Raw genomic sequence first — 130,131 nt, forward strand, 5'->3', positions numbered from 1 at the left:
CCCACAGGAAGCCTGCTTCTCCCTCTGCCTGTGTGTCTTCCTCTGTCTGTGTCTCTCATGAATAAATAAATAAATTCTTTAATAAAAATGTAAAATGTGTCCTGTCATCTCATCTGTCTGTGTTAGCTGTTTGGTGTGTATTTTTAGAACTTCCTTCCCTACAGCACACCTTTAAAAAAAAAATACATATAACACACCTGGGCACACACACACATATGAATGCACACTTTTTTCTTCCCCCAAATGGGGCTTCTGTCCCAGAAAGAGTAAAAATGGTAAGATTTCTGTTCAGTCCACAGTGGAGGGGGAGAGGACAAAATATATAAAACAAAGGTTTTAAGACACTGGACATCAGCCAGTAAAGGGCAACATTACCTGAGAGGTGGGATCACAGAGGCAGGTCTTATGACCACCCAGTTTACTACTCATGGGAAAGGCTACAGGCTGTGGCATGGTGGGGGGCAGGGCAGGGAAACTGAGGCATAGTCTAGCAGACTCCCCTGAGCATAGAGAGTGCTCTGGAGATCTGCGATGTCCTAGCACTGGATCCCTGATCAGAGTGTGTGTACTATGAAACTACCCAAACTTGGGAAAAATCACCCAAGAGGATTTGAGAATGTACTCAGAGCCAATCAAGGCTGGGAACAGTGCCCTGTCACAGCAGCCAGCCACATAACTCATACCATTTAATTCACTGGCACCAGGTGGGCCACTCAGATGGTCATGGGGAAAGCAAGTTGTCTAGACTGAGCATAGGTCATAGAGCCAGAAACTGAGAGCAGACCAATGACAGTGTTGGCATCACAACAGACCCATATGGAGGAGACAGAAGAGCCCAGAACTAGACCCCCATACACATACACGGACAGCTGATTTTTGACAAATGTGCAAAGGCAATTCAGCAGAGGAAATTCAGTGGAAATGCTCAGCCTTTTCAACAAACAGTGCTGGAACATCTAGAGAGTCACTCGATGAAAAAAAAGAGCTTCAGTTAACACTTTTGCATCATTACAAAAATTAACTCTAAAGAGATTGCAGAACAAAACACAAAACCCAAAACTATCCAACTTAGAGAAGAACACCTTTGTGGCCTTGAGAGAGCAAAGATTTCCCTGATATGGTATCAAAAGCATGATCCCTAAGGAAAATGGCTCATAACTCGGACAACAAATTAAAACCATCTGCTCTTCAGCAATTAGTGCTGGGGTACTTGGATACCCACACTCGAGAGTGACATTAGACCCCTTCTCTACATAATTCACAAAAATTAACTCAAAATGGACCAAAGACCTAAATGAAGAACCCAAACTACAGAAGTCTTAGAAGAAAACAGAGGAGTGGATCTGCATGACCTTGGGCTGGGCACTGGTCTGTCGGACAGGTTAGCTAAAGCATGCATAACACGCACCTCCAAGAATAGCTAATGTGACTACAATCGCACGCACCAAGTCTGGACAAGCACACGGAGCAACTGGGACTCCCAAGCACTGATGGCAGAGATGTAAAACCATCCCACCACCCTGGAAAAATGTCTGGCAGTCTCCTGAAAGGTTAACATACACATACCATGTGATTCAACCATTCAACATCCTGGGGTTTGCTCAAGAGGAAGGAAAGCAAAGGTCCATAGTGGACATTGCACACACGGCTTCATAGCAGCTTTATTTGCGGCAGCTCAGAACTGCAGACGGCCCAAATGTGCATCAAGGGAACAGATAGGGGACATGTGGATGGCTCAGCAGTTGAACATCTATCTGCCTTTGGCTCAGGTCATGATCCCGGGATCGAGTCCCACATTGGGCTCCCTACAGGGAGCCTACTTCTCCCTCTGCCTATATCTCTGCCTCTCTCTCTCTGTGTCTCTCATGAATAAATAAAATCTTTATTTTTTAAAAAGATCTTATTTATTCATAACAGAGAGAGAGAGAGAGAGAGAGAGAGAGAGAGGCAGACACACAGGCAGAGAGAGAAGCAGGATCCATGCAGGGAACCCGACGTGGGACTCGATCCCGGGTCTCCAGAATCACACCCCGGGCCGAAGGTGGCGCTAAACCGCTGAGCCACTGGGGCTGCCCAATAAAATATTTAAAAAAAAAAAACAAAAACCCAAGTGAATGGATAAATAAATCATGGTCTACCCATAAAGTAGGATATTACTCAGCAATAAAGAGGAGTGAACTAATGATACTATCATACAACATGGGTAAAACTCAAAATAATTATGCCGAGTCAAAGAAATCAGACACACACAAAAAAAAGCACACACGCTGTATGAGTGTATATATGTAAAATTCCAAAATATGCAAATTAAACCACAGCGCTGCTGCAGTAAAGCATTTGCACATAACGTGGTTGCCTGGGGAATGGAGGGTGGGTGCAGGAAGCACGGGGAGATGTTACAGAGAGGAATCAGATATGTGCATTATCTGGATCATGGTGATGGTTTCCTGCTGGGTGTACACAGATGTCAAAATCCATCAGACTATTTTCTTTAAATATGCAGTTAATTGTAGGTCATTTACACTCCCATGAAAGCTCTTAAGAAAAATGGGAACATATTCTTGTTCTGGAAGTTAGTGATTTTGACCTAACACTGAATCAAGGGACATCTTTCCATGTCAGCATCTACAAAGAATGCTCCTCTTTGAAGAGCCACATGGTCTCCATCATACTGATACGATTTGATGTGTTTACTCACTCTTGAATAGATAGACATTTTGGTCACTTCTCCTTTTCTTCCAATGTAAAAGTCTGCACACTTATGGAAGATATCTAAAGGACAGATCTCTAAAAATGGAACAGTTCAAAATGTACTTGATAATGCCAAACTGTCCTCCAAAATTGCTGTCCCAAATTTATATTCCTAAAACAGGAAAGTTCTTTTCCTTACACTGTCATATATATGCCATTATCGTTCCTCACTGGCAAAAACTATATTTCTTTGACTTGATTTGTTTTTCTTTGACTCTGGTAAGGTTTATAAATCTTTTATAAAGTGTAATTTTGTGTATCTCTACATTTATGAACTGCCAGCTCATGTTTGGTCTTTCTATCATCCTGTTTCTTGTTTCATTCTTGTTTATTCCTAGGAGCTCTTTATATAATTATAATCCTTTGACTGTTATATATGTGGTAAATATTACTCCCCCATTTCATTACCTATCAATTTTATTTTTATCTTTTAACTTTCTATATAGTCAAATATGTCCATCCTTTTCCTTACTTCTTTGTAGTCCTCAAGTGACAGGCCGATGGTAATTCAGCGAAGCTGCCCCCTTACCCAGAGACACCAGGTTCCTGTAGTTCTCCAGCATCACATCTCTGTACAGGTCCTTCTGGGCAGGCTCCAGCTGCTGCCACTCCTCCTGGGTGAAGTCCACTGTCACATCCCTGAACGTCACTGATTCCTGTAAGAGGAAACCCACAACCACTCACCACAGGGCCCTGCTCACACAGATCTGGAGAAATAGCCAGAAAAGCCAAGGAGATTTAGGGGAGGCAGACAGGATGTATCTGAATTTATTTCAATAAGGTGTGGAGTTCTGAAGGGACTAACCACTCAGTGTTCTTCGTGTCTGCTTATACTGGGATGGTCCCCTGACAGAAGTAAAACAAACGTAAGACTGTTTATAACAGAAAGTCACACACTTTAGAAACAGAGAAGGAATCAAAGGTACAAAACAAAAACAAAAACAAAAACAAAAAACCACAAAGGTACAGTGACTGTAACCCCATGATTGGACAGGTGTGTTAGCTGCCCAGTAAAGGCAGACTTCTAGATGGGATCCAATAGTTCAGCACGCTGTCCAGAGACCATACAGGGCTGTAAGCACTGAGCCAGGTGCTTACATAGAAGTTCAAGAACAAGCACCTCATGGACGAGGCATATGAACATGTACACAAATCTGGTCAATATGCTGTGAAGGTATGAATGAAATCCTCTAGGTGCCTGAACAATGGCAGCTTTAGGAGGTGTCCAGGAAGACTTCAGAATGAATATGGTCTGAGGGTGGTCAGAGCAGTTGGGGCTGTGGGGGAGGTTGGATCAAGACCCAAGGCATAAGAGGCAGATGAGGCCATGGGGAATGGTGGGCACTTCCCGCAGTGGAGGCCTCTGTGCCTTCCCAGCTGATGCTGTAAACCCAGTGCATAAAGTGAATACCCTGTAGCATGGTAGGGAATGATAGTAGTGATGATGTCAACCACACAGTGACAAGACCTGTCACTATGCAGTTGCTGGGGCCCGGGTCCTGTCCAAAGTGCTTGTTATACATTGAATCATGCCCACCCGCAAGTCCCATGTGCAAGTCCGAACCCCCAGCACCTCAGAATGGGATGTTATTTGGAAACAGGGACACTGCAAATCTCATTAGCCAAGATGAAATCATACTGGAGCAAGGTAGGTCCTTAATCCTACATGACTGGCATCCTCATAAAAGAGACATTTAGACACAGACATTCACATGGAGAGAACACTGTGTGCAGACTGGCGCTATGCTGCCACAAGCCAAGAACTCCCAGAAGCTTGAAGGGAGGCCTGGAACAGCTCCTCCTCCAGGGCCCTCAGAGGAAGCAGGGCCCCACCAACACCCTAACCTTAGGGACTTCGTCCTCCAGAACTGGGAGAAGACAGATTTACACTGGGGTCCCCCAGTCCATGGTGCTTTAGCAAACCAGTATACCCGTCCTGCTCACTATCCTATCCCCAGTGCTTCACAAAATGCCTGGCATCTAGTAGATACTCAATAAATAGTTCCTGAGTGAATAAATGGATCAATGAGGAAGGATGGCGTGAGAATTAAGTTAATCCATGTTTGCTGCTCAGAAAAGTACATCCATACAATAGGTGCTCAATAACCGTCAGCTACTGTTACTGCCACCCACAGGTCCTTGACTCCCTCCTGGGCACTGAACACTCCTCTCCCCAACCCCAAACCATGGCTCATCATCCCTGGGAGGAGGCCTCATCTGTTGGCCAGTTCTTTCATTGTCCCAGAGCCTGCCCAGTATCCTGGCCTCACACTAGCCTCCCTGTCTCAGGGGCCACCACCACTCAACGCAGAAGCAGCATGTGGTAGTGGTTAAGGCTTTGGACTTGGAAGCTTGGCAGCCTGCAGTAAAATCCTGGTTCTGTCCCTCCTGGGCTGTGTTTCCTTGGGCAACTGTCTCAACCCTTCTGGGCCTCATTTGGTCAATGGGCTTCATAACAACAATGTCCTCCCTCCGTGTTTGTCATGGGCCTTAAGTGAGGTAATGCATATATGCCTTCTAGCATAGTGTCTGGTACAGCGGACGTAAGCTCTTAATGAATGCCAACTTTTGCTATTGTCATTTGATTAATTTGACATTTCATATATATATTATATATACATTTTATTAATAATAATAATCATATGATATTATTTGATTCTTTGACCTAATACATCCTTTGGCCAGTCCTGCTAATAATTTCTTATTTTTTAAAAAACATTTTATTTACTTATTCATGAGAGACACAGAGAGAGAGGAAGAGACATAGGCAGAGGGAGAAGCAGACTCCCTGTGGGGAGCCCTATATGGAACTTGATCCCAAGGACCCCAGGATTATGACCTGAGCCAAAGGCAGACGCTCAGCCAATAAGCCACCCAGACATCCCTAATAATCCTTTTTTTTTTTTTAAGATTTTATTTATTTATTCACAAGAGATACACACACAGAGAGAGGCAGAGGGAGAAGCAGGCTCCATGCAGGGAGCCCGATGCGGGACCCAATCCCAGGACTCCAGGATCACACCCTGGGCCGAAGGCAGACGCTAAACCGCTGAGCCACTCAGGGATCTCCATAAAGTGTTTTTTTAAAGAAGGGATTAGGGGATCCCTGGGTGGCGCAGCGGTTTGGCGCCTGCCTTTGGCCCAGGGCGTGATCCTGGAGACCCGGGATTGAGTCCCACATCGGGCTCCCAGTGCATGGAGCCTGCTCCTCCCTCTGCCTATGTCTCTGCCTCTCTCTCTCTCTTTCTCTCTCTCTCTCTCTCCCTCTCTGTGACTATCATAAATAAATAAAAATTTAAAAAAATAATAATAAATAAGGGATTATTAGGGGATCCCTGGGTGGCTAGCGATTTAGCGCCTGCCTTCGGCCCAGGGTGTGATCCTGGAGTCCTGGGATCGGGTACTGCATCGGGCTCCCTGCATGGCGCCTGCTTCTCCTCTGCCTCCCTCTCTCTCTCTGTGTGTCTCTTGTGAATAAATAAATAAAATCTTTAAAAAATGGGGATCCCTGGGTGGTGCAGTGGTTTGGCACCTGCCTTTGGCCCAGGGCGCGATCCTGGAGACCCGGGATCGAATCCCACATCGGGCTCCCGGTGCATGGAGCCTGCTTCTCCCTCTGCCTGTGTCTCTGCCTCTCTCTCTCTCTCTCTGTCTCTGTGACTATCATAAATACATAAAAAATTTTTTAAAAAGCCACTTTATTGAAGTATGGTTGCTATACAAAAAGCTGTGAACATTAATTAATACAATTAGATAAGCTTGAAAAGTACATACCCATGTAATCACCATCACAATCAAGGCCATAAACTTATCCGTCGGGCAGCTCAGGTGGCCCAGTGGTTTAGTGCTGCCTTCAGCCCAGGGCCTGATCCCGGGGATCCGGGATCGAGTCCCACATCAGGCTCCCTGCATGGAGCCTGCTTCTCCCTCTGCCTGTGTCTCTGCCTCTTTCTCTCTGTCTCTCATGAATAAATAAATAAAATCTTAAAAAAAAATACAGAATACGTGATGCTTGGGTGGCTCAGTAATTGAGTGTCTGCCTTTGGCTCAGGTTGTGATCCTGGGGTACTGGGATTGAGCTCTGCATCGGGCTCCCCACAGGGAGCTTGCTTCTTCCTCTGCCTGTGTCTCTGCTTCTCTCTGTGAGTCTCTTGTGAATAAATAAAAATCTTTAAGAATATGTATAGAATAAATGAAGAAACAAAGAGCAAGCCTGGGAAAATATCTGCCGTGACAACTCACACACACACACACACACACACACACACACACGTTTAAAATTTCAAGAAGACAGAGTCCCGTAAACTGGTAAGGCGCCACACAATCTACCCACCCACAAAAGTGGCTAACATTTTCTGAAAATAAACCCTCACTAATCATAATACAGGCAACATTACTCAGAAAGAGATAGTGTGACACTGTTTGTCACCCATCACACCCAAGGTCTATTCCATGTGTCACTTATACCCCACGTGCAGAAGGAATCTCAACCATGGCCGGTGCAGACCTCTCTTCTAGCCTGGCTGGAAGGCATACCACCGCCACTGGCTGGGAAGGTGCTAGAAGCCTCATGGAAGGCCTCAGAAACACTCAACTCAGGGTTCCTCCTCAAGGAATACCCCCTAAGAAATCATACGAAATGCACAGAAAGACTTATGCGCCAGTCACGTCCTTCCTGACATTCACAACCATCAGTTAACTTGAAACCAATAAACATCCTACAACAGGGGAACCATGAAAGAAGTCAGCTATGGCCCTTAGTGGAATTCTCACAGCTATTGACATGGATGTGACAGGGAGCTTTTAAACATGTGGAGAAACACTTAGGATAAAATCTTCAACGGAGAAAAACCAAGATATAAAAACTGCTCAACCAGGGTGATTCTCATTTTTGCAAAACAACATGCATCCAAGGGAGAGAAAGACACACAGACATTCGAGTAGTTATCTCCTGGGGTGAGATCACAGGTCACTCTGATTTTCTTCTCTGTGTTCTTCTGGATTTTTCTAGACTCTTCATCATGATCATGCATTTCCTTTTCTACCAGGTATTTTCTTTTCTGGGCAGCCTAGGTGGCTCAGTGGTTTAGCGCCGCCGTCAGCCCAGGGCATGATCCTGGAGACCCTGGATTGAGTCCCATGTTTGGCTCCCTGCATGGAGCCTGCTTCTCCCTCTGCCTGTGTCTCTGCCTCTGTGTGTGTGTGTGTGTGTGTGTGTGTGTGTGTCTTGTGAATAAATAAAATCTTAAAAAAAAAGAATTCTCTCTTCCTTTTATGATTGGCTATGTACAGCATAAAAAATTTATTTTTTTAAGAAAGTCAAAGTCACCAGATCAACATTTAGGTACATTGACCACACAGCAAAGCAAGTGATGTCTGTAAAGTTTATAATGTTTCAAAACAAGGGAAATCCTTATTGATTAAAGTTGGATGCAGGGGGATCCCTGGGTGGCGCAGCGGTTTGGCGCCTGCCTTTGGCCCAGGGCGCGATCCTGGAGACCCGGGATCAAATCCCACATCGGGCTCCCGGTGCATGGAGCCTGCTTCTCCCTCTGCCTGTGTTTCTGCCTCTCTCTCTCGGTGTGTTACTATCATAAATAATTTTAAAAAAAATTTAGAAGCAAGATGCTTCTCAAAAAAAAAAAGAAAAAAAAAGTTGGATGCAGGGAGGGAAAAACAATATTAAAATGGCAGAGCTAATACTTGGTCAGTTTTTTTAAATAATAATCAGAGAAGGAAGGAAATAAGTGAATACACAAATACCAACAGGATTTATATATGGGGAGAGGGACCATGGGTAAATTATATTGTCCTACCTGCAGCTTACTGGGTTTTCTCTGTTTTCTATAGTGTTTTATAGGTTACTTTTTTATTATTAAATATTCCTGGCATAAAAGGAGGTTTAGAAAAAAATACAACACACAGCCATACGGGTATGGGTACCACCCAATAAAGCAGAGAACCTACTGGTGAGAGCCACAGACACCCAGGTGCACTGTCCCTGGGTGTCCTCCCGCTTCTCCCCAGAGGCAACTGCTCATTCCAGCCCTGGTTTTGCACCTTTACATGCATATGGATGTTCACAGTGACTCTCATGAAGCTGGTACAGCACTGCCCAGGAGCCTCTGCAGGGGCGTTTCTCATGCTTGCTATGAGGTGTTTAAACCATCAGCTCCCAGGTGCCCATTTGTCTCCTGGAAGTCCCGAGCACAGGGCTGGTCCCTCCCAAGCTGCCCTATCCCCCTTGGCTGAGCCAAGGCAGCATCACGGGCAGGCAAGGGGCTGACGGACCTGGAAAGGGCAGAGCAGAGGACAACAGCACCCATGCATGCCACCATCCCCCCCTCTGCAGACAGGGCCAAGAATGTGAGCCCCTAAGGGGGCTGGGGGTGCAGAGGGTCATCCCTGGGTAGGAGCCTCTGGAAGGGAGCATGACGGGGGACGGGGGCAGGACTCACCAGAGCCTCAGCCATCAGCAGCTGGGTGGCCATCCCTCCAGGGCCCAGGTCACCGGGATGGGCGGACTATGGTTGGGAGAGAAGAGAGAAAGAGAGAGAGAGAGAGAGAGAGAGAGAGAGAGAGAGACTGACTGTGAAAGACCAGGCCTGGGCCTGCTTCACAGAACAGACTCAAACTCACCAGGAAGACAGGCAAGGAGAAGTACACACATTAGTAATAAACTCTAAGCACCCCCCCCTCCCGCACGCACACCCCAACACCTGCACACCCTCTGCACCCACACACTGACACACACACCTCCCTGCAGAAAGCACATGTTGACACCCACGCATCCATTCCCACAAGCTTCTGGGGCCCCCTGCCTGCTCCTAGCCACCTGCTCAGACGTCCTTCCCAGGTCTAAGTGTGGGTCTGCAGCCCCACACCCCAGCCCTGTAGGTGCCCCTACACCTCAGGATTCAACCAACAGACAAGAGGAACCTCGTGCCTGAGAGCACACAGTAGGAGATCAACACACAGCAGCTGCTATTCCTGCCATTGGCTAAATATATTCTGAAGGGTGGGATGCAGTCAGCTTCCTACTCAAGGGTCTTCTTTCTCACAGCACTGCCCCACTGCTGTTTATGATGGTTACACAGAATGTCCTTCATGCTCCTAAGCTGATTTAGGGGTGCCTGGGTGGCATGGCTAGTAGAGTGTCCAAATCTTGGTTTCAGCTCACTTAGTGAACCTGGGGGTCCTGGGTTCGAGCCTCACATCAGGCTCTGCACTCAGTGTGCAGTCTGCTTGAGATTTTCCCTCTCCCTCCCCCGCTTCCACTCATGCTTGCTCGCACTCTAAACTAAATAAAATATTTTTTAAAAATATTAAAAATAAACTCAGTTGGTTTAACCAAAATAAATAATTTTAAAAGTCAGTGAGCCAATTTAAATTAAGACAAAATACTGGACAGGCAGCACAGGTTGGGCAAATTCTTGGGAGTGTGAAGCCAAAGGGCCGCCCACTTTAACAAGCAAAAAGTTGCAATTTTAACTTGCACATAAGGACAGGTTGGCAGAAGCCTTTAGAACACCAGTTCTCTGCCAGGGGGTGATTTGGGGCTCAGGAGACATCTGGCAACATCTGAAGACATCGGCAGGTGCCACAACTTGGAGTGTGCTATGGGCATTTGGTGGGCAGAAACCAAGCATGCTGCCCAGTATCCTCTGCTGCACAAGGCAGCCCCCGCAGCAAAGACTCCCAATAGCACGGAAGCTAAGACACCCAGGCACAGATTGCAAAGACATGGGCTCAGGTATCTTAGTACTCAAGTCTGTAGACCCCACGGCACCACGTCTGGCCTGCAGATAGCCCTCAATAACCATTTTCCTGTAGCTTCCCACAGCATTAGAAATCACCCACAATTGTCCCAGCTGCCCAGGTGGCCCTCATCATGGTCTGCCCCTGCTGACCATCCCCCTCCATCCCACTCCACTATCCCCTCCAGCACAGGCCCCCAGGCACTCTGGCCTTCACAGCTGCTCCCTCTTCAGGGATGCTCTTCCCATGACTAGCTCTTCTCATGGCCTACTTGGAGAAGTAGATCCTCTACCTCCAGACCCCTGCGCTCAAGTGGCAACACCCTCCACCCCTTCTGCCATCTTCCTATAGCACACATGATCATTGACAGCTGACACTTTTTAATGAAGTGTTCTCAGATTTCTCATGTCTTCCCTCCACTGGAATGCAATCCCCTAGGAAGCAGAGATGATCATTTCTGGATGGGCTCTTTAGCATCTAGGACAACGTCCAGCACAAAGGAAGCACCGAAACATAGAGAGGAATGAACAGAGGAGCAAACTTGAGTGCTGGCAGAGAGACAGAAACGAGACCTCTCACACACAGCTAAAGGAAATAGAGTCTTTCATCTTTCCAGAAAGTGAGGCAGCAATATATGAACCCCATAAACCACCAGTCCTGTCTGAGACTCTACCCAAAGCAGAGTTCTACATAGAAAACAGACGTTTATTGTGGGACCATTCCTAGAGGCAAACGACCAACCAACCAACTAACCAACAAAAAGTCCTGGAAACAATATAAGAAGTACCCATTGGGAAGGGAGAAGCTGTGTTATGAAGGATCATGTTATCTCTACAAAAGAGGAGTCCGTTCTGCATTTACTCACATCTGTAATGTCACTAAATGAGAAATGCAATTCATATAAGAGTTTTATACTGAACTTTAATAACCTCTCTGTGTAAAAACAAGCCAGCACACAGGGTGGGGGGGGGGTGCGGTGTGCTTCTGTGCAGCATTTCTGAGCCTGGGGAAGGGAAAAAGTAGGGATGAGAAGTAGGCGTTATTCATTGTTTTCCGGTTCTGTTTCCTGGATGCAGTCATTTCACATTACTGTCCTGATGTTTGAAACAACATTTAACTTTTAAAAAGATATTTTTAGGGCACCTGGGTGGCTCAGTGGCTAAGCATCTGCCTTCAGTTCAGGTCATGATCCCGGGGTCCTAGGATCGAGTTCCACATGTGGCTCCCCGCAGGAAGCCTGCTTCTCCCTCTGCCGGCGTCTCTGCCTATCTTTCTGTGTGTGTCTCTCATAAATAAATAAATAAAATCTTAAGAAAAAAATTTGTTTAAACGAAGCCCATGAACTCATAGTGACTGGCCCTGTGAGGTGACATGTGCATGGGCCTGGTAACTGTCAAACCGGGTGTGGCATTTCCTTCCTTCCATTGTTTCTAGGGGAGAATCCCATGGGGAAAAATCCTGGAACTTTGTCTCAGACAAGTTGAAAGGAAAATAGAATTTCCCTTTTGTCTGGTAGTTTAGCATGGGGGCTCTGGAACTGGATGCCTGGGTATAGGGCCAGGTGACTCATTAGTCTCTGTGCTCAGTTTCCCCATTTGTAAAATGAGGGTGATAAGGGCTCCCGCCTGAGTTACCAGAAGGCTTCTAAATGAAGTAGTCCCAGTGAAGTGCCAGAATGGCACTCTGAGTGCCCAATACACATTTCCTGAACACATAAACCTCTGGTCAGGATGGGGCAGGGATCATGACTCCCTTTTAAGGAGGACACTGTGGGAGAAGGCAGAGAAAGAAGGATCACCTCCCCTCGGCCCCACATGCTGTCACCCACACACTGCCTTGCAGCAGATTCCTAGCCCCTCCAGAGCTTTCTATGGGCCAGACAAGTCTGTGAGGGCATGGAAGGAACTGGGGAGTCTGGGAGCCCCAGGCCAGGCCCACCTATCCAGATATGCCAGGTCTTTCACATCTACTTTTGGGAGAGGCACACCCAGATGCACTCACGTGCGCGCGCGCGCGCGCGCGCGCGCACACACACACACACACTGAGCAATGGCCAAAGATAGAGACACGGATGGATGCACTGATAGAGAAACACACCCCACATCCAGGGACAGAGACAAATCCAGAGGCCAGTAACAGACACAGGTATGCACAGAGGGACACCCTCAGAGACACTCTGGCCCTGCTGATAAAGGCAGACAGGTGTACGGCCATGCACAGGCAGGACCAGACAGGTGTGCCATTGGATGGCACCTTCAAGGACACTCTGGCCCTGCTAATAAAGGCAGACAGGTGTACAGGCATGGACAGGCAGGGCCAGACAGGTGCGCCCCAGGACGCCACCCTCACAGACACTCTGGTCCTGCTGATAAAGGCAGACAGGTGCAGAGACACGAACTGACAGGACCAGACAGGTGCGCCCAGAGACACCACGACAGGCAGGCGTGCAGGCACAGCGAGGCAAGCCCACAGGAGAACGCCCGGACTCACACTGACTCACACACAGGTACGATTGCAGGGCCGGCGCACACGCGGTCAGGCACACGGATCCGCCTCCTTCCGACGGGAGCCCAGTCTCAGCTGCCCCTCGCAGGTCCGCGCCCCTCCCCTGATCCACCCCGCCCGCAGTCCGCACGCCACTCACCTGCGCCCGCACGCCCCCTCCCCCAGGCCAGGGTCGTTCCGCGCTAGGGGAGCGGAATGAGGGACCCCGCCCCTCCCCCTCTCCTCCCGCCCCGCCCGCTGCTGTCTCACCCGCGCGGCTCGGCCAGGACAATGACCCGCGCCCGCTGGGCTCGCCCGGCCGCACTGCGCCTGCGCGGACGGGCGGACTACACTACCCAAAGAGCCGCGCGCTACCGTCTCCGCTCTGGTGTTCGTCAAAGGAACGGAACGAAACCGAGCAGAGCCGAGCCCAACCGAGCGGAACCGAGCCCACCTGAGACCGGATTGCGCCCTGCCATCTCCCAGAGGTCCCAGCAGCACCGCTGCCAAGGAGATGGCCTGTGTGTGGGGAGGAGGGAGGAAGGGGGCGGGGCGAGAGGGAGGAGGAAAGAGGAAGAAGAGGGAGGAGGATGAAAGGGAGAAGTGGAGGAGAGAGGTAGACGGGAGAGGGAAAGGAGAAGGGCCGGGGAGGGGAATGGATGAGAGGGGAGGCCCGGGAAGGAGGAGGAGGAGCCAAGGAGGAGGGAGGAAGATGGGGAAGGGCATGAAAGAAGGAAGAAGAAACAGTGGAAGGAGGGGGAGGGTGGATCTCTAAGGAGGAGGCACAGGGCGGGAGGAGAGCAGATTGGAGAGGAGGAGAGGGAGAAGGAAAGAAGTAGGGAACATTCCAGCAAAGGTTGGGCCGTAGAGCATCTTCTGCAGTCGTCCTGGTCCTGCAGCGCGGCCTGTGAACTGCACAAGGACCAAAGTGGCAGGAATACTGATGGGGGAACAGGGGACTAGCTGAGGACAAGGCAAGAGCTTGGGGCAGCACATTGACAAGTCCTTGAAACAAGGAAAGGGACATTTCCTCTATGGACTCAACTGCCTCGATGTTCATACTTTGCTAAGGGCAGAAGGCAATCTTAGCCTGACCCCCAGGAGCCTCCAAGCCTACATTAACATATAAAAATTCCTTTTGAAATTTCCTTTAATTCTAAACCCTCAAGGTACTTGTTGGCAGTCATCCCCCAAGCACATGGCCCACTGATACACATATGAAAGGTCTCATGACTCAGGTTTTATTAGATGGTAATAAGTGACCTTTTCCCAACAATAGCTAGCCCCCTCAAGATCCTGGAAACCTTGCTTCCAAAATTCCTCAGAGACTAGACTATCTTCAAACCCCTCCCAACTCCCAGGTATATAATCAACCACCCCTCACAGGCCAGGGGCAGCAGCTCTTCCTGCCCATGGGTCCTGTCCCTGTGCTTTCATAAAACCACCATTTCGCACCAAAGATGTCTCAAGAATTCTTTCTTGTTCATCAGCTCTGGAACTCACCTATATTTCAAAACTTCATCAATACAGGACAGCTTTCTAGAACCGAGGATCACGCCAACTGGCAGAGTCGCAAAGAAGGGGTCATAATAGGAAAAAATGTTGACCCTTTTAATTATATTTCCTATGTGCCAGCTTCTGTTCTTGGGATTTTATGACTTAGGAACTCATGTAATCCCCACAACCAAGCTACTTTCTGCATAAGGAAAGTGGTGCGGGAAAGAGAGGTCACACAAGAGCAAAGTGGGGCTGCTGGGGGAGGAACCAGGCCTCCTGGGTGGGATGATCTTACCTCATAAACCAGGAAGCCAGGTACAAAAGCATTTGGTGAATGAATGACCATAAAAATAGAAAAATTAGCTAACCTTAGGTGATGACTCATTTTTTTTAAGATTTTCTATTTATTCATTAGAGACACAGAGAGGTAGAGACATAGGCAGACAGAGAAGCAGACTCCCTGCGGGGATCCCCCTGTGGGACTCAATCCCAGGACCCCAGGATCACAACCTGAGCCAAAGGCAGATGCTCAACCACTGAGCCAACCAGGCGCCCCTTATCATTTCTTAGATATTTTGAGATAAATGTAGATTCACATGCAGTTGCAAAAAAATAGAACAGAAACCATAAAGACCCCCTGTATCCTTTGGTACCTCCCAATGGTGACATCTTGCACTATCAGAACTAGGATGTTAATGTGGATATTGTCAAGATACAGAATATTTCCATCACCATGTGGCTCGTTCATAACTACACCCATTGTTCCTCCAGATCCCATTTGTCCTTAACTCCATGACTAATTTGTTCTCTACATCCATAATTTTCTGTTTTCAAAAATGTTCTACTATAGGCTTCACCCCACCCATTCAGCACAATTCTCTGGAGATTTATCCAAGTTGTTATATGTATCAATAGTTCATTATTTATTGCCAAGTTCTATTCCATGTTATTGACATAACTTGGGTATCACATCTGGGATATTTCCAGCTTGGGGCTATTCCAAGTGGTTTTTTTTTCTTCTCATTGTGGTAAAAACACATATATTTTGGATATTAAAACATCAGATATTTGGTTTGCAAAATTTTCCCATTCCACAGACTGCCCTTTCACTGTTGTTTCCTTATGACAGGTTTTGTGTGAACATAAATCTTCACTTCTCTGCAATAAATGCCCAGGAGTCATATGGTATTTGCATTTTTAGTTTTTTCTTGTTTAAACAAACTGCCACGCTGTTTCACTGAAGAGCTGTACCATTTTACATCCTTACCAGCAATTTACGAGATACACAGTTTCTCCAAATCCTTCTAATATTTGATGTTGCCATATTTTAAAAACTGTAGCCATTCTGGTGTGTACTGATATTGCATTGTGGTTTTGTTGTGTGGTTTTGTTTTTGTTGTTGTTTGGTTTTCACTCAGACTTTTTCAGAACAATTTTAAATTTACAGAAAAATTGAGCAGATAGTGCAGTGAGTTCTCATATACCCACACAATTTCTATTAAACTCCTGCATTCATGCAGCATATTTATTACAGTTAATGAACCTCTATTGATATATTACTAATTAAACTCCATCATCGGGGATCCCTGGGTGGCGCAGCGGTTTGGCGCCTGCCTTTGGCCCAGGGCGCGATCCTAGAGACCCGGGATCGAATCCCATATCGGGCTCCCGGTGCATGGAGCCTGCTTCTCCCTCTGCCTGTGTCTCTGCCTCTCTCTCTCTCTCTCTGTGACTATCATAAAATAAAAATAAAAAAAAAATTTTTAAAAAAATAAACTCCATCATCAAGGTTACTCTTTTTGTCCTACACTTTAGTGGATTTTGGAAAATGCATAATACATATCCACCATAACGGTCCCACACAAAGTAGTTTCGCTGCCCTAGAAATGCCCTGTGCTCCACCTGTTCATCACCTTCCATCTTCAGGGACCCTCTTGCAACACAGATATTTTTTATGTCTCCATAATTTTGCCTTTTCTAGAATGTCATATAGTGGGAATCAGACAATAGATAGCATTTTCAGACTGGCTTCTTTCACTTAGCATTTTATACGCATTTAAGTTCCTTTTTAATTTTTTGCTTAATAGCTCATTTGTGTTTATCACTGAACAACAATCTATTCTAAGTACCAGTCTGCTTATCCATTCACCTTAAAGGATATCTTGTTTGCTTCCATAAAACTGCTATAAACATCCACACTCAGCTTTTTGTGTGGACATGCTTTCAACTCATTTGAGTAAATACCTAGGAGTGTGATTGCTGGAAGTTATCATACAACTAGGTTTAGCCTCAAAGACATTGCCAAACTCTCTTCCAAAGTGCATTCCCGAAAAAAAAAAAAAGTGCATTCCCGTCAGCAATGAATGAGAGCTCCTGTCACTCCACAGCCTTGCCAACGGAGTTCCTTTTGGATTTTTGCCATTTTAATAGGTGTGTAGTGGCATCTATGTTAATCTGTGGTTTCCTGGGGCACCTAGGTGGCTCAGTGGGTTGAGCATTCAGCTCAGGTCATGATCTCATAGGTCCTCAGATCAAGCCCTTCATAGAGCTTGAAGGTGCTCAGCCTGGAGTCAGCTTGAGGATTTTCTCCTCTGCTCCTCCTCCTACTCAGTCGGTCTCTCACCCTCTTTCTAAATATATATATATATATATATATATATATATATATATATTTATTTATTTATTTTAATCTGTGGTGTACAAATGACATGATGGTGACCATATCCTATGCTTACTTGCCATCTGTGTATCTTTGGTAACCTGTCTCTCCAGTTTTCAATTGGCTTTTCGGTTGTTTTAGGAGTTCACTGTAGATTTTGGATAAAAGTCCTTTTGTGTTACATCCCTCATTTGCCTACAAAATTTGGAGGATTCAAATGAGAACTGAGTCCCTGGGGGATGAAGGAGCCACAGGTGGGTGAGGTCTGCACCCTTGAGACCAAGTAGAGCAGAGCCCCCAACCCTCACCGGCTGTGATAAACTAACATTTACTGGGATAAGAAACTACTGTTGTACTGTTTCTGAACTTACATCAAAAACATTTCAAGAGACTTTGAATACTGGTATTAAGGGCTAGCTTACAATCTTACAAAATTCATATGTTGAAGCCTTCACCCACAGTACCTCAGAATGTAACCATGTTTACAGATAAGGTATTTAAAGGCATGACTGAGTTACAAAGGCCTTTATGGTGGGCCCTAATGCAATCAGACTGGTGTCCTGGTAAGAGTTTAGGTCACAGACAGCACAGGGGAATGACCACATGAAGACACAGTGAGAATGTGGCCATTGACAAGCCAGAGAGAGGCCTCAGCCCCTCAACTCTGAGTCCAACCTCTACAGAACTGTGGGAAAACACACTTCTATGGTTAAGTCACCCAGTCTGTATTTCAGTCTGTATTGCCTTAATGTAGGACAGCCCTCCTACACTAAGGCACCTGGGGAGGTGGCACTAGAGGCTCTTGAATTCAGAGCTGCCCAAGCCCTAAGGCCCTGAGGGTCTGAAGCTCCTCTTCTGGGCACAACCTCACCCAGAGACTAACAGCTGGGGGCTAACCCTCTCTGCCTTTCTTCTTCCCGGAAGGAGCTTCTCCAGATGGTACCAAGGCAGGTACCTAGCTCTTTCAATGCAGATACCACTGCTGTTGCCGCCTTTGTGTGTGTGTGTGTGAAGGGTAAATGGACACACACGGGGCAAGCCTGGGAGGGAGTGTGGGGACTGCAGGCTGAACCCATTTCTTCCAGAGCACCTGAATCAGGATCCATGATTCCATCCAGTGAGTGGGAGTTCAGTGATGCTGTAGGCAGGTCTGTGGGCCCAATGTCCTGCTCCTCTCCGCCCATCCCTTAGGCTGTCTTACGCATTCCCAGATCATGCGTACTGGTTCCATAATGAGGTTCATTTTTATTTGAATAATCCACAAATGACTCAGCCCAAAAAATGCAATTTGCCTGATCAGGGATGCCCTGAATATCAGAGATGCCCAGATAGCGGACATCATTTCAGGGAGAGGAGAGAAGGAGAGAGGCAGAGAGAGGAAAAGAGGGAGAGAGGAAGAGGAGAGAGGGAGAGGACCTGTCAGATAGCATTACCAATATTAAAGGCTCTTAGCACATGTGTTAGGTGAGAAGTTGGTTTTGAGGATACAAGGGATAGTGTGTGGTCCCTTCCACTCCATGAGCTGACCTGGCATCCCATTCATGAGGACTCTCTGCCGTCATGACCTAGCCACTTTCCAAAGACCCCACCTCCTAATACCATCACCTTAGGGTTTCAACTAAGAATTTGGGAGAGACACATTCAGTCTGTAGCACTGTCCCTGTGGAACAGGGGAAGCTCTGGCCCCAGGGCCTCACCCTGGTCAGAGGGTTAGCTTCCTAATTACCTATGGCCCCAAGCCTACCCCTTCTAGGACTCTTTCCAGAACCTTTCAAATCCTAGAGCTGGGGTCTATGTTCCTGAATTCAGCAACTGTAGTCTCTCACTTAAGAACTGTGTGACTTACCAGAGGCAGAAATCCTCTAGTGAGATCTGGTGGCCAGGCTAAGCTGTCCCTCCCACCCTCAGAACCAGGAACACAGGAGAGTCTAAGAGGTACCTAATGTTTATACGCAGTCTTTTCTTCTTTTTAAAATTAGATTATTTTTTTCCCTTGTCATTTTCTGGAAGTTTAGAATGGCAACTTTTTGTGTATGTAGCCATTTACAAAATATTCATGCTTTTTTTTTTTTTAAGATTTTATTTACTCATGAGAGACAGAGAGAGAGAGACAGAGAGAGGGGGAGAGAGAGAGACGCAGAGACACAGGCAGAGGGAGAAGCAGGCTCCATGCAAGGAGCCCAATGCAGGACTCTATCCTAGATCTCCAGGATCAAGACCTGGGCCAAAGGCAGATGCTCAACCACTGAGCCACTGAGGCACCCCAATATTTATACATCTTAAAAGATTACTTCATCTACTTTAAAAGGTCATTTCATCTTTAGACTCGTTTTCTCAAGACCCTGTTCTTGTTCTACTTATCGAAGCAACATTTTTAGGCTACCTAAAATTTTGTTTCTCAAAGAAGAAAATACTGAGATTTTTAAATAATAAATTTTCAACTGAGAAGTTTACATAATTGACTGACTTTATAGACCCCAAGAAAAACTTTTATGTTTCATGTTTTCAAAACAATGTGTGCTTTCTAAATTATTTTGATTTTTCATTCATTTTAAGCCACTTATGTCTACTTAATTTGCTGAGGCACATTTTCTCTCCTTTGATCATTTTTCCTTTAAAATTATTTGTAATTTGGTTAAAGTTCATTACTTCCTCTGAAAACACTGTATTTTAAAATTCCAATAATATTAAATAAAATCTCAGGAATATTGGGTGGAAAGAAATCCTTGAGGTTGTCAGTCCCAATCTGAGCGACTCTGGATTGTTTCTAAATCAGACTATCCTCTTTTGAAAACCATATTAATAATGCCTAGACTCAAGAACAGCAGCCCAGAGATAACCACATATTGCCCTTATGAGGAGTTTCCAGAATGCCCATGAGGTACATGTACTTGGGAGTTGCAGGCTCCTCGGATACAAGAAACACACTTCGTGTGAAGGCCACAACTGGAGTTAAGCATCGGAGTTTTCCATACTACAATCTAGAAATGTTGATTCCTTCAATTTATCACATGGCCCCAGTGTTACCTTCAGACCAACTTCCTGTAAAGGTCAAGATCAGTCCATTCGGGGTAAACTGTCAGAAGCATCTCTCAGTTGTTGCCATAACTTCTCTTTAGTAGCTCTGGTGTCTCTTCCTCTTCTTATAAGGATACTAGTCCTATCAGATTAGAGGCCCTCGTCACATCATCTACTCTTAATTTAAAGGGCTCCTTAATTTGAAGCCCTCCTTTAAAGGGCTTCAACAAATGAATTTGGGGCGGGGAGGGGGGGAGATACAATTCATTCCATAACAACCACTCTACAATAAAATATGGAATTTAACAGCATCCCACTTTAGCAAACCATAAAAGGAGTCTCTTAATTTCGTTGAGTAATCTTAACCCTGACTTCAAATACAACATCTTTCAACAATATAATACAAAGACCCCCCCCAAAAAAATAATACAAAGACCCCTAGTTGAAATTTTTTGCCTTGATGCCAGAAGTTCCAGATCTGAGTTTTAAACTACACAAAACAATTAGATACCAGCATCATACACATTTTTGGACTTAGAATTCCTCTTTCTGTTTAAACTGCCATTATCCAGGTCTAAACTGCCATTATCCAGGTTCCCTGACTTCTATTCATCTTAGGTAACTACAAATAATAATTCACTTGGATATTTACCCAGTGCACACCGCAAGCTCTCACTTTCTTAGGCTAGAAAAGAAATGGGAGTTTTACTTGTCCCATCTCACCTAAAAACAGATCCCTGACACTTTCAATTTTCCAAAGATTCTATGGCCTGTCACCTAATCTTCATACCAAATTCCATATTGGTTAAGCTTCTTTAATTGCAAGCAGATGAGCAATGTAGGTAAAAAACGAAGTAGTGGAAGAATAGTAGGTAGTTTGAGGAATTATAGGCTTAGAAAGCACAAAAACTAGAATGACCCCCAAAGATCTCAGCCATAAGAACACCAGCATCATCCTTTTAGAGAGCTGCTATTGGATGACACAGACCAACTACCTTTCAAACTCCAGAGAGAATTTGATTAGCCAAGACCATCGAAGCCATATGATACAGTTTGGTCAGTTGCTCAAAGGAAAAGAAGAGATGGTAGTGTCAAAAGAAGGAAGCATGGAAAACTGGGCAGACAAAAACAAAAATACATATTTTAAGTTTTATTTTTGATATTACAATTATGAGGTTTATACTAGAACACAGGTCTGAAAATTTTTTTCATTTAGTATAACTATACTTCTATGGCTATTATTCACATTTATAGTTCTTTTTTCAACAGCTGCATGTAATTCTATTGAATGCCTATACCATAATTGACTTACCCATTTACCCAGTACTCTAATAGTTTCTAATAGAGTTCACCATTAAAAATTATTTTTGTCATTATACATTTACCTACCTTTGTACACTTTGGTTTCTGAGGAATGATTCCAATGGCATATACACACATAAATTTATATAACTGACAATGGAATTGTCTTGTTTTTGACAGTCACTAGATATAATCACACTTTTCTATGATTTAAAACCAACCTATTGGGATCCCTGGGTGGCGCAGCGGTTTAGCACCTGCCTTTGGCCCAGGGCGTGATCCTGGAGACCCGGGATCGAATCCCATGTCGGGCTCCCGGTGCATGGAGCCTGCTTCTCCCTCTGCCTGTGTCTCTGCCTCTATCTCTCTCTCTCTTGTGTGACTATCATAAATAAATAAAAATTAAAAAAAAATAAAACCAACCTATTGGGGGAAAAAAGTAGAGATATAACAACACTTTATTTTGCATTTCATTTCCTTCATCACTGTTATACTTAGCTATTTTTCCCTCTTTGAACTGGCCACTAGCTTTGTCCATTTTTCTTTTTTTTTTAAAGATTTTGTTTATTCATGAGAGACACACAGAGAGAGGCAGAGACACAGGCAGAGGGAGAAGCAGGCTCCATGCAGGAAACCCGACATGGGACTCGACCCTGGGCCTCCAGGATCACACCCTGGGCCGAAGGCGGCACCAAACCGCTGAGCCACCAGAGCTGCCCACTTAGGCCATTTTTCTACTGAATTGCAGATGTTACTATTATTGATTTGTAATAATGCTTTGACTATCAGGGACTATTATCCTTTGTTATATTTGTTTGCAAATATTTTCTTTCAATCTCATATTTGTATGACTTTATTTGCTTTGGTTTTTAAAAAGATTTTATTTATTTATTCATGGGAGACACACACACAGAGAGAGAGAGAGAGAGGCAGAGACACAGGGAGAGGGAGAGAAGCAGGCTCTATGCAAGGAGCTCGACATGAGACTCGATCCTGGGACTCCAGGATCACACCCTGGGCCAAATGCAGGTGCTAAACCACTGAGCCACCCAGGGATGCCCTGACTTAATTATTTGCATGACTGATATTTTCCACACATAAATGTTATCTTAATGTCAGCTCTTGGGTTATGTGTAGTAAATACCTAAGAAGGTCTACCTTAAAGTTATAGAAATATTTTCTTGTACTTAGATTTTTTATCTTTAGAGCTTCATTAGTGTACAAGGTATAAATATAGGTCTTTCCAGAGAGCAAAGTGTCCCCCCACCATTTGATTAATCCATCTTCCCCCCACTGCAATGAAAAATTATTTTTATCATACATAGTGGGAGTCTAATAAGACCACCCATCCCCTAGTCTCTATCCCAAAGTAAAGAGAACACCAAAGCTCCACTTTCATACTCATGCCCTCTGGAGCCACAAGCTCCCTTCACATGGCCTTCTATGCTGCCATAGGACAGTCAAGAGGGAATCCAAAAGCACAGTGTGGTCCAAGTAAGGGTACTCCTCCAGGGGTGGAGGTATTCTTTTTTAGGTAATGAAATGTGGTAATGATGGCATAACTGAAAATAGTAAGTCATTGAATTGTATACTCTAAATGGGTGAATTGGATGATATGTGAATTGTATCTCAATAAAGCTGTTACAAAAAAAAAAAAAAAAAAAACAGAAACAGACAAAACAAACAAACAAAAAGAACAACCTCCACCAGTCCTGAAATCACTATTAGTAAAGAGTAAAGAGAACTCTCATGATCTTTCTTAAACCATCAATTCTCTCCTCCTGCAATACTGAAAGCATAATTATCTACCTTTGGACCAAAATGACTATTCTCATTATGCCGGTTGTGTCTGAGTTACCTGCCTCTAATGCCCACATGTCCTGCGAATACTAAGGCACTACTTCCACCATTACTCCCTAGCTTTCAGTGATTTCTCATCATGGTACATATTACATACTTATCACATGGTATGTACTTCAACTTTGTCTTCTCCCACTCGGTCTGTAAGGGCAAAAACTTGCATATTTTGCCCTCTGCTGTATCCCCAGCACCTAAAACAGGACCTGGCACATTAGCTAATGCTCAGTTAATGTTAAGTGAGTACTATATTCCTTCTCATACCATAATTTTATACATGATCAGAATCAGCATATCAACTTAAAAATATATTGGGAGTTTTACTGGATTATCAATTAATTTACATATTTAACACAGAAATATCTTTGCCAGACTCCTTCTATACAAAGATGTGTCTAGCTCTCCATTTACTCTACCTTTTAATATTTAAAAAGTTCAAGTTTTAACATCTACATTTATAAGCTAATTGCAGCATTTTTGTTTTGGTACCAGTCTTGTCAATCTCATAGATTAAGATGGGCAGCTTTACATTATTTTATGCTCTAGAACAATTCAAACACCACAGGAATTGTCTGTGCTTTTCTAGAGGTCAAAGTGTTAAACCAAAAACAAACAAACAAACAAAAAAGTGTTAAACTATTTTCTTCAGCTTATTTCATAGCTATTAATCTACTCAAGTTTTCGTAGCTTACTGAGACTTTAGTTCGTTTTAAATATCTGGCTAGTCCTACATTCTATCAAATGCCTTTGTTCTAACTGGCCTATTCTCACTTCTAAGTGCCAGGCAAAGTGAGAGTTTCTCATCAGCAATACTATCAGTCCTTGTGTTTATTCATATAGAGGGAGTGGTGAGCCACCACATTACCCTTGTTCATCACAGAATCTTCCAATTCTGAATGTGTTCAGTTTTCTACCTCCTGGGAAAGTAAAGAGTCCTCTGTCTGCTCTAAAATCTTTAGGTTTCTTAGTCTTGACCTACTGCAGATGAACAGATTTACTTGCAGCTGAACATGACAGCAAGGAACCCTTTACCTTAATGGCACTAACTAATTGTATGTCAAGAATGGTGTGCTAAGCCTTTTAAATGGACTAACATACTCTTAAAGACAAATGTTTTAAATGGGAAAGCAACATAAGTATGGATTTTTATTTTTAAAAGATTAAGCTGCCACAGTGTTAAAAATGCACTTGAGAGGAGGGAAAATGGTTATAATACTATAAAAATCAAAATGAGGTGACTCTATATTGTACTATGATGATGGAAAAAATTGGATGGATCCTAAAGGCATTTAGAAGATTGAATCTAGGGGACTTGGTGGTATGGGGATGGGGAAGAGGGAATAATTGAGGACTCCCCAGTATGAATTCGCTGATGATGAGCAAGATGTACACTTTGCCTGAAGGCTTTCCCACATTCTTTACATTCATAGGGCCTTTCTCCAGTATGAATTCTTTTATGAAGTGTAAGATGGGCAATCTGGCTGAAGGCTTTGCTACATTCCTTACACTCGTAAGGTTTCTCTCCTGTATGAATTCTTTGATGTAGAGTAAGGGATTTACGATGGCTAAAGGCTTTCTCACAAACATTACATTCGTAAGGTTTCTCACCTGTATGACACCTCTGGTGACAAATCAGGGATGCCCTCTGTCTGAAGGCCTTTCCACATTCAAGACATACATATGGTCTTTTGCCAGTGTGGAGTCTCTGATGTTGAACAAGATAGGAGCCATCACTAAAGGCCTTCCCACATTCAATACACTCATAAGGCTTCTCACCAGTATGAACTCTCTGGTGTTGAACAAGGTGTGCAATTTGACTGAAAGCCTTACCACATTCCTTACATTCATAAGGTTTCTCTCCAGTGTGTATTTTCTGATGTTGTGCAAGGTGCGCATTCTGGCTGAAAGTTTTGCTGCATTCCTTACATTCATAAGGTTTCTCTCCAGTATGAATTCTCTGATGATGAGCAAGGTGTGTGCTCTGCCGAAAAGCTTTCCCACATTCCTTACATTCATAAGGTTTCTCACCAGTATGAACTCTTTGATGAAGGGTAAGTGAACCACGATGGCTAAAGGCTTTCTCACATATATTACACTCATAAGGTTTCTCTCCTGTATGAATTCTTTGATGTACAGTCAAGGACGAGCCATGGCTAAAAGCCTTCCCACACACATTACATTTGTAAGGTCTCTCTCCAGTATGAATTCTCTTATGCTGAATAAGTCCTATGTGATCAGTGAAAGCCTTCCCACAATCAATACAATCAAATGGTTTCTCTCCAGTGTGATAATACCTCCGATGACGTATAAGAGAAGCATTCTGCCTGAAAGCTTTCCCACAGTCAATACATTCATATGGTCTTTTCCCAGTGTGAATCCTTCGATGATGAGCTAGGGATGAACAATCACTAAAAGCCTTCCCACATTCAATACATTCATAGGGTTTCTCTCCAGTATGGACTCTCTGATGTTGAGCGAGATGTGCAAGCTGGTTGAAGGCTTTATTACACTGCTTACATTGATAAGGTTTTTCTCCAGTATGAACTCTCTGATGTTGAATAAGGTGAGCATTTTGACTGAAGGCTTTCCCACATTCAGTACACTCAAAAGGTTTTTCTCCTGTGTGTATTCTCTGATGTTGAGCAAGGTGGGCACTCTGGCTAAAGGCTTTCCCACATTCAATACATTCATAGGGTTTCTCTCCGGTATGAATTCTTTGATGAAGAGTAAGGGTTGATATTTTGCTGAAAGTTTTCTCACAGTCATTACATTTCAAAAGTTTCTTTTCTCCATAGACTTGCTTGTGTTTTTTTACAAATGAATGTGTTTTTAAACTTTTCTGATCTGTGTCAAAACTATATATTCTCTCTTCAATGGGAAATACCTGCTTTAGATAAGATAATCTATTCAGATGAAAAACTGTCCCAGACTTGTTAAAGCAGTCTCTTTTCTCAATAAGGTTATCTATATGAGTGACTGTCTCTTGACTAAAGTGTGTCTTCTGACTTACCAGCTCCCACTTAAATAGGGCTTCACATTTCCAGCTTACCCCTAATGTGGAACATTTAAGGTTGTAGCTTGGAAGTCTTTCCATTATCATTGCCTGGGATAATTTTTCTTCATAAATGTCCTGGTTTGGAGGTAATTCCCTGGTCATCCAAACATACTTCAAGTCTGAAAAATATTGAGAAAGCAAATGTCTCCTTTACTTAATGTTAGAAGAATGGAAACTTCCAAAATGAAACCATGTGACTCAAATAGTTACTGAAGACCACAGAGGTCTTTGACAATTCTTATATAAAGTTAGGCAATGCAACCATCCTTGCAGTTCTGAAATAAACCCTCCCAGACTCTGGTATATGATTTCAATATGACTTTTTATTAAAAATTATATACCAATGTTCATAATTGAGATTTGTCTGTATTTTCCTTTTTTGATGCTATTTTGGTGAGATTTGGGCATCAAATGCTGTCTTCATAAACATAATTTTTTAAAGTTCTCTTTTTTATTCTCTGTTGTAGAAAATTTTAAACAATGTTGATATTTTTCCTTACAGGTTTTACAGAATTTATTTGTGAAATTATTGGAGGTGTTGCTTCTGTTCTTGGGGAGGCAGTTTTGAAATAACTTCCTACATTTTTTTTTTTAAGATTTTATTTATTTATCCATTAGAGACACACAGAGAGAGAGGCAGAGACACAGGAAGAGGGAGAAGCAGGCTCCATGCAGGGAGCCCAACACAGGACTCGATCCCCGGGGCTCCAGGATCATGCCCTGGGCTGAAGGCAGGTGCCAAACTGCTGAGCCATCCAGGGATCCCCTTTCTACATTTCTTCAATGGTAATCAGTCTGTTGAAATTTTCTCTCTCTTCTGGTGTCAGTGGTGGTAATTTATATTCTCCTAAAATACTGTCCATCTCATCCAGGTTTTCCAATTACTTACAGAAAATTGAGGAAAATAGGTTCACATGATTCTTTTTTTATACATTATTCTTTTAAGTACTTACACATCAATGGTTACTTACTGTTATTTTTCTTATTTTCTCTCATTTGTTTATGTATTTGATAGTTTATATGCTTTATTGGTTTTCTAAAGCACCAATTTGATTTATCTTCATTAAATAAACTATTTTCTAGTTCATTTATTCCTACTTGTATTCCCGGCAGTGTAAGTCACTATTCATAACTTATTTTAAGTGTTCCTTAGACTCATTTTGTTCTTTTTCTACTATCTTGAATTGCATGCTTATTTATTTTTTATTTCTTATTTACTAATGTACACCATTAAGTGTACATTATAAGTGTACCTATAGGTATCCTACCAACATCATCTTCTTGAACCTATGAGAACTGGAAGCATGAAAAAGCCATACTACAAGCTACAGAATAAATTGTAAACATCCCACATGAGGTGGATTCCACTGTAATATATAATCAATAAACTCTTATCTAGCTTTCATACCAGAAATACAGCTTTCAAGCAAGGCAGGGAAAAAATAAATTTTAAAAAATAAACTGGGCCAAAAATCCCAGTGAGTACAACAAAAGTGGGGTGATGATGGACAAAGAAAAAGTAGGTAATACTTGTTACCTAATTTATTCTTTTATATAAGTGTCAAATGATGATGCTTTGAATCTCAAGTGAATGGATTTTAAAACACAGGTTTAAAAATATAAGGGGGACGCCTGGGTGGTTCAGTGGTTGAGTGTCTGCCTTTGGCCCAGGGCGTGATCCTGGAGACCCAGGATCGAGTCCCACATTGGGTTCCCTGCGTGGAGCCTACTTCTCCCTCTGCCCGTGTCTCTCATGAATAAATAAAATCTTAAAAAAAAAAAAAAAATATATATATATATATATATATATATATATATGGGTAACAAATTGTAGGACTTTCAATTCAAGGAGTGGGATGGCATGAAGGGGGGGAAAAGACATAAAGCAAAAATAAATAGCAAAACAGAAACATCATCAAAGACAAAAATAATTAAAAACAAAAGGAAGAGCATAGCTATAACAATTGTAAACCTGATAAGCTTATATTTTAAATAAAATATTTAAACTAGTTCAAAAAACTAAACATAAATTTGTCTAAAGAATTCTGAAATGCTGACCATCAGAGATTATTAAGAACTATGTAAGCATCATAGAATATATGAGTTCACAGGTTGTGGTATTTGCAGGAAATCAGTAAAGGTAAAAATGGTATGCCACATAGTGGAGAAGATCCATTTAAATATGGTGTTAGAAAAAAAAGTTCAATTTGAGAGGGATTTTGAGAGGTGTTTTCCAAGAAGTATCAGAAACTTTTTTTTTTTAAAGAAACATCTTGAGAATAGTACCCCAACTCTATAGTTATTTGCACTTACCTGGGTAGAGATCTCTTGTCATCTCTCCCTTCATCATCCAAGGCTCTTTACCTTGCTCCAATAAGGAGATTATGTCTGGTTTAGAAATGCAGAGACCTGCATATAAGAAAAGATAAGAGGGACACCTGGGTGGCTCAGCAGTTGAGCATCTGCCTTCAGCCCTGGACATGATCCCAGGGTCCTGGAATTGAGTCCCGCATTGAGCTCCCTGCAGGGAGCCTGCTTCTCCCTCTGCCTATGTCTCTGCACCTCTCTGTCTCTAATGAGTAAATAAATAAAAATCTTAAAAAAAAAAAAGAAAGAAAGAAAATTGGCTATGTTATGGATATTGCTGAGCTATGACCCAATCCAAACGGTATTGAGAGAAAAGGGATATTGTAGGAAAATGCTGATAGAGACATGAAAGACTACTGAGGTGGAAAGACTCCAATGGGGAGGTGGAAGGAGGAAGATACCCTTACCCAATGAAACCAGGTTCCTGTAGTTCTCTAACATCACTCTCTTGTACAAAATTCTTTGAGCAAAATTCAACCATTCCCATTCATCTTGGGAGAAGTCTATGGCCACATCTGTGAAAGTCACCGAATCCTAAAATGACACAAAAATAATCTTGCTCAATGTTCATGCCATTTCTTAGCTGGCTCTAGGGGTAAAGGGCTATGCTGTTCACATGATGGGGGGAAAAACAAACTCTGTGCATAAGTAATTATACCAAGGTCTAAATCATCTAGGTCATATAGTTAGCTACTAGACAACCTTTCTGTCTAGTTATATTATACATATTAGTAAAAAGAAAAAACATGAAAGACACTCTCTGCTCTTCAAACATTTACAATTTTATGGTGGTGAGAAGATATTCTCATGAAAAATGTTGACTGCATTTACAACAGACTATCAAGTACTAAATTGCAGTTGACTCCTGGACAACACAGGTTTGAACTTCACAAGTCCACTTACATGTGAATTTTTTTCAGTAAGTACAGTAGTGTATTTTCCCTTCCATATGACTTTAACAATTCTTCCCTAGCTCACTTTATTGTAATATAATGTATGATACACATAACATACAAAATATCTATTGATCAACTGTTTTTATTATCAGTAAGGCTTCTAGTTAACAGTAGGTAATTAGTAGTTATGTTTGGGGGAAACAAAGTTCTATGCAGATTTCCAACTATGCGAGGATCAAAGCCCCCAAGCCCCATGGTGTTCAAAGGTCAACTGTGTTTATCTATGTTAGGAGCTAGATCACTTTTCTACATGGAAAAATTAAAGAGCTCTGGGACTGTGGGGGGAAGATTCAAGGAAAGATGCTGACCTGATGAACATGTTTTCAACCACCACAACATATTCTAAGAAATCTTAGTGTTCTGAGATGTTAAGAGGTGTGTCTACAAAAATAAAAGAAAAAAATACCTAGCAATATTTTTTCCTTTTGACATAAAAATATATTTGCATTAGGAAAACACATTTGAGGGATACCTGGGTGGGTCAACAGCGCCTGACTTTGGCTCAGGGCCGGATCCCGGGTTCCCAGGATCGAATCTAGTATCAGGTTCCTTGCATGGAGCCTGCTTCTCTTCCCTCTGCCTGTGTCTCTGCCTCTCTTTCTGTGTCCCTCATGAATAAATAAATAAAATCTCAAAAAAAAAAAAAAAGGGAAACACATTTGTAAAGTTGTTTTTGATAATCTGCTGAGACGTATCAAAAGAATCATATGAGATGAGTACAACCTGTTTTATTACATGGGCTGAATTTCCTAACCAACCAGCAAGAGGTATCAGTCACCCATTTGCGGTTGCTGGCAAATTTTCCATTTCTTACTTTGTGATTTCACCTATATCAACATTTAAGAATGAGTTTTGAATAAACACCTGTTGTGAATAAAACCAGAGAAAAAAATCAGATCATTCCAAAGAATTCATGCTCTGGCACTAACTAACTAGGTGATCTTGGCAAAGTTAATTAACTGCACATGCCTCAGTTTCCCCACACACAAAAAAAATGGGAATAATTTTGGAACCCAGCTCATAGCTGCATCTTGAGAATTAAATGAAGTAACAGTCGTAGTACCTGGCTAAGTGCTCAAGAATTGCAACCTATGATGATGATGAAGGAGGGATAGGAAAGAAGGAATAGGAGGAGGCAGCCAAGAACAGGTGAAAATGTTTGGTTTAAGACTTCAACAAAAGTTTTACTTATTATTTTATCTAATTTCAATATACTATAGTAATAAAGAACATGGTCTCTGAAGCCAGACTATGCTCAAATCCTGTTCTGTTCAGTAAGTTGAAGACAACAGTTTTGCTTTTAACCTTTGAAGATATTTTAAATAACTCAGAACAGTCTATTGTATTTACACATATATATTTACCATTTCTGTTGTACTTTCTTCATTCCTGATGTTCCAGTTCCCTTCTTATCTCTATCTGAAGAACTTCCTTTTGCAATTCTTTTAGAAATCTGTCAACGAATTTTCTTAGTTTTCCTTCATGTGAGAAACTACTTCACCTTCAATTCTGAAGGTTATTTTTGCTGGACATATAATGGTGGGTTGATAGTTCTTTCCTTTGAGTACTTTTTAAGTTGTTCTACTGTCTTCTGACTTCCATAATTTCTGATGGAACAAACCACAGAACTGAAATTGCTGCTGCCCTATATGTTAAGCATCATTTTTCTCTGGCTGTAGTGTCCAGCAGTCTCATTATGAAGCTCCCACGCAAGGATTTCTTTCGAGTTTATCTATGCTGGAATTTGCTGAGCTTCATGGATTCACAAGTTTATGTCCTTCACTAAAATTGGGAATTTTTCAGTCATTATTTCTTCAAATATTTTTTCTACACTTCACTTTTTGGGACTTGAATGATACAAGTGTTGAACATTTTGGTATTGTCCCACAGGGCTCTGAGGCTCTGTTCAATCATTTATCTATTGTTCAGATCAGTTTCTATTTACCTTTAAGTTCACTAACTCTTTCCACTGTCATCTCCATATTGCCACTAAGCCCATCCATTGAACTTATTCTGGTAATTATATTTTTCATTTCTTATTGATATTTTCTATTTCTTTGCTGAGACAACCTCCTTGCTCTAGGAGTGTTCACTTTACTTGTTGGAGCATTTTTATAACAGCTGCTTTAAAATTGTTTATCAGATCATTCCAACATCTATGTCACATAAATGTTAGCATCTGGTGATTAACTTTTCCGCTGTGAATTGAAATTTTCCTAATTTTTCATTAGCTGAGTAATTTTAGGTTGTATCCTTGACATTTTGGATATTATAAAACTCTATATCCTGTTTAAAATATATAGAGAATGTTGATACTTTGTTCAGGCTCCATTTCCAAAGCCTGTGAAGTGATATTTGCCTCTGTACTACAGATGCACCACTTGGTGGCCAATGGTCTATCCTGGAGTCCACTTCTCATAGGCTATGGTATGCTCTTCAGGGCCCGATACATGCATAAGCAACTTAGAGGAAGCCCAGGAGTTCATAAACAACTTTTTATGGTTGATTTCCAAAGCTCCTCCTTCTCTGGTCTCTCCAGTGTCTTCTATTTCCTAGGGGGTTCCTCTTTTCAGTCCTCTGGGCAGATAACTGGGGCTTATTTATTCCACTCTACTGTAAGGCTCAGCTACCCTGACTGTACCCACCGCTGGGGCCAAGCAAGGAAAGAACAGAAACAGGGGTGGGAAAAGAGGCAATAAGTTTACTCCACCCTCTAGGGAACATAGCTTCTTCAATAACAGAAAATTCTCCTTCAGAATTTTTCTGCAGACCCCACTGCAACTGTCTCAGGGCACAAAAAAAGAGAATTTTTTTTTTTTTTTTTTTTTTTATGATAGTCACAGATAGAGAGAGAGAGAGGCAGAGACACAGGCAGAGGGAGAAGCAGGCTCCATGCACCGGGAGCCCGATGTGGGATTCGACCCCGGGTCGCCAGGATCGTGCCCTGGGCCAAAGGCAGGCGCTAAACCGCTGCGCCACCCAGGGATCACCAAAAGAGAATTTTTTTAAAGGAAGATTTCATTCACCCTCTCTGATTATTAGATCCCCTTCCTATTTCTTGAGCCTGAACTAAGTTTTCTCCTGCAGTTCTTTTTATCCATGCCAAAACCCCCTTCTCAGTTTTGTGCTTTGTTGAATCCATGCTAGGAGATACTGGGAGGAAAAAAAAAAAAGGTACACACATCACATCTTGGGTTTCTTCCCTAATCACCCTACTACAATTTACTTTTTTAGAGACTTCAAATTGCTACTCCATGCATGCTGTTCTGATTCTACAGCAACTTTCAGTGGGAAAGACAGGGTAGTGTCAGCCCAAAACAAGGACTTTCATATTCAGTGTAAATTATTATTAGTTTTAAAATTAATATTCCATTGGAAATAAAAAGCCTCCTGATCTTTAGGGCTTCCTGTGCATCCAACATCATACTGTAGGTTTTTCACATTTCTGTTACAGTATGTATATAATGTATATATTGTATGAAGAACTACATAGGCACAAAAGCTAATAGTAGCATATAAAGCTAATGTTTATATAGTGCTTATTATGTGCCAAGTATTTTCTAAACACAAAATACATTAACTCCTTAATGTTCACAACAGTACTATAAATTAGGTATTGGTATTATTCCCATTTTATGGTTGAGGAAACTGAAATTAACGTAATATATCCAGGATGTATTAGAGCTAGAATTTGTACCCAGGCAGTCTGGTGCCACAGTCATGTTATTAATCTTTATGCCATGCTCTGTACTCTTAAGATATTTTCCTCACAAATAACACTGCTATCGTCTAAAATATTTAAATGCTTAGGAAACAAGTTCCATTGATAGTATGTTTTGTGGCATTATATCTGATCAGAAAAGGGGTTTTGCTTTGATATAAGTTGCTCATGGTCTTTTGTATAAAAGTAGACAAATTCTACTATCATGTTATTTTTTGATAGGCTTTTTAAGCTTAATAAAACTTTATAATTTCTTATAAAATTTGCTGATGACACTCATTTAGTAGTTCACTTTAATTACAACATGAATTACAGTTCTTAATTCTATTATTGGTCATAAAAATATTAAAATTAAAAATGTTCTAAAGTTTGAGAAGCTCTAATCCAAAAGAAATGAAAAATTAGTAATTTAGTCCAAGAAAATAATCAGTGATGAGGGCAAAAATTCAACAACAAAGATGATCACTGCAATAATCTCTATTAAATAATAAAACATGGGACACCTGGGCGGTTTAGTGGTTAAGTGTCTGCCTTTCGTTCAGGGTGTGATCCTGGAGTCCCAGGATCAAGTCCCACATCAGGCTCCCTGCATGGAGCCTATTTCTCCCTCTGCCTATGTCTCTGCCTCTTTCTCTGTATCCCTAATGACTAAATAAGTAAAATCTTTAAATATAAAAAATTAATTAATTAAAAAGATACAACTCAGGAATTGTACCTTCCAACCCCTCCTCTCTCCAACAGTGACTATGATTATGCAGGCTATATACCATCAAGGATCTCTCACCAAAAGGCAAAAAGAAGGTAAAAACAAAGTAATTTCCTCTTACTAGATTGTGGCCTGTTACAGAGCTTCACCAGTCCAGAGGAAGGGACACCTTTTTCTAACTCACTGGAAGGTATTCATATGGCCCATGAATGGTCCTTTCTCACTATTCTGGAGGAAGTCTAAGCTATACCTACAGCACTGATCACACTGTATAAATAAATGTTCACTGCCTTTTCGTTTCTCCAACATACTATAAGCTCTCTGAAAGCCAGGATGGCTACTAAGGAAGTAGGCAAATCATGGCTCTCAAATTTTCTCTAAGGACTGTCCTTCTGCATTATCATATACTCATAAAAAACCTGAGCATTTGGAAGAGCTCAGAGTGGGTCATTTTTTGAACAAAGATTAAACAGCTACAGGAAGAAGAGGAAGCTCTGAGACGGCTCTGGGTTATCTGAGTCTCTCTCTATGGACCCACCACTCATCAGAAAGGGAAAAAAAATAATAGGAAACAGGCCCCACCTAGTGTGGAACTCTTAAGCAAATAATCCTCAGAAGGAAACAAACATTACCAAATCCTGTAAGGCAAGACTGTATTTTAAGGAGAGGGAATACTAACTCACCAGAGATGTGGCTTTAAGAAGTTCAACTCCTATCACCTCCTCCTCTTCCTGGCTCCTCATTAGGAGAAGGGCTTTACCCTGAGAGGTAGAGCTGGGAAAGGAGAAAGGAGTACTGAGAAGCTTAGTAGCTCGAATAATCACTGCCTAGAAACTCTTTCCTCCCTTCAACTCCAACTGTTCTCACTCCCCAACTCCCATCCCAAACTCCACTCACAGTCCAGGCACTCACTGGGAGACCTATAATTTACACCTGGGGTTCTTCTCTGCTCTAGGTTTTTCAGGCTGAGTACAATCTCCTTCTCTCTCACAGCCACCTACTCATTAACACTTGGAAAAAGCCATCTGCCCCAGAGGGAAGTACTACCTCTGTCAGAAAGAATTCATGTGGCTTACAGAGACTGAACCAAAAAACAAAATAAACCAAAACAAAACAAAACCATCAAGAGACCCATTTTGCTCTGTGACAAGCTATAGTTTAAAAAAGTCCCCTGCCCACTCTGAGCCAAGTTTCTTCAATCAGAAAGAGGATTAAAGTATCTGACTTGGGCAGCCCGGGTGGCTCAGCGGTTTAGCGCCACCTGGGGTCCAGGGCGTGATCCTGGAGACCAGGGATCCAGTAGCACGTCAGGCTCCCTCCCTCCATGGAGCCTGCTTCTCCCTCTGCCTGTGTCTCTGCCTCTCTCTCTGTGTGTGTCTCTCATGAATAAATAAACTCTTTAAAAAATTTTTTTAAAAAATATAAAGTATCTGACTTGATTCTGGTTTTTTCCTCTAAACTCCACTTTCCTCAAAGCTTTATTATAATGATGATAATAAGAATGAACACTATTGAGCACTTGTTACAGGGCAGGACCTATAGGTGCTTTATGGAGCTCATTTAATCCTTATGACAGTCCTATGAGGTTCACATTCTCATCTCCATCTTACCTAAGAGAAACTGGGTCAGAAAGTTTAAGAAACAAAAACTTGCTCGATGGAGGTTTGAGATTATTTACCCTCTCAGAGTCACTTTTGCAACTGTCCCAAGTGGTTCAGGATACTGACCTCAAGCAGTTGTAGAGGGGATTACATGAGATGAGTACAGAAGGGACTCCACCGTCAGCCAGTCCTGCATCTGAATCCTGGTCCCTCCACTCACTAGCAATTACTTGTCCTCCACATGCTTACATCCTCTCTGTAAAAAGGAGGAAGTTTCCGCTTTGTGATGTGATATATGTATATGCTACCTGGTGTTACTCAGCAAAACCAGCAAAGAACAGTATGGCTGTGAGCAGTGCTTCCTCCTACTGTCTCTCTCTCCTCGCTCTGGTGGTGGGGAAAGGGGTGCAACAGAGAAGTGCCAAGCAGGAATGGGAAGAGTTCTGTGACCTCGCTCTGGAAAGGAGGGGGTCACTCTCCATTTCCAGATGAGGCTTCTGAACATCACTTCCCCTGCAAGCCCCACCCCACAATGACCTGGGGGCTAGGGCCTTAGACCTGGTCAGGTGACTCTGTACAGGTCAGCCTCACACTGCGACCCCAGGCACTCGCAGACTCTATGGACAACTCACCCTCACTCTCTGGGCACAGGGACACCCCCCCCCGACTCTGTGGGCAGGTTAGCCTCACTCTCCACCCCAGGGGGCCCCCCAACTCTGTGAACAGCTCAGCCTCACTCTGGGCACAGGGACCCACCGACCCTGTGGACAGGTCAACCTCACACTCTTGCACCGGGAACCCCCCTTGCACCGGGAACCCCCGACTCTGTGGAAAGGTCAGCCGCACACTCCGGCCTCGGGGACCCCCCAACTCTATGGAAAGATCAGCCTCACACTCCGGCCCCGGGGACCCCCCGACTCTGGGACTCCTGGGGCCGCCCTGGTCCGGGACCCGCGCCACCGAGCCCCAGCTCCTGTCACCCTTACCTGTGCACTCAGCCCTGGTCCGCCACTCAGGTCTCACGGAACCCACAGGGCCCGCACCAGGCTCCCCCAGTTAGCTGTCCCGAGCCCGGCCTCCGCCGCCACCCGTCCCCGCACGCCCCGCCGCCCTCGGGCTGCCGGACGCGTGCAGCCGCCCCCCCGCCCCTCGCCCCAGTCAGGCAGTCAGCCGCCGGCTCCCGAGACGCCCTGCTCTCTCCTAAGCAGCTGCCCGCCCTCTGGCTCCAGCAAGCCGGGTCCCCGCCGGAAGCGGGCGCGTCCTCCGCCGCAAGGGCCCCTGGGGAGGGTAGTCAAGATCCGGCGGGGCGCTGCCGGTCTGGTTCCCCCGACCGCGGCCAAGGGACCGCAACCCTCAGCTCCTGTAGAGGCCCCTGGTGCAGAACAGAAACGTCCTATCGGCCCGGCTTTGGGTACCTGAAGTACAGGACGCCCCTTGAAGCGAGCCGAGCCCAGGGAATTCTGGGAGTCCCCCTCCCCGCCTCCGCCAAGCTCGGAATGCGCAGGCGCCTCCCAGAGGCACCCCACGCGGAGGCATGGGTCACCTCCCCTGTGCTCAGAGGATCACAGGCGTCCTGTGGTGCGCAGGCGCGTGACGGAGTGGGCGGGGCTCAGAGGCGGAGCCTTGGGAATAGGAGGTGAGTGAAGGTTTGGGCTTTGCGTGTTTTGTGCACTTCTGTGATTTGTGACCTTCTGCGTGTGTGTGTGTGTGTGTGTGTGTGTGTGTGTGTGTAGCCTGTCTTAGTTCATGTCTAGTCCTCTCTCTGGTGGAATCTAAGCCCCCAGCCCATTTTCTGTAGCCCTGTGAGAATGAGAGCCCCACGAAGACGCTGCTTGTAGGTCCTGGTTAGGGTTATGTTCCAGGCACGTAGTAAGTGCTCAGGAAGAAATAAAATTACAGGGGAACCTGGGTTGCTGGATGAGCATTTGCCTTTGGCTTAGGGCATGACGCCGGGGTCCTGGAAACGAGTTCCACATCCGGCTCCCTGCAGGAGGATCCTGCTTCTCCCTCTGCCTATGTCTCTGCCTCTCTCTGTGTGTCTCTGATGAATAAATAAAATCTTTTTAAAAATAAAATAAAGTTACAGAGTGTGTAGATACTGGCTCACCAGACATCATGGCAAGCCGCACAACACCATCTGGAGCTGGATTCCCAGGTTCCAGTCGCCCTGACTCCGTTGACCCCAACAGGATGTGAATTCTAGCCCAGAGAGTGCCATTTCTAAGAACTGCAAATGGAATCTCAGTGTTTGTGATGGTGTGTGGTTGGAATGGGTTAAAAGCTATATTGATACTTTCCGTTTTAGAAATAATGTATAAAGAGCTTGGAAACCTTCACTCTTATCTTTACAAGAAAAACATTCAACAAACTGAAAATCAACCACATTTTTAAAACACCATCAGAGAATTGAAGTCGCAAAGGAAACAACATCCCAAAATTTGGAAAGATAGGTGAATACAGAAAAGGATGAGCTTACCTGAAGCAAAAGGTGCTGGAGCCATTATCTGGTGCAAACATTTAACTGATACTTTGGGTGAACTGGAGGCTTGGTGTGGACTAGCTTGTGAGTTCAAAACTCCTGAGGGCTTCATCTTAGATGGGCCCCCACACTTTCATGATCTTACCGCCAGAAACTCCACCAAGTTCTAACACTAAGATTGGGGTTGGGGAAACTCCTTCAGTTTGGGGCAGGGAGGGGGAGAAGAGTAAACATTTTAGAACACTCAGAACATGCTCTAAAACAAAGTCCGGCATTCTTAGGAAAACTATATACCAGAGCCTTTTTGAACCTGGAGGAGGGGCAATAGCTCCAACCCCTTCCTCTCAGTCAGGGCTAAGAAGCACTTCTGAAGATCACAGCCTAAGGATTCAAGCTCATCGAAAAGCTGAGATTGAGTCATAAGATTATACAATATTTCCCCTTCCCAATACTTGACTACCACACCAACAGGGCTTCAGTGTTAATATCAGCAGATTACAACAAGCTGCACGATACATAAGAAGGACTTTTTGGGAGCAGCCAGGTGGCTCAGGGGTTGAGCATCTGCCTTTGGCTCGGGTCATGATCCGGGGATCCTGGGATCGAATCCTGTATTGGGCTCCCCATGAGGAGCCTGCTTCTCCCTCTGCCTGCATCTCTGCCTCTCTGTGTGTCTCTTATGAATAAATAAATAAATAATTTTTTTTAAGTATTTCTTTTTTTTTAAATTTTTATTTATTTATGATAGTCACAGAGAGAGAGAGAGGCAGAGACACAGGCAGAGGGAGAAGCAGGCTCCATGCACCGGGAGCCTGATGTGGGATTCGATCACGGGTCTCCAGGATCGCGCCCTGGGCCAAAGGCAGGCGCCAAACCACTGCGCCACCCAGGGATCCCATAATTTTTTTTTTTAAGAAGGACTTCTTGGGAAACCCAAAGACAGCAAGGAAGTAAAAAATTAAAGTTAACCAAACCCTCTGGCACCAGCAATACAGGAAACATTAGACAAGAGCCTAGCCAAACTAACATAAAACCTCACACTAAAAGCCTCATTACCTTAGTTACTATTACCTAGTGCATCATGTCCAGCTTTCAACAAAAAATTACCAGTCATGCACAAAAAAAAAAAAAAAAAAAAAAAAACAGTCTGGGATCCCTGGGTGGCGCAGCGGTTTGGCGCCTGCCTTTGGCCCAGGGCGCGATCCTGGAATTGAATCCCACGTCGGGCTCCCGGTGCATGAAGCCTGCTTCTCCCTCTGCCTATGTCTCTGCCTCTCTCTCTCTCTCTCTCTCTCTCTCTCTCTCTCTCTCTCTCCCTGTGTGACTATAATAAATAACAACAACAACAAAAAAAAAAACAGTCTGAGGAAATAAAGCAAGCATTAGAACCTGACTGACATGGTAGAGATTCGGGAATTGTCATACCAGGAATTTAAAATAACTATGATTAATAGGTTAAAGTGATTACAGAGTGGGGAATGCCTGGTGGCTCAGTCATCCCTTCAGCTCAGGTCATGATCTCAGGGTCCTGGGATTGAACCCCACATGGGGCTCCCTGCTCAGTGGGGAGTCTGATTCTCTCCTTCTGCCCCTCCCCACCTTGCTTGTGCTCATGTTCTCTCTCACTCAAATAAAGAAATACAATATTTTTAAAATATGTTAAGATAATAGGAAAAGTAAAAAACTTGCAACACAGGGATAATGTAAAAACAGAGGAATAATGTAAGCAGAGAGATAGAAGCCTTAAGAAAGAACTAAAAGGGGGATCCCTGGGTGGCTCAGCAGTTTAGCACCACCTTCAGCCCAGGGCGTGATTCCAGAGTCCCGGGATTGAGTCCCACATCAGGCTCCCTGCATGGAGCCTGCTTCTCCCTCTGCCTGTGTCTCTACCCCTCTCTCTCTCTCTGTGTCTCTCATGAATAAATAAATAAAATCTTTAGAAAAAAAAAGAAAGAACTAAAAGGAAATCCTAGAAAGTTAAAGCACTATAACAGAAATGAAGACTGTCTTTGATTGGTTCATTAATAGACCAGACACACTTGAGGAAAGAATGAGTGAGTTTGAAGGTATGTCAATAGAAACTTTCCAAACTGAGATATAAAGAGAAAAGAATGAAAAAAAAAAAAAAACCCCACCCCAGAGGGCAGCCCCGGTGGCTCAGTGGTTTAGCGCTGCCTGCAGCTAAGGGCCTGATCCTGGAGACCCAGGATCGAGTCCCACGTCGGGCTCCCTGCATGGAGCCTGCTTCTCCCTCTGCCTGTGTCTCTGCCTCTCTCTCTCTCTCTCTCTCTCTCTCTCTCTCTCTCTCTGTATCTCTCATGAATAAATAAATAAAATGTTTAAAAAAAAACACCCCAGAATATCTAAGAACTATGGGACAATTACAAAAAGTGTAACATATGCATAATTGTAATACAACAGAAGAAAGGAAAAGAAATATGTGAAGTACTAATGGCTGAGAGTTTTCCAAAGTTAAAATGACAGACACTAAGCCATAGATCTAGGAAGCACAGAGAATACCTTGCAGGATAAATATACACAAAAAAATATACACCTAGGAAATATCATATTCAAAATGCATGAGATCAAATATAAAGAAAATCCTGAAGGAAGTCAGAGGAAGAAAACACCTAAGAGAGGGAAGAAAATAGAATAATATAAAAGTCTCAATTAAAACCAAATATGGGGCAGCTGGGGTGGCTCAGCAGTTGAGCGCTGCCTTCAGCCCAGGGCCTGATCCTGGAGACCCAGGATTGAGTCCCATGTTGGGCTCCCTGCATGGAGCCTGCTTCTCCCTCTGCCTATGTCTCTGCCTCTCTCTCTCTGTGTCTCTCATGAATAAATAAAGGTTTATTTATTTATTTATTTTTATTTATTTATGATAGTCACAGAGAGAGAGAGAGAGAGGCAGAGACACAGGCAGAGGGAGAAGCAGGCTCCGTGCACCGGGAGCCTGATGTGGAATTCGATCCCGGGTCTCCAGGATCGCGCCCTGGGCCAAAGGCAGGCGCCAAACCGCTGCACCACCCAGGGATCCCTCTCATGAATAAATAAATAAAATCTTTAAAAAAATAAATAAAAATAAAACCAAAGATAGCATAAAGAAAACGGGAAACAAAATATTATGTGAGTTGACTGTCAATCTAGAATTCTTGCTAATACTCTTACAGGCTCTAGTTGGCTTTTACAGGTAGATCCTCATATCTACCACTAATAACAGTTATATCTACTCTCTTCCTACCAGTACATCTTTTTTTTAAAGATTTTATTTATTTATTCATGAGAGACAGAGAGGCAGAGACATAGGCAGAGGAAGAAGCAGGCTCCCTGCGGGGAGCCCAGTGTGGGACTTGATCCCAGGACCCAGGGATCATGACCCAAGCCAAAGGCAAACGCTCAAACACTGAGCCACCCAAGTGCCCCCTACCGGTACATCTCTTAATCCTTCTTTCCTTAGAGGATACCTGGACCTCCAATACCATGTAAATCAGTAGCAGCAATACTGGATGTTACTGTCCTATTCTTAGTATCAAGTGAGAGCATCAGGTACTATTGTGTATAATGTACATTATGCTGTTATGTATAATGTTTTGTTGTGGTCTATTTGACAGTTTTCTACATTAAGGTTCCCAAAGAAATTGTAAGATAATAAACATACGTTTGTTTTAAGCTATTATGCTTTAGGGTAATTTGTTACACAACAGCTAACTTACCACAAAACTCTTACTCTATGATACAGTGAGTTAAAGTGAAGATCCTGGGGCACCTAGGTGCCTCAGCCAGTTAAGCGTCTGCCTTTGGCTCAGGTCATCATCTCAGGGCCCAGGGATTGAGCTCCACATTGGGCTCCCTCCTCAGCGGGGAGTCTGCTTTTCCCTCTCCTTCTGTCCCTCTCTTTCCTTATTCACTCTCTCTCACTCTTCACTCTCTCAAATAAATAAAATCTTAAAAAAAATAAAGTAAGGATCCTATCAGTAGTCAAAGATACCACAGAGATTAGAATTACAGTAGCTACTACAAACAAAATCCAAGTTTCATTACCTTAACACATATATTTATTTCCTACTCACACAATAATCCACTGCTGGTGTTCCTGGGTAACTGATGGCTTTCCTCCAAATAGTGGTGTAGGGACCCAGAATTCCTTCTTGCAGTTTTGCCATTCCATATTATCAAGATTCTCCTTCTTCCAGCTGGTCAGTACGTCCTCTTTTTTTTTTTAAGATTTTATTTATTTATTCATGAGAAACAGAAAGAGAGAAGCAGACACAGGCAGAGGGAGAAGCAGGCTCCACGCCGGAAGCCCAACATCGGACTCAATCCCGGGTCTCCAGGTTCACACCCTGGGCCAAAGGCAGGGCTAAACCGCTGAGCCACCTGGACTGCCTGATCATCTTAACAAAGCCCCAACTGACATACTCCTATTCAAACCACACTGAAGAAAATTAGTCTAATAGCCATAACTAGAAGCAATAATGGCTGAGTAACGTAGGCACAACAGAAAAAGAGGCACAAACTTTCAGTGGTCATCTACTCATAACACAGATATTAACAAATACCCATGACCTTGGCAAATAATCACATAATGGGTTTTTTTGGTCATTGAACCTGCTATAAACTACACTAGATAATAATTCCCCTCTAAGCATTCACTTGAATAAATGCAAGTCTTTTAGGAATTCCATTGAAGTGTTCATAGTGATTTGAATTACAATCATTCAGGAGTACTCGATCCCTTTTCTATTGACACTTATCAATGTGTGACTTGGTAGCCAAGCCATGAAATGTCATTAATTAAAACAAAACCCTAATGTAGTTTCAACCCTGGGGACCAATTGTTAAACACACTGGAAATATCAGGTATCATAACATTCTTGGAGTTCTGTGGTTTATCACAACCATTTCACTTTCTTCCTGTGGTTACTCTAATTCAGCTACCACACATGCCATAGTTCAGTAACACTTTTTTTTTTTAAGATTTATCTATTTGAGAGAGAGAGAGAGAGCACAAAAGGAGGAGGGGCAGAGGGAGGAGTGAGATTCTCAAGCAGACTCACTGCTGTGGGTGGAGCCTGATGCAGGACTTGATCTCAAGACTCCCGAGATCAGGACCTGAGCCAAAAATGAGTTGGATGTTTAACTGACTACACCACCCAGGTGCCCCTTCAATAACCCTTTCAAATGCAATCTCTCATGAGAAGTCCCAGTACCTAAAGGAGGAAATTTGAGGAAAAATTTTAAGATGCTAGCATTTCATGTCAAAAGAACATGGAAATGCTACTGGGCCCAGACAGGAAATCTCGCAAAAGATGAGTAAGGGGCATGACATAAATGGTCCAAGCCAGCATTATAAACTCTTGAATTATCTCACTTCCTTATGTATTATGCAAGTAATTTCTGTCAAAATACACTCCCAAAAATATTGCCTAGATTTTGATGGTATAATTAGCAAAGAATATTAAATATTCAGGGTGGGGTTAAACTCCTATCTGTATTTCAAACCATAGGTCACAGTAAACTCAGATTTTGCTTACCAACCAAGCAATAATGGTGGAACTAGAAGAGCAGACTCAATTTTAAGGGTTTTCTGTCACAAGGGAGATATAGGGAGGTTTCTTAATGTTTGAGAGAGTAAGGTTTTCTAAGATGACTGAATCTCTCATGATAGCCCCATTTCAGTAATGCAGATTCAGATCTTTCCTAAGACTTAAATTTCATGTAAAAGAAGTGGCAAGGTTGGGAATTCAGGAAATATGCTAGCTTAGCAACTAACTGATCTACTGTTGCATTTGGCTTTCAGCATCTGCAGCCCCATGGTTAGAAAGAGTAAGATTTCTCAACACAATCATTAAGAGACCTTGATTTCAATTTTTGCTTAAGGTCAGAATTTCAAGCAGGCTTTTAATTATCTAATTTAATTATAAACAAGCATCACACATGCTTTTGGAACTAGGAATCTTCATCACCTGTAGTTGTTGGTAGGAGCTATCTAGTCCCTAATGTGCTATGAGCTCATAATCCTGCTGTATCAAGAATAGCCTTTTCTAGGGATATATGCATCCCTATTTTTACAGCAACATTACTTACAACAACCAAATTAGGGAAGCAGTGTAACTGTCCATTGACAGATGAATGGATAAAGATGACATGGTATATATATACAATGAACTGTTCATCCAGAAAAGGAATGAAATCTTGCCGTTTGCAATGACATGATAGAGCTAGAGTATTATGCTAGGTGATATAAGTCAGTCAGAGAGACACCATATTATTCCATATGTGGAACTTAAGAAACAAAGCAAATGAGTGGGGGGTGGGGGGTGGGAAGAAGCCAAGAAACAGACTCTTAACCACTGAGAAATTTGATGGTTACCAGAGTGGAGTTGGGCAGGGGGCTGGGGGTAATAGATGATAAGAATTAAGGAGTGTACTTGTGATGAGCACTGGGTGATGTACAGAAGTGTTGAATCATTATACTGCACACTTTAAATTACACTGTATGTTAATTATACTGGAATTAAAATTTTTTTAAAAATAGCCTTTCCTAATACAAAATAGAATTACAAGTTTTTCTTTTGATCTATCTCATTCAATAATCCTTAATACTCCACTTCTCTATCCTTTGATAATCATTCTCTAGTATCAGCTGCCATGGGGGCTAGCATTGCTTGGTTGAGAACAAAAGCAGACTTTAACTTAAAATCAGAAGTTATATATTGGAAGAATATCAAGTACCTCACAGATATAAAGAACTGAACTAAGATGTGAGAAAGCAGGAAAGATCCATTTAATGGATAAGAGTGGTACAGAGGGATGCAGAAATCTTTAGACTGCTGCCAAAGGATGACTCAACTACCTCAACTCACCTGCAGTACTTCAGCTTAGGAGTGATACTTCATGCTCTTAACAGTTGGTTACAAGAGGGCCCCAACCAATCACAATGAAAAGAAAACATCCGTTGTGCCACATATATGGCTGAATATTGATTGGCCCTGCTCCTGTCCCTGTGTCTCCAACCAAAATAAAAAGAATGAAAAATCTGATTGGCTTAATTGGATCCATGTGTGACTGTAGATTACTACAGAATGAAGAAAGTCAAGTGCCAACAAAGAGCTAGAATAAGTGTGTGTGTCAAAGACAAAACTAGATTTCACCATATATACTGAAAAAAATATGCACATAGATACATGCACACACATATATATTCAATATTAATTTTGATGCTATGACATGATTTTACACTTTAGGTTTTGCAAGTTGCACATATCTCATTTAATATATTGTGGACAGACAATTCTCCATAGAAGCGTACATAGGATTTAACCTCTTTCTACTAACCAGACAATACAGTATTGAATAATCACAATTTAATGAACCTGCTTGGCAGGACAGTGAAATCTTATTTTATCATAATTACAATTTTGCAATAAACATTATTTACAGAAATTTCTTCCAATGGGACAAAATTCCTAGATCTAGAATTACTATTTCAAAAGGAATGCATATTTATAATGTTGATAGGTCATACTATGTTGCCATCCAAAAAGACAATTTTACACTACTAATGATCAGGTATCTGTCTTCGTGCTGATGCCAGTACTGGACATTATCTAAATTTTAGATTTTAATCCATCTGAAAGCCAGGAAAGCTTGTTTTAGTTATTTTCTGATTAGTGAGGCTAAGAAATTTACAGACTTTGTTTAGTCATTTGAATTCTTCAACCAACATACCTATTTGGTATACATCACCAATTTTTTCCCACTGTTTTGTAGGTGTAATGGCACTTTGTTCCTACATGACATATTTTTCATATAACTTGTATTATTTGTTAATTGTCTTTTACATCTTTTTTGGTGCCTTCCACCATGCTTACCTTTTTAATCTTTGTACAGGCCAACTTATTCTCTTGCCCATGTCTTCTAGGACCCCATGTCCTATTTAGTAAAGCCTTCCTCCTTTCTGTTTGCTTCTTACATATCATTTCATAATTAGAAATGTTAAATACAATTGCATATTTGTCTATAAGGTATGTGTGTTTTTTTGAAAGAGGGTGGATTACCAACTGTCAAAATATTTCCCCACTAATGAAAAACCAGCCTTATGATATAGCAAAATCTGAAATGCAGAGGAACCTATTACAAAAATGTCCTGCTATGCTTGTCAAATTATCTTTCCTTGTGTTGTTTCCACTGAAACTGTCAAAGTAAATATATCCTACTAGGACTCTGTTGTGAATGACAACTTACAAACATTTTAACAGTATTGAGTATTTCATCTAGAAAAAGTACTTCTCCTCTATTGACATATTTTTGTATTTCAATAGTTTAATAATACCTTTTCAACTCTATTCATAAGTTGCCTTAGAATTTTGTCTTGTTTTTGAAGTGGGAGTTGTATTACACTCTTAGAAATAATTAGAACCTTTTGTATACTCTCCTCTGTACCAGAGCAGGGGTTGGCAAACTTCTGTAAAAGGATAGAATAAATATTTGAGGCATTGCAGGCCATATTGGCTCTGTTGTGGCTCCTCAGCTCTGCCACTGTGGTGTGAAAGCAGCCACAGAAAAATGTAAACAAATGAATGTGGCTGTATGCCAATAAAACTTTCTTTGCAGACACTGATATTTAAACTTAATATAATTCTCATGTTGTCACAACATATTCTTTTCACTTGTTCAATCATTTAAAACCTTTTTTTTTTTTTTTTTAAATTTAGATCATGGGCCATACAGAACTAGAGACTTTGGTCAATTTGGACTGGTTTACTTTAAGGTTGACAGTTCCTTAAAAGTTTAATAGAATTGATTCATAAGCCCAAGTGATTTTAAATCAAATCTTTCCAAATTTTCTAATTTTTTAGTAACATGTCATAGTTTTAACTTTAGGCAAATAAATCTTGCATTTTTTTCTGATCATTTCAGTTTTTTTGTTCCAAGAGGCCTACTCATCCATGTTCTCCACAAACTTTCTAAGACTGATGTTAGACATACAGGAAAGCTGAATTCTCTCACCAATAAAGTCACATCACCTTACATTTATGCAGATGAGATGGAAAGCCACAGTTCAAACTCAACGTGATGAAATCAAATTTTAAACCACCATTGGCAAAACCTCATTGACTACTTTGAAACTTCTGTTCCTGATCTAAACTGGTTTCTCCTGGCCTCCTTCTATGCATCATTTTTATTCAAGAGCTGACTGTGATAACCCTTAATGTCCCAAAATAATGTTTTACTCAATATTTGATCTGCACCAGGCACTGTGCTAATGAATAAGCACATCTTATGTATTAACCAATTTAAAGGATCTCAACACAAGTTTTTACATAAGAAGTGAATGAACTATAGTTACACTTAAGAAAAAAATCTGCAATGGGAAGACCAAACTCAAGGACAACAAAACTAAACCAAACAGAGGGACCAGTTTTTAAGCTAATGGAGTTGTCCAGGTGAAACAACAATGTTGAGACTATGCTGATGGGAGGGAGGACGGACCCCAGAGAAATCTGGGAAGCAGATCCACAGGATTTGATGTGGAAGGCAAAGAGGGGTGTGCTGCTGACTCTCCACTATGAATTCTCTGATGAGCAAGGTGTGCGGTCTGCCGGAAGACTTTTCTACTTTTCTTATAGTTATAGGATCTCTCTCCAGTGTGGACTCTTTTATGTTGATTGAGGTGTCCAATTTGGATGAAGGTTTTCCTACATTCTTTGCATTCATATGGTTTCTTTCCAGAATGAATTCTCTGATGTACACTAAGGGACTGACGATGGCTAAAGGCTTTGCCACATGCGCTACATTCATAAGGTTTCTCTCCAGTATGACTTCTGCGATGACAAATAAGTGATGATTTTGTCTTGAATGCCTTCCCACATTCAATACATTCATAAGGTCTTTGGCCAGTGTGAAGCCTCTGATGTTGAGTACAGGATGAGTTATCACCAAAGGCCTTCCCACATTCAACACATTTATAGGGTTTCTCTCCAGTATGAACCCTCTGATGCTGAATAAGGTGTGTGGTTTGGCTAAAGGCTTTACCACATTCCTTACACTCATATGGTTTCTCTCCTGTATGTGTTTTCTGATGCTGGGCAAGGTGAGCCTTCTGGGTGAATGCTTTACTACAAATTTTACATTCATAGGGCTTCTCTCCAGTATGTATTCTCTGATGAGTAGCCAGCTGTGAACTTATGCTGAAGGATTTACCACATTCCCCACATTCAAAGGGTTTCTCTCCAGTATGAATCCTCAAATGACTAGCAAGGTGTATATTCTGCCTAAAAGCTTTCCCACATTCTTTACATTTAAAAGGCTTTTCTCCAGAATGCACTCTTTGATGTTGAGTGAGTGATGCATGATGACTGAAGGCTTTTCTGCAAACATCACATTCATATGGTTTTTCTCCAGTATGAATCCTTTGATGTACAGTAAGAGATGAGCCATATCTAAAGGATTTGTCACATACATCACATTTGTAGGGTTTCTCTCCAGTATGAATTCTCCTATGTTGATTAAGTCCTATGTGATCACTAAAGGCTTTTCCACAGTCGATGCAATCAAAGGGTTTCTCTCCAGTGTGGTAATATCTCCAGTGACGAATAAGGGATGTGTTCTGTATGAAAGCTTTCCCACATTCAATACATTCATAAGGCTTCTTGCCAGTGTGACATCTTTGATGTCTAGCAAAGGATGAGCCATCACTGAAGGCCTTTCCACATTCATTACATTTATAGGGTTTCTCTCCAGTATGAATTCTCTGATGAACAGTAAGGGATGAACTCTGGGTAAAAGTTTTCTTACATTCATTACATTTGAAAAGTTTTTTTCCCGCATAAATTCCCGTATGTTTTATTACCACTGAATTTTTGGGGAAATTTTTAACTGAATCACGATTATGAACTCTCTCTTCGGAAATGTCCAAATGAAACCATCTTCCAGATTTATTAAAATTACGTTCTCTTTCCTTAGAGAGGCTTTTATTATGAGTGATTGCCTCTTGCCTGAATTGTGTCTCCTGACCTACCAGCTTCCTTTCAAACACACTCTCAGAATCCCAATTTTCTCTGAAAGTGGAACACTCCAAATTAGTGTTTGAAGTTCTATCTGTTACTTCAGCAAATGTATCTTGCTTTGGAAATAATTCCTGGGTCTCATGTATAGACTGTTGGCCTGAAAGATAACAAGAAAACAAGTATTTCTTTATTGTGTGCTAGAAAAAAAAGAATTTGCTAAGAGTTTTTGAAAACTATGAATGAATTCATTAATTGGTGAAATAAACCCTAATTAAACTACATAAACTATGTGCCTCTAAAACATGTAAACATGCAGTATACAATGTATGTAAACAAGCTCCAGCATAATTTATATAGGAGCCTACAAGAGGTGAGCAGAAAAGAATTAAATACATGTGGAATCAGTTACATATTAGAAGAAAGGAACTGGGAAATTTTTCTGCAATCACACCACCTAAAAATTCATTCATTGCCTTTAATCTCTCTCCCACTCTGTCTTGCTTCAATGCCAGAGCAGTCATCACATCATGAAAGCTGTTCCAAGAAGCACACCAAAGCACAAAAAAGACAAAGTACTCATTAGCATTTATCAGGATTATCTGAAAGCTGGTCTTTCCCCTCAAATGAGAAAATAAGGTTTCTGCTAACCACATTTTATTTAATTTCAACAAAGACCTACATTACCAACTGATACATTTAGCAACATAATATCATTTTTACATTTACCTGCATGCTTTCATAGGCCTGACACTTTTCTGGTCTTTTATTAATTCTTCACTTCTCTGGCCATATATTAATGAATAGGACCTGCCATTTACTGTTTTAGTTCAAAACTGTTTTTCTAAAAATGGTGAGTGCTGCCATTATATTTAATCACATCATACACACTACTGAGCAAGCATGTGTCTTATCTCAGATTCTAATGCTTACAGGGAAGAGTGTACATGCCTAAAGTCCTCCTGCTAAATCACTTAGCATGCACCAAAAATTTGTGCATGTGTAGTTAATCTTAATAAATACATACAGATGAAAGTGGTTTTGGGGAGATGATGCAGAGAATCAAAAGTTATCAAAAAGATGATCTTAAAAAAAGGGAAAATAGTTTTTTCTCATTAAATCTAAACACTTAAAGTTTTCCTTCTTAGATCAGTAATAAGACAAGGATGCCTGCTTTTTCAACTTCTACTCAACACTGTACTAGAGGTTCTAGCCAGAGCAATCAGAAACAGAAATAAGACATTCAAGTTAGAAAGGAAGAAGTAAACTGTTATTTGCAGATAACATGATCCCATGTTTTTTTTATATAGAAAACCCCAGAGAATCCACAAGAAAAGTACTAGAGCTAATAAATCAATTCATCAAAATTACAAGACACAAGATCACAACACACAAAAATCAGTTTTGGTTCTATACCCTAGAAATGAACAATCTGAAAAGGAAATTATGAAAACAATTCTATGAGGGATAACATTAAAAGAATAAATTACTTAAGAATAAATTTACCTAAGGAGGTACGACATTGTACACTGAAAACTACAAAACACTGCTGAATGAAATTAAGAAAATATAAATAAATGGAAAGACATCCTGTGTTCATGGACAGGAAGAGAGTAAGAAAGAATTAAATAAGTAATGGAAACAAGACCAAATTTGTGAGGTGATACAAATGGGAATGATGCCTCTATTAATAAAAAGAAAAAACCGTAAGTGAAACAAAAGGTCAACAAAGTAAAGGCTTCTATAAAGATACCACCCAACTTAAACTACACCTTATGGTGAAAAGAAACAGCCATGTGCAAACTTACAGGCTACATGAAAGTGGGAACAAAATGTATTACATTTTTGAGATAGGATTTATATTCATACAATATAAAGGCAAGGAAATATGATCCAAAGGAAATGTGGGTGATAAGTATATTGACACCATTAACAGAATATGAACTTTAAATGGATTTAAAGTGCACTATTTCTCAAAATTATAAGTACTGCAGGAAATGCAAATTAAACACCCCTTTTCACCCAAGAGCTTGGCAAAAATTAAAAAAAAAAATACTCACTATTGGTAAAGATGTCTAGAAATAGGTATTGTTCACATAAAAATGTTAAAATCTTTACACATCACAATTTAAAAAGGTCTAATTTTTTTTTAATTTTTATTTATTTATGATAGTCACAGAGAGAGAGAGAAGCAGAGACACAGACAGAGGGAGAAGCAGGCTCCATGCACCAGGAGCCCGACGTGGGACTCGATCCCGGGTCTCCAGGATCACGCCCTGGGCCAAAGGCAGGCGCCAAACTGCTGTGCCACCCAGGGATCCCTAAAAAGGTCTAATTAAACAGAAACTCCTATTACCATATGTGAGAAACTATGTTGATATTTAAAAACAAAAAATCACTGGAACAGTTAAGAAAGCTTTTAACACACAAATAGAGAAATGAATATATGAGATATATTTTACAAAAGGATAAAGAAGATAAACATGTAGAAACAGTATTCAATCTCTTTCATAATAAAAAAAAATAACTTTAGGGCATAATCTTTCACCAAAAAATAAGCAACTATTTTCATCAAAATACCCACTGCTAGGAAGATACAATTAATCCTATACATCAAGTCATCTAATCACTGCAGCAGTTGCTGAAAGCAAACAAAACTTTCAGAGCCTAACAGATGTTCACATCCAGGGATATAACAATCCCAAAATAGTGGTTTTCATGTACATAAAGATATCTGTTGCAAGTATATTTTTAATACCAAAAAATGTGAAGCATCCTAATTGAGCAATGAGATATAGAGCACAGAATACATGTGAAAAAACATCTCTGTGCATGTGGGAATACACACTATAATTCCAATTACATGAAAAAATATGTGTTTTTTCACAACTTGAAGAAGTCTACACTTGCTCTGTTAACATATTGGGATTATCAGTCATGGTTTTACATTCTGCTTCCAAACAGGTGATAGGATTACATTTTCCATAAACCATTGTTTTCTAAAGAAATTCTTCTTTCCCTTATGTATCAAAAGAGGAATAGAACTCCCCGCCTCAAAAAAAGAAGAGACCTTCCACTTCTATCTTCTTACAATGCAACTTCTATCCACCCGGACTCAAACAAGGAAGCTACTGGAAATTAATCCTCTCCTTTGTCTCTGCAATGCCCTATTGGAAATTCTGCAAACTCTACTTCATCCAGTTCATCCATAAACATGTTTCATCCTTTCCACTGGAGTGACCATTTACAATCATAACATATGTGTAAATTCCCTTTTTCTCCAAGTACCTGCCAATGCCAAGCACAATGGCTCCCTCAAATAACTTTCCATTCATGGTTCTTACAGGAATGGATGCAGAATGAAATGAGTGGGCCATGTGATCACGAAAAATAGCTCAAAAGTACATGGGGTCAGGACAGAATCATGTAAGGAGCTGAGCAAATATGAGTGGCCAAAGGAGAAACGTTACAGGGAATGAGCAATCACTCAAGAGAAGGTAGCAAAGGAGGAAAGAGAATAATTTTGAAATCTGAGACCTCTATTTTCTCTCTAGACCTGGAGGACTTTGTGAAGTCCTGTGCATCTTCTCCTATATGTTAGTGAGGACTCAGCCTCTTTGGCGAAAGTTCTGCTCTAACCTGCAGTGGCACTTCCACCCAGGCCTGCTGCACTCACCTGAGAACAGGCTCCTTGTCAGTTCTCTTTCCACCATCCAGGGCTCTTTCCCGTGCTCCAGCAGAGAGACCAAATCTGGCTTAGAGACACAGGGTCCTGCATATGGGCAGATATGGGGTTCTGTCATACACTGGACATTCTTAATCAAGAACCAGTTCTGTGGTTTTGATAGAAAAGTGTTTTATTACAGGAAGAAGCAGAAAGAAAAGTGAGCAGTATCTGAAAGACATTAAAGATGATGCTTCAAGCATAATGAACATACCAACTTTCAACTCTACAAATGTCAAATTCTCATCTTAGGAATCATGACAAAAATTCAGCCCAAAACTTCAGAAGACCCCTCCTCCACCTCTAAATTCAAAACTGACATTTGAATAAGGCACCTGGGTGGCTCAGTCAATTAAGTGCCTGCTTTCGGCTCAGGTCACGATCTCAGGGTCCTGGGGTCAAGTCCCATATCGAGCTCCCTGCTCAGTGGAGAGCCTACTTCTCCCTCTACCTCTGCCCCTTCCCCCATTTATGCTCTCTCTCATTCTTTTTTTTTTTTTTAAGATTTTATTTATTTCTTCATGAAAGACACAGAGAGACAGAAAGACAGAGAAAGAGAGAGAAAGAGAGAGAGAGAGAGAGAGGGGTGGCGGGGGCAGAGACACAGGCAGAGGGAGAAGCAGGCTCCATGCAGGGAGCCTGACGTGGGACTTGATCCTGAGTCTCTAGGATCATGACCTGGGCCAAAGGAGGCGCTAAACCGCTGAGCCACCCGGGCTGCCCTCTCTCTCATTCTCAAATAAATAAATATATAAATAAAACCCCTGAGAAATGAAAGTGGCAGTTGCTGAAGACAGGTTCAGATTTAGGAGAGGGACATCCTTACCTACTGACCCCAGGTCACTACGGTTCTCCCATATCACATTCTTACAGAAACTCTTCTGAGCAGGGTCCAGCTGCTGGGAGAAGTCTACGGCCATATTCGTGATAGTCACTAAGCCCTGAAATGGTACAACACACTTTTTGGTCAAATGTGCCCACAAACCTGCAGAGGCTGTGGGGAAGGGTGTGAAAGACGCAACCTATGCAAGAATTCTCACTCAGGTTCTGAGCAACGCAGGTCACATAATGACCAGGTCTAGGCATAATGTCTATGTTTGGGGGGAAAAAAAGAATCTGTAATTTTGCAGAGGAGAACAAACTTACAGTATGAATCTCCTAATGCTGACTGAGGCTTTCCCCACCTTCAAGACTCAAGTCTGCCAGGTGTCCCTCTCACAATGTAAGCTTTGATGACAGAGCAGGGCTGAGGTCCTGCTCAAAGCCTTCTCATGTCATCACATGTTGAATGTTTTTGATTAAGACAGACTTGTTTGTGACTCATTACAACTGAATTGTAGCCCCTCTTCTAGTGGGCATCATGACTGCACATTCTTCCTTCTGGCGGGATACTCTGTCTACAGGAAGCACTGTATTCAAAGGAAAACTTCTCCCAAACTCACTGTGGTCATGATCTCTCCCCTCAAGACAGGTTTCTTTTGGAAGGATACTGTGTCTTGACTAGAACTGATCTCCTGACTTACCGGCTGCCTCTCAAACAGAGCACCATAATCCCAATGTTCCTCCAATATGGAGCATTCCAGGCTGTAATTTGTGAGTCTCTCCACTATCACTGCCTGGGATAACTTTTCTTTAGAGATGTCCTTCTTTGCAGGTAACTCCTTGGTCTCCAGCACAGCCTTCAAATCTGAAAGATATGAAAAAAGCAAGCTTTCTCCGTTATGTATCAGTATAAAGAAAACTTCCAAAACATAATCAGAGGAATTAAAATTCTCAGAGAAACATATCATATCAAAAGCTTTTTTTATATGACTAACCAACCATATATTCCCATATTTGTGTAGCTTTCATCCTAAAGGCTACAACATGAGCTTTATTACCTAAATCTAAGATAAAATGTGGCTAACAAAAAGAGAGGGGAGGCTAAGGAAGAAAACTGCTATATGATCCTTATCTCAACATTATTAAGTAAAATTCACTTTGAATCTTTCTCCAGTTTTTCAGAAAAAAATTATTTTCTCTTTTTTTAAGAGTGCCTCTTTTATTACAATGTTAACTAACAAAAGTTCAAATCCCATCCTGAAAAGTGCAAGTCTTCAATAATCAACTAGAATCTCCACAAGAGACAAAGGACTGCCAGAAGAAAAAAGCTATTTTGTTTTATTAAACTCATTCAGAGAATGTGATCTAATATGTGAAATGGAAAAGTTTCACAGATACACCCTGCTAGTTCTCCCGTACCCTTTAACAACCCACGAATCTTGTCGGAAGTGGTATCTTTGAGCAGCCTGTCCGGTTCTGTCAATACAAAGTCTTCCCTTGTATGATTTAAACAAAGAGGTTTTACAAGATTCTCAATTCTTTAGAAATCGTTGCCATTTCCTCTTGTAGTAACCCCTGAGAGAAGTCTGTAATTCTGATCCCTTGTCTTACTTGGTCAATTTGTTGTTCCACAGATAATGCTGTAGTTGAAACCACTGTATTCCCAAGTGATAGAAATATCATCACAAGATCTGTAAGATTTCTCTGTCAAATCAGAATCAGTGTTCTTTCCTTCTGAGAGCCAGTCACTCCACTGTCCTGTCCGGTCCTGTCTGCACTGGGAGCCCCACCTGCCCAAATCAATGATGGCCCCGCCCAGACCCAGCTCCTCACCTGCTGATCTCTTTCTTGTCATTCTAACATTTCTGCTAAAGACTCTACTCTCATTCTTGTTTCTCTGGCTTGAAACTGGGAGTGATTTTTCTTCTTCCTCTTCGGTCCCTATTTATACTCACCATACATAGGACAGCAGTTTCTACTTCACATAAGCTATGTACGGATATGCCCTATTTCCCCAGTGACAGGGTTAATTCTTCAATAGCTTACACTCATCCACCAATCAGCACCTGATGGCCTTACTCAAAAGTGACAATAAAAGTCAGTGAAAGACGTCTATACACAGAACAGTCATTTAATCAAAGAGAAATAAGATAATAAAGACACTGGAATCAGCCAAGGATTTTTTAAAGTACAGGAATGTAAGCTTGCATGACAAAGGGTCTAAGAAGGAGCTAGGAAAAATGGAATCCAGAGCAGAGGAAAGAAGTCATGTTCAGAGGGAGGGGAGCAGAGGTGGAGAGATCAGGTAGGATGAACATCTTGGGCAGCCTGGCTCAAGAGGCCTCAATTCTCCCTTCAGGGCTGGAGGCTCAGGAAGTCTGCTGATCCCATATGCCTGGGGTCCTGAGCCGTGACCCACAGGGCCTTCACCCCAGCCAGGCCTCCCACGCTCACCTGGGCACCGGCCTCTTGTCAACTTTCTCTTCACCATCCAGGGCTCCTTCCTCTGTTCCAATGAGGAGATCATGTCGGGCTTGGAAATGCAAAGTCCTAAGTACACAAGAAGAGGGAGGAGGTGGTCATGCTGTGGGTCTGTGCAGACTGAAGATGCTGGCTCCCTGGCCTGATGAAAGAGTGCAGGGCAGGGCATGGTGCTGAAGGAGTAAAGGGCTCCAAGTTACAGAAGCCACCAGGGCAGGTTGGAGAATGAGCAGGGAACATCCTCACCTAGTGAAACCAGGTTCCTGTAGTTCTCCAACATCACACTCCTGTACAGATTCCTCTGAGCAGAGTTCAGCCACTCCCACTCCTCTTGGGAGAAACTGACGGCCACATCCCCAAATGTCACCAAGCTCTGAAAGGACAAAACCACACTCTTGTTTAATCAATGCTCATGCCCCATCAACGGGGATGGGGAGGTGGTTGTTATGGACTCAACTGTGTTCCCCAAACTCATACACTGAAGTCTAACACCCAGAAACTCAGAATGTGATTCATTTGGCGGTGGAACCTTAAAAGAGGCGATTAAAAGTTAAATGAAGTCCTGTGGTTGGACCCTAATCCAATGTTACTGGTGTCCTTATAGTAAGAGGAAGAGACACCAGGGATGCTACCACACAGAGAAAAGCATGTGCAAAGACATGGTGACAGGGCGACCATCCGCAAGTCGAAGAGAAGCCTCAGGGAAAACCAAGCCTGCCAGCACTGTGATCTCCAACTCCCAGCCTCCAGAACAGACTGGGAAGATAAATGTTGTTCAAGATCCCCATCCACGGTGTGTTGTTACAGCAGCCTCAGATAGGGGTCTCAGGACTACTTTTCTCCTCAGTTTGGGTGAGAGACTATATGTATAAGGAATAATATCTAAAGAGAGAAAAATACACAAACAGCCCCTGCCCTCAGAGAGCTGGCAATTTTGTGCAGGTGTACACACAGCAATTCAGACCATAAATAATGGAGGCTCAAGTGCTCCAGGCACAACATATAAGAGCATTTTTCAACATGACGACACACGAGTGGCCTGGATCAGCACAAGAATGTGGAAATCAATGTGAAGATGAGCCTCAAAAGGCAGAGAAGACTAACCCTCAAAGCAGGTTCTAGGGATTTCTATTTCACTTTCAGTGTTCATTAGATGTTGAGCATTCGTGTTAATAGAAAAAAAATACACTAAACAAAATCCTCTTTTTTTCTGACATAAAGATGTTTAAGAAAAACACTACAAAAAAAAAAAAAAAAGGAAAAACATTACAGAACACTTTCAAGAATCAAGGTGCCATATCAGAGAAGCAGAAGTGTCGAAAGGTACCATGAACACATGTGTGATGGTGAGCATGCAGCTCATCTTGTCCTCTCCTGGCCAATTTTTATGTAGCATATTTTTAGGATTTCAGTGTATAATTCTGATACATTCCAATGTATTTTAAACATTTACTTAATTCAAACTCTCACCCTGGGAATCCCATGAGTGGCTGCCCTCTAGATTTAAATGACCAGCAGCCCTAGGATTTTAAAGTATATAGTGAGAGGCCCCTGGGTGGCTCAATGGTTGAGCATCTGCCTTTGTCTCAGGTCATCATCCTGGGGTCCTGGGATCGAGTCCTGCATCAGGCCCCCTGCAGGGAGCCTGTTTCTCCCTCTGCCTATGTCTCTGCCTCTCTGTGTCTCTCATGGATAAATAAATAAAATCTTAAAAAAAAAAAGTAAATAGTGAAATCAATAAGCAGCAGAGCCCAAAAGCTGAATGCAGACTGTAGCACACACTAGCTCTGCAATCTCACCTACTCACTTAACCTGTCTCACCTCCCCATCTGCAAAATGGAAAAAATCAACAAAATCTCACAAATCATGGACCAAACATAGCACGGGCACAGCACTAGGGACTGGCACAGGTTCCACAAAAGTTCTAAATACATGTTGGCTACCACACTGCTGACCAACAACCCAACTTCCCTGTTTTCAGCTCCACATAATTCTAGATTTAAATGACCAGCAGCCCTAGCACTGTAAAATCCTAGTGACAACAAAAGTCCCTGTGAGGGGATATGCTATCACATGCTCTTTAGCCTGCACCAATTCTGAAAGTATTTTCAACCAAACCATGTAAAGACAAGTCAAAAGTGTTTTATAAGTGATATCTTTGATTTGTGCAGACAGTAAACTTTTGATAGCATAAATCTCCTAAATGGGAGACTGAAAGGTGCCAGGTCATAGAAAACTGCTGGTAATACTTGCAGGAAACAGCCAAGAACTGCATATTGTAAGCCCTGAGCCAAGAACATGCTCGTATGTCGACCTGAACAAGCAAGTCTCAGATGGTGCTGGCTGCTCTCAGTAATGCTGTCAACTTGGAGCATCTGGTCATGAGAGCAAAGGAACTGATCTGCTGGCCGAATAAGTAGCAAGAGTGCTCATTTTGCTGTGAAGGTTCAGCTCTGGTTCCCTGGGTTGTTTATATTCATCTGTACAAGCAGTTAAATGCCTTCAAATTTACTGTGCAAGACTCAGTGGAAATCTTCAAGCATCCTGAAACTCAAACGTTTCAATGCAGATGATAAATGAAATAAGCCAGACACAGAAAAACAAACATTGCATGATCTTGCTTATATGTGAAAGCTGAAATAGTCCAACTTACAGAAGCAGAGGGTAGAATGGCAGTTGCCAGGGCCTGGGTAAGAAGGAAATGTGGAGGTGATGGTCAAAGGGAACAAAGTTTCAGTTATGAAGGATGACTAGTTTTGGAGATGTAATGTATAACATTATGCCTATAGCTAACAATATTCTGTTATTTCCTTAAAATTTACTAATAGGGTAGATTTTTTTTTAAGAAGGTAGATCTTATGTTAAGTGTTCTTGCTAAGAAAAAATAATAATAAGAGTTGGAGGAACATTTGGAAGATGATAAGTTTATGGCCTTGATGTTAGTGATGGTTTTACCAGTATATATCCATCCTCAAACTCACTGAGTTGTACACATTAAAAACATGCAGCTTCCTACATGTCAATCATACCTCCATAAAGTGGCTTAAAAAAAACACACAAACATTTCTTCTTTTTTTAATATTTATTTAAGTAATCTCTACACCCAGTGTGGGCCTTAAACTCACAATCCCAAGATCAAGAGCTGCATGCTCTTCTGACTGGGCCCAGGCCCCCCAAAAAAAACATTTCAATGCAAATATTTCCAAAGATATAGATGTTCAGACACATGCTACTTCTATGCTTTTATTCTGACCTGATTTTATTTTATTTTTTTTAGGTTTTTTAAAAATCTGACCTGATTTTAAAAGCCAGCTTTTCACAGATTCCAGCCCTATAGTTCTTCTTCTTTTTTTTTAAAGATTTTATTTATTTTATTTTATTTATTCATAGAGACACAGAGAGACAGAGGCAGAGACACAGGCAGAGGGAGAAGCAGGCTCCACGCAGGAAGCCCAATGTAGGACTCGATCCTGGGTCTCCAGGATCACGCCCTGGGCTGCAGGTGGCGCTAAACCGCTGCGCCACTGGGGCTGCCCTAGCCCTATAGTTTTAACTACATGCTCCATGCCTGGCGAGTCTTACACTTATTTTTTTCAGACATTCAAAAATCTCTCACATATCGTTTACTAAATGAAATATTATATACAGTATATATAATGTATACAGTATTATATACAGTATACAGTAAATATACTGTATGCAAATTACAATACCTTTTTTAAATCTACAATATAATTACAGCATCTTTACAATGACGTTAGAAGTCTGTTGGTGCAAGAGAAAATGATGCCCAAATTTCTAGCCCTTGTTATTACTTTGTCATTGATGGGAAAACTGGAATTTGAGGCTCTTGCTACAAAGAAGAGTATAAGTTCCAATATTTTCTTATACCTGGGCAACTGAGTTTTTGGGGGCCTGGTTTTTTGCTTAATAAGAATGTCCCCTTCTATCTCTACTTCTATGTTCCAGAGGGACCCAGCATTAATGGTGTATGTTCCTCCAGGTAAGACATTTTATCAGTTATATAGACTGCCTTTTATGTATAGAATCAGTAACTCTGGGGGCTCCTGGGTGGCTCAGTTGGTTAAGTGTCTGCCTTTGACTCAGGTCATGATCCCAGGAACAAGTCCCATACTGTGTCTGGCTCCTTGGAGTCTACTGCTCCCTCTGTTCCTCCCCTCTTCCCCACTTGTGTGCACTCTCTCAAATAAACAAAAAATCTATAAAAAAAAAAAGAAAAAGAAAAAGAAAAGAAATGCAACTGATCAAAAAAGAATCAATGACTTCTGTTAATGTTATGGTCTGAATACTTTATGTCCCCCCAAAACCTATACATTTGAATCCTAATGCCCAGTGTGATGGCATTTGAAGGTAGGGCCTTTTGGGAGGTGCTTCAGTCATGAGGGTGAATCCTCTTTAATGGTCTTAGTGTCCTTATAAAAGAGACCCCTGAGAGCTCCCTAGCCCCTTCTTCCGTATGAGGACACGGAGAGAGGGTGCCAGCTATGAAACAGGAAGCGGGTCTGCATCAGTCACCACATATAATTTGCCAACACCACAATCTTGGTTCTTCCCAGCCTCCAGTTGTGTATAAGCTACCCCGTCCATGCTTGTCTGTGATAGCAGACCGTACAGACTAAAAGAGCTAGCAAATGTCTTTTACTTTAAACAGTAACAATTATTGCTCACAGGACTTAGGTTATTCCAGACAGAAGTCTACATACTTATATATAAGCTTATTCAACCCCCATGACCCTGGGAGTTGGTACTATCACCATTCCCATTCTATAGATGAGGAAAACAGAGAGCTGTAACTTGCCCAAGATCACACAGTCAACTGCAGAGCGAAGATTCTGAACCCAGTAGTCTGGCTTCATTGTCCACACCCTTAACATCTACATCAGGGGTCAGCAAAGTCTCTCTGTAAAGGGCCAGAGGACAAATATTTTAGGCTTTGTAGGCCAGAGCGCCTCTGTCACAACGACTCATCTCCGCTCTTGCAGCATAAAAGCTGCCACAGACAACAGCTAAACTATGTTTGCCATGCTCCATGAAGATATCATTTATGGGCACCAAAATATAAACTTAGGTGATTTTCACATTGTTTTTCATTCTTTTTCAATCACTGAAAAATGTTAATACCATTTGTGGCTAATGAGCTATACAAAAAGAGGTGGCAGGCCAGATTAGGCTAGTTTGCCAACTCCTGTCCAACATCATATATTGTGTTACTGTGTGTCACCTAAAGGGCTGGTCTGTAAATTTCTAAATGACAGTGACATGAGGATGCTGACAGCTAACACTTACTGAGATTTCACTATGTGCCAGGAACCTTTACGTTTTTCTAGACATTGTACATGCATTAACTTAATTAATCCTTCTAAGAACCATATTAAGCCAGTACCATTTATCATCCCCATTTTTACAGATGAAGAAAATGTGGCCATTTAAGTTGCCTTGAGGTTAAATTATACAGTGATCAAATGCTAGAGCTAGCATCTGAACCCAGGCAGCCTGACTCCTTAGTCCACACCTGTACCATGACACTATCATATCTCGATTAAAATGTTCCACTCAGGGACACCTGGTTGGCTCAATGGTTGAGCTTCTGCCTTCGGCTCAGAGAATGATCCCCGGGTCCTGGGATTGAGTCCTGCATTGGGCTCCCTGCAGGGAGCCTGCTTCTCCCTCTGCCTATGCCTCTGCCTCTCTCTGTCTCTCATGAATAAAATCTTTAAAAAAATAAATAAAAGTTTCTACTCAGACGGCAGCCATAATGCCCTATATCCATTCATGCTGATGATGAAACAAGATGGACTAGGCAACATGACTTTCAGATAAAACAAATTTTCTCCAACTCATGTCCAGATCAACCTGCTTCATTCAAGGGTATGCAAAATACTCTCATATGTGCACGTCCTATACTCATTCCCATTGTTAGCATGGACATGTGCAGATTTCCAAAAGGGTTCCAAACGTTACACTATACTGAGAGAAAACATAATGGTACACTCAAATTCAAAAGAATTTGATTTCAGGGATCCCTGGGTGGTGCAGCGGTTTGGCGCCTGCCTTTGGCCCGGGGCGCGATCCTGGAGACCCGGGATCGAATCCCACGTCGGGCTCCCGGTGCATGGAGCCTGCTTCTCTCTCTGCCTGTGTCTCTGCCTCTCTCTCTCTCTGTGACTATCATAAATAAATAAAAAAATAAAAAAAAAAGAATTTGATTTGGTGCTCTCACTCTTAATCTTAAAAATGAGAGAGATTATAAAAGCAAACAGAAAACAAAAACAAGTTTATCCTTACACAAAGATACTCAGTATTAATACTCTATAGGAAAAAAAAATGAAAGTCTTTTGTAAGAAAAAATGTCTTAAAGAAGGTTTTTTTGGTTCAATTCAATTAATTTTTAAGGCATGTGAATGAAAAATCAGTAATTTTTTTTTTTTTTGTAAAGTCTACTTTTTTTACACCAAAAATTCTAGCTTTTGAGGCTCTAGTATTGTTCCATCCAAATACAACTTTTAAAGTATTCTGATTTCAGGGCAGTCCAGGTGGCTCAGTGGTTTAGTGCTACCTTCAGTCCAGGGCGTCATCCTGGAGACCCAGGATTGAGTCCCACGTCGGGCTCCCTGCATGGAGCCTGCATCTCCCTCTGCCTGTATCTCTGCCTTTCTCTCTCTCTCTGTCTCTCATGAATAAATAAATTTTTAAAAATCTTTAAAAAAATAAAATAAAATAAAAATAAAGTATTTGGATTTCATATAAATTTAATAAACTAACCCACGAAGTTAAGAAAAACTTCTAGGAATGTATTCACGGGAAATAATCAGGGATAAAGGACATTTCCAGGTATAAAAATGATTACCATAATACTATTAAGTAGCAAAACACTGGCTATAAGAGAGGTTTACACATTCTTCTACCGAATATTTTCTGAATCAGTCATCAGGGTGTTCCAAATCCATGCCTGTGTTAGGTGTACTTGGAGCAAAAAACCAGATATATTAAGTAGATATACAGTATGCTGAAATGTGCTAAGAGTTTAAAAAAAAAGAGTAAAGCAGAGAAGATGTGAAGAATTTGGGTGGGAGTCTTTGAAAGTACAGAGAGCGCAATCAGGAAAATGAGAAGGCAATTTTTGAGGAAGCAAAGTGAGTGATGGAGGAGGATGGTAAAACAAAGGGCCAGGTAGGGTCAATAAGGGTGCTGTCAGCACATCAAGGATGTGTCCTTCATTCGGGGATGCCCTGGGAGGGTTCTGAACAGAGAGTGACATGGCAGTTAGAACAGACCCTGCCTGGCTGCAGTGCTGGGATGTGACTGCAGGGAGTACATGTAGAAGCAGGAAGTCACAGAAGCAGAGCCCAGGGACCAATAGTAAGATAACAAGCACCAATGCAGCGATGGTGGCTGTGGGTGTGATGATCATCGACAAGTTCCTAATATAAAGTGAAAATGGCACTGACAGGATTTGCAATGAGGTAAATACAAGGAGTGGGGAAAGAGGGGACAATGATGCAAAGGTTTCTGGCTGAGTAACTGACAGCATGAAACTGCCATGGTCTGAAACAGAGACAACTGTGGGAGCAGCCAGTTTGGGGGGAACCTTAGAATTCAAATGTGAATGTGTTAGGTATGAGTTACCTATTCGATATTCAATATTCAATATTCCTCAAGGAGGAGTCACGTTGGACACTCAGGCATGGAACTCAGAGCAGAGATTTGAGCTGGAAAGGCGAATTTGGAAGAAGCCTTCCTGTGGCCAGTTTCTATAGATGAGAAAAAACTGACCTCCTCAGGGGAACAAGGGCACACAGACAAGAAAGGAGAGCCAAGAACACAACCTGGAGACACACCGACAGCTGTAGGTCAGGGGAGGAACCAGCAGTGAAAACTGAGAAGTCAGGAAGGTGGGAAAAAGGCCAGTTGAGTGTTGTGTCCTAGAGGCCAAGGGAAAAAAAGGCCCTGTGGATAGCAAGGGATGAGCTATGTCAAGGGTTGGAAGCCCCCCATTTTTGTAAATAAAGTTTTATTGGAACACAACCCTGCCCATTCATTTACCTATTGTCTATGGTTGCTTCAGTTCTAGAAGGCAGAGTTGGGCAGCTGCAACAGAGACCTTATGGCCTGTAGAGCCTAAAATATTTACTATCTACCTTTTAGAGTGAAAGTTTGCCAACCCCTGAGCTACTTCAAATGCCAACGATAGTCAAAAAAGACTGAGGACTAGGCAGTGCATCTGGTAATGTGAGATCACTGGTAATTTGGTTAAAAGTACTTTGGGTGGTACAACTGGAACCTAGTCCACATATTTATGAGGCACAGAAAACAGAAACAAACAAAACTATTTGATGGTATTTTAAGAAGCCACATAATCGAGTAAGAAAAAGACAACTTCTCATATTGCTCCGGTGCTGCCCTTTCCTCTTCTGCCTGCCAAAGATCCCCTCTCTCTTCAAAACATGGCTCAAAAATCACTTTCTGGGGAGAGAGCCCCTCCCTTCCCCCACAGGCAGCCAGAAGCCAAGAGCTCCTCTAGGCAGCTCTCACCTGCCCTCAAGAACCTTGTTTGCTTGCTTCCATGACTTTCCACCAACAGACTGTGAGCAACTTGGGAGCAGGGACTGGGCTTAACCATCTGTTTCTCCAGGGACAGGCACCAAGTGGATACCAAATAAAACAGGTATAGCACAAGCAGCTGTGGTGCTTGCCCCCAGGAGAACCTCTTGGCTCCATCAGAGTCCCCTCTCAGAGTCTGTCTCAGAACAGTGGCACAGCGCAGTGCTGAATCACTCCACCAATGAAGAATGAACACTGAATGGGATGAAGAGGAAGCAGGGAAGGAAGCCCTGGGCTACCCCTGTAGCCCATCACTCACCAGAATGTAAGGAAATGGGAAACAGCTCCCAGGACAGCTCTCTTAAACGGAAAACTTTTAAAAGAAAATAAACATTATTAAGTCCTGAAAAGCACGGCTGCGTTTCAGACAAGAAAGTGGAAATGCCAACTCACCTGAGACATGGCTTTCAGTTCCGTTCTCGCCCCTGATGCCTCCTGCTTGTGCCTCCTCTCCCGGAGAAGGGCAGTGGCCCTAGAAGGCAGAACTGGGGGGAAAGAGAGGAGTTGGAGAAGGAGTCTACACCGCGCTCATCACCTGCCTGAAATCGGCTCCTTCTTGCAGAGCCTTAAACTACAGCCATACATCAGGAAGCGCTTCAACAAGTGAAGAATGAAATGCTCTCGGGCACGAGCAGATGGGACCAGTCTTGCAGGGACGGACCTGTACACGACCATCATTCCACCTAGGGGCTGCCAAGGAGGGAGAGGGGTTTCCTCTCTCAGGAGCATGGACTAGAATGGTGTCCGGCTAGGCCGCCCTCCCTCCCTGCACCGCTGCTTGATGCTCGGACTCAGGGTAAACTTCCATACCTTCGAGGGATGATTCCTCCATATACCAGCCCCAGAACCGAGGGACCCCCATTCTGCAGCACGTGGGCCCGAGAGGCCTCTGCCCCAGACCTCAGCCTCCCCACACTCTGAGGGGGTGACTCCGTCCCCGACCACCTGTCACCCTCACCTCGGTTCTCCGGCCTCATGGTCACCGCTGCTCGCGGGCCCCTGCAGGACAGGCCGTTCCTCGCGCGCAGCCTTCCCCGAGCAGGGCGAGCGAAGGCGGCCGGGGTCCCCGCAGTCCGGCCTCGGCCCGACCCGGGCTTTGTGCGGGGAGCGCCTCGGCGGGGCGGGGACCCCTGCCCGCGGGCCCCCGCGCTCGCCGCTCCCTGCATGTCGTAGAGGCGCGCGCGCTCGCTGCCCCCACCCACCGCGGGCACGCCCGGCGTCCAGCGGGCCCCGCCCCGCCCCGCCCCTCCAGGCGCCCCTGCGGCCGCCGAGCCCCCCGACCCGGCCGGCCGCACGAACCCCGGCCGCCGACCGTCGCCGGAAGTGGTCGTAGGCGGCCACCGCAACGCTCTCTGGGAAACGTAGTCCCGGCCAGGGCGGAGTCAAAACTGAGCGAAGCGCAAGCCACAATGCGTCGGCCCTCCCTGGACCGACCCAGCGTCTGTCGTCTCCTCTCCGGGCCGGCCGCTTCTGGCTCTTCCTGAGCGCGGCCCCCGGTGGTTGTGGACACCCGACACAGGCCTGGCCGGAAGTAAAGGCCTCCCCGACGTTTCGACGACACCCCACGGGCTTCTGGGAATCGGCGCTGGGTTCGGATTCGCGCAGGCGCAGTTCCCTGGGGAGCGGAGCTGGCGAGAGGGGCGGGGCTGCGGTGAGGGGCGGAGCCGCGGGGCTGACACGGTGGCTGCGGGAGGTGGACCGAGTGTGGGCGCAGGACAGCGCTGGGCCTTGGCGGCATCTGCAGTGTGATTCTGCTGGGGCCATGTGAACACAGCGTGCCTTCCCGTCCGACTCGCGGCGCGCCTTTGACCCCAGGTGGCGCCCGTGTCCTGGACACTCGGGCCCCCGGCCCCTACACCCACCCTCCATGTGCCACTCCCCTCTGCTTGTGGCCTTCCCCTACACTGTCGTTGGGGCTCGTTCCCAAACTGTCACTCGCAGTCACGAATGCCGGTCGCCTCGTGACCTTCTGAAATCTGCTGCAGTACCTTCATCGTTACCTGAATTAACTGATGTTTTTATTCATTCACGCGGTTGGGCCAGTCCTAACCCTGGAGCTGAGAGCCTCGTTCGGCTCACTTAGCACTGGCATAATGCGGTTGCGACACTCAGCATCACACACCCAAGAGGCGTCCTGTTACATTTATAGGACATTTTGTAATGTCATTTAAGGCAGGAAAGAGATGAGGGGTAGCCAGGGGCTGGGGGCAAGAGGAGGAGACAAAACAAAGGTCTTATGTATCTTGATCGGAGCCGTTACACAACTATGAATTTGTCAAAATTCTACACCTAAGGTGAGTACATTTTACTGCACTAGCTTTTAAAAACTCATTAAATTTTATACTTATTATCTGTGTGTAAATATTTTCTCGTTAAAAATAAAGTTGGAGTGGCTTAGATGGTTAAGTGTCTGCCTTCAGCTCACATCCTCATCTCCCGTTCTGGGATCCAGGCCCATGTTGGCTCCAGGCTCAGCGCAGAGCTTGCTTCTTCTTCTTCTTCTTTTTTTTTTTATTGGTGTTCAGTTTGCCAACATTTAGCATAACACCCAGTGCTCATCCCACCAAGTGCCCCCCTCAGTGCCCATCACCTAGTCACCCCAACCCCCCACCCACCTCCCTTTCTACTACCCCTTGTTCATCATTTCCCAGAGTTAGGTGTCTCTCATGTTTTGTCACCCTCACTGATATTTTCACTAATTTTCTCTCCTTTCCCTTTATTCCCTTTCACTAATTTTTATATTCTCCAAATGAATGAGACCATATAATGTTTGTCCTTTTCCGATTGACTTTTTTCACTCAGCATAATACCCTCCAGTTCCATCCAGTCGAAGCAAATGGTGGGTATTTTTCGTTTCTAATGGCTAATATTCCATTGTATGCATATACCACATCTTCTATATCCATTCATCTTTCGATGGACACTGAGGGTCCTTCCACAGTTTTGCTATTGTGGACATTGCTGCTATAAACAGTGGGGTGCAGGTGTTCCAGTGTTTCACTGCATCTGTATCTTTGGGGTAAATCACCAGCAGTGCAATTGCTGGGTCATAGGGAAGTTCTATTTTTAACTCTTTGAGGAACCTCCACACAGTTTTCCAGAGTGGCTGCACCAGGAGGAGCTTGCTTCTCCCTCTCCCTCTGCCTCTCCCCTGCTATCTTTGTCTCAAATGAATAAATAATTTTAAAAAAAAAAGTCATAAAGGGATCCCTGGGTGGCACAGTGGTTTAGCGCCTGCCTTTGGCCCAGGGCGCGATCCTGGAGACCCAGGATCGAATCCCATGTCGGGCTCCCGGTGCATGGAGCCTGCTTCTCTCTCTGCCTCTCTCTCTCTCTGTGTGTGTGTGACTATCATAAATAAATAAATAATTGTTATCTTAAAAAAAAAAGTCATAAAGCCCTCACTGACATAATAGAACTGAGTTTAAATCACTGTAATTGGGCAGCCCTGGTGGCTCAGTGGTTTAGCACTGCCTTCAGTCCAGGGCCTGATCCTGGAGACCCAGGCTCGAGTCCCACGTCAGGCTCCCTGCATGGAGCCTGCTTCTCCCTCTGCCTGTGTTTCTGCCCCTCTCTCTGTCTATCATGAATAAATAAATAAAATCTTTAAAAAAATAAATCACTTTAACTAAAAGACTTTCTTTAAATTAATGAAATGACCCTGGGGAGGGAGCTCAATTATGAACCAGCAAATAGAAAACCATGGGTAGAGAATATAGCCTGTCCCTTTTCTTTCTGGAATTGGCCTTGGGGTTATAACTGGTGTGTACAACTTCTACTTTATATAATGCCATGCTTCTCTGAGGCTTGACCAACCTCTTAGTCAGGGATAACCTGACCCAAACCATCAATGGCCTGGGTGGTATTGCAAGTGTTTTCCATTTCCATTTACTATTGTGCATGATAGTTCAAGGAAGTGAACCACCGTAATCCTCCCAAGCCCCATGAGTCAGCGTCAGCTCTATTTATTCTTGCCTGTCAGGATCAACCACTGGCTTATCTATCCCTCTAGTGGCATGAGACGTATGGAATGGACAGAGGTCATTACTGTACCCATGGTCATTCCTGATTGAAGATTTCCTCCCAGGATTAAAACCTTAGCACAACCATAATTCAGAATTGGGAAAGAGAAACTAACAATTTTGAACATAGGACATTGTACCCAGACATGGCAATTAGTACAAGTAAATGCCCCAACCATAATGTCTTTCCAGTATTATAAATATATAATTTTCAATATATATTTTTTCAGATTTCCAGTATATAAAAGCAGCCCCACCCCACCTTTTTAGCTTTATAAAACCAAATGCTATATTTTCCCCTTCTTAAAAAAAAAAATCTGCTCTCCTAATGGCAGGAGCTTAAAATGGCCAGGTGGCGTGCAGCTTCTGATTTAATGATATCATTACCATTTGCCCTAATGGAAGAATTCCTCTGTTTGGTGCTAAAAACAAACCTCCGTATCACCAGAATCCAGAAGCATGAGATAAAGAACCAAAAGTTTTAATGCGAGTCATTTAGCATACACCTACCTTTTAATGCACCTTTTAATGCATTCTTGATAAAAGTGCCACTAAGTGAAAAGCTAAGAAAAGATTTCCAATACATTTAATATAAAAATGATGAGGCTTTTACAACCCAACCCTAAGTACTCAATTTTTACAGATAGAAAAATAGATTAACTGCACAATGAACACAGGTCTATAAGAGTAAAAAAAATATTGAGAGCAAAAATACAGTTCACACATAAAATGTAATGTAATGAAGATTCATTTACTTGCTAAAGTGGAAACAGAAGGGCAGCCCGGGTGGCTCAATGGTTTAGCGCCGCCTTTAGCCCAGGGCCTGATCCTGGAGACCTGGGATTGAGTCCCACATCTGGCTCCCAGCATTGGGCCTGCTTCTCCCTCTGCCTGTGTCTATGCCTCTCTCTCTCTCTGCCTCTCATGAATAAATAAATAAAATCTTTAAAAAAAAAGAAACAGAAGACTTGGTAGGTGGTGGTGCAAAGGAGTCATTTTTTTCAGGAAGAATATTCTTCTTTCTGTTCCCCCTCAGTGTTTCAACCTTTTGGGGGACTTAAGATTATCTCACTTGTTTCTGCTTCAGAGTAGTCATGTCACAGAAAAAAGCAAAATATAGGGACACCTGGGTGGTCCAGTGGTTGAGCATCTGCCTTCAGCTTGGGGTGTGATCCCAAGGTCCTGGGATCGAGTCTTGCATTGGGCTCCCCACAGGGGAGCCTATGTCTCTGCCTCTCTCTGTATATCTCTCATAAGCAAATTTTAAAAATCTTTTTTAAAAAACAAAAAATAGTCTAAATGAAATAATACAAAACATACCTCTTGCCAGTATGCATTAAAAAGCACAATATTTGTGTTCGTGTACATATGGCATGCAATTCAAATTTGTTCCACATGATAGCCTCTGACTAGAAACTGTTATGCTGCATAAACTGGTGAGTGTGCTTTGTCTGATAGCCTAATGTTGAAATACTATTCTTTATAGTATACTTAGTGTATCTACTTCTCAGTGATGGGGGTGCAAGGAGTAGCAAATAATTCTTCAATATTCCTCCAACCACTGAGCACACAGGGACATCACTAAGGTGGCAGCTCCCAGTGTTGTCTTAGGATTTGATTCAGACTAGCATGAATGTTACCAAACCAAGTAGGAATAACTAGTTTTGAGTTTATTTATCAGGCTTTAGTCAGGAAACACATACACCATGGGGCTCAGTAGAGGGAATTTAATGCAGAGAACTAATGACAAAGCTGCTGGGAAAAGTGAGAGAACAGGGAGGCCACTCAGATCAGTAATGGGAGAGCAGTTACCAACACTAGAGCTTGAAGGCCAAAGGGTAGAGGGGATATTATCATAGCCATGAATCAGGGCCACCTGAAGAGCTAGACCAATCCACAGGGAATTCCCTAGCAGGAACTGGGACTGTAAGAAGAGGTGACTGGAGGGAAGTAGAGGCAATGTAGCTATCATCATTGTGACCACCCGAAGCAGATTGAGAGAGAAATACCGACTTCTCCCCAACTCTCACCTTTCCATATATTGCTAGTGCCTCCAACTTGGTAAACTAGACAGAAAACCAGTGGCAAAGGACTCTAGGAAATGTCACCTGCAGAGCTTAAACACATGCAATAGAGTGTAGTACAGGGGATAAGGCAGAAAATGGATCTTACAGAGAACAGGCAAACGACTGTCACAGGATTCCACAGGCCTATTCAAGAATTGCTCCATAGTCCTCCAGAATGACTGTAGTATATGTCCCTATAGCTCAGAATTCTTCCAAAAATGCTGGTTATTTCCTTTTCCCTAGTATGCACTTACCTTGGTAAATGGCTGCAATTCTTTTGCAAATCCTAAGAGTAAAGGTCATAGTGGTGTTATAGGAAGGTTTTCCTCAGGGGTACCAAGCCTCCTGTCCATAAACCCAGATCTGGGAACAGGATGACAGACAGTTTCTAGTGTGGGTGATAACTGGACTGAGTGAGGCTTTTAGACAACAGAACTGAAGTGCTAAATAGGCAAATAAAGTAAACTTTCAGTGGTTGACTACTGATTTGTAGACTTGCTAATAATCACAGCCAGCAATCTGTCAGACCATCAGTGGTATGCTGGTAAAGTTTGACACGAGGCTCTCCAAGGGAAAGAGGTGTGTGTATACTATATGCAATAAATTTATTGTAATTTTACAGATGTGTAGCACACATTTAGAAATAATAGCAAAATGCAATACTCTTGGATTGTCAATTCTGTATAGCAATTGATTCTCTTAGAATGCTTCTGTTGACTTTAGCTATGTAAGCTTAAAACTGACAAGTGGGTAGAATTCTGACAATGTTGGCTGATATTTTTGTTTACTTTAAAGAGTAAGATCAAAGTGAAACAGGAGGACATAGGTCAGCACTTCACTTGTTATGTCAATGATAGGACTATTATTATCTTTGCTAAATAATAGCTTTTGAATACTGGAAGAATATTTCCTCTACTGTTTGTGCAGTTCACAATGTACAGACATGACACATTTTTAAGTTTAACCTTAATTCCTAACATTTTCTCTGTCAACTTTTAAAGTCGACCAGCCTTGAATTGTAGTGTATGCTGTTAAATACTCCCATCATACTTGAGTTAAAGTTACCAGCATGTTGTCACTGAATGCAGAGTTGGAAAGATGCACAGCAGCAACTATTATGTGATATGTCTCTTCTACAAATTTTAGTCATATAAATAAAATATGGTAAATAAATGCTCAAAACTCAGATTCCAAACTATTGTCTGTTTTTAATATAACTTGCTGGTTATAGTATAAATTTAGACTATAAACATATATATACAATGTTATACATTACCTAGTACAAACACGTATTTACAGGTTTATATGTCTACACACGTATAAACACACATACACGTTCAACTTTTAACAACCAGTTCACAAAAAACTCCTAAAAATATAACAATTAGCTCTTGCGTGCCAGAATGAGCCTGCCCAAGCGTGCCACCAAATCAACTGCTCTGCTTCTGATGAGTTGCTGCTAGGGCTCAGCATTCCCTGGGCTGCTCCACTTGCTAGAGATCAGAAATCCCTTTCTAAAAGCAATCTCCCTTCCCAGCATGCCAGTCATCATAAGGTTGGAGAGTAAAGTACTCTCTAAAGATAGTAATGCTTTCTTTTCTCGTGGCACAGGTTCAAGGAAAGGCATTTTGGCCCTGTCTCAGGGAGCCTAATGACAAGGTAAGAGAAACTCAGGCATGAGAAAACAAGTTCAGCATCCCAAATTTTTCAGTTCCTTCCTGCGTATCAGGCAAGGTCATTTCTGCAATTTAAATCACTTAGTTTCAGTTAGGACTTAAGAGATTTGCATTTAATCTACCCAGAAAACTGAGAAGAGCATAAACTGCATAAATTACCACATCAAATATGTAATACCCTGTGTGTATACCGTAAATTCAGCCCAGTTCAAAATTTTGTTTAATATCTGAGGCCAAGCACCATTAAAACCCATTTTTCCAGCCATTTTCTAGACTTTGATATAAATGTTGATACTTTGGGGAGTCTCTCAACCTTTCCCTAATCTCTTTTATCAACCTCTAGGTCACTTTAGAATCAGATTTTTTTCCCTTTAAATCATGGAGCCACAGTAAGCTAAAAGGGAAATAGGCTAACCTTTAACCTTCATCCACAGCTATCTCAGGCAAAGGATAATTAGTTGGTATGGTTTCTTAAGGTTTCTTATGGTCTTAAGAGTTTTAATCCCCAAATTCTTCCACAAATCATCATTCCAATAACCAGGATACCAACTGTCCCTTGATGTCAAACATTTTACTTATGAAATCTGCCACAATTGTGAATTCACTTCGCATTGTAGCTAATTCTTTGATAGCAATCACAGACAAAGAGCTACAACTAAGAGTCTTTTAACTATGTTACAAAAATGGCTGGTGTCCTAGTCCATGCTTTAAGCAAAGATTTTAAAAAGTCATTATTGCTTTTGCTTTATAATCTCCAATTCCATTATGAACAAGCATCATACAAACCCCCTCAGACGCATTTTTTGTCATTTTAAGTGATCTAAAAATGATCTCAACCATAGCTGATTAACTGTTTTACTGCTGCTATCAAAGCATGCTACTTGCATGGCACAAAATATGAATAGGAGCCTTATAATCCTTTGCTCCATTTCATCCTATAATCAATCTTTAATAATAACGCACATTTTCTCAGGATGTTTTGCCCGAAATCCATTCAAGGATACCAACTTCTGTATTGATTAGGTTTCTTTGGTTGATAGCAAAAGACCTTAATCTAATTTTAAAACGAAAACAACATACTAGTAGGATACAACTTGGAAAGAACATGAAACAGGTCAGCTCTAGGGAGCAGAGCAGCAGGAACATAATATCTTTAAGTTGTGGCCAAAGGATGACTCATTTTCAACTTTCTCCTGTGTCCCAAGGAGTTTCTGATTGGATTAAAATGAACCAGGTGCAACTGGCAACACAAAACCTCACCTAATGACATCAGGGAAAAAATTATGTGTATTTCTGTGTGCATGGGTTTAATTTGTATCATAGACAAAAACAAATATCTGATGTGTATGTATTTTCATAAGTTTAACTTTATAAATATTTGATATAACCATGCAATCATAATTATGAAAATTACACCCTCAATTAGTAAATTATGTCTTTCTGTGAGTAGAAAAATCTACCTCAATCTTTTTAGTGCCTGCGTAATCTACTGAATTTTCTGTAATTTAACTAGTTTACTAGTGCTAGACATTTAAGCTGCTCCAAATTTCTTGCAATTCTATAATAAATGTGCTTATGCATCTATATTTCTGTACTTGTGCTTTGCAAGAAGATAAATTCCTAGATTTAAAATCTCAGCAAAGTGATTAGTTACATTTAAAATGTTGACAGGTAACACATTAGCTTTTAAAATGGCTTTTAACTAATTTATCCTCCCAATGTATAAAAATAGATTTCTCACATCTGCAACAGTACTGGATATTATCCATAAAATTTGTGCTGGGTTATATTGGTGGCAAAGGCTTTTTAAAATTTTAATTTATCTGATCATTATTAAAGTTAGGAACTTCCTCTATTTTATTTGACGATTTCATGTTCTGCAACTGTGAGTTGCTTGTTGGTGTGCTTTGTCAGACTATATCTTATCCTTGCTGTTTTTCAACAGCATTTTTTATAAGGGCTATATCCTTCATAATACATATACAACATTTAAAATATCTCATAGCCTGTCATGTGCCTTTTAACTTTGCATAGCCTTATACCATGGAAAAGATCTAAATCTTTTACATGCCCCTTCCTGTCACTCTCTCTTCATGGCTTCTGGACTCTGTGTCCAGCTTACCAAGTCTTCTTGAACTCAAAGAGAAATATTCTATATCCTCTTCTAAAACTTTGTGTTTCCTATTACATCTTTAATCCATATTCAAGGAACTTCTCTTTAAGGAGTAAAATGTGGCTCTGATTTTACTTCCAGTTGGTTAACTGTTGAACACCATTTAAATAATCCATTTCCCCCACTGATAATGAAAAATACCACTTTTGTGGGGTGCCTAGCTGGCTCAGTCAGAGGAGCATGTGACTCTTGATCTCAGGATTGTAAATTCAAGCCCCATATTGGGTGTAGAGATTACTTAAAACTAAGTAAGTAGAAACTTAAAAAATTACTATTTTTACAATAAATTGAATTCAGGGGTATATGATCTTTTCCAAAAATTTCCTATGATGCTTGCCTATTTACCTCTCTACAGGATCTTCAGAACAAAAATGTCAACATAAAACTATCCTACAGTTATCATGACTGAAACTGAATGAATGTAGACATCTTTATAGCATTGAAACTTCCATCTAGATCTAGAAACAGATATGGATCTCCATTTATTCAGAACTTCTGTTTTCCTTCAGTACAGATTATAATTTCCTTTCTATATAGAACCATAAGTAAATTAATCTATCATTTCATTTAGGGGGGTTGATAACAGAACTGAATTAGCCTCATGAAAAAAATATCCAAATACTTCAAATTATTACATTTTAAGTATTTTTTCTATACTCTACAACACTTTAATTAGTAGTTCCTTGAAAGTTTAGATTAAGTCTGTGAGCCTGGGTGTTTTAAAATAGGGCTAAACTATTCAAGTTCTCTATTGTTTCAGTTTTAAATACTAAGGAATTTTTAGTTTTTTTTGCCTTTATTAACTATAGTCTTATCTTCTTCCCAATAAATTCTAATTCTATTGTTTCAGTGATATCCAGAGCTTTAGATACTTCCTAAAACATATTCTATGTACCAGGTCACACTGAATTTCTGACCAAAAAGGGAACACAGCCTAGGAGTCATGAGAGAGCCACTGTTATTCTAATAGCAAACTTTAAAAATACTACATGTTAATCCTCATTATCCACCTTAAGATGTTTCAGTTACAAAATTATTATAATCTCCCAGTACTGATATACTGCTTTCCAGAATTCACTCTTCAAAAGTAATTTTGAAGCAGGCTCTGAATGATACTGACTTAACATTTACCAAGCACTTAGTCTGGGTCAGGCACCATGCTAAGCACTTCATGCGCATCAGATAGTTTAAATTTTCATAATCAAGGTTTTAAGAGGCAAGTAGTTTGATTACATTTACGTGTTTAAAAAGACCACCATGACAGTAGTGTGAAGAATGAACTTGAAGGGAATGAAACAGGATGTAAGACAAGTTTTTATATTGGAACAGTACAGGTGAAATGACTGTGTTTTGGAGTAGGACAATGAGGATTAAAAGTGGATGAATTCCAAAAATACCTAGCAGATATATTCATGGGCCTTGGTGACATAGGAGGTGAGGAAGAGCTGGATGCCTGAGATGACTCTACAGCATGAACTTTCTGATGATGAGTAAGGTGTACACTTTGTCTAAAGACCTTTCCACATTCCTTACATTCATAAGATCTCTCTCCAGTATGAATTCTTCTATGCAGATTAAGGTGTCCAATTTGACTAAAGGTTTTCCCACATTCATGACATTCATACGGTTTTTCTCCAGAATGAATTCTCTGATGAACAGTAAGGGATTGACGATGGCTAAAGGCTTTACCACATACACTACATTCATAAGGTTTCTCCCCAGTATGACATCTTTGATGACAAATAAGAGATGATTTTGTTCTAAATGCCTTCTCACATTCAATACATTCATAGGGCCTTTGGCCGGTATGGAGTCTCCGATGCTGAGAACGGGATGAGCTATCACTAAAAGCCTTTCCACATTCACTACATTTATAGGGTTTTTCTCCAGTATGAATTCTCTGATGTTGAATAAGGCGGGTAGTCTGGCTGAAGGCTTTACCACATTCATTACACTCATAAGGTTTCTCTCCTGTATGAATTTTATGATGTTGGGCAAGGTGTGCCCTCTGGTTGAAAGCTTTACCACATTCATTACATTCATAAGGTTTCTCTCCAGTATGAATTCTCTGATGAGTAGCCAGCTGTGAACTGATGCTAAAAGCTTTTCCACATTCTTTACATTCATAGGGTTTTTCACCAGTATGAATTCTCAAGTGACTAGCAAGGTGTATACTCTGTCTAAAAGCTTTCCCACATTCCTTGCATTCATAAGGTTTCTCTCCAGAATGCACTCTTTGATGTTGTGTGAGTGATGCATGATGGCTGAAGGCTTTCCCACAGACAACACATTCATATGGTTTCTCTCCGGTGTGAATCCTCTGATGGACAGTAAGGGAGGAGCCATAACTGAAGGTTTTTCCACACACTTGACATTTAAATGGTTTTTCTCCAGTATGAATTCTCCTATGCTGAATAAGGCCTATGTGATCACTGAAAGCTTTCCCACAATCAATGCAATCAAAAGGTTTCTCCCCAGTGTGATAATACCTCCAGTGACGAATAAGGGATGTGTTCTGCCTGAAGGCTTTCTCACATTCAATACATTCATAGGGTCTTTTGCCAGTGTGACATCTCTGATGTCGGGCAAAGGATGAACCATCACTGAAGGCTTTCCCACATTCCTTACATTCATAGGGCTTCTCCCCCGTATGAATTCTCTGGTGCTGAGCAAGATGTGCAGGTTGGCTGAAGGCTTTTCTACATTCCATACATTTATACGGTTTTTCTCCAGTATGAATTCTTTGATGTTGAATAAGGTGTACATTTTGGCTGAAGGCTTTCTTACATTCTTTACATTCAAAGAGTTTTTCTCCAGTATGTATCCTGTGATGTTGCACAAGGTGTTGACTCTGGTTAAAGGCTTTCCCACATTCTTTACATTCATATGGTTTTTCACCAGTATGAATTCTCTGATGAACAGTAAGGGAGGAGCTGTGGGTAAAAGTTTTCTCACATTCATTACATTTAAAAAGTTTCTTTCCTGCATAGACTTTCTTGTGTTTTACTACCACAGAATTTTGGGAAAAGCTTTTTTTATCTAACTTGTGATTATAAACATTTTCTTCTACATTGTCTAGATAGACAAATTTCCCAGATTTGTTGTATTTGTGATCTATTTCCTTAGTAAGGGTCTTGTTATGAGTGATTACTTCTTGCCTGATAAACGTCTCTTGACTTACCAACTGCCTCTCAAAAATATCTTCACATTTCCAATTTTTTCTGAAAGTAGAACACTCAAGTCCATAGCGTGTAATTCTCTCCATTAACACATCATCATACATAAAGTGCTTCAGAGGTAATTCTTGTGTCTCATATGTAGATCCCGAATCTGAAAAATATCAAAAAAGCAAATGCCTCCTTTATCATGGGATATAACAAAAGAAATATTTAATGTGGAAAAAAATAGTGAATCCCACAAAATCTATTATGTAACGGCACATCAACTGAAAACTATGCAAGTGGATTTCAGAGCTCAGGGAAACATGGAAAAACTGATTAAGAGAATTAAATGTAGGATAATGAGGTCTCAGAAAAGTAGGCTACAATAATAATATTTTATTTTATCCTGTATTAACATAGAAGACTATAAATTAAACACCATTCCTCTGTTCTTTTTTTCCTAAGAGTTTATTTATTTGACAGCACGAGCAGGGGGAGTGGCAGAGGGAGAGGAATAAGCAGGCTCCCCACTGAACAGGGAGCCCAATACATGACCTGAGCTGAAGGCAGACCCTTAACTGAAGCAGACGAGCCATTCAGGTGCCCCCATTCTTCTATCCTTTCTCATTTCTAGTCGACTTACACATATAGGTAGGTTAATGTTGCTCAAATATCAGTATCATCACATAATTTCTGCTGATCAAAAATCTCCACAGATTCCCAGCAACCATAAACACCTTAAGCTTCATGACTTCCCTTGGGGTTTAGGTAAATTCCTAGACTAATCTTTTCATAACTAGAAAATAGTGTTTGTATGTATCATTGCTATATGTTTCAACACAGTGAACTCTTCATTTCTCAGAGATCCTTGAACTTCAGGCTGCATGGTAAGGCATTTTTCCATTCACCTTCTCACTTTCACCAGCTTACTAAGAGCGTCACTTCCCAGGCCACATCTTTTTTTTAAAGATTCATTCATTCATTCATTCATTCATTCATTCATGAGAGACAGAGAGAGAGAGAGGCAAGACACAGGCAAAGGGAGAAGCATGCTCCCTGCAGGGAGCCTGATGCAGGACTCAATCCCAGGACCCCGGGATCAGGACCCGAGCCACCCAGGCACCCTTCCCAGGCCACATCTTTATTTTTTAAAAAGATTTATTTATTCATGAGAGACACGCACAGAGAGAGAGGCACAGACACAGGCAGAGGGAGAAAAGCAGGCTCCACACAGGGAGCCCGACATGGGACTCAATCCCGGGACTCCAGGATCACACCCTAGGCCAAAGGTGGTGCCAAACTGCTGAGCCACCCAGGCTGCCCCCCCCCCCCCAGGCCACATCTTAATGGGGTTTTGCCATAAGTCTTTTTGAATAAACTACTTTCATAATGGTATGTAGGTGGGTATTACTATTATTAAGTTCTTTTTATGGCCACTTAAAATACCTTTCTTGCCTTGTGAGCTAGAATATAAGCTTCAGGGAAGAAATAAAAAAATGCTTTAAACACTGCTACTAAGTCACTTAATGTATATCACAGAAACTCAGGCATATATAAGTTCTCTTATTTTTTTTAAGATTTTATTTATTCATAGAGACACACACAGAGAGAGAGGCAGAGACGCAGGCAGAGAGATAGAGGCAGAGACACAGGCAGAGGGAGAAGCAGGCCCCATGCAGAGAGCCTGATGTGGGACTCGATCCAGGGTCTCCAGGATCACGCCCTGGGCTGCAGGCGGCGCTAAACCGCTGCGCCACCGGGGCTGCCCATAATGAAGAAATTTGTATTGAAGACATGATACTAAGAGAAAACTTCAGGGAAAAAGTTGCTATCGAGAAACGCAAAAGAGAAAGTGCTTTCTTTTCCTATCTTATCCATAACAAATTACTGACTAATCCAATGCTCCCTAAAGCAGCTTTCTACTATGTGTCAAGCATTATGGACATTAACATAATAAAAGGCCAACTGTTCTTGAGGAACATAGAAATGAAAATATGAAATATCAAGTGTAAGCCCATGTGGTAAAAAGTAAAGCTCGTATAAAAGTTCAGAGATAGAAGAGATCAAATCTACTAAAGCAGTTAAGAAGGACTTTGAGATGTTAACAAGCTTCCTACCCCTTCCTACTTGTTTCTTTCCTTCCTAACACTCAGCCTTCAGTAATTCTTGAATTGAGGACACAAAAGTTCAATGAATCAATCACCTATGGTTTATATTAAATAGACAACTGAGAGCAGAAATACTGGACAGAAAAACATAAAGCTGGATACATCATGGATTCCTCCCACGAAGGTAGTCTTCAATACCACAACCTCCCAGAAAGGCTCAACCACTGAGCCACCGAGGTGCCTCACAAAGAAAGATTTAAAGCAGTAGGACAGGTTATGATTTTCAAGCACCTATTTTAGGAGTTAAGATTTAAGAAACAGAGAAGCTTATCTAAGTCTATATGGCAAAAGGAAGGAAAAGATGGGAGAGACCAGATAAAGATTTTTACAAATTCAGTTAGCTATTAGAGAGAAGACATTTGGGGAGCCATGGTACATAGTAAAGTTTCAGTTTTCTCCTCAGGATTCGAAGGCATGAGAAGAGTTTCCAAATACGGTAAGAAGGGAGAATGTATCATCTTTGAAAATAGTTGAGCCATTATCTAGAAAGGATTCCCCTATCTGGTTCTCCCATACTCACCTGGGAATGGGCTTCTTGTCATATCAGTCTTCATCTCCCAAGGTTCTTTCCCTTGCTCCAATAAAGAGATCACATATGGCTTGGAGATGCAAAGACCTGCATAAAGAAAAAAAAAAAAAAAGACACGAAAATTGGTCATGTTTTGGGTATTTCAGAACTATAAGCCAGTTCCTTAATACCAATGGAATGACATAACATGAATGATTAGATCAAGCGGTAAAATACATTCTATTTTTTTAAAGATTGTATTTATTTATTCATGAGAGACACACAAAGAGACACACAGGATCATGCCCTGAGCTGAAGGCAGAGATGCTCAACCGCTGAGGCACTCAGGCATTTACCAAGGGGTAAAATACATTTTAGATACAGATTACATAAAGCTTTTGGCATAGTCTAGTGGGACTAGTCAACTCTATAAGTTAAATGATTTTCTAAGAGGCTAGAGGCAGAAATTCTGCCCAGTATTTTCACAGGATCATTAGACAGCCAGTAAGTGATGTATTGTAAAGAACCCCTAGAGACAGAGTTTGGAGTTTGAGTCAAGTTAACTGCCTGCTTTTAAAAACAAAACAAAACTCTTCAGGGACATATAATAGAATCTACAGACTCTATAATGTATTATTTACAATGTCTGAGATAAAATCCAAAATTATTACAACTAAGTAGAAAGAGGAAAAAGTGAATCACACTTAGGAAAATAAGCAATTAATGAAGAGTTAATCAGTGATAACACAGATGTTGGAATTAGTAGACCAGGATTTAATAATCACTATTATATCTATATCTATACCCAAAAAAGTAAAGGAAAATATGCTTAGAATTTCTCAGCAGAAAAATAGAAATTATAAAAGAGAACCAAGTGGAAAGTTTAGAATTGAAAAATCTAGTATCTGAAATTTAAAAATTCACTACTTTGGGGTCACCTCCTTGGTGCAGTCAGTTAACCATCTAACTCTTGGTTTCAGCTCAGGTCCTGACCTCAGTGTTGTGTATCAAGCCCTGTTTTGGGCTCTGTGCTCAGTGCAGTCTGCTTGACATTCTCTCTGCCTCTCCCCTACCATTTGTGTTCGCACTCTCTCTCTTTCAAATAAATAAATCTTTTAAAAAATTTACATTGGCTTAACAAGACATTGAAGACACAAAAAGAGTAAGTAAGGGACACCTGGGTGGCTCAGCAGTTGAGCGTCTGCCTTTGGCTTAGGGTGTGATCCCAGGGCACGGGGTCCAGTCCCTCACTGGGCTTCCTGCATGGAGCCTGCTTCTCCCACTGCCTGTGTCTCTGCCATTCTCTCTGTCTCACATGAATAAATAAAATCTTTTTTTTAAAAAAAAAAGTAAATTTGAAGTTAAGTCAATAGAAACTATCTAATCTGACATTCAAAGAAAAAAGATTTTAAATAATGAACAGATCCTCAGTTACCTAGGGCATAATATCAAAGGTTCTAACATACTTGTAATTGAAATAGTAGGAGGGACAACAGAAAAATTTACTTGAAAAAATAAAAGTAAAAATTACTCAAATTTGATGAAAGGCATACATTTAGTTTCAAGATCAGTGAACCACAAGCAGAATAAAAGGGTTCTCTTAATAGCCAGTGAGGTGGCCCAGTGCCGAGAAGGGTCCAAGTAAGTTTCCTAAGAATATCTGAAGCCATTTTTATAGTTTGTGTCTCACCAGTTCAAGGACCTGAGCTGAAGACAGACGCCCATGATCTCTGGTCCTGGGATCAAGCCCTGTGTCAGGCACCCAGCTCAGCAGGGAGTCTGCTTCTCCCTCTCTCTCTGCCCCTCCACCTCACTCGTGCTCTGTCACTCTCACTCAAATAAATAAATCTTTTTTAAAAATGTTTTAATAATAAATAAGAGTCCCTAATATAATTCTAAATTATGCAGAGAGGAAAATATTCTTACCCAGTGATACCAGGTTCTGATAGTTCTCCAACATCATATTCTTGTACAAATTCCTCTGAACAGGGTTCAACCATTCCCATTCATCCTGGGAAAAGTCTATTGCCACATCTTTGAATGTCACCAAGTCCTAAAATAACATAAATACACTTTTGATCAACCAATGCCCATTTTCATGCATAACTCCAAGTTGAACCTTTAAATTGTTTCTACTTTATGTAAGAAATAGCCCTTGGAAGAGAAAAAAATTAAACCATTATAATATGAAGTTCCAACCTAAAATAATGGTTCTTGAAGTGTTAAACTGCACTGTATGCAAGGCTGCTAACCCATTTCTCAGCATGTGGAAATATGATGGACAGGTGGCCACAGGGCAGTAAATACGAGCCTCAAGGAATAACTTATACCTGTGGTTGAACCTTTAAAAACAAAAAAGATGGGACATCTGGGTGGCTCAATGGTTGAGCGTCTGCCTTTGGCTCAGGGTATGATCCCAGGGTCCTGGGATTGAGTCCCACATTGGGCTCCCTGCAGGGAGCTTGCTTCTCCCTCTGCCTATGTCTCTGCATCTCTCTGTGTCATTCATGAATAAATTTTTAAAAAAACTTTTACAAAAACAAAAAAGATGATCTAAGTTGATATTTTGCAAATGGTCCTCTATGAGATCCCAGTGTTTCAGAAGGGAAGGGGCACTGAACTAATAGGGCCGATTTTATTTTTTCTTACACAATAAGAATAATGAGTATAATTAGAATGCAATTTTCTGATGCTATGCCATTAAGAACTAGCATGACATGGGGCACCTGGGTGGCTCAATGGTTGAGCATCTTAAAAAAAAAAAAAACACAACAAACTGAATGTTGTCCAGCAACAGAATCAAGTTAAGAAATCAGTTAAGAAAGAGATGCAGAAAGAAAAGAAAAGAAAAGAAAAGAAAAGAAAAGAAAAGAAAAGAAAAGAAAGAGATGAATTAGGGATGCCTGGGTGGCTCAGTGGTTAAGAGTTTGCCTTTGGCTCAGGGTGTGATCCTGGAGTTTTGGGATTGAGTCCCACATCGGGCTCCCTGCATGGAGCCTGCTTCTCCCTCTGCCTGTGTCTCTGCCTCTCTCTCTCTCTCTCTCTCTCTCTCTCTCTCTGTGTGTGTGTGTCTCTCATGAATAAATAAATAAAATCTTAAAAAAAAAGAGAGAGAGAGAGAGATGAATTATTCAATAAATGCCACTGGGTCAAATGAAGAGACAAGTGGGTGAAAAAAATGAACCCTTGCCTCACTTATCACAGGTTAAACATTTAATGTAACAATTTAAATTTAATGTAATTTTGAACCTTACTTTCACAGGAAAAAAAATCACAAAAATCAAATCTAAACTTAATCTACATACTTGGGATGGACAAGGGTTTTTTAAACAGAACCCCAAAACACAGAAGCTGTGAAGGGAAAAAACTAACTATATATGAACAGAATAACCCTGAAAGATGTATCTGTCTCCTAAGAACTGAAAAGCAAAGGGCGGTTTTAGGTCTTAAATTTCATTCTATCTATCTATCTCACCTATTTAAATTTTTTTAATTTGTAAAAGTTGGGATGGCTGGGTGGCTCAGTGGTTGAGGTTTGCCTGTGGCTCAGGTTGTGATCCCAGGGTCCTGGGATCAAGTTCCACATCAGGCTGCTGGCGGGGAGCCTGCTTCTCTCTCTGCCTATGTTTCTGCCTTTCTCTCTGTGCCTCTCATGAATAAATAAGTAAAATCTTAAAAAAAAAAAAAAAAAAAGAAGAAGAAGTGGGAGGAGGAGGCTCAGAGGAGGCTCTATGACTCATCATTTTTTTTTTTAAGATTTGATTTATTCATTCATGAGAGACACAGAGAGAAGGAGAGGCAGAGACACAGGCAGAGGGAGAAGCAGGCTCCAGGCAGGGAGCCCGATATCTATGCCTCATCATACTCAGTTTTACTTACCCATTAGGCAGTTTGAGTTAGATAGTGTGTTCTGGGAAAAGTGGGAACCAGGCCTGTCAAGACGACTGTTACTTGAGGAATTTTCAAAAAAGAGGCTTTACTAAGTCCTAAAGACTAAAACTACCTTTCATGGATGAGAATGGAATAACTGACCTGGGATATGGCTTTTACTAGTTCAACAGTCATTTCCACCTTCCCTTCCTGGCTTCTGTCTTGGAGAACAGCAGTGTCCTACAGGACAGGGTGGAGGGAGAGAAAGGGGTGTAAGAAGATGATGCCTGCTCTCTACTCCCAGAATCATCAGCCTAAAAATTCTGTCTTCCCCTTCTTCCTCCCAGTTTTCCTTGATGCCACTGCCCAAATAACTGGAAGATTCTAGGTCACCGATGGCTGCTGAGGACTGTAACTTAGAATTCTATTTCTCTTACGCTTGAGTTCCTAAATCTTTCTCCTAAAAGTTGCCTCCCCCTTCTTTGGTCTTATTTGTACAAGCAAAGGTGGGTCTTTCCCTTCCTGCATCTCTGCTTCATGCTTTGACACAGTCTACAATTTGGAAATCTGACTCTTCAGCACATCAGAGGCCAGGGTTATCACTCCACCCAAATATCCACAGGCCTCGCCTGCCTCTCACGCTGGAACAACAGACAACAGGACAATCTAGCATCCGATTCTGCCACCTTCACGCTCACCTTTGTCTTCAAGTCCCTTGGTTTCCCCTCCTTTTGTTACCTAGAACTGAAGGTGTCTCGTGTTCTAGTCATGGGCTCCAGTCAGGCACCTCACCTACTGCTTTTTACTGGAATTCTTGAACTGGGAGCAGGGAACTCTACTCTTGGATTCTTAGTTCATTGACACAGTACCAAAACCCAACACACATCAAGAAGCTAGTACTATCAATCTTCCAAGTAGTCTCCCCACACACATCAGCCACTCTGGGCCAGCTACAAGCATACAGCATGACACACAAACCCTGACACAAGATCTCACCTACTTCCTGACCACAGAGGACAGAATGCCAAGCACCCAACGGCAGGCACATCCTAGGCAGTCACATACATCATGGTCTCAGAGCCCTGGATACAAACATACATGGTGAAATACAAGCATCACATATACACCCCACAATCTTATTCTCTCACACATAACACGGCTTACTGCCCTCCCATTTCTGTTTTGCTCACTCAAACACACTTCACAACCTAACAGAGGCTATATCTGCAAGCCTTCAGGGGACAATGGGCAGTTCAGTTCACCTGGTCTCTCTCCTGCTCACTCTGGTCTCACACACAACCATGTCACTAGCTTTCCTCTCTCTCACACACCAACATGATGGTCCCTCACACTCCACACTCACACACACAAACACATATGTTCTCAATGGACCCTTTCAAAGACACCTGGGTTTGTCACTCACACAGAAATACTGTTCAAGAACAAAATTCAACTGAGGAAAATTTAAATATCCAATTGGCTCTGGGTGTTACACTATATGTTGGCAAACTGAATTTAAATAAAACATTTTTTAAAATAAATAAATCCCAAATTAAAAATATATCTAATTGGTTCTATTCATCAATTCAAGAACAGGGCTACCTCCCATCCTGCAAGTAGAGGGGAGCACCATGGAGTCGTACAAAACAGACATTTTTACAGGAAGGAGGGTGGCGCAAGAAGTTATGAGCAAAAGAAAGGAAAGGATTGTTTCAGGCAAGATGATAACTTTCTCTTAAGTAGATTACCTCATCTTCCTTTGGGGGTTAGGAGAGGGCCCCTGTGACATGTTACCTCATGGTGCCACCCAGAAAATTCTTGGCTGGTCAGTTAAAACTCCATTTCTGGGGTAGGGTGAAACTGCAGTTAGGATGAGTAAAAACTGCCCATCTGAGGACTAAAAAGTGGGCCTAAAAAGTGCCAAACTGGACCTGTAGTTTTCTTTTTACCACTACAGAAACACATTGTGTAGCTGCTCCCTCTTCACACACACCAAATATAGTGCCCTCTCTCACACTCAGGCACCTCATAGAACAGACACACATACTGCAGTCTCACACACACCAACATGCTGGCAGCTCACACTTTCTCACATACACACTTCCCACATCTCTGGCATCTCACATTTTCTCACACCTTCTCACATGTCCCACCTCTCTGGCATCTCACACTTTCTCTCACACACGTACCTCCCACATCTCTGGCATCTTGCACTCACACACAAGACACACCCCACGTCTATGGCAGCTCACACTCTCTCACACACACGTCCCACATCTCTGGCAGCTCACACTCTATGTCCCACATCTCTGGCAGCTCAGACTCTCTCTCTCTCTCTCTCACACACACACACACACACACACACACACGTCCCACATCTCTGGCAGCTCACACTCTATGTCCCACATCTCTGGCAGCTCAGACTCTCTCTCTCTCTCTCACACACACACACACACACACACGTCCCACATCTCTGGCAGCTCACACTTTCTCACACGTCCTACATCTCTGGCAGCTCAGACTGTCTCTCTCTCACACACACACGCCCCTCATCTTTAGCAGCTCACACTCTCTCTCACACACGTCCCACATCTCTAGCACTCACACACTCTCTCACACACATATCCCACATCTCTGGCAGCTCACACACACACCTTCCACTTCGTCTCTCCTGGAGCCTCGCACTCGAACTCACCTTCCACACACATGCACACCACTTCTCTCATTCTCGCTCTCACACTTCCCAGCATAACCTGGTCGCTCGCAGGCCTCTCAGGTCCAGCCTGCCTCACACGCTTACTCCGCGAGCTCGCCCCACCCACCTGTCCCCAGCCGGGCAGCAGCTGCGGCCTCCGCGCACCCGCCCCCCGCGGGCCGCAGAACCGCGCCGCGCGGGCCTCTGGGAAATGTAGTCCGCGCAGGAAGGCTCCGCAGCGGCGTCCCCGTTGGGGCTGCACCGCTGGGATCAGGGCGGCCCGCCTCGGCTGTCCGGCCCGGCCTCCGGGCTCCGACTTGCGACCCGCGGTAACAGCCCAGCGGCCTCCGCCCGGAAACCACTACTCTCACCCGAAGGGCCGTAGGGGCCAACGCCCAGGCTCCGAGCGCGCAGGCGGTGAACCTCCCGAGGCGGGCGGAGTAAAGGGGGAGGAGCCCGAGGAGCTAGGGGCGGGGCCTAGCGGCAGGGGCGTGTCCTTGAGTTGTGGAGAACGGGAGGAGGAACCCGACCGCCGGAGCTTGCGTGCCTGCGATTGAAAGCCGCGGGACTCGGAGGCGTGGCCCAGGAGGTGGGGGCATTGGGGAGCCGGCGGGAGTGTGCGCAGGCGCGCAGAGAGCCCACTCCACCTCCGCTCTCCTAGAGGCCGGTAGCGTCCCTGGTTACCCAGTGGCGGATTCTGCGAAGAGGCCCGCGCTGTCGCGGGCTCCCTGAGCGCGCTCAGGTGCGGTTTCTCCAGGCCACGCTGTGTCTGCGGACCGTGGCGTGGCTCCGAGGGCGGTCCTCGTGCCTCCGTGGGAGCCTGGTTTTCTTCAGGAAAGAATAGGAAAAACAGCGGTCGGGAACCCCGAAGATGTCCTAGCCCCAAAGTGACGGCAGCAAATTAGGAAATGTCTCTCCTGCCAAATGGGAGCGTCATCATTATCCTTACTGCTGAGAGGCAGTGAATGAGACGACGGCTCTGCAGCCAGCCTGCTGGGCTTGATTGAACTCTGTCCTGCCCCCTGCTATGGGGGACTAAGAAAACTAGAATAAGGAAAACTCATGCAGAGAAAAAAAAAAAAGACAAAATTCCCTAGCCTCTTGAGTTCTGATATTAAGTGGATGGACAACACAATGGAATGAGTAAAATAAAATAGTTTCCCAAATGATGGGAAAGGCTATGGAGAAACAGAAAGCAGGGTGGAGAAATAGAGAGTAGAGGAAATTAGAAGGTTTGCTTTGGAGAAATGAATAAAAGAGTAAAAATGGAGAGAAGATACCATCCACAATCCCACAATTCAGAACTGCTGCTAACACTATTAACATTTGTAGCATGTTGCATAAAACATATTTTCCTTTCACACCCTGGTTGCGATTTCCATACCTAAATAAACAGATAAGAAAAATGGGAGTATGTTGTACATAAACTCCATAACATTTTTCTACATCGTATGGTGAACATTGTTCCATACCAAAAGCATTCTTTAGTCCACTTTTAAATACTTGTCAAAATTATTGATTACCACAGGTAATTTGAACAAACCGCTGTTGTTGGGCTCAAAGTCCTGAATATTGAGCAAATTCTTTGTATACTTTCATCTCAAGTCTTGACCGACTGACCCTCCTGTTGGTGTAGTGTGGATGCCTGGTAACTAAGTGTCATTCATTTCTGGGGTCAGAGATGCTCAGATTTGTGAGAATATACGAACCACGGAGGATTGTATACCGTATTTGTTATTGGAGAACTACCGAAATCATTTGGGTTGGAATACATTAGATTCTCCTACCCCGACATCTTGGTCTACCCTCCAGAGCTTCTGGCATCTTTCACTAGATCTAGGCCAATTCTACAGATAAAAATATAAACTCTGCACAAAATATGAAAAACAGTTATCTGAAAGCATCAGAGAGAGAGAGCAAAGGAGAAAAAAATGAAGAATAATGACTAAAATTTTCTCAATTTGATGAAAGCATAAAATTACAGATTCAAAAAGCTGAGCCTGCTGAGGAATTTTAGGCAGAGAAGGGACCTAACCTTTTACAGTTGGGTTGGATTCAGAAGCCCTCGTCCATGGCCCTCTGGCAGGAGACACTGCTGGGTGCTGAAAATGGAGGGGGGAAAAAAAGCCTCCTCATTGCTTCCACCATCCAGACTACCCTCTCTTACTCTTACTCCTTGCCCTTTTCAAGCTCCCATCAAAGAACAGTTAATTTCCTGGTAGCTGCTGCACCCCCGAGCATGTGTTAAACTCCTTGGGTCTACATTCTGTAGGAGAAATAAAATGCCCAAATTCAACTGATGGGTTGTAAGCAATGTTTGCACTGGGGATTGAAAACAATAGTGAGGGCAGCCTGGGTGGCTCTGCGGTTTAGCGCCGCCTTCAGCCCAGGGCCTGATCCTGAAGACCAGGGATCGAGTCTCACATCAGGCTTCCTGCATGGAGCCTGCTTCTCCTTTTGCCTGTGTCTCTGCCTCTCTCTCTCTCATGAATAAATAAAATATTTTTTAAAAAAAGAAAACAAAAGTAATCTTGATTTAGTGTATAGTGAGAAAATGGCACTATCTAGCATAATGTCCTATCATCATGAGTTATGATTGCTATTATACTTGTTAGGTTATGTATTTACTCGTTTATCTGTTTATTGTCTAACTCTCTAGCTAAAGCATGTGCTCTACAAAGATAGTTCTGTTTATTTTACTTCTGTTTAGAACACTTCCTGGGACAAAGTGGGTACTCAATAAATAGATGCTGAATGGGTCCATTTTAAAAATTGATGTGTTCTGGGCAGCCCTAGTGGCTCAGTGGTTTAGCGCCGCCTTCAGCCCAGGGCAGGATCCTGGAGATCCAGGATCGAGTCCCACGTCGGGTTCCCTGCATGGAGCCTGTATGGAGCCTGCTTCTCCCTCTGCCTGTGTCTCTGCCTCTCTCTGTGTGTCTCATGAATAAATAAATAAAAATATTAAAAAAAAATAAAAATTGATGTGTTCTAACACAGGAAACAACAGATGTTGGCAAAGATGCAAAGAAAGGGGAAGCTCTTACAGTATTGGTGGGAATGCAAACTGGTGCAGCCACTCTGGAAAACAGTATGTAGGTTCCTCAAAAAGCTAAAACTAGAACTACCCTACAACCCAGCAATCCCACTACTAGGTATTTATCCAAAGGACACACACACACACACACACACACACACACAAAAACCGATTCGAAGGGGCACATGCACCCTGATGTTTATAGCAGCATTATCAACAATAGCCAGATTATGGAAAGATCCCAAATGTTCATCAACTGAAGACTGGATAAAGAAGATGTGGTGTAGGGGATCCCTGGGTGGCTCAGCGGTTTAGCGCCTGCCTTTGGCCCAGGGCGTGATCCTGGAGCGAGCCCCGGGATTGAGTCCTGGGTTGGGCTCCCGGCATGGAGCCTCCTTCTCCCTCCTCCTGTGTCTAAAAGAAGATGTGGTGTATACATATATAGAATGGAATATTAACTCAGCCATCAAGAAGAATGAAATCTTGCCATTTGCAATGCCGTAGATGGAGCTAGAGTGTATTATGCTAAGTGAAACAAGTCAATCAGAGAAAGATAAATACCACGTGATTTCACTCATATGTGGAATTTAAGAAACAAAACAGATGAACATTGGGGAAAACAAATAGTGGGAGGGAGGGACTGTAAAACAAACTCTTTAACTATGGAGAACAGGGTTGTTGGCAGGGAGGTGGGCGGGGGATGGGCTAAATGGGTGATAGCTATTAGGATGAGCACTGGGTAATATTGGTTTCAGGAGTAGAAGAATCACTAACTTCTACTCCTGAAACCAATATTACACTTATGTTAACTAACTAAAATTTAAATAAAAACTTGAAACAAAAATAAATTTTAAAAAAACATTGAAAATTGATGTGTTCTATGCATATTCTCTGAATACTCACAAAGGACCAAAAGAGCTTGTCCCGTGCAAGATGACCCCATGTAGGGATGATTCCTGTACCCTCCCGGGTGATCTAAAGAATATAAAATAAAATCCCAGAATCAAAGAAAAAATGAACGCGCAAAGTGCTCAGAGGCTGTTTCGCGGTACAACATCGCCGCCTGCCGGACACAGGCCCAAGTACAACAGCTCCATCTAGAAAGTTTCTCGCAGGTAGGCCTGGGGGTTCTCCCCCCTGACATCCCAATTTGAAGTTAATTTAGACTAAATAATTAGCAAGCAAGGGACGCAAAAGGCTTTGCTGGCCGAATGAAAATAGTCTATTTAGGGGTGTAGCCAACCTTGCCCTAGCGTCATCTCAGTTTTACCTGAAGGAGTGGCAGCCACCCTTGCAGGGAAATTTTATCCTTCTCTCTAAAAAGCCACTAGCTCAGTGAGGATTTTGAATTACAGAGGTTCCCCTGAAGTGCCTGGGTGCATTTCATTAATGTTTCAGGTAAGTGAAAGTGAATGGTATCCGTCAATGGCAGCAGCTACACAGACTGATGCAGTTGGGTCAGGTGGCAGAACAGGCTAAGAGAAAATACTCTAAGGACCAGACCCTACAAACACTAAGAATCTGGAAGAGCAGTGGCCTGCTTACTACTCAGACAAAAGACATAAGAAAGGGCAACTAATTTTATTAGTAATTTTACATAATTTAAAAATCACAGCAGTTGTGTAAAAGAGGGAAAGATGGGTCATAGCAATTGCCCGATTTTAAGAGAGAAGATAGGCAAATCAATACCACACTAAACATATTTCTGTTAAAATAATACTGGGTTCATAGATGAGGCCTTTTCTCCCTAAGAATCAGAAAATATATTTTATATAAAACAATAGTTCCTACAAAGTCTCTATTGAAAATGTATCCAGTACAGATGGGGTCCTACTTAACACTCCAGGAAGATGAAATTTCATCGTTTTAAAGTACTGTCAGTTTAACTCTAGTCAACAAATATTCTCTGGACAAATGTTGTATCCCATGTATGCAGAGGCCAATAAAATAGAATCCTTGCCCATAAGGAATTCATAATAAAGCTAGAAACACGGATAGGCATTTTAGTATTAGAACTCTCCAGAAAAATAGAACCAATAGCATGTACATAGACATAGAAGGAGATTTATTATAAAGAATCGCCTCACATGATTATGGAGGCTGGAGAGTCCAAAATCTACCAGGTGGGATAGCCAACTTGAGATCCGGAAGAGCTGATATTCCAGACTAAAAGCAGTCTGCTGTAGAACCAGAAAGAGCTGATGTTGCAGATCAAGCCCAAAGGCCATCTGCTGGAAAATTCACTCTTGCTTAGAGAAGGCTGGTCTTTTTGTTCTACTCAAGCATTCAACTAACTGATTGGCTGAGGCCCACCCACATTAGTGAGAGCAATCTGCTTTCCACAAAGCCCACCAATTTAAAGATTTTTTAAAAATTTTATTTACTTGGGATGCCTGGGTGGCTCAGCGGTTGAGCGTCTGCCTTCAGCTTAGGTGATCCCCTGGTCCGGAGATTGAGTCCTACCACATCAGGTTTCCTTGAGGAGCCTGCTTCTCCCTCTGCCTATGTCTCTGCCTCTCTGTGTCTCTCATAAATAAATGAATAAAATCTTTTTTTAAATAAATTTTACTTATTTGAGAGAGAGAGCAAGTGCACACAAGCAAGTAGGAGAGGCAGAGGGAGAAGGAGAAGTAAACTTTTAGCTAAGCAGGGAGCCCAAGCTGGGGCTCAATCCCTGGAACCCTGAGATCATGACCTGACCCAAAGGCAGCTGCTTAACCGACTGAGCCACCCCGGTGTCCTTAAAACCCATCAATTAAAAGTTAATCTCATCTGAGAACATCCTCACAGAAACACCCAGAATAATGTTTGACCAAATAGCTAGGCACCCTATGGCCCAATCAGTTTGACACATAACATTAACCATCACACATTTGGGGGACAAATCCACCAACTTGTATGTACCAAGTGCAGGGAGGGCAGAAAATAATTCATTGAGAGGAGAGGTATCTGAGCTGGGCTTACCAAGCAATAAGATGAGGAATGTCTTTCCAGGTGAAGGAGACACCAGACTCAAAGGAACAGTCACACATTGTAGCATTACTGGAATTCCACAAGTAAGAAGGGCAAGGGGTAAATATATTTACAAGAGGTCAGATACCAAATCGAGGTCCTTGTGGGCCACATTCAGGGGCTTGAATCCTTTCCTGTAGTTATGAGGAGACACCAAAGGCTTCTGAGTCAGGCGCAGACATGATGACTTTTGCATTATCTTAGTGGCAGGATGGAGATGGGGGAAGAGGCAGGTGAGTGAGCCAGAGAGTCTGCTCATTTCCCGGCACTTGAAGGCCTATCTAGGGAAGACTGGCATCATTTCTCTACATTTGATTCCACCATACACCATCAAGTTCACAATCCAAAACCAATCTAATGGTACACATTTGTATGCAAGAAAATAAAAGATGAGGAACGCCTTAGGGGCTCAATCAGTTAAATGTCTGCCTTCGGCTCAGGATGTGATCCTGGAGTCCTGGGATGGAGCCCTGCATCAGGCTCTCTGCTCAGCAGGGAGTATGCTTCTCCCTCTGCCCTTCCCCCCATTCATTCTCTCTCTCTCTCTCTCTCTCTTTCTAATACATAAATAAAATCCTTAAAAAAAAGAGAGAGAGAGAGAGAGTAAAAGGTGACACTATTCCTAAGAGAATGTTCAAAACTAGGCTACCTGGTATAAGGTCCCTACTCCTTGCTTACCTGGCTCTCCCATAATGTGAAGGAACATGTGTTCCTTTCTCCCTAACAGCTGGGTCTGCAGATTTTCCCTCAAGCAATGTGATTCTGTTTGGCTTACTGAGGTAGCCAAATGCAGGTGTGATTGTTCTTCTTGGGGGGTAGGGGGCTTGGATTTTTTTTTAATTGTGGTAAAATGTACATAAAATTTACCATTTTAGCCATTTTTAGGTGTACAGTTTGGTAACATTAAGTACATACATATACAGCACAACCAAGTAAGGTTTCTCCAGGGAATGTAAGGTTGTTTTAGTATTTTAAAATCAAGCAACATAATTTACCATGTTAAAAAACTCAAAGAATTAAAAAACATATGATCATTTCAATAGATGCAGAAAAGCTTTTCACAAAATGTAACATCCAATCCAGATAAGGACTGAGCAAACTAAGAAAGAAAGGAACTTACTCATCCTGATAAAAAAAAATTTTCAGAACCAGCCAATTTGATACATAATGACAAAAAAACTGGATGCTTTCCCTGAAATCAGGAGCAAAGCAAGGATATCTGCCCTCACTTCTACTTACTACTGTACTAAAGGCTTCAGCTAGTGCAATAAGGCTAGGAAAGATAAATATGACACCCAGATGGGAAATAAAAAGTAAAATCGCCATTTTTGAAGAAGACTGGATCATCTTAGATTGAACAACATATACAATGTACCAAAAACAAAACAAACGAGAATAACTGAATTTAGTACAGCTGTGAGATTGAAGACAAATAGAATTATTGATCTATGTGTCTGTGTTTGTGCCAGTACTATACTGTCTTGATGATCACAGCTTTGTAATACAGCTTAAAGTTTGGCATGGTGATGCCACCAGTTTTGGTTTTCTTTTTCAACATTCCTCCGGCTAAAAATAGGCTACCCTACAACCAAGCAACTGCGCTAGAGGGTATTAACCCCAAAGATACAGATGTAGTGATGTGAAGGAGCACCTGCACCCCAATGTTCATAGCAGCAATGTCCACAATAGCCAAACTGTGGAAAAAGCTGAGATGTCCAATGTGTATATATACCACATCTTCTTTATCCATTCATCTGTCATTGTTATATATATACACACACACACACACATACACACACACACAATGGATTACAATGGATTATTACTCAGCAATCAGAAAGGGTGAATACTTACCATTTATATCAACATGGATGTAATTAGAGGGTATTATGCTGAGTGAAATAACGTCAATCAGAGAAAGACAATTATATGATTTCAGTCACCTGTGGAATGTAAGAAACAGTACACAGAATCATAGGGGAAAGGAGGGAAAACTGAATGGGAAGTCATCAGGAAGGGAGAAAAAATGATGAGAGACTTTTTTTTAAAAAAAGATTTTATTTATTTATTCATGAGAGACACACAGAGAGAGGCAGAGACATAGGCAGAGGGAGAAGTAGGCTCCCTGTGGGGAACCTGATGCAGGACTTGATCCCAGGACCTGAGCCATAGACAGACGCTCAACCATTGAGCTACCCAGGTGCCCCGAGAGACTCTTTAACTCTAGGAAACAAACTGAGGGTTGCAGAGGGGGGTTGGGGGGGCAGATAATTGGATGTGATGAGCACTGGGTGTTAGATGCAACTGATGAATTATCGAACTCTACATCTGAAATTAATGATGTTCTATATGTTAGCTTATTGAATTTAATAAAAAAGAAGAATGAGCCTCAGGTGTAGTAGCAATATACTTTTAAAAAGGCTGTTGCCCTGTTTTCTGAGGGAAAAAAAAAGACAAATAGAACTTAAAAATATGAAATATGTAAGGAATAATGTGAGAAAAGTTATGCAAGATCTATTAACTGAAAACTATAAAACGCTATTTAAAGAGATGAAAGGTTCCTTGCAGGTTCTGTTTTGCACTCTTGGAAGCTCTGATACCCTGTATGGAGTCCAGCTATTCTGTCCAGACCACATGAGACCAGTGAGGGGTAAGGGCTTTGGGACTACATTAAGAGGACCAAAGCAGCAGCTGATGGTGGAAATAGAAGCTCCATAATTATAATCTCAGCCACTCCTGCCTGGTGTCAGATGTGTGAATGAAGAAGCCATCTTGGGTGTTCAGTCCTGGCAGGAATCACATAGACCAGAGGTTAGATACCCATCCCCCCAAGTACAATATGAATGCTTCACACACAGCATCATGAGAAATTTGTTTTTAAAAACGGTTCCTGCTCTGGCTCCTATGGTTTGGAGTAGTCTGGCAAGCAGCAATAAATAAGACAACATAATTCTGAAAACCTCATCTGCCTCCATCGTGAATGCTTAGCAGACTCCAACACACCAAACACTTCTGCTGTGTCAACCCAATGAACATCAAGGTGCTCCATGGTAGCAGAAATACACATTTTCACATTTTCCAAATGTTAATTTAAAATCACCTTCTATTACTATTTTTTAAAATCTGGCTTATGGGGATCCCTGGGTGGCTCAGTGGTTTAGCACCGGCCTTCGGTCCAGGGTGTGATCCTGGAGTCCTGGGATCAGGTCCCACATTGGGCTCCCTGCATGGAGCCTGCTTCTCCCTCTGCCTGTGTCTCTGCCTCTGTGTGTGTGTGTCTCTCATGAATAAATAAATATAATCTTTAAAAAAAATCTGGCTTAAATGAGCATATATACACAGATTGCCAGTTTTGCAAATTCCATGCTCACACGTACTATGTGAAAGAGACATGGGGGTAAAAATGTATCTAAGTCTTATTGTTTTATTTATTTATTTTCAAATATTTTATTTTTTATTTATTCATGAGAGACACACCGAGAGAGGCAGAGATGTAGGCAGAGGGAGAAGTAGGCTCCCTATGGGGAGCCCTATGTGGGACTTGATCCTTAGACCCCAGGATCACAACCTGAGCCAAAGGTAGACGCTCAACCACTGAGCCATCCAGGTGTCCCTGTATCTAAGTTTTAAATCAAAATGTGAAAAGTAGCTCTTTGAGTTATGAGATTACAGATAACCTTTGTTTTCTTCTGTTATATACTTGTACTGTCAAAGTTCTTGCCAGTATATGGCATTTTATAATTAGAAATGAAATTGGGACATGGAAGCTCCTTTCTCTTTCCTAGGGCAAAAACAGTAGAGATTTCCCATTTCTTACATTGGATCATGAGGCTTAATCTCAGATATTTAAGAAATCTTTATTTTTTTTTATTTTTTTTTAGATTTCTTTTTAATTTATTTATATTCTCCAAATGTATCCACTATCACCCTGGCTGGTTTTTGCACACACACACACACACACACACACACACACACACCCCCAGGGACATCTGGCAAGCTCTAGAGACATTGTGGTTGTCACACTGGAAGAAGAGGGTCTCCCTAGTATCTAGTGATTAGAACCTAGGATGCTGCTGAATATCCTACAATGCCCAGGGTGGCCCCCACCACCTTACCCCCTGGCCAATAAAGTACCATCTGTATTATCTGTCCAATTACAATGTGCCAAAGCTGAGAAACCTCAATCTGCAGTATCTTCATTTTGTGTCCGCAAAAGATCATCTAGAAGAATGTTTAGGGCATCTGGGTGGCTCAGTCGGTTAAGCATCTGCCTTTAGCTCAGGTCATGATATTGGGGTCCTAGGATCAGGCCCCATGTTGGACTCCTGGCTCAGCGGGGAGTCTGCTTCTCCCTCTCTTCCCTCTGTTCCTTCCCTTGATCATGCTCTCTCTCTTCCTCTTTCTCTCTCTCTCTCAAATAAATAAAATCTTTAAAAAATGTACACAAGAACTGTATAATTCAAACATCCAGAAACAACCCAAATGTCTATCAACAGGAGAATGGATAAACAAATTATAGTATATTAGAATAGAATACTGCTCAGCAAAGAATAAACACTGAAAGATACAACATCAATACCTCTCAAAATGTTAGTTCAGTGAGGGAAGCCAAACAAAATAAACAATACAACCTCACAATGCTTGTTTCCATGTGGAAGAAGAAACAACAAAGTGGTCTTCTGTAAAGGTGGAGTTATGAGAGCGATGGGATTGTATTTGTTACATGGGCGAAATCCTATTGCTAACATGCATCAAACCTGTGTAGTAAAGTTACCCTACTTGAGGAGTTCCTGGGATCAGAGATCCCATTTCAAGAACAGTGCCATTCTCTATGAAAATGCTTTTCTTAAAATATTTTATTTATTTATTCATGAGAGACACAGAGAGAGAGGCAGAGACACAGGCAGAGGGAGAAGCAGGCTCCATGCAAGGAGCCCAACATGGGACTCGATCCCGGGACTCCAGGATCACACCCTGGGCCAAAGGCAGGCGCTAAACCGCTGAGCCACCCAGAGATCCCTGAAAATGCTTTTTGAAGAGTCTCCTAGTGTTGCCTCATGCAAAGGTCCCAGAAATTTTACTGGACCATCCACTTCAGCACTGCAATCCTTTCAAGTCCTGTCATGAGAGTATGGAATGGACTTGTCATGTCATTCAATATCCCATATATTATCTACTATGTGTCTACATCAGTCGCTCAGGAAACTGTAATGTAACTCTCCTGATTTAACCCATGTCAATATATTTTGGTAAGCCAAAAGTCTGATCTACTTTGTTTAGATGAACACCTCCAAATTTATGTACACAAACATTTCCTTGCTTGCTTAGGATGAGAAGTCCTAGTGAATGCTTTTAATGTTTCTTGAGTGTCACTCTTATCTTCAATATTATCCTTCCACAATTCAAACTCTGGGCAGTATTATAACTATACCCTGGATACTAGCCAGGCAAACAATGAGATGGTCTAAGAGAGGTGGGGCTCCTCCATGAGGATCAGTTACACACTGTGGCTGAAAGCTCTCTAGGCCCTCTGAATCCTGACAGATGTACTTATTCCAATAACAATGATCTAATTCTTTTCCACTGAATGCTCTAAACATCACACAAGCTACCAAGCATAGATAATCTGAATTATTAGTGTAGCTAAGAAAACCACAGGACCGTCGTCTGAATTTAGTTGATAGCAATGACAACCCTAAGGCTTGTGGCAATAGGAGATTCTTTCAACAGATCTGCATAAAACCTGGAGATCAAGTCATTGAATTAAGGCTTTCCACTCATTTATTCATCTACTTGATAAATATCTATTAATAACCTACAACAGAACACCTAAGGTACCTTTCTAAGGACTGGGGAAAATTCTTGTCCTCATGGAGATTACATCCTGGCACTGGGAAATACACAAATATTAAATGGCTTAATGAGTAAAATAAGAGTTAGAGAGAAAAATAATGCAGGGAGGGAAGCAGGGCACACTGCTTGACAGGGTTGAATGTAACATCTAATTTTTACTGGGGGAGTAAAACTCAGGTCTTGACTTTCACAAGCCCAGTGAGTTTTGTAGGCCTTTCCCCTCTGACTTGAATGTATTTATTCAACTTGTCTTTGAAAACACCTGTTCATTTTTAAAAGTCTAGCCCATATAACAGTTCTCTGAGAAACTTTCTGGATTTCCAAACCAATTCAGGATTGATCTCATTCCCTTTTTGATGAACTCTAGACAGGGTTCATTTTCGTGTACCACTTTGCACACTATACCATTCTTTTTAAAGATTTTATTTATTAATTTGAGAGAGAGAGAGCACAAGTAGGCAGAGGGGAAGGCAGAGGAAAGGAAGAAGCAAGCTCCCCACTGAGCAGGGAGCCCAATGTGGGGCTCAATCCCAGGACTCTGGGATCATGATCTGAACCGAAGGTTGACACTTAACCAGGCACCCCTATACTGAAAATTGTATATGCAACTTGAAATCTATAAAATCTAATTCTTTGTCCTTTGCACAAAATTTAAATGAGATGACCACTTGATATGTAGGGGGGTGGGTGGGTTGTTTTTCAAAGATTTTGAAAGTGAGAGTGAGCTAGCATGAAGGAAAGGGGCAGAGGGAGGTGAAGAGAAAAACCCAAGCAGACTCTGCACTGAACACAGAGCCCAAGGCAGGACTCAATCTCATGACCCTGCGATCAGACCTGAGCTGAAACACAGAGTCAGATGCCCAACCAACCGTGCCATCCAGGTGCCCCACTACTTGATATTTCAGAGTCTTGTCATTAAGTAAGACAGTGTCATGATACTGAAATCACAAGGCTGATGGTGTCATGCAGTAACTGCTTACCTATTTTAATGGCACCTGAGGCAATGTCTGAGAAAGATCTGAGGAGGAAAGTCAGCACAAGACCACAAGATGTGTTGGGTTTCACCTAAGCCTCACTTAGTGTCATCTGAGTACACATAGATTCATTAGAATGTATCCATCCCTGGGAACCATTTCCACTGCAAAATATTGCTATGAACTAATACAGCACGTACAGTAGTGCAAGGACTTAAAAAACTTCTTACTGAATGTGTGCATAATCTGGAAGTCCCCTGTTAGAACTCTATCCTGGAGATAATCTTGTAAATGGGCCCAGAAGATACGGAGATCATTAGTGGATTTTTTGGAACAGCAAAAACTAAGAAGCAACCAACCCAGGTGTTCAGCAACAGAGGAATGGAGACAACTGCTGATGCATTTGTACAGTGTGGCTATGCAGTGGAAAAGGGGAACCTCGTTTAATGTATATGTAAATCTCAAAATAAGATGCAAGTCATAGAAGAATGCAGAGTGTGATTCCCCTTCAAGTTCAAAACTAGAACATTTCATTTAGGATTACATCAGCAGGTAGTAAAACAATAATGAGAAGTCAGAGAACTGTAACTTAACTCTGTAAATTAGTTAGGTACTAATGAGGTACTGAGGATAAAAAAGAAATGGCATTTCAAGGGTACTCAGTGGACTCTGAGGTACTGGCAATATTCTCCCTATTAGCTTGGTTGGTGAATTCATGAATATTTACTCTTCTCTAAACTGGCACATGTAATTTACAAATGCTTTTATATATGCAGTTAAGAGAAATTCAAGGAAAAAATCCTGTGTGTTCAGTTTAGGAATATTTATCCCAAACATTTATCTAGGACACCTCTTACAGGTAGCCCTGGTGATGCCCCTCTGTATTGGTCTCTGCCTTCTATTCTTGTTCACAGGCAATAAAAAGTGACAAGATCAGGCAGCCCAGGTGGCTCAGCAGTTTAGCGCCGCCTTCTGCCCAGGGCATGATCCTAGAGACCCAAGATTGAGTCCCAAGTTGGGCTCCCTGCATGGAGCCTGCTTCTCCCTCTGCCTATGTCTCTGCCTCTCTCTCTCTCTCTCTCTCTCTCTCTCTCTCTCTCATGAATAAATAAAATCTTAAAAAAAAGTGACAAAATCTTTAAAATGCAGCAATTGTAGGAAGTGTGGGAGAAAACTCAGGTGACACCATGGTCCGGTAATCCAAACCTACATTCGGAACCATATTTGGGCGCCATTATTAGGATGCAAAGCAAGTAGCAGCTGCTTGTTCTTTCATGTTGTGTGATGCCTAATGTTCTCCCATTTGAGGGGAACTCTCCATTGTGTGCTAATGTAGTAGGATACAATGTGTTTCTTGTTAGGATAGAAGCAAAAGCCAAGAGATGATCTCTTTGACTAGTTTCTGCTAGTTAGGACACAAGCACTGAGGTCTTGGTTTCAGAATACTTAATGTGACATGACAGAGACTGAGGACCTGTAAAGTTTCATTTGTAGAGCACTACCGCTCATTACTGATGGCACAGTGTAGGCCTCATGTGGGAGGAAGAGGCCAGAGCTGCCCATGTAGTGGTTTAACTTTCTGCTTTTTTCAAAAGATTTTATTTATTTATTCATAAGAGACACAGAGAGAGGCAGAGACACAGGCAGAGGGAGAAGCAGGCTCCCTGCCAGAAGCCTGATGCAGGGCTCTTTCCAGGACCCCAGGATCATGACCTGAACCAAAGGCAGATGCTCAACCACTCTCTGCTCTTAAACCAAATATACTTTGTTCCTCTCCATTTTCAGAAGTGGGTTCATTGCTATTCCATCCATATAATGAGAACTTAAGACACGGAATAAACTGCATTTTAAGAGAATCAACATCATTTATGCTTGTTACCAAGTTCTTGACTCTTAAGTAACTAGAATATTAACATTCCCATGCCCAGTTAGCTTTCATTAACATTCCTCAACATGAATTTGCTGATGTCAAGTTAGCTGTGACCTGCATCTAAAGGGCCTCCCACATTCATGGCAATCAAAGGGCTTTTCACCAGTATGAATCCTTTTATGTAAACAAAGTGATGAGGAAGTATTAAAGGCTTTTCCACAGGCATGGCATCCAAAAGGCTTCACTCCACTATGTGTCCTATCATGCATGACAAGTGAGGAGTGGTTACTGTTGTTTTCCCGCAAACATGACATTCACAGGGCCTTTCCCCTGTATGATTCCTCCTATGAATGACAAAATGGGGACCTATATGTAAAAGCTTTTCCACATTCCTTACATTCATAGGGTTTCTCGCCAGTATGAATTCTCCTGTGTAGGGTAAGTTGCATAATATGGCAAAAGGTCTTTTTGCAGTCCTTACATTAATACGGCTTTTCTCCAGTGTGAACTCTCTGATGTTCAATCAGGGAAGACAGACATATGAAGGACTTCTTACATTTACTACATTCGTAGGGTTTTTTCTCCAGGATGGATTTTCTGGTGTCTAATAAGCTGTGCACTTTGAGTGAAGGCTCTGCCACAGTTCTTACATTTGTAGGGCTTCCCCACTATCAATTCTCTGATGATCAATCAGAGCTGAGGAACAGCTGAAGGCCTTTCCACAGTCAAGGCATTCATGGGACTTTTCTCTAGTATGTGTGTTCTTTTTTTTTTAAGATTTTATTTATTTATTCATGAGAGACACAGAGAGAGAGAGAGAGAGGCAGAGACACAGGCAGAGGGAAGAGCAGGCCCCATGCAGGGAGCCCGACTCAGGACTGGATCCCAGGACCCCAGGACCACACCCCAGGCCGAAGGAGGTGCTAAACAACTGAGCCACCCGGGCTGCCCTAGTATATGTGTTCTGATGCTGAAGATGTGTCATCTGGCTGAAAGTTTTCCTAAATTCCTTACACTCATAGGGCCTCTCCCCTGTGTGAATGCACTCGTGCTGGTTAAGGTATGCCCTCTGACTGAAAGTTTTACTACACTCACTACATTTATAGGGTCTCTCTCCTGCGTGATTCTCTGATATTCGAGGGTTGATCGACAGCTAAAGGATTTCCCACACTCTTGGCAGCAGCAGCACTCCTCCTTGAGAATTTTCTGATTCACAAGAAGGCAAGTATTGGTACAGGAAGTTTCTGCATATTCTTTACATGTGTTGCCTATTCTTTTCATCACTATTTCACATTGGAATGTTTCTTCTTTTATAGTCTTCATTAGAGGCAATTCCTTGCTCTTCCCTATTGACTCACTCTCTAAAAATGAGTATGTAAATATATTAAAATGAATAACCACACATACTCCCACTGTTGACAATCTAAGCTTAAAGACTCTAGTACTTAAAGATATACATGTACAAGGACATTTATTGTCACACTATTTGGCAAAAAAGCTGGAACAACCATTAAAAGTATCTATTTGAGTTGATAATATGTCCAATAGTCTGGCTCATTCATGAATCTATTAAAAATAATGAGTTTCAGCTCTATTGACTGGAAAAGAGAAAGGTGACAGAAAAGACCAGGTTGCAGAGTAACAACTAGAAAGATATCTCTTCTCTAAGAGCAAGAAATAGTAAGATGCTCCCTGGGGCTGGGTGTGTGTGTGTGTGCACGCACTATTTATTAGCATGGATAAAAACATGAATGTACACCTACTATATTACCAGCACTGGTCCTCTAGGGTCGTGAGAATGAAAACATACAAAGAGGTTATCTTTTTTTCTTTTTACAGCATGTCGCTGGATATTTAATAAAATAAACCCATCTTATTTTTATAAGTTTAGAAGATGTTTATCATCTCATGCTGTAACTAGTCATTACTCACTCAATCCAATCACTTCCACAATGAAACACTGACAACACAAGAAGAGTACATATACAATTGGTATGGGTAATTAGTGATACAAAATTTCAAAGATAGGCAAATCTTTGGAGATAGGACCTTTATTTTTTTTAAAGATTTTATTTATTTATTCATGAGAAACATACAGAGAGAGGCAGAGACATAGGCAGAGGGAGAAGTAGGCTCCCTATGGGGAGCCCAATGCGGGACTTGACCCCGGGACCCCAGGACCACAAAATGAGCCACCCATGTGCCCTGAGACAGGACCTTTAAAAGAGATAAAATTAAGTCAGTAGGATGGACCCTAATACAGTATGACTGTATTCTTAGAATATATTACAACACTGACACACATTGAGGGAAGACCACAGAAGACACAGGAAAGGGATGGCCTATCTACAAATCAAGGAGAGAGGCCTCAGGAGAAACCAACACTGCTGACACTTTGATCTCAGACTTCCAGCCTGAGGATATAAATATCTCTACTTACACCATCCAGTCTAGGGAGCTTTATTATGGCAGCCCAAACAGACTGATCCAAGGGTCTTGGCCCAGTAGTGAAGTCAATTCTCCTGCTATCACAGCATAATCTGAAGACTCTGGAATATCTGATCACTCTGTAGAACATCACACTGGTCCACTATGTTGATGATATCATGTTCATGAGAACTGAACAACACAAAGTGGCAAGTAATCCAGATGACCTGGTAGGACACATCTGCTCCGGAAGGTGATAGAAAAACACTATGAAGACTCAGGGATCCAGCACACAGGAAAGATTTTAGGGGCCCTATGGTCCAAGGGATGGTGGACCACTGCTGCCAAGGTAAAGAATACATCTTTGGGGATCCCTGGGTGGCGCAGCGGTTTGGCACCTGCCTTTGGCCCAGGGCGTGATCCTGGAGATCCAGGATCGAATCCCACATCGGGCTCCCGGTGCATGGAGCCTGCTTCTCCCTCTGCCTGTGTCTCTGCCTCTCTCTCTCTCTCTCTCTCTCTGACTATCATAAATAAATACATTAAAAAATAAAAAAAAAAGAATACATCTTTGCACCTCACACCTTCTATCAAGAAAGAGGTACAGTGCTTGAGAGGAGGTAGCATATTCCATCTTGCAAATACTGTTCTGATCTCCTTACAGGGTAATGCAGAAAGGACCAGTTTCCACTGAGACCCAGAACAAGGTCCAAGTTGTGTTATGAGCAGTCTTGCTGCCTGGGCCATCACTGGGCAGATCCCATGGGACTAGAGGTATCTGTGGTAGAAAAAGATGCCATATGGAATGTCAACAGGAGTCATAGTTCACACCCTAGATTTATGCCACCTACAGCAGACAACTATACGCCATTTTAAAAATATCTCTTAGTGTGATACCAGTACTAAGAGAGACCCTCTTCCTGAGGGATACTGTCATGAAGAGAATGTTTGTGTCCCTCACAAACTCTTATGTTGAAATCCTAACTCTCAATGGCACAGTATTTGGAGATGGGCTTTTGGGAAGTGATCAGGTCATCAGGGTGGATCCCTCCTAAATGAGATTAGTGCCCTTATAAGAGACCCTAGAGAGTTCCTTCTCCCTTTCCTTCATGTGAGGACACACTAAGAAGATCGACATCTATGAACCAGGGGGCAGACCCCCACCAGACAATGAATCTATACATGCCTTGATCTTGCACTTCCCAGCCTCTAGAACCATGAAAAGTAAATGCTTGTTGAGGCACCTGGGTGGCACAGTCAGTTAAGCATCCAACTTTTGTTTTGGTTCATGTGATCTCATGAAATCGAGCCCTGGGTAGGGTTTTGTGCTTAGTGGGGAGTCTGCCTAAGGTTCTCTCTCTCTGCCCCTCCCCACCGCATACTCTCATGCATGGTCTCTCACTCTTTCTAAAATAAATAAATCTTCAAAAGAGAGAGAGAGAGAAGTAAATGCTTGTTTGGTTTTTTTGTTTGTTTTTTTTTTAAGATTTATTTATTTATTTATGATAGACATAGAGAGAGGGACAGAGAGGCAGAGACACAGGAGGAGGGAGAAGCAGGCTCCGTGCTGGGAGCCCAAGTGGGACTCAATCCCGGGACTCCAGGATCGCATCCTGGGCCAAAGGCAGGCGCTAAACCGCTGAGCCACCCAGGGATCCCCTAAATGCTTGTTTTTAAGCCATATCATCTGTGTTTTTTCTGTTATAAAAGCTCAAACAGACTAAGACAGACATCAAATGCTTATATTTATGTGGCCAAAGCTGCCAACATGAACTGGGTAGTGTCCATACCACCAGCTCTCAGGTGGGTAGACCAGCAGCATCCTTTCATGAGATGTTAAGAGGTACATCCAGAAAAAAAAAAAAAAGAGGTACATCCAGGATTGGGCTAGAACAGATCTAGAGGGTACAGGTAAGCGGTACACATTAAATATCCAGACTCCCATACCTTCTACCACTGATGTGCCAACCCTTGGCCATTCCAATGCCTGTACAGTCATCACTCTGCTTAATTTTGGCTTCTACTTTGATGAGGTACTTAAGAACATCTCGTCATTCCCTTTATTAAATAGTAAATTCCGGGATGCCTAGGTGGCTCAGTGGTTGGGCGTCTGCCTTTGGCTCGAGGTATGATCCTAGAGTCCCAGGATCGAGTCTCACATTGGGCTCCCTACATGGAGCCTGCTTCTCTCTCTGCCTGTGTCTCTGCCTCTGTGTGTGTGTGTCTTTCATGAATGAATAAATAAATAATTATCTTTAAAAAATAAATAAATAGTAAATTCCTTGGTAAGTTATACTCTCTTAGATAACCCCCACTCTGGTCCAGAATTAAAGATCAAATATGTTTGTTCATGGAATAACTCTTTTTTTTTTAATTTTTTTAATTTTTATTTATGATAGTCACACAGAGAGAGAGAGAGAGAGAGAGAGAGAGAGGCAGAGACACAGGCAGAGGGAGAAGCAGGCTCCATGCACCGGGAGCCCGACGTGGGATTCGATCCCGGGTCTCCAAGATCGCGCCCTGGGCCAAAGGCAGGCGCCAAACCACTGCGCCACCCGGGGATCCCCATGGAATAACTCTTGATGGATACATTTATTTATTCAATTACTCAGAGGACAGAATGAGTATTTTTCGGATAAAGAAGAGGAATATTTTCAAAATAACAGCTGTATGAATGAAAGAATGAAGGAAGATGAGCTGGTGAAAAACCACCTGGAGAGTAAAGGTAGGAAACTCATCATAAATGGGTGGAAGGAGGGAGGGGAAACACACTTCCATCTGGAGGCTGGAAAAAATTATTTAAAAAGATATGAGCAGACAGTGATCAATGAGGATCAATGGAGTTGAACTAATAAAGGGCCCTATGAAGGAAGGTGTCCAAACACCTCCAAGCTGCTGTAAGTCAGAGCTGCTGGCCTTTTGCACCTGTCACCTCTCCTCTGATCTCATCTGCTCAAGGAGATTTTGCTTTCTTGCTCCTCATCCCCCAGAGCTGTTTCCCTTGCTCCACAGGAAAGCTACATCAGGCTTAGAGACAGAAATGCCTGAGCAAAGAAAAAGAGACACCAACTGGTCATGCCATTTTTATCCAAAAATTAAGCCATTCTACCACAGCAATCAGGAATAAAAGCCCTAATGAAAATGGCCAGGCAAAGTTTAAAGGTTTTCTGAAGGATCAGTATGAGAGAGCTATATACTACCAACAGTGTTCTTTATGAGACGTGGAACAAAAAAAAAAAATGAAGCAAAGGCCATAGTAATTCCCCCAGAGAATTCCACTAGAAGGAGGAAGTTACACCAGAGACCAGATGCTGAATTCAGGGCTCAGTGCACTGACCTAGCCAGACCACGTTCTGATAATTCTCTGACATCATAGCTGTGTATAATTTTCTCTGAGCAGGGTTCAGGAATCCCCATTCTTCTTGGGAGAAGTCAATGGCCACATCTTGGAATGTTATAGACCACTATAAACACTCTTTTTTCACAAGGCCTTAAAGAGAAGGACAAAGTCTTGGCTGAAAGAAAGCATGCATGGTATATAGGTGCTGTGGCATGTACTACAGGATCCAGATCTTTTTTGGCCAAGTATATGTACATATATCTAGACAGTGAAAACCAGCTCTTTGGATAGAAACAACTATACTATATTATCCACCAAAATGTTAAAACTGGTTATGGGAGTATGGATTTCAATTTTAGTAAGCATATTTCACAATTTTCTAAAATACTGGGAAACAGACTTACCTAAATCTGTATGTGTGAAATGGAAGCTGTAACTAGTTAAAAAAAAAAAAAAAAGAAAAATCTCACTTCTTTTTAAATTTGTCCTTGGACATGGAATTGAAGTTTGGGACACTTAAAAGTCTGTGCTATTCGGGAGGCTCTCCACTTCACTAAATGACTTTATTCTTTTCATTTCCCAGCATCTTGCTAACTCTACCTCTTTCATGGCATGTAGCTGTGTTCTAGTCTGAACTATAAAGCATGGGGTCAGGTCAGTTGGACTATAGTTCACACTGGTAATGGTCTCATTGTGTGAAAGAAAAAAATGAAATCAACACTCACTAGTGATGTGCCTTCTAGAAGTCCAGTGGTTATCCTCCCCTTCACGGAGCTGCTCTCTTGAAGAACAGAGTCCTGTAGATACAGAGCTGAGAAGAAGGGAACAATTTTTAAAAATGGGGCATCTGAGTGGCTCAGTGGTTAAGTGTCTGCCTTCGGCTCAGGTCATAACCTCAGGATCCTAGGATAGAGCTCTACATCTGGCTCCCCACTAAGCAGCTCCTGGATGGATACATTTATTCTTCTCCCTCTCCCCACTGCTCGTGGTCTCGCTATTTCTCTCTCAAATAAATAAATAAAATCTAAAAAAAAAAAAAAAAGCCTAAACTCTGCTGCTATTTCCCCTTTAAAACATCCTAGTCAGGATCCCTGGGTGGCTTAGTGGTTTGGTGCCTGCCTTCAGCCCAAGGTGTGATCCTGGAGTCCCGGGATCGAGTCTCACATTGGGCTCCCTACATGGAGCCTGCTTCTCCCTCTGCCTGTGTCTCTGCCTCTCTCTCTCTCTGGGTCTCTCAGGAATAAATAAATAAAATCTTTTAAAAAAAAAAAACAAAAAAACATCCTAACCTTAACCACCTGGGTGACTCAGCTGGTTAAGCATCTGCCTTCGGCTGAGGTCATGATCCCAGGGTTCTGGGATCAAGTCCTGCAGCGGGCTCCCCGCTCTGTAGGGAGCCTGCTTCTCCCTCTCCCTCTGCCTGCCGTTCCCCCTACTTGTGAGCTCTCTATCAAATAAGTAAGGGCAGCCCCGGTGGTGCAGCGGTTTAGCGCCGCCTGCAGCCTGTGGTGTGATCCTGGAGATCCGGGATCAAGTCCCACGTCAGGTTCCCTGCATGGAGCCTGCTTCTCCCTCTGCCTGTGTCTCTGCCTCTCTCTATCTTTCTCTCTCTCTCTCTGCGTCTCTCATGAATGAATAAATAAAATCTTAAAAAAGAAAGAAAGAAAGAAAGAAAGAAAGAAAGAAAGAAAGAAAGAAAGAAAGAAAGAAGGCTCCCATACTCCCCAGATAGGTTGTGTGTTAGCAATCTCAATACTCCGTGCAAATAAGTAATTCTGAGACTAAGCAAGTAAGTAATATGTTGTGGTTACCGGGGGTCAGGTTTCCTCCTATCACAGAAGAGAAATATAGAATAGAACAAAACAGAATTATAGAATGAACTCTGTGGAGTTATCTGTGAATGCACTGGTTTTAATAAATGTAATCAAGATATAAAAACAGATGTATGGGTGACTGCCTGCTTCAGGATGAAGCTGATTATCTCCTTCCCAGCTACTGGCTGCCAGAATCTCATTGAACTAGATGATGAACGCAAACTTCATACCTTTCATGAGAAGTCAACGGTCACAGAAGTTGCTGCTGATGGTGAGGAATGGAAGGGCTATGTGGTCCAAATCTGTGTTGGGAATAGCAAACAAGGCTTCTCCATGAAGCAGGGTGTCTTGACCCATGGCCATATCCACTGGATACTGAGTAAGGGGCATTCCCATTACAGATCAAGGAGGACTGGAGAAAGAAAATACAAATCTGTTCAGGGTTGCACTGTGGATGTCAACTGGGGTGTTCTCAACTTGGTTACTTGAAAAAAGAAAGAGATACTCCTGGACTCGTTGATATTACCATGCAAACTTTCCGATCTATCTAAAGATGATGTTCACCAGTATGTTGTGGAAAAGTCCTAAATAAAGAAGGTAAGAAATCTAAAATCAAAGCCCAAGATTGTCTTGTTACTCCACGCATCCTGCAATACAAACGTTGGTGTGCTTCTCTGAAGAAATACGATACTAAGAAAAATAAGGAAGAGGCTGCAGAGTGTGCTAAACTTTTGGCCAAGAGAAGAGGCCAAAGAAAAACACCAAGAACAGATTGCTGAGAGATGGAGGTTGTCCTCTTGAGAGCTTCTGCCTCTAAGTCCTGTCAAGTGAGATTTTCTAAGAGTAACAAATAAATATGATCAAATGTCAAATCTCAAAATACATAAATAAATAAACGATGTGCATATGAATGTATACATTAGAATATCCGTAGGAAAGGATATCCCATCCAGGGCACAGGGTGGCTCAGTCAGTTGAGTGTCTGCCTTTGGCTCAGGTCATGATCATGGGGTCCTGGGATCGAGCCTGCTTCTCCCTCTGCCTCTGCCTCTCATGAATAAATAAATAAAATCTTTTTAAATAAAAAGGATATTTCATCTGTCCTAGAGACAATAGGGCCTAGAAATAACATCCAACCAGTAATAAGCACACTCAGCCCCTACTCGGCCTCACCTCTTGATTTCTAAGTACCAGTCTCCTGAAAGAAAGAAAGAAAGAAAGAAAGAAAGAAAGAAAGAAAGAAAGAAAGAGAGAAAGGGAGGGAGAAAGGGAGGGAGGGAGGGAGAGAGGAAGAAGAAAAAAACAGAATACCATGGAGAAAGAGAGACTCCAGGGCTAGGACAGAGAAAAGTATAAAATGTGCCTCTATCATCTTGTGGTACCGGAAAGCAAGGAAGTGCTCATAACTTAATGGGACATGTCTAAAACACACAGGAACTAGAGAGAGGGTGCTCCCAATAGCAAAACTAGGGACAGCTTGAGGAAAACAAATAATTATGAGCACCTCCTCTCAAGATACTTGTTAATTATAGGGACTAAAATAATGACTTCACAATGGAGAAACCTGTCAGACATCACTTCAACCATATTACCAAAGTCATCATTCCCAGCTGAAAGCACGTGCTGCCTGACAGATATGATGTACTTAAGAGAGTACATGACTTCTGTGGTATTCATCTTCAAAATGAATAACCTCCATCTAATCATGAGAAAACATCAGACCTACCCAAGTTGAAGGTCATTCTATAAAGTAACTGGTTTAGGAGCACCTGGGTGGTTCAGTGGTTGGGCATCTGCCTTCAGCTCAGGGCATGATCCCAGAGTTCTGGGATCGAGTTCCGCATTGGGATCCCCACAGGGTGCCTGTTTCTCCCTCTGCCTATGTCTCTGCCTCTCTCTGTGTGTCTCTCATGAATAAGTAAATAAAATCTTTAAAAATAATAGTAACAATAAGATGAAATAACTGGTCTAGACTCCAGAAAGTGTTAAGGTCATGAAAGACAAAGATCTAAGGCATTGTCATCAACTGGAGGAGACCTGGGAGACATGACAACTAAATGCAATGTGGGCTGGATCCTGAAACAACAACAAAAAAACACAGAAGTAGGGAAACTGGTCAAATTAGAATAAAATCAATAGATGAATTAACAGTATTTAATCAATATTAATTTCATAGTTTTGTGATGGTTATGCAGGATGTTAACTTCAGGTACAGCTGGATGAAAGGAATGTGGAAGTTTTGTACAATTTTTGCAAATTTTCTCTACGATCGAAATTATTTATAATAACATTTTTGTTTTTTAAAGATTTTATTTATTTGAAAAAGAGAAAAAGAGTTAGAGAATGTGTGAGTGGGAGGAGTGAATCAGAGGAACAAGCTGACTCCACGCTAAGCACAGACCCTGATGTGGGGCTTGATTCCACAACGCTGAGATCATGACTTGTGCCAAAATTAAGAATTGGATGCCTAGGGATGCACGGGTGGATCAGCAGTTGAGCACCTGCCTTTGGCCCAGGGCATGATCCTGGAGCCCCAGGATCGAGTCCCACATCAGGCTCCCTCTGTGAAGCCTGCTTCTCCCTCTGCCTATGTCTCTGCCTCTCTCTGTGTGTCTCTCATGAATAAATAAATAAAATCTTAAAAAAAAAATTGGATGCCTAACCAACTGAGCCACCCAGGCACCCCATCATAACATTTTTAAAAGAGGGATGTATGAAATATGAAGACTGAGGAAATGTCAGCCAGATTCAGAAAAACTAAAGAGACATGACACTTCACTGCAATGTAGGACATTCAATATTCCTTTGTTATAAAAGACATCACAAAGAAAACCAACCTAGGATTAGATGACGATTAATGTGAATTAACTGATTTTGATAACTTCACTGTAGTTATGGAAGAAATTGAAATGCTTAGGTTAGGTAGAGGAGCATCACATCAGCAATTTGCTTTCAAAGGATTAAAAAAATAATATGTGTATAGAGAAATATATGAATAAAGCAAAGGTAGTAAAAGGTTAGCATTTGAGGAATTGAAATAGGAGGATAGGAGAATTCTTTGTACTTTTCTTGTACCATTTTTTAAAATTTGAAGATATGCCAAAAAGTAAAGTCATCATCATCATAATAAACCATGTAATAACCTCATTGGGAAGCTTATTCAATTTTTTAATTACAACTTGTTAAAAGTATTTAGTCAGCCATGAAAAGTATAGCATAGGGAATACAGTTAATAATATTGTAATAACTTTGCATAACTATACTTATAGTGAACATTACAGACATACAGAATTGTTTAACTACTATGTTGTACACCTAAAACTAATATAACATTTCATGTCAACTCTCCTTTTTTTTTTTTGTCAACTATACTTCAATTTTAAAATTTTAATTAAGAGGGGATGCCTGGGGGATCCCTGGGTGGCGCAGCGGTTTAGCGCCTGCCTTTGGCCCAGGGCACGATCCTGGAGACCCGGGATCGAATCCCACGTCGGGCTCCCGGTGCATGGAGCCTGCTTCTCCCTCTGCCTGTGTCTCTGCCTCTCTCTCTCTCTCTCTGTGTGTGTGTGACTATCATAAATAAATAAAAATTAAAAAAAAAAGCTTTAAAATAAAAAAAAAAGAGGGGATGCCTGGGTGGCTTAGGAGTTTAGTGCCTGCCTTCGGCCCAAGGTATGATCCTGAAGTCCCGGGATCGAGTCCCACATCAGGCTCCCTGCATGGAGCCTGCTTCTCCCTCTGCCTGTGTCTGCCTCTCTCTGTGTGTCTCTTTTGAATAAATAAATAAAATCTTTTAAAAAATTTTTTTAAATTAAGAAAAGTACTTTAGTCAGACTTTGCTACTCTATTATTTCTACCTGGTTCTACTTCTAGAACCCATAGAAGAAAACAGCAATTTAAACTCCTTTTTACCAGAGACATACTTCCACATATCTCTACAACCATCTCCTCTCCAGGCAAACATACACAGGTTTTTCTACCCCTTCTCATGAGACAGAATTTCCAGACTCTCCATCATCCTGGCCTCCCACCTTATTAAAATCCTTCATAAAATGCTGCTCCCAGTATCAAATTCAATCCTGTGATAGTCTAGGCATTACAGGACACAGGAGGACTATGAACTTTCAAATGAACACCATGAGGTAGTGGAAAAGGTGGAATCCCTAGAGTCTGCCAGATGTGGTGGAAACTCCAGCTGTGGCACCACTCCCACCTGGCATCACTCAGCTTATACTGCAAGGAAATGACTTCAAGTTCACTGGGATAAAATCATTTTCATCTGTTCTTCTGACCATTTCAATTACTTCCAACTTCTTCACATCTTTTGTTTTTTGCTTCTATCCTCTATTTTTAAGAAAAGTGGAACCATCAACGTAAAAAAAGACATGGATGAGAAAGTGATTCATCACTTTAAAAGTTTCTCACAGTAACTTTCCTTATAGAAATTAGGTATACAGAGTATTTCCAAGTAAGCTATCAACTTGGTTTGCTAAACAAACTTTTCTGAAGGTATAATGACCGCTCAAGAAGGGCATTGGACACTTTATGCCTGCCTACCCAGAGTCCACCAGTAAAGCTAGATATCACATAAGAGTATGAACTGCTGGAGATTCACGAATTCTTTAATAAAGACAATTAGAGGGGAACCTGGATGGCTCAGTCTGTTAAGCATCTGCCTTTGGCTAATTACTTTGGAAGATAGAGGACCCAAGTAAGATTACAGTTGTGGTGACCAGAAAGTTCCTGCCTGATAAGTTAAGACTACATTTCTGGGAGAGGATAAAAGTGCATTGAAGTTGGTTAGTAAGCCTTGATTTGCTGACTTACCCTAAGTGACGCCATTTGGTGACACGATTTTGGGCCACAGGTTTTCTTTTTAAATGTCTTTAACATTTTTTGCTGCGTAACAAACTCTACCTAAAATGTAGCACTAGCTAGAGCAAGGACCATTTTATTATTTTCTGTTTGCGGCAGTGAGGAATTCAAACTGGGCAGGATTTATGTTATTTGATACCTGCTGTCTTGGAATACCCAAGATATACTCTTCATTCAGGAGTGTGATACATAACTTGAAGTCCTATATGTGGGTCCTGTATCCAGGCCTGTAGATACACCTAAAACTAATATATTTATTAGTTTTATTTATTTATTAGCCTCTATTTTTGCTGTCAGTTGGGTTTCTCAGCTTTTTGTCATGTAGTCTCAGAATCTACCCCTCTTCATTTGGCCTCTTACTGGCCTTTCCAATGGGATGGCTGGACTCCTTCCCTGAGCTTCCATGAGGGCAAAACAACCGTCTAAGTATCTGACCTGGAGCTGGCACAGTGTCACTTTTGTCACATTTTGTTGATTAAAACAAGTTGTAGGTCCAACCCAGATTCAAGAAAAGGGAGGCTGCATTTCATTTTGCCAAGAAGAGTGAATTAGCCTGATATTCTTCCTAGAGATTCACTAAAGGTAATCTACTTTAGATTGCCTAAAGTAGAATTGATTAGAAGGGTCTTTCAACAGAGTCTGGGTATGTTCACTATATTCATATGTAGGGTTCTAGAAACAACTGTGAGAGGTATTCAATTCTCTTTAATAACCTTATCTTGAACTTTTCCCTTATCATTAAAAGTTTTCTTAAACCCAAATTTTAATGAATAGTATGTCACAATATTGCCCTTTAGTGATTTAGCTAAGCTGCTCTTAAGAGACACAGAGTTCTGATCAGCTACTTTCTATGCCTCCCAACTTCCTATTATTTAATTAGGCTCTTTTAAATGTCATTTCAGGGATCAGTGACATTCAAAGATGTGTCCATTGGTTTCTCCAAGGAAAATAAGGATTACTGAACCCTGCTCAAAGAAATTTGTACATAACTGTGATGTTGGAGAATTATCAGAATTTGGTCTGGGTGGGTAAGTGCACCCCGCCCTTCATTCAACATCTGGTCTTGGGTGTGTCTCTGTTTTCTACTAGGAATATTTGGTGAGGCTCTGACTTTCTTTGAAATGTGAAAATTGGAATGAGCAGCTTTCTTTATCCCATCTGCCAGATATTCACCAAGACTTTTTCTTGTTTTATGATAGTTTCTATCCTCATTACAATGTGGCTGTGTCCAAACACTTAAGTAACAATAAAATGGCCAATTCTTTCTCCTTATTTTCCCAGGTCTTTCATTTTTAGTCTGATGTAATTCCACTGTTAGAGCATGGGAAAGTACCCTGAATGATAGGGAAAGAAGAGATGAGAGGATCAATGCCAGGTGCTTAAGAGGAATGAGGTAAGGGTAAGGCAGCTGATTCTAGAGGGCAGCACCTTTAAGTAATGAAAGATGGTCTCATCACATGTTTCAGGCATGTGCAAATTTAGGCTTCTTGAATTTGAGTTCCTACAGGAATACTAGTCATTTTCTGCCATCACTCAATGTTCACATTGACCTTTTATAAATGCCTACAGCCTCAGAAACTATAGGTGTGTCTTTTTTTCCTCAGTCTTTGGTAAGGTTTTTTTTTAAAATTCCTGATCCTATTCCTCACCAGCACATCCTTATTTCTTTGGTCTTGTATATGGCTCTATGTTTTTAAGAAACATATTCTTTGCTACTGCTGTTTCTTTATTGTAAAATCATATGTATAGTTGTCTGATTGTCCAAAAGGATGTATTAATTGATCGTTTATTCACTAACAAACATTTATTCTCTTTTGAAAACTGGCCAAGTGTTGCAGGTCCCCAAGATCACCTCTGGGTTTGATGACTCACTGGGAGTAGTCACAGGATTCAGCCTAAAGTTAGGGAGTAGTCCCCAAGAGCACCCTTATTTCTGATACAATTTGCACATTAAAGGGTCCCCAAGATCACCCTCAAGTTTGATAATTCACTAGAAGGACTCAGAACTTACTAAAAACTTTTCTACTCATGTTTATGATTTATGAAAGGATACACATCAGCCAAGTGAAGAGACCCATAGGGAAGAGTCCAGGAGGATTCTAGATGCAAAGCTTCCATTTGTCTTACAACACTGCAGTCGTGGACAATGTAAACTCCTCCCAGTAACAGCATGTGATGATATGCAGAGTATGGCCATCCAGAGGTGACCTGACTTGCTCTGGATGGCCAGAAACATCCAAAAAAGTGGACAATAAAAAGTGTCTGCTCTTTATTGGGTCTCTGTCAGAGATATGATTAGTTGCTTACGTGACTCACCTCTGTCCCTACACCCTATGGAGGTCACACTGATATTGTGATGCAAAGCCTCACCATAAGTCACATTGACTATCTGGTACGGTTCAGTTTCCTACGTAAAGAAAGATACTTTACTTTTATCAGGCATGACATTTCAAAGAGTCAGATTACCTCCCAGGAGCCAAGGGCAAAGAGTAGAGCTCTTTGGGAAAGGTTAAATTCTTTATTACACAACAGCTAAGATTTATTTTAGCAAAGGATAAAAAGCAAAATAAGCAAAGGTAAAAAGCTCATGGGGCAAAGCCTGGAGGAAACTATGTACAAGAGTCACACAGGATGTGCTTAATTCTTCTAGCCAAAAGTTGTTAAAATATGCATGAGATGTTGGCTAGACAACATTTGAAATTCACTGTCTAAGGGTTTTATTGCTGGCTGGTCACAAAGATTCCCTTCACCTAGAATATGCTAAAATTCCAGAGTCTTCGAAGATAGGTATTCTGCATAAGCTACATTCGTACAAATAATTTAGGCACAGGGATCCACGTTTATTCTAGGAATGGCAGAAATTCACCACCCAAAACCAAAATTCCTAGAGAGCATTGAGGGCCAACTTTGTAAGCAGGACTTCTAAGGAGAGCATTCTCAGGCTTGCTATGTTAATTCTCTCAAGAGTTTGTTTACAAGTATAGAAGCATTCAGTTTTACTTGTGAGTGGAGGAACTAAGACTTGCTTCCATGGACCTGTGCATACCAGAAACTATCATTAGAAGGACATAAATCAGGGGATCACTGGGTGGCTCAGTGGTTTGGCACCTGCCTTTGGCTCAGGGCTTGATCCTGGAGTCCTGGGATTGAGTCCTGCATCAGGCTCCCTGTGTGGAGCCTGCTTTTCCCTCTGCCTCCCTCTCTCTCTCTCTCTCTCTCTCTCTCTCTCTCTCTCTCATGAATAAATAAATAAAATCTTAAAACAAAACAAAAAAGGACATAAATTGGTTGTTTTGATGTATAAGAATGAAAATAGTTTTAATTTTGAATCTTGGTGATACGTTGATAGAAAGTAAGGAAGTAAAGCACATTTGTGATGCTTTTATTAAGGAATCATTTAGAGTTGAGCTATAGCTTGAACTATAAGCTGTAAATGTGTAACTGAGATTCAGTAGATGAAACTCAGGACCAGAGATGAATGCGTATTTCATACACATATATACCACATACTCTGGTGATAGAGCCCTAGGAAAAAATAGATTACTTATGCATAGAGGAAAATCCATGATTGATCACTCGATAGTAAGAGAAACAAGAAAGTCCTCTCTTTCAATTCTAACGCCTATTACAAGAAGAGATGGATTTAGGCAGCAAAAGAGCTATAGGACCTGGCTCACCGGGCACCACATCTGCTGATACCTTGATCTTACATTTCCCAAACTCCACTGTGAGAAATGTTTGCTGTTCAATCCACTCAGGTATTTAGTTATAATCTCATGTTGATTAAAACAACTTACAGCCAGCATTGTATTTATGGATGCTTACTTCCTAAGATTAAGAAAAAGAAAAAGAGTCTGCTCTCACTGCTTGTATTAAACATTGTCCTAGAGGTTTTAGCCAGTGTAATAAAGCAAGAAAAAAATAGAGGGCAGATTGGAAAGGAAGCAGTAAAACTATCTGCAGATGGCACGATCATGTAGAAAGTCCTGTTTTATACAGAAAGTTACTTTAGAGCTAAGTGAGTTTAGTAAGATTGCATATTCTAAAATATATAAAAACCAATCACATTTTAATACAGTAGCACTGAAAAATCAGAAATTGAATTTAAAATACCACTTATAATAGCATCAAAAATATGAAATACTCAGGGCACCTGGGTGGGTCAGTGGTTGAGCATCCACCTCTAGCTCAGGTCGTGATCCTGGGGTTATGGGATTGAGTCCCACATCAGGCTTCCTACAGGGAACCTGCTTCTCCCTCTGCCTATGTCTTTGCCTCTCTCTCTGTCTCTCATGAATAAATAAATAAAATATTTTTTTAAAGATTTTATTCATTAGAGAGAGAGAGAGGCAGACACAGGCAGAGGGAGAAGCAGGCTCCATGCTGCGAGCCTGATGTGGGACTCGATCCTGGGACTCCAGGATCACGCCCTGGGCCAAAGGCAGGCGCTGAACCACTGAGCCACCCAGGGATCCCCAAAATCTTTTTTTTTTAATATGAAATACTTAAATAACCTATACTACACTAAGGACTACAAAACACAGTTGAGAGATATATTGAACAAATAGATATGTTACATTCATACATTGGAAATCTCAATATTGTTAAGACATCAGTTCTCACCAAAATTCATTTATATGTTCAACACCATCTCAATCAAAATCCCTATAGGCTTTAAATAGAATTCAACAACCTGATTCCACAATTCATAGAGAAATGCAAGAGCTACAGTCATCAAACAGTATTGGCATAAAGACAGAGAAAGAGGTTAATGGGACAGCCTAGAGTCCAAAAATAAACTTGTACATAACATTGTTAATTGGTTTTAGGGAAAAAAACAATTCAGTGAAGACTGTAAAGTGTTTTATCAATTGGTGCTTGAACAACTGGATATTTATATGAAAACAACTTTGATCCATCTCTTTCACCATATTCAAAAGTTAACTCCTAAGTAGAGCTAAATGTAAAACCTAAATCTACAAAACTTTCAGGAAAAAGTATTTGTGACCTTAGGTTAGGCAAAGATTTTGATATGTCACCGAAAGAGTAATCCATAAAATATAAAAATGATAAATATAATGTCATCAAAATTAAGAATTGCCTGGGTGGCTCAGTTGGTTGAAAGTCCAACTCTTGATCTCAGCTCTGGTCTTGATCTCAGCTCTGGTCTTGATCTCAGAGTCATGGATTCAGGCCCCATGTTGGGCTCTGTGCTGGGTGTGGATCCCACTTAAAAAAATTTTTTAAGAGGCAGCCCTGGTGGCCCAGTGGTTTGGCACTGCCTTCAGCCCAGGGTGTGATCCTGGAGACCCAGGATTGAGTCCCACATTGGGCTCCCTGCGTGGAGCCTGCTTCTCCCTCTGCCTGTGTCTCTGCCTCTCTCTCATGAATAAATAGATAAATCTTTAAAAAAAATTAAGAATTTTGGGCAGCCTGGGTTGCTGAGTGGTTTAGTGCTGCCTTCAGCCCAGCACATGATCCTGGAGACCCGGGATTGAGTCCCACATCGGGCTCCCTGCATGGAGCCTGCTTCTCCCTCTGCCTCTCTCTCTCTCTCTCTCTCTGTCTCTCTCTCTCTGTCTCTCATGAATAAATAAAAAATCTTTTTAAAAAATTTAAGAATTTCTATCCTTTGTAAACCACAACTAAGATAACAAAAAGACAACAGCTTAGAGAAAATTACATATCACATATGCAAATAGTACTTGTATCTGGAATATATACCAAACACTAAAAACTCAAAAGAAGGCAAACAAACCAGTTTATAAAAGGGTAACAGATTTGAGCAGATACTTCACCAAAGACCTAAGTAATGGCAAATAGGTGCATAAAAAGATGCTCAGTATCATTATTCATTGAGTAAATGCAGATTAAAGTCACAATGAGATACCTTGATACACATTTGTATCAATAAAATTATAAGGAATGACTATATACCAACATTACACTATTGAATAAATACTGGAAAATACTAAATTAGTATATTGTTTGTAGACATGTTAAGATGTATGTTAATATAAAAATATGATATTGGAGGGATGCCAGTGAATTATTTTCCTTCACATATTTATAGGAATTTTCTGTAGCATTAATTACTTAAGGTTGATGAAGATTACAATATCTGAAGGCCTCTCACATTAATACATACATAAAGAGTGTTGTTGAGGAAAAAAAAATGTTGTTGAGGGACGCCCAGGTGGCTCAGTGGTTGAGCATCTGCCTTTGCTTCAGGGCGTGGTCCTGGTCCAAGGATCAAGTCCCAAATCAGGCTCCCTGCTGAGAACCTGCTGCTCCCTCTGCCTCTCTCTGTGTGTGTCTCTCATGAATAAATAAGTAAATAAAATATTTTTTAAAAATGTTGAATAAGTTGTGAACACTGACTAAAGACTTTCCCACATTCCTTACATTCATGGGCCTTTTCACCAGTATGAATTTTCTGACGTTGAATAACTAGTGTTAAGTGACTTTTCCACATTCAGTACATGGATATGGGTTCTCACCAGTATAGTTGCTCATATATTTGTTAAATTGTGAAATCCAACCAGAAGCTTTCATGATATTTATATGGCTTCTCACTAGGATGAATTTTCTGGTGATGAGAAAGCTATGAGCCCTGTTTAAGGCCTTCCCCCAAATCTCACATTTATTTATAAGTATCTCATCAGTATGAGTCCTCAGATTTGAAGAAGCTATGAATGATGATTGAAGGCCTTTTCACATTCATTACATTTATATGGCTTCTCACTGTATGTATTATTCGATGTTCATTAAGTAGTGTGATATCCCTAAAGGCATTTCCGTGTTCCTTATAGTCATAGGACTTTTCTCCAGTATGAATTCTCTCATCTTGAATAATTAGCGATAAGTGACTAAAAGCTTTTGCACATTCAGTATATTGATAGAATGAGTTCTATGATATACATTAAGTCTCCAGAGCTGAATACAGCTTTTTTTTTTTTAATCTTTACATTCATAGGTTTTCTCACCAGGAGGAAGTCTCTGATGTCAGATAAAGAGTAAAACAGAACCAAAGACCTTTCCACATTCTTTACATTCATAGAGTCTTTCCCAGTTTGAATTGTATGATGTTGAGGAAGATCAGAACAGTGATTGAGAGTCTTCACATATTGCTTACATTCATAAGATTTGTCAGCAGTATAAATTTTCTGATGACTAAGATGAGATTTCTTCTGCCAAAACCCTTCTCTACATTCACTACACACAGAGTCTATTTCCAGCTAGAACTTTCTGATGTAGGTTACGAGATGTTTGCTGTCTCACAGTATTTCTTCATGGGTGATTATTACTTGACTGGAATTTCCTTCCTTTTTTTGATGCTTCTTAAATGTGCCTTTATATTCCCAGTCATCTTGGAAAGTGGGTTCCTCAGGATCTTTGTTTCTGCATTTTTCCATTTTCTTCCACTGAGATACATGATCTGAATGATAGAACTTGATCTCAGAGTGCTCTCCTTTAGTAGAAGTCTTTTTTTTTTTTTTAATTTAGACTCAATCCGGGAATCCAGGATCATGCCCTGGGCCAGAGGCAGGTGCTAAACTGCTGAGCCACCCAGGGATCCCCAGTAGAAGTCATTTTTTTAAAAAGATTTAATTTATTTATTCATGAGAATACACAGAGAGGAGAGAGAGAGGAGAGAGGCAGAGACACAGGGAGAGGGAGAAGCAGGCTCCATGCAGGGAGCCTGACATGGGATTCGATCCCGGGTCTCCAGAATCAGGCCCTGGGCCATAGGCGGTGCTAAACGGCTGAGCCACCAGGGCTGCCCTAAAAGTCATTTTTAAACTGAAAGTAATGCTTCTGAAAAAAATGAGTGTTCCATGCAGCTCCCAAATGTGACTAAGTAACTAAGTAATTGGACAAGGAGAACAGAAAATGTAGAGATCTAAGTGAAGTAAGTGAAGTGGTTACTCAGCTTTTCAGTTCTTATTACAATTGCCAAAGAGGGTGATGCCTGGGTGGCTCAGCGGTTGAGCATCTACTCTCAGCTCAGGGTGTGATCCTGGAATACGGGATCAAGTCCCACATCAGGCTCCCTGTGGAGCCTGCTTCTCCCTCTGCCTGTGTCTCTGCCTCTCTCTCTCTCTCTCCCTCTCTGTGTGTCTCTCTCATGAATAGATAAATATATCTTTTTAAAAATTGCCAAAGGGGTTTGTTAAAATAAGGATGCCCAAGATCATTCTCTTACAAATAAAAATGAGACCCACTGCTGAAAACACTTCAAGAGCTTCAGACTGTACATGAATGAGATCCTAAGTCCTTAACCTATCATATCTATTCAAATTCATCTTAAGCTACTTGCCTTCCTAGCCGTGTTCCACTCCATACTTCTCCTTGCAAGAATATATTAGTTGGCATATTTCTGATCTATATGTGACACTCTGTGCCCAGTTTTTGCATAGCTGGATCCTTTTTAGAATTAAGATATTAAGTTCAACATCATTTCTGTAAACGGGTGTCATTTGTCTGAAACTAAATACTATCACCTGTATTATTTCCCATTCAAAAATCTTATTATGGGGCACCCTGGTGGCCCAGTGGTTGAGCATCTGCCTTTGGCTCAGGTCATGATCCCGGGGTCCTGGGATCAAGTCCCATATCAGGCTCCCTGTACGGAGTCTGCTCCTCCCTCTGCCTATGTCTCTGCCTCTCTCTGTGTGTCTTTCATGAATAAATAAAATCCTTTAGAAAAGGGAGAGAGAGTGTGAGAATAGATAGCAGGAATGACATACTTTCCCGAGTACAATTTTTTGTTCAGTTCTGACTCTTAAGAATGATGGTAATGTTGCACACAGCTTCCAAATAGGCAAAATAGAATAAAAACAGTAATGAATGAAGCTGCCTCTATTACAAATTAATAGAGCCCCAATGAAGTGGATAGGGAAAAAAGAACTAAGTATATTCAGAAAAAAGGTAGTTTGATTATGATTTTAGCCTGTTTTAAGGCTAAAAACAAAAATCCTCACACATAAATAATGTCCTCTAGTTAATGTATATCTCACAGGGGTAAGATAACTACAAAAAAATTGAATAAGCAGAATTTTTTAAAAAATGCTTAAGAAGGGATCCCTGGGTGGCGCAGCGGTTTGGCGCCTGCCTTTGGCCCAGGGCGCGATCCTGGAGACCCGGGATCGAATCCCACATCGGGCTCCCAGTGCATGGAGCCTGCTTCTCCCTCTGCCTATGTCTCTGCCTCTCTCTCTTTCTCTCTCTGTGACTATCATAAATAAATAAAAATTTAAAAAAAATATTTAAAAAATGCTTAAGAAATGTTTGACAGCAGAAATTATTTTAAATCTTTTTAAATATTTTATTTATTAATGAGAGACACACAGAGAGAGAGAGAGAGAGAGAGAGAGAGAGAGAGAGAGAGGCAAAGATACAGGCAGAGGGAGAAGCAGGCTCCATGCAGGGAGCCCGACATGGAACTCGATCTGGGGTCTCCGGGATCTCGCCCTGGACTGAAGGTGGCGCTAAACCACTGACCCACCAGGGCTGCCCGACAGCAGAAATTATAACCTGATGTAGGGCACCTGGATGGCCTTCAGCCAAGCATTTGCCTTAAGCTCAGGTCATGATCCCAGGGTCCCAGGATTGAGCCCCACATTGGGCTCTCCACAAGGAGCCTGCTTCTCTCTCTGCCTGTGTCTTTGCTTCTCTCTGTGTGTCTCTCATAAAGAGATAAATAAAATCTTAAAAAAGAAAAGAAAACAAAAGTAAAAGAAGAGTGTGGCGCCCGGGTGGATCAGTTGTTTAAGTTTCCAACTCTTGATTTTGGCTCAGGTCACAATCTCAGAGTTGTTGCATGGAGCCCCATGTCAGGTTCTATCCTGGATGTGGAGCCTGCTTAAGATACTCTCTCCCTCTGCCCCTCCCCTGTCCCTCTATAAAAAAATGAAAGAGTAGGGATCCCTGGGTGGTGCAGTGGTTTGGTGCCTGCCTTTGGCCCAGGGCGTGATCCTGGAGACCCGGGATCGAATCCCACGTCGGGCTCCTGGTGCATGGAGCCTGCTTCTCCCTCTGCCTGTGTCTCTGCCTCTCTCTCTCTCTCTCTGTGTGACTATCATAAATAAATAAAAATCAAAAAAAAATTTAAAAAAATGAAAGAGTGAATGAATGTATAAGATCTGAATCTGGGGACGTCTGGGTGGCTTAGTGGTTGAGTGCCTGCCTTCCACTTAGGGCGTGAGCCAGATCCCAAGATCAAGTCCCACGTCAGGCTCCCAGCAGGAGGCCTGCTTCTCTCTCTGCCTATGTCTCTGTCTGTCATAATTATTTAATTATTTTTTTAAAATTTTTATTTATTTATAATAGTCACAGAGAGAGAGAGAGGCAGAGACACAGGCAGAGGGAGAAGCAGGCTCCATGCACTGGGAGCCCGATGTGGGATTCGATCCCGGGTCTCCAGGATCGCACCCCGGGCCAAAGGCAAGTGCCAAACCGCTGCGCCACCCAGGAATTAAATAAATAAATCTTTTAAAAAAATAAAATCTGGAAAAACATGCTAAAGGAAGAAAATCATTGGGTGGTAATCAAAATAAGCTATTTTTAGAAACACAGTTTTGGATGGAAAGGATGATCCAACTATTAAAAAGGAGAAACTGGGAAGAAATAATATTCCCTGGGTAGGTAAAGTTGTACTTCAAAGAAAGCACCTTCCACTTTGGAGACAGGAGCTGGGAGGGTGGGGAAAGATGGCAGAAGAGTAGGGGTCCTCAACTCGCCTGGTCCCACCGACTTACCTAGATAACTTTCAAAACATCCTGAACACCTACGAATTAGACCTGAGATTTAAAGAGAGAACAGCTGGAACACTACAAAGAGAAGGGTTTTCACTTCTAGCAAGGTAGGAAGGTGGAAAAAAAATAAAATAAAAATGAATCAAGTGAGGGAGGGGCACCGCAAAGAGCCGGGCTTACCCAGGCAGCGAAAGCCTCAGCCCCGGAAATGCGAGAACTTTAAAAATCTGCACTGGATTCTTCCGGGATGGAAAAGTGCTTAGCAGGGAAATCGGGCAGAATTGCAGGAGGGGCAGTGAAGCCTCCAGTTTCCCGGAGTCAGTAATAGAGGAAGTGCACCCCGGGGGAAAGTGCACCACAAACTGTGGACTGGAGCACGCAGCCAGCAGGGCATTTGGGAGAAGCCAGTCAGTTAGGCGGGCTGTTCCAGATGGGGTGTCTGTGTCATGCTGCCTTTGGGAGCCATGCCATGATTCCAGCAGCACAGGGCCCCAGATCCCAGGGTACCAAGCTGACAAAGCCCACAATCCTGCATTCCCCCTGGGAGAGGCGGAAGCAGGGAGGGCACAGGACAGGGAGAACTCTCCTGCCACTGGGCGCCCTGCAAGCTCTGCAGATCAGTGCACCCACAACAGCCCGGGAGCATCTAGGCTAGTGCAGTGGGGAGCTGACTCCAGAGCTGGAATTCTGGACTCTGCCATTGTTTTCCCTTCTTGTTTCACCTTAAGCCTGGGAGAGGGGGGGCCACCAGGGAACAAAGGCCTCACATGATAAATAGCTCACAATGAGCCTGGCACCCAACAGGGGGCGGGACATCTCTGCCCAGGCACACACACCTGAAAATCAGTACAGCAGACCCCTCCCCTAGAAGATCAGATTGAAGAACCAGAGAAGAGCAAGTTCTTGACCAAACAGTGCTGGTAAACTCCAGGGAAAATCAAAGGATTTATAATATAAAGAACTAGAAGGTATCCCCTCTTTTTTTCTTTTCCCCCCTCTTTTCCCAGTACAACTCATTTTTATATCAGACTAAATATTTCCAGTATTTTTCTCTTTTCCCACCTTAACTACAATATTGTACCACATCTTCATTTTTACGTTTCTTCCTTTCTGACTTTAGTATTTTTAAAATTACATGTCTTAGATATATTTTTTTTAATTTTTATTTTTTTATGATAGTCACAGAGAGAGGGGTGGGGCAGAGACACAGGCAGAGGGAGAAGCAGGCTCCATGCACCGGGAGCCCAACGTGGGATTCGATCCCGGGTCTCCAGGATCACGCCCTGGGCCAAAGGCAGGCGCCAAACCGCTGTGCCACCCAGGGATCCCTAGATATATTTTCTACTTCCAGATTCCCTTCAACATACTCTATTTAATTTTGGGAGATATATGGGATATGTTTTATTGTTTTGTGTTTTTTGTTTTCTCTGCCTCGTTTTGTTCTACAACAGTGGAAGTTAATACCTACTTTTTTTTTTTGAAGATTTTATTTATTTATTCATGAGAGACACACAGAGAGAGAGAGGCACAGACACAGGCAGAGGGAGAAGCAGGCTCCATGCAAGGAGCCCGACGTAGGACTTGATCCCAGGTCTCCAGGATCACACCCTGGGTCAAAGGCGGCACTAAACTGCCTGAGCCACCTGGTCTGCCCAAGTTAATATCTTCTAAAACATGACCAGCATGCACCCAGAACCAAGTGGAATACCGTGCTGGTTTTTTTGTGAGAATACAATCTCTCTTCATTCCCATTCTGCCCCTCTCTTTTATGTCATTTATATTTTGGTGGTCAATGTTGGGCCTTTCTATCTACAAGTATTGCTGGTTTACGTATATTTGGGACTGAGTATCTTCTAACATACAAAACTTAATACACTCAAAACCAAGAGGATCACCCTCTATGACCCCTCACATAGACTACATTCTCCCTCCACTACAACTTCTTCACCACCACAATCTCACAGTGCCCCACCTTTGTTTTCTTTTTTCATATTTTTTCTTTTTTCTTTTTTTCCTCTTTACTTTTGCCTTTTTTCTCTATTTTTTTTATTTTTTCTCTTTTTTCTTCTTATTTGGGAATCTTGGCCTTTCATTTTTTATTACTTTGTTTTAAAATTTGTTTTTCACTTTAGTGGTCCTTTTGTTTTATTTTGTTCTGATCTTTGTTTTCATTTTCTGGTCTCTGACCTCATCAGAATCATCTAGGGTGAAATTTACTTAGGTTGTGGTTGATATTCTTGACTCGGCCCACTCATACAGCCACTCTGCACTGAGCAAAATGACTAGAAGGAAGAACTCACCAGAAAGCAAAGATTTAGAACAGTACTCTCTGCCAGAGTTACAGAATATGGATTACAATTCGATGTCAGAAAGCCAGTTCAGAAGCACAATCACAAAGCTATGTGTGTGTCTGGAAAAAAAGCATAAAGGATTCTAGAGACTTCATGACTGCAGAATTTAGATCGAATCAAGCCAAAATTAAAAATAAATCAAATGAGATGCAATCCAAACTGGATGTCCTAACGACGAGGGTTAGTGATGTGGAAGAAAGAGTGAGTGACATAGAAGACAAGTTGATGGCAAGGAAGGAAGCTGAGGAAAAAAGAGAAAAATTTAAGAGACAATGAGGAAAGGTTAAGGGAAATAAATGATAGATTCATAAGGAAGAATCTACATATAGTTGGGGTTCCAGAAAATGCCAAGAGGGACAGAGGGACAGAAAGCATATTTGAACAAATCATAGATGAGAACTTCCTAATCTGGGGAGGGAAACAGGCATTCAGATCCAGGAGATAGAGAGATCCCACCCCCAAAAATCAATAGAAACCACTCAACACCTTGACACTTAGTAGTGAAATTTGCAAATTCCAAAGATAAAGAGAAAAATCCTTAAAGCAGTGAGAGACAAGAGAAAATATTAGATTAACTTCAGACTGCTCCACAGACACCTGGCAGGCCAGAAAGTGTTGGCAGGATATATTAGGGTACTAAATGAGAAGAACATGCAACCAAGAATACTTTATCCAGCAAGGTTCTCATTCAGAACAGAAGGAGAGACAAAGCGCTTCCAAGATGGGCATAAACTGAAAGAATATGTGACCACCAAACAAGCTCTGTGAGAAAGATTAAGGGGGACCCCATAAAAAAAAGAGGAAGCCTGGGACACCTGGGTGGCTCAGCGATTGAGCATCTGCCTTTGGCCCAGGGCATGATCCTGGGGTACTAGAATTGAGTCCCACATCGGGCTCCCTGTGAGGAGCCTGCTTCTTTCTCTGCCTGTGTCTCTGTCTCTGTAAGTGTCTCTCGTGAATAAATAAATAAAATATTTTTTAAAAAGGAGGAGGGAGGGATCCCTGGGTGGCGCAGCGGTTTGGCGCCTGCCTTTGGCCCAGGGCGCGATCCTGGAGACCCAGGATCAAATCCCACGTCGGGCTCCCGGTGCATGGAGCCTGCTTCTCCCTCTGCCTGTGTCTCTATCTCTCTCTCTCTCTCTCTCTCTCTGTGACTATCATATAAATAAAAATTAAAAAAAAAATAAAAATAAAAAAATAAAAAGGAGGAGGGAATCCCAAAGACATAATCCACAAAAACAGGTACTGAATACGTATTTTGATAACATTAAATTCATATCTTTCAATAATTACTCTGAACGTGAATGGGCTAAATGATCCCATCAAAAGATGCAGGGTATCAGACTGGATTAAAAAGCAAGACCAATCTATATGCTGTCTATGAGAGACTCATTTGAGACCTAAGGACACCTCCAGCCTGAAAATGAAAGGTTGGAGAACAATTTACCATTCAAATGGTCCTCAAAAGAAAGCTGAGGTAGCAATCCTCATATCAGATAAATTAAAGTTTATCCCAGAGACTGTAGTAAGAGATGAAGAGGGACAGTATATCATACTAAAATGGTCTATCCAACAAAAGACCTAACAATAAGGAATATTTATGCCCCTAATGTGGGAGCCACCAAGTATATCAATTAATAACCAAAGTAAAGACATACTTAGATAATAATACACTAACAGTAGGAGACTTCAACACGGCACTTTCTGCCAATGACAGATATTCTGAGCACATCACCAAAGAAACAGGGGCTTTAAATGATAAGCTGGACCAGATGGATTCCACAGATATACAGAGAACTTTCCATTCGAACGCAACTGAATACAAATTCTTCTAAAGTGCACATAGAACTTTCTCCAGAATAGAACAAATACTGGGTCACAAATCAGGTCTCAACTGATACCAAAAGATTTAGATTGTCCCCTACATATTTTCAGACCACAATGCTTTGAAACTAGAACTCAGTCACAAGAAGAAATTTGCAAGAAACTCAAACATGTGGGGGTTAAAGAGCATCCTACTAAAAGATGAATGGGTCAACCAGGAAATTAGAGAAGAATTAAAAATATTCATGGAAACTGGGGGATCCCTGGGTGGCGCAGTGGTTTGGCGCCTGCCTTTGGCCCAGGGCGCGATCCTGGAGACCTGGGATCGAGTCCCACATCGGGCTCCTGGTGCATGGAGCCTGCTTCTCCCTCTGCCTGTGTCTCTGCCTCTCTCTCTCTCTCTATGACTATCATAAATAAATAAATAAATAATTTTAAAAAATAAAAAAAATATTCATGGAAACTAATGAAAATGAAGATATAACCATTCAATATGTATAGCAAAAGCAGTCCTAAGAGGGAAATACATCACAATACAAGCCTCTCTCCAAAAATTGGAAAGAACTCAAATACAAAAGCTAGCCTCGCACTGAAAGAAACTGGAGAAAGGACAGCAAATAAAACCTACGCCGAGCAGAAGAATAGAGATAATAAAGATTCAAGCAGAACTCAATGAAATAGACACCAGGAGAACTGTAGAACAGATCAACAAAACCAGAAGCTGGTTCTTTGAAAGAATTAATAATATAGATAAACCATTAGCCAGCCTTACTAAAAAGAAAAAAGACTCAA

At 41.9% G+C, this 130,131-nt stretch overlaps 3 protein-coding genes across 7 annotated transcripts in view; all 3 read right to left on the reverse strand.

Annotated features, from left to right (window-relative positions):
- Positions 1–9,065, reverse strand: part of LOC129499672 (endothelial zinc finger protein induced by tumor necrosis factor alpha-like) — a 14,155-nt gene extending 5,090 nt beyond the window's left edge. Inside the window, exons 1-2 of the mRNA XM_055309506.1 lie at positions 8,812–9,065; positions 3,281–3,407 (exon numbers count right to left, since the gene is read on the reverse strand). Of these exons, the coding sequence (XP_055165481.1) occupies positions 3,281–3,407; positions 8,812–8,895 (211 nt within the window). The 5' untranslated portion in view covers positions 8,896–9,065. The remainder of the gene's footprint in view (positions 1–3,280; positions 3,408–8,811) is intronic.
- Positions 9,066–23,621: 14,556 nt separating this feature from the next.
- LOC129499688 (zinc finger protein 28 homolog) lies at positions 23,622–66,076 on the reverse strand. Its single transcript, XM_055309533.1, is given in 9 exon segments — positions 23,622–26,113; positions 47,917–49,380; positions 52,897–52,992; positions 53,771–53,885; positions 54,468–54,631; positions 56,221–56,316; positions 56,494–56,620; positions 65,263–65,354; positions 65,828–66,076. Coding segments are annotated over 9 exon segments (3,846 nt in total). The 5' UTR covers positions 66,036–66,076; the 3' UTR covers positions 23,622–24,629.
- Positions 66,077–72,188: 6,112 nt separating this feature from the next.
- Positions 72,189–87,639, reverse strand: LOC129499664 (zinc finger protein 471-like). 5 transcript variants are annotated; one of them, XM_055309473.1, is made up of 5 exons: positions 87,580–87,639; positions 84,676–84,753; positions 82,570–82,696; positions 80,656–80,751; positions 72,189–78,136 (listed from the first exon to the last, which is right to left on the reverse strand). In XM_055309473.1, the coding sequence occupies exons 2-5, from the start codon at positions 84,706–84,708 to the stop codon at positions 76,122–76,124; spliced, it is 2,271 nt and encodes a 756-aa protein (XP_055165448.1). In that variant the 5' UTR covers positions 84,709–84,753; positions 87,580–87,639; the 3' UTR covers positions 72,189–76,121. The 5 variants fall into 5 exon arrangements, with proteins under 5 accessions (XP_055165448.1, XP_055165450.1, XP_055165451.1 ...); XM_055309475.1 differs by lacking the exon at positions 87,580–87,639 and adding an exon at positions 87,336–87,546; XM_055309476.1 differs by lacking the exons at positions 84,676–84,753; positions 87,580–87,639 and adding an exon at positions 87,336–87,546.
- Between the last annotated feature and the right edge of the window lie 42,492 nt (positions 87,640–130,131).

The sequence above is a fragment of the Nyctereutes procyonoides genome, unplaced genomic scaffold, assembly GCF_905146905.1.
Source record: "Nyctereutes procyonoides isolate TBG_1078 unplaced genomic scaffold, NYPRO_anot_genome, whole genome shotgun sequence".
In the NCBI taxonomy this organism is placed as follows: Eukaryota; Metazoa; Chordata; class Mammalia; order Carnivora; family Canidae; genus Nyctereutes; species Nyctereutes procyonoides.

Excerpts from the sequence above, each read along its gene's own strand:
- LOC129499664 (XM_055309473.1), bottom strand. The coding sequence starts at position 84,708 with ATGACTGTTGAACTAGTAAAAGCCATATCCCAG. Across the intron at positions 82,697-84,675 it reads TAGTAAAAGCCATATCCCAG|GACTTGGTGACATTCAAAGA; the intron begins GTCAGTTATTCC and ends ATGTTATTTTAG. Across the intron at positions 80,752-82,569 it reads TCAGAACCTGGTATCACTGG|GTCTTTGCATCTCCAAGCCA; the intron begins GTAAGAATATTT and ends TTCTTTATGCAG.